At 38.0% G+C, this 144,179-nt stretch overlaps 7 protein-coding genes and 3 long non-coding RNA genes across 11 annotated transcripts in view; 9 read left to right on the top strand and 1 right to left on the bottom strand.

Annotated features, from left to right (window-relative positions):
* Positions 1–10,846: 10,846 nt before the first annotated feature.
* Positions 10,847–12,762, top strand: LOC139144241 (uncharacterized). The gene is made up of 3 exons (XR_011554791.1): positions 10,847–11,396; positions 12,206–12,341; positions 12,551–12,762. It is a non-coding gene; the product is annotated as an uncharacterized lncRNA (long non-coding RNA).
* A 30,059-nt stretch (positions 12,763–42,821) lies between these two features.
* On the bottom strand, positions 42,822–114,059 carry LOC139144240 (uncharacterized). The gene is made up of 2 exons (XR_011554790.1): positions 113,823–114,059; positions 42,822–43,080 (listed from the first exon to the last, which is right to left on the bottom strand). It is a non-coding gene; the product is annotated as an uncharacterized lncRNA (long non-coding RNA).
* Positions 43,740–49,430, top strand: LOC139144239 (uncharacterized). The gene is made up of 7 exons (XM_070714907.1): positions 43,740–44,223; positions 45,099–45,302; positions 45,933–45,977; positions 46,250–46,380; positions 46,708–46,794; positions 47,581–47,664; positions 48,016–49,430. The coding sequence occupies exons 4-7, from the start codon at positions 46,326–46,328 to the stop codon at positions 48,126–48,128; spliced, it is 339 nt and encodes a 112-aa protein (XP_070571008.1). The 5' UTR covers positions 43,740–44,223; positions 45,099–45,302; positions 45,933–45,977; positions 46,250–46,325; the 3' UTR covers positions 48,129–49,430.
* On the top strand, positions 50,740–54,097 carry LOC139144237 (uncharacterized). Its single transcript, XM_070714905.1, has 6 exons — positions 50,740–51,037; positions 52,189–52,416; positions 52,545–52,583; positions 52,750–52,896; positions 53,365–53,454; positions 53,668–54,097. Exons 2-6 carry the CDS (start codon positions 52,194–52,196, stop codon positions 53,826–53,828), a joined length of 660 nt encoding a protein of 219 aa, XP_070571006.1. The 5' UTR covers positions 50,740–51,037; positions 52,189–52,193; the 3' UTR covers positions 53,829–54,097.
* Positions 60,315–74,487, top strand: LOC139144235 (uncharacterized). Its single transcript, XM_070714903.1, has 4 exons — positions 60,315–60,867; positions 70,175–70,504; positions 70,683–70,835; positions 71,640–74,487. The coding sequence occupies exons 1-4, from the start codon at positions 60,864–60,866 to the stop codon at positions 71,771–71,773; spliced, it is 621 nt and encodes a 206-aa protein (XP_070571004.1). The 5' UTR covers positions 60,315–60,863; the 3' UTR covers positions 71,774–74,487.
* Positions 75,696–79,389, top strand: LOC139144234 (uncharacterized). 2 transcript variants are annotated; one of them, XM_070714902.1, is made up of 5 exons: positions 75,696–75,873; positions 76,275–76,585; positions 76,826–76,954; positions 77,449–77,553; positions 77,711–79,389. In XM_070714902.1, the coding sequence occupies exons 2-5, from the start codon at positions 76,306–76,308 to the stop codon at positions 77,836–77,838; spliced, it is 642 nt and encodes a 213-aa protein (XP_070571003.1). In that variant the 5' UTR covers positions 75,696–75,873; positions 76,275–76,305; the 3' UTR covers positions 77,839–79,389. The 2 variants fall into 2 exon arrangements, with proteins under 2 accessions (XP_070571003.1, XP_070571002.1); XM_070714901.1 differs by lacking the exon at positions 75,696–75,873 and having other exon boundaries at positions 76,230–76,585.
* On the top strand, positions 87,943–90,893 carry LOC139143156 (uncharacterized). The gene is made up of 5 exons (XM_070713292.1): positions 87,943–88,120; positions 89,182–89,466; positions 89,798–89,962; positions 90,333–90,404; positions 90,664–90,893. Exons 2-5 carry the CDS (start codon positions 89,208–89,210, stop codon positions 90,753–90,755), a joined length of 588 nt encoding a protein of 195 aa, XP_070569393.1. The 5' UTR covers positions 87,943–88,120; positions 89,182–89,207; the 3' UTR covers positions 90,756–90,893.
* LOC139143155 (uncharacterized) lies at positions 109,355–111,844 on the top strand. The gene is made up of 3 exons (XM_070713291.1): positions 109,355–109,732; positions 110,753–110,968; positions 111,482–111,844. The coding sequence occupies exons 1-3, from the start codon at positions 109,540–109,542 to the stop codon at positions 111,643–111,645; spliced, it is 573 nt and encodes a 190-aa protein (XP_070569392.1). The 5' UTR covers positions 109,355–109,539; the 3' UTR covers positions 111,646–111,844.
* Positions 114,060–126,016: 11,957 nt separating the features above from the next.
* LOC139144236 (protein FAM133-like) lies at positions 126,017–138,263 on the top strand. The gene is made up of 9 exons (XM_070714904.1): positions 126,017–126,131; positions 129,017–129,165; positions 129,627–129,738; positions 130,463–130,582; positions 131,036–131,090; positions 131,614–131,748; positions 132,927–133,689; positions 134,275–134,378; positions 137,059–138,263. Exons 2-7 carry the CDS (start codon positions 129,056–129,058, stop codon positions 133,424–133,426), a joined length of 1,032 nt encoding a protein of 343 aa, XP_070571005.1. The 5' UTR covers positions 126,017–126,131; positions 129,017–129,055; the 3' UTR covers positions 133,427–133,689; positions 134,275–134,378; positions 137,059–138,263.
* A 3,902-nt stretch (positions 138,264–142,165) lies between these two features.
* The window catches only part of LOC139143154 (uncharacterized), a 2,510-nt gene continuing 496 nt past the window's right edge, over positions 142,166–144,179 (top strand). Inside the window, exons 1-3 of the long non-coding RNA XR_011554550.1 lie at positions 142,166–142,422; positions 143,613–143,827; positions 144,109–144,179. The exon at positions 144,109–144,179 is cut by the window's right edge and continues 496 nt beyond it. This is a non-coding gene — a long non-coding RNA (uncharacterized lncRNA). The remainder of the gene's footprint in view (positions 142,423–143,612; positions 143,828–144,108) is intronic.

Below are 144,179 nucleotides of genomic sequence, written 5' to 3'. Positions count from 1 at the left end.
GACAATCGCTATGATAAAACATAAAACATGTGGATTGCGGAAAACAGCAGATGACCTTTCAAGAAAGAAACATATTCAGTCAAATGCATTATGACTTATGCCAATGTCAAACAACATAAGCCAAGATTTCTGAAATATTGCTACAGGAATAAAGCAAGCTGAGGTATTTGAGCTTATCAAGAGAAGTCTGCTGATCCATATACACGGAGAGAACTCTTCAAGGCATAGGGTAAAATAGAACTGGAAAATCATAAAAGTACTTTTGACAAAGTGAAGAGTGATTACATTTGGCAGAAAATGCAGATGGTCAGTGCAGATGGTTGGAGGGTAAGACGGGGTTATATGACAAACCATCTTTCCACTGCCTTGAAAGCTGGTCATAACATGGACACTGCCTTATGTGTGGCATTGTTGAAACCAGTGCTATAATTAACAATAATGCCGCCAAAAGACTGGAGGTACGTTATATTATAATCCACACATTAAAATAAATTACAAGCTGGACTTTGTCTTGATTGCAATTCTGAAAATGACCATTGAAAAAAAGATATCACCGGATTTGATTCCAAACTGCAATGCATCCTTTCCAAATTTAAAACATTTCTTCACAAAATTTTCAACATCTGATGTGGGAGTTAACAATTCATGATCAAATTGCATCTACCTCCTTTGACGCTGAAAGTCTCATTTGTTTTCTTTTTTTAGGTTGGTAACCAAGCTTTTGATGACCAAACATTTCTTCATGTGGACAGCAGAAATCTGTTTTGTTTACTTCCTTCACCTCAAGGGAACAGACATTGAAGTAGATAGATCAGGCGAATTCTTTATATTCTCAGAAGAATAATTAAATCATATGAGAGATATAAGGAATGTAATTTTCCATTCTTGTATAATACAAGAATCATGCGAACATTTCTTCACTATCATCAAGTTAAATATGAATTGCATCAAAATGTGTTTCTGCTAAATGAAGATGATTCTGAAAGGTTCAATAAATGGCTCTTTGATATGGAATACTATTAGATATATGTGTAAAGATTGAATACCTATCACAGTGAAAATTAATGCTTTTACAGTACTGTAAAATGTTTGTGAAATATACAAATTTGTATATTGGACACGGGGGCCAGCAGGGTAAAAAATCAAGATAGTACTGGGAAAACGTGTCATTTTCCTTACGCTGCTGTCAAGGGAACTCCAGTTTCCCATTGTTTTAACATCTTTTAATAGTTTCTTTATTATCTTAAAGTAATTTTACCAAGATTAATGACCAAATATACTCTCCATACCTTTCTGTATTTGAGTACACTAGGGTAGGGGCTTATACACGGATGTAATGCATTTTCTAAAAATGCAAATGTTGGACACGGGGGTGAGCAGGGTAAAAAAATCAAGATAGTACTGGGAAAACGTGTCATTTTCCTTACGCTGCTGTCAAGGGAACTCCAGTTTCCCATTGTTTTAACATCTTTTAATAGTTTCTTTATTATCTAAAAGTAATTTTACCAAGTTTAATGACCAAATATACTCTCTATACCTTTCTGTATTTGAGTTACACTAGGGTAGGGGCTTATACACGGATGTAATGCATTTTCTAAAATCCTCTGAAATCAGTAGGGGGGCTTATACACGAGCAGGGGCTTATACTCGGACGAGTACAGTAGCATTGCACTTTTCATGGGAATAGGGATTTTGTTTGTGAAATAACAAGTAATCACACCGTATTCTGTCATAATCTCAAACAGTTAAGCGGCCACTCTGTCAACACATATTTTCAAAATTGTGTACTATTTTCAGTCTGGCTTACACATATATTGCTGTGATGCCGGACCCAAGCCTGAAGTCCTGCAAAATATAGATCACACACCCACAGAGGTTGTTCAGAAAACCCCATTTATATCAGAGATTGCAGCTTGAGAGATGAAGGAAATAAGGAAAGGGGCTTTTGAAATGATTTGGTTGCTGTGATGATCTTATTGTTTGTCAGTGTGTTCTTGTAGAACATAGGATTATGTTCTAAATGAAAGTAGTGCGAAGTTTTGGATTTTACAGCCTAAGTGAAGGCCAAAAGTAGCTGATAGTGATTCATACAATGCTGGCGAACCTGCACTGACAACTGTGTTATCAATGACGTAATCCGGTCGGTGACTTGGCAATCGTGGAAATATTATGGTTTAGCATTGCCAATTTTGGAAATGACCCAGACTGATAATGATTTTTTCAAAATCTGAATGGCAGAAGATATGATGTTCATATTGTATTGCTCTGAAAGTGTTAGTACAATAAATCAACAATTGAGTATACATGTATTCTGACATTGCTGGAACTTTATATCGTTACGTATAACCTTTATTAGTATACATTGTTATTTCATGATCTTATCAAATGATTGAGTCATACTTTGTATGCTGGTTTCAACACACTGATGAAAATTTGAATTTCACCAGACTGAGTTCATTTTGTATTTTCATAAGAAAGTTATTGATACATAGTAAATAATGACACATTTGTTGCATTCTTATTGTAAAACAGAGAAATAAAAGATAGATCAATGTTCAGATCACTAAAGTTCAGTAGAAAATGAATCTTGCAGTCTCTTCATTAGATGTGTTACCCTCTGTCCAATTAAAGCAGGTTGGGAAACTTGATTGCCTGATGTGATGTTTAACCTTTTCACCCCCGATTCCCTGTATACAGGTCCACACTAACCATTGATAACAATTGTTTGGACCAAACCATGGTGGTGAAAGGGTTAAGTAGACTCTCTGCTGTTGTCTTTAATTTCCATTTTTGTACATAGCTGAAAGCAATAAACAAAATCAAAGTCATCAAATTACAAATAGAATGTTATAGTTGCATTTGCAGGTATTACTGAGACCATAAAGATTTCATACTAAAGCAACTTACAGCATCTATGAAGCTATTGCAAATGTAGCACATCTTTAATAGAAAACATAACAATATCCATTGTGGATACAACTTTGTACCGGTACATGTATGTCATGAAATCTCCCATTCCAAGTGGGAGTTATAAGGGGTTGAATTACTTGAAGATAACATACATTGGTAATTTTTCACAACCTTTGTTTAAAAATATGTTTTTGAAAGATTACCAATTACAGCACAGTTATCAGTGATGTAGATATGTTTTGTGATAGGTGGGCAAGGAAATTTATAGGCGGTCATTAGCGGCTGCGAAGCAGCCGCGGGGTTGGGTGTGGGAGGGGGGTGTTTGTACTTGTGTTTGAAATTGTCCAATGAAAATGCACACTATTTTACACCCTGTATTTATCAAATTTGTATACATTTGAAGCTTTTTTGATCATTTTAGGTAAAAAATAAACTTGAAGTACTATCAATCCAATCAATCATAGAGTATCATTTTTTTATTTCACAGTGAATCTATTACAGACATCATGCCAGATACACTCATTGGGATTATGCTGTGAATTATTGAAGACAGTGTCAATATTCTCCCCCACTTTCCTCAAATCCAGACTCATCACTTGAATCTACATTGCACAGATCATTAAATACTGCTTTAGCCTGTTGAATTTCATCAATCAAATTCTCTAGGGTATCCTCTTCCCCAACCTGAACACTCTGATCTACCATTGTTGTACTTGTGCTTTGTTTGTCTGTTTCATTTGTCTCTGTTCCTTCCCTATGAAGTTTTGATTGTTTTAGTTTTTTCCTTGGCTTAATACTTAGCCACTTTTGAACAGCTTTGGCTTCATTAGAATACAAGTCTGGTCCATTGACAGTTATGTGCAGCAAAGAATTCACCATGTTATTTGAAAGTCTGTTTCTCAACCTGGTTTTAATTCTTTTCAAAGCACTAGCTCCACGTTCTGGCCAGGCATTAGTGATGGGTGCAGAAAGAGCTACTTCCACTATTTCCACTAACTTTGGATAAAAGTATCCATACTCTGATTTCATGTTGAACACTTTTTTTAAAGTCCATTCAATTGGTGTTGGAACAAAACCTTGGCTAGAACCTGGACCAAGTACTTTTTTCCCTTTACTGTTACTGTCATTTTGATTCACTGCATACTTGTTTTTCACCTCACTGGGTATCTGTTTTTGCATACTGTGCATATCAAACTTAAATTTTCCCCATTCAGCTTGAAGTTCTTGGGCTAGAACATCTTTGTTTGGCTCTTCTTGGTAGAAATGGTCAGCCAAAGTCTCAATGTCACTTATTCCATAATTTCTGAACTCAGAATTGCACAGTGAATCAGGGTTTGGCAGCTCAAGTGGGTTGAATAGTGGAAACTGGTGAGAATATTCAGACTATCATTAAATCGGAGTTCAATGTTTTTCTTTACACACTCAATATATTTTGTGTGTAGAGAAGAAATTTCCTTCTTGACAAAGTCACAAAGCTCAATGTCAAGACAGGACAACCTGCCTTTTAAATCTTCCTCCAGTTTTTGTACTGGACATGAAATTGAGGATAGATTGGCTAGTGTATACTTTATTGCAGGTGAAACATGAGAAAAGTTTAACGCCCCAGTCTGAAAAGTTCTGCTTAGGTTACTCAAAACAGGTAAAACTGAGTTTAAAATGTAGAGTGCACCCAGAAACTTGGGTTTCTTCATTTTTTTATACAACCCAAGTGCTGTAGGATCACTATCGAGGGCTTTAAAAGTATGCAACAAACCAACATAGTTTTCATATGCACTTTTTACGCTACTATCAAAGGATAGCCATCTTGTTGCACATGCTTTCTTAATTTTTTTACCAACATATTTTTTACACTTTTCAGATAAACTCATGTTTGCCAATTCTGTTTGAACATTCACAAACACGTTTGTTCTTTTTGGGGAATGTTCAAAAAAGCTCCAGGCATGAATTAAGGTGTTTGCAACCTCTCGGATGTAACCAACATCCTTTTCAGTGTCCATACTAGCTAAAGCCAATTTATGACATATACAATGAAAATTCAATATTAATGCATTTAAGCGGCGGAGTCTTGCTGCCACTCCATTATGTTTACCAACCATGGTGCTAGCACCATCGCTAACAAAAGTTTTGAGATTGTTTATGAGTAAATTACACTCCTCTAAACAGTGTACTAGTTTTTGAGTGACAATTTCGGCATTTGCACCCTCTGATTCCAAAATAGATTCCATGCCAAGAAAGTCAGTTTTAGCAATTCCGGCATCCTCATCAAAGTACTTAACAAAAATAATCAGCTGTTGCATAACTGCTACGTCTGTCACCTCGTCGGCTAGAACCCTATATGATTTACACTTCCTAATTTGGTCCAAGACAATCTCTTTCACTGTTTCCCCGAGAGAAATAAACATTTCCCTGATGGATGGCCTGCTCCTGTGATTAAAATACTTGAGTTCATCAACTCCTAGTGATTCAAGTAATTCAATAAGCGGAACCAGTTTCTCATTGGAAATTTCCTGCTTTGCAAGCCAGTAGATTGCTGTGAATGTTTTCTCAAGTACAGTATCACTGACACATTTTTTCTCATCAATCTGCTTTTGAAAGACCGATACTCTTTGCAACATTTCTCTGTGTACTGCATCTTTGTGTTGCTCTGTGCTGACATGCTCCAAAATTGCCTCCCTTCTCAAACGGACGGAAGGTGTGATATTCCATTTCTTTGATTTGTTCTTAGGATTTGAAGTGTCATGTTTCTTGCAGAGCAAGCAGTACATTCCAACATTTTCGATGTAAACCAACCACCACAGATCTGTCATGTAATCAAAAGCGATATGTCTTGCAAATGTCCACTGATGACAAAACTTTGAATCTGATTTACCGCGTCTACTGGACAACTCATCATTTTTGCTAACATCATTACACCTGCCACTGCACATGTAAAAGTTATGACTGTTGCTACAGTCATCAGAGTCTCCACACGTTTGGAAGGCATTCAAAATTTCCCTCCTACCCTCTGACAGAGAAACTGAATCTTTTCTCTCACATTTTTGGGTTTTACCGGTTTCATCACTGTTTATATCAGTCGAGCTTACTGGACTTGAAATTTCGGCATCGACATCGTTACCACTCTCACTAGCACTGGCTATATCAACATTGCATTTGCGATGTTTATCATCCACACTCATCGAAGACGACGGCCCTGCACAGCTGTCCTCGAGGGACTCACCAGCTTCATCGGCTTTTTTTACCACCACGTATTTCCAAATACTTTGCTGGTCGTTTAGTTTCCTTTTCTTGGAGTTTTCTGCCTTAGACATTGTGGATATTGATATTCAAATGTGCCTGCATATGGCATTACCGACAACTTTTCCACAACGTCATAGTCACATGTCACATTTGCATAATACGAACAGTTGTCGATTGCTTTCCGATTGTACCGAACCCTATCCGATGTAACTGGATATGCAACGGCAATTACTTCAGGTCATGCGCTATAGCTGTTGCATGCAAAGCTCAACTAGATCGGGATCGTAACATTGTAGATTTGTGTTACTCAAAATTTCTTCCCTCTTTTCTGTAATTTGTTTCAACTACAATTACCTATGCACAAGGTTTTTTTTTCATGATTTTTTGGTCATTTTTTTCCGTGTGTTTTTATAGCCGGTCACAAGCTGAGCTCAGCCGGGCGTTTTGACCGGTGACCGGCTATTATCTACATCACTGGTTATTGTGTTTTAATAAAATATGAATTCTTTTCCTCCAAGAATCTGCCCTCCTTAGAATTTTTCCTAAATTTTTATCAACTCTGAATTCCTTCTACTTCCATTTAACGTGTGGAACGATTTTACTTACGATATAAACATAGTCTGTACATAAGTATAAAGCCAATATTATTGTTACTGAATTCAAGTTCAACGATGATTGAATTCCCAAAAATAATCTTGTGGATTGTACACACAACAGCTGTGTAGACAAACCTGACATTAAACCATCTTCTAGGAAGTCAAACGAAAACTGCAGCTCCAACCAAATGTTCAGAAATATATTATCATATGCCTAGATTAACGTGTCCAAAATCCTGATCTATACTTTTTATGCTTTCGTTTTCAACAGTGTTTTCACTGCAGCAGATTCAACAGTTGTTGATACATTGTACACCATACAAAACTGTATTTTAAAAGTAGGATACTGATGATTTGATCTGGTGAATGTCAGAACTGTCGGCATCAATCTATCATGAATTGTCTTTAGCCCGGCTAGAGTGCCCATTTCAAGAGCAACATTAACAGAGTGTAAACAAATGGTGGCATATTAATGTAAATCCACAAGAGCTTGGGAATATGGCTCTGAGCTTTGTGATTGATTACTTCAAAGCGGCAACTGAATAAGCAATATTTGCATTCAAAATTACTACAGACTATGTAAAATATTAATTCTACTGTCTTATCTATAGCAGTATAAGGCATATGATGAGCCTTTACAGCCCTGATACAGCTTTTGCGGAACCCCCCAAAGAGCGCCCTCAAACAACAGCCTTTCCAATTTAGGGACCAATGCTTAAGTTGGAGTATGATTTGGATACAGTTTCAATCTCGGGTCCAAAAGAATGACAATAACCTTACAGTAACAGTTGACATTGTGCACATTTAGGTCACACAAACTCTGTGCAAAATGTTAAATAATTTGACCACATCATTTAAGTCTGTAACTAACATTTATACATCACCGTGAAGTATTGTCAGGAAATCGCTATTTAAAGGCACATCGAACAGCAACTTTGACATTAGTGTTTCATCCACACAGGGGGATGGGGGATTCCCCTCTATTGACATGTTGGCACCCCTAGTTATTTGTCAAGGGGGCACAAGCCCACAATGTAATTTTCAAATCTTTTGCCATACTTGAGTGGTATGTTTTATCCACTTTGTAGTACTACAGACTTGCTCTTTTAATGAACTTTGTAAAATGCGTCTTTCAGGCATTCTGTACGAATGTTTAAATTGAGCAATTTCTGCTTTAACTTAAAGGTATACAGTCACCTGTAATCTAAATATGCCCATATATGGTCAAAGGGGCGTTCCTTAGTATTCAAAATGCCCATGTGAGGGCACTGTTTTTAAAAAGCAGCCAGCTGCTTAAAATGTGTGATTGGTTAGATTTTCTCTTTCCATGGTAACTATGGCAAAATTGGAACAGGTGAAACAGGTGACAGTATACCTTTAATGGTGTGTTGTTAATAAATTCTGAGTGAAAATAAAGTAATCCACAGTTACAAATATGTGGGATACGTAAAAGCTTTTAAACAGGAACTTCCCTTATAAAAGCCGGATTATCATAAATCTATGCAAATGTAAAAAAGCCACGCTACTGATCAGACATGCCATGTTTTGTCCAAGAATCTCATGATTTTCCCATGTTTCGGGCGTTCATTGTCATTGAATCTTGCATATGCCTGTGACTATATAGCGACTATCTTGAGTCAAAAATAAACTGAAAAAATGTTCCGTTTCTTTTCGGAAACGCATGTTTCAAAATGTGTTTTCTTTACGACTATTTGCATATGTCCCGAATGTGCCCATTAGGATTATTCAAATTATAAATACAGTCAAAGCGATGCTATGACATTCAAAAACTTCCGTCCAGTGTATGCCAATGACTGCGTCATCAGTAATCTTCCTATTGTGTGCCCACAGTCTTGTAAATTCCCGTTCAAGCAAAAATTAGATCTACATTCAAGGATTGTGTCATTGATGTAAGGATTCACATTTCCATAATTCTCAGGTGTTTTGATGATTTCACCTCAAACACTATAGCTTGACAACTACAAAGGGACATGTATGAAGATTACCAAACCAAAGTTTGGATTCAGATTCAACCTTATTTATTTTGAAATGTATATTCAGAGTTGACAACTACAAAGGGACATGTATGAAGATTCCCGTACGAAACAGATTTTTTGTGGTAAACATGCTGCAAGCTCTGGGTAAACATACCACGCATACTTTTGTGTGCCAGAACACTCTATCCATCCTGCGCCGATAGTCACCACTAGTGGTGCACTTGTGGTGATTAGCAATCTTTCTCTTGGTATGTCTACCACAAGACTGAAGTAAACAAAGTTGCAGATTGCTTTGTGGTATGTTTGCCATTGAAGGCTTTACGTAAATACAATGGTCACACAGCACAGACTGTGCAGAATCATGTGTAAGAATTCAAGGCTGCACGGTTACAGGGCAGCCAAATGAATGTGTGTGCCCAGCTGGCTTCTGTAGATGTACCGTATATCATATGCATGATAAAGAATATACATGTTTGCACTCTAAATTTAATAACAAAATAGTATATTTATTGATTTTTCAAAATGGGGATGTTAAAACGTGAATACATATTTGTAGGACACATCTTAGTCAGTTTCCAAGAAATTAGGAAATTCACATACAAAAGTACCTGACTCTCCAAATGATACTTCTATACACAGTGACAAGATTTTACGAATCCAGATTACATCAACAATAGCACATATGTAAAGGTGCGGGATCGCTGGATTGCCAAAATAGCTTAATTTGAGCGATTTAGCAGCTATAGGCCCTATGGTGTGATCGAGGCGAGAAAAGTGACGAAGTTGATCTAATAAAGACGGGTATTCTGTTGATAACAATGTTGTTTCATACATAGGCCTACACTGTAGGCAGCCACAAAAATCCCATGAAACCATTTTTCCCTGTCCATCGGGAAACGTTTTGAGCCAATGATCTCCACGATAATTCAATGTTAAATTCATCAATTTCATGGCAGCAACGAAAATCTCTCGAAAATCGGCCGTAATCCATGAAGGAAAAGAACTTTGCCACAGTTTGGGTAGGCCTAATAATAAGCGGACAGAGCATGTCAGTCACCGCGGTCGGAGAAAACACTCATTCTATTTGTGTCTTTCGACAATTATTTTCCGAAGCCATCATATGATCAGTATAAGCATGGAGGTAGGTATGGTATAAGTTACTCTGATATCGCCGACTTAGAAAGACAAGGGAATTATTAGTCGTATTGCCATCCACTGTACAAATGATTGACATCTCACTCAACCTGCCGTGAACACGTACGTACGTGTCTCCAGAGAAACGCGCCCGAACAAAAATCTAAGAAATAGCGCTGATCGCAAATGACGTCACTGTTCTCTCTCATTAATATGCATAAATAAACATTTGTCCGCATTTTCCGCATAAACGACGAAAATAAAACCTGCCAGTGTTAGAAAGGCTATTTAGCGTCACACTTATTCGTATGAATTGATGACTGAGACTACAAGCTGCAACAACAGCCGCGCATACAACGACAAAATTTGTCCGAATTTCAGCATATTTGTCCGAAAGTCGCGCGCGTGCAGCTATATTTAGTAACATACCCGAAATCGCGATCAACGCTATTATTGAACTGGTATGTTGGATTTTTTGTATCTCACGCCTGTCGTATAGAACACAGTTTTTATCGAAATTGAATTCCCGTATCTCAGGGAAGGCACACTATAAAATAGTGCTAGTATAGTGCCTATGAAGGGTTTGCACGGTTAGCCCCGCGATCGAGGCGCCACTGCACTGCTAGCTGCTGTGCTAACTGCTATGTAATACAAGGGATGGCCTACATAGTGTGGGGCTTAGTGTCGGGTCATAGCCACTGGTGCTGTCAATACACTTTTGCTTGGATATTCTTGACCGCGGAGTGACGTCACTTTCACCTCACGCACGCGAGTGAGGTGAAATTGGATTTGACTATACAAGACAGTGAACAATGCAGAAATTATGTGACAAAGTACAGAACTTAGTGTTTATCATTGACATAATGTTGAAAATTTGAATGCTGTAGTAAATGTTGAAAAATCCACACTTCAATATTTGTTCTCACGGCAGTGTGACGCAAAAATGACGTAAAAATCCGCAAGTTCCCGGATGTCCGCGGTCAAGAATAGTCCGTCGAAAGCTGTAAGTTTTCAGTGAATTACTTTTGAATGAATTACTTCTAACAAAACTTCCACTACGATTCATGCTATGTTACGTACGTGTACAGCGATCGCGATTGCAAGGACTTTGTATCGGAAGTAATAGTATCACGCCTGATGACATCATAGATCATGTGAAGACTTCGTTGTGATTGGTCAGATTGGCGTGTCACAGGTCAAATCTCAGCGGCAAATCTGATATCAGAAAGGCAGTTACGACCCTTTTGAATTGCTGAATGCATTGTCGCTGTTTTTTCACTCGACTTTTGACAAAATTTCACTGAAATTTGCCGTTGGACATCACCTTGACAGCTTCGTATACCCTAGCTATGAATGTACAACCTATAGGCAATGTTCAAGACGCGTTAATTTTCATGTCATCGTCGTCACGATCGGCGTGTGGAGATCGCGATCGGCTTGTGAACAATGGACACCATTCTTATAACCATGATAACACCCTGAGCTGGCCGAGCTGAGGATCAAGGCGATCGTTTGAATTTCGGTAAGTAAATTTTCGAGTATCCTTCTCTGCAACGTAACGACGAATTTTATCTGTTTTTGTTCTGTGCAATTCTCGAGTAACACTGTCCAATTGTCTGAATAACTCCCGAGGTTGAACGTTGAGTGAACAGTGTGAAAGGAGTGGCCTTTATCTGTTCATACCGATGTATTGATAGTGTCTATGTCTGGGGAATACATACTTCGACACTTCGGCGAAGGCACAGTCCCTCGGGCTGTACCCAGGGTGAAACTTTTGCTTATATGTATACAAATTTCCCTCGATGTACGATATAAAACAATGAAAAAACAATACATTTAGGAATAGTTAGGTAAGAATTAAGTTCTTAAACTCTGACCTAGTATCGTTTGTACACGTGTTTCATGTCATGAAATTTGGTATACGTCTATTTATAAGATCATGCTGGACGATGCTGGACGTCTCTGTCTTTGACACTTAAGTTTCTTTTGAAATCTTCATTAATGTATTTTGACATTTATTCAACGTTACCCGTAAATATTTTGCTGGCATATTGTAAGGCGAAATCCAAATCAATGATTGATTTACAATATTTCATTGAAGTTCTACATGAAATCTTACAACACAAAACATGCATACAATATTTTCAGTTATCTTTCTGTAGCTGTGGATCACTGGAAGCGTTGTCCCCCCCCCATCTAAAAGTAATTTAGATTCACAGATATAGTAGTAAACTAGTTTTCATGTCACATGTAGTCAAAATCACCAAACATAATCGCTGGGACTTTTTCCTTTACATTCCTTTTTATTCCATTGCATTTTCTTACTTGTAGCTGGAAGTGACGACATGTCTTTGTGGCAACGGATGCTGAGAAAAAGCAATGCTGATGACAACTTTACATCACCAATCTCATAAACCCACATTGGTCCCAAAAGAGTAACCAAGCTTGCCAGGGCAAATATATAAGTGTAAGTACCGTTTGAAATATCTTTACAATTTAGTGACCTGGATTCCATTTCATGATATGTGCAAGACTCATTGTGAAAGGTATGTCAAGGCAGTTGCAATTACATACTGACTGGCAGATTGTTCTCTTGGCATTTTGTCTACTGTACTGTGCTAGTATATGTGATTGCATTAATGTTTCTTTTCTTGTTTTTCTTTTTTTTTGTTTTAGCCCTTTCTGTAGTCTACGGAAAGTAAACCAAGACACTGAACAATCAACTGGATCAAAAGTAACTGTTCCCACTATATCGTTGGATATGCCAACACTTTGTTATGAAGATGCCCTGTGAAAGAACTGTTGATGAACTTGTGATTTCTTTTGTTTTGAGTCATTTGTTAGCATTTCCATCTGCAATAAATGTAAGGTAGGAATTCAATGAAAAACCTGGTAAGATTTTCTTTTGTTTGTGAATGTGTGTGAGTGTTTGTACCTGTGGCTACATTCTGCAAACTTACATGAGCACAAGAATGAGTAGCTACAGTGTGAGTGGTCGTGGCAAAGTGTGAAGGGTAGGGGTATCAGTGGTCGCGTTTGACGCATAATTGTGCGTATTTGACGCAAATAGCAAGCTTGTGGACGCAGTTTTGATGGCATCTGCGTCCAATGGGACGCATTAGCTTCCAGTGGGGGTACCAACAACTGCACGTGTGAATATACAAAGACGGCCGGCCGCGAGGGTGATTGACAGTTACCAGTGGTAACGCTTTCACTAAAATAAACATGAAACAATTTGTAGCGTATCGAGTTTAATCAAAACCGTCGCATCGTCTCCGTGATGATTTTGATTGATAAGAGTTGCGACACGTTTCGTTGTTTCCCTTTTTCTCATTGGTTGACAATTTTGACACTTTCTAAAAATGAAATCCTAAAACGGTTGCGAAATTTCAAATATCAATCACTCATTGCAGTGTGATCACACCGTTTGTACGTCGTCGTCCTCAGCATACATGATGTCTCGTAAACAGTCAACCCTGTTCCGGTTCAAATTCACAAACTCCGGTTCATCAGGTGACAAATGTTCAACAGCTGGTCGCGAAACGGGAAACTTGTGATGAAACTACTGCGACTCCGAGTGAGGTTCGTCAGCCAGAAACTTCAAGTATTGCCGCAGCCGTTGAACACGGTAATGTGACTCCCGACTCGAGCACTACGCCAGCTAAATCAAGAAAGCGAAAATATAGATCGGAGTGGGAGAGGGAATTTCCATGGCTACTGAACAAGACCGCCGTTATTGACGGGAAAAGTGAAGACAGGATGTTTTGTTCACTGTGCAAAAGTAGTGGCAAAAAAAATTCCTTTACTAGTGCCGTAGGATGTAGCGACATGCAACGCTCAGCTTTAGTACGTCATTCTGGACACACCGATCATATCGACGCAGTGAAACACAAGCCACTTCAGTCAAGTATGAAAAAGACCGTGGAAATAAATCAAGGAAAACAGAAAGATTCACATGCGGCAATGCTTCGAACAGTATATTTTATGGCTAAGAAGGAATTACCAGATGATATGTTTTCATCTTTGCTTGAGCTACAAAACGAAAATAAGTGTCAAGCGCTTTCAGACGGCCAATACTACAAACACCACGAAAGTGTGAGGGAGATGCAAGCCGCGATTGCCAAAGTTTGCAGACAGAACTTGATAAAGAGATTGCTGCAAGTCCCGTCATTTCGGTCATCGTGGATGAAACCGTAAATATTACGGTCAATAAGAAACTTATCATATTTATTCGCATAGTAAAGAACGGAGAAGCTAAAACAGTGTTTTCCGGAAATGTAACAATTACAGCAGGCAATGCTGAAACGGTGACTGAGGCGATATTACAACAGTTTGAGCGCATGAATATTTCGAAATACAAAGTAGTTGGACTTGGATCAGACGGTGCGTCTGTAATGACCGGACGTCTCAACGGAGTTGGAGTGCGCCTTCAGCGTGTAAACCCGTTCATGTTACAGGTGCATTGCGCTGCTCATCGAGTTGCACTCGTGTCGTCCGATGCTGCGAAGGGTGTTGAAGCAGTCGCCAAATATAGAATACAGTTAATACGGTATATAATTACTTTGAATATTCCGCTGCTCGTTACGAGCGATTGCGCGAACTCAACAAAGCCCTCGATGTCAGCGATTTCTTGAGTTTAAAGCAGCCATGTTCAGTTAGATGGCTGTCATTGTCACGGGCTGTAAAGTCAATTGAAAGCAATTGGCCTGCTTTAGTGCTAGAGTTGGAGGAGGATGCAAGAAAAAATCCCACGGCAGAAGGCTTGTTAAGACTGATCAAACCTTACTCATTCATTGCGTTGACCTACACGCTCACAGACGTCCTGCTAATTATGGACCGATTGAACTTAGTATTTCAACGAGAGAGTGTTAATCTGTCGAGAGTGCAGCCAATGGTTGGCACAACTATTGCGGCACTTCGCGATCTCCTCGATGAGCCGATGTCTGGCGACAGTGAACGACGTTTCAATCAGGAATTTCAACAGAACAACCGCACGATTCGTGGAATACAAGTAACATATGCTGCGGCTGCAAATATAACCGCTCACAACCGTGTGAGACAATCGTTTATCGAACATTTGATATCGAGACTAGAGGATCGTTTCCCTAACAACGCGTTAGATCTGCTGAGTAGCTTCGATAAGGTGTTTAATGTGAGTCTTTACCCTGATGACGACGAACGTCTTCGAGACTATGCAACTGAAAGTCTTGAACGACTTTCAGTGTTTTACGGGCAGCCGAAACAGGACGCGACGGGAGTTGAGGTAGAGCCATTACTGAATGGCGGCAATCTACGCAATGAGTTCCTCGCAGTCAAGCGTACACTTCGGGGTCATGGAGTTCGTTCTTTTGAGGATGCCTGCCGTGTGCTCACAACCGATTATGCCGACATATTTCCCGATTACGCAGTTCTCGCGTCAATAGCATTGGTTATCCCTGTTACAAGTGTACCTTGTGAAAGGGGTTTTAGTACCCAGAATCGCATAAAATGTGCTCGACGCAGCCGTCTCTCCGATGATCATGTCGATGATTTAATGCTAATAAGCATACACGGTCCAGCACTACAGGACTTCGATATCAATCAAGCTATAGCAATATTTAACGAAAAGAAACGAAAGAAGTAAAAAAATACTGAGATAAATTACTTGCAAGATTCAAACTGTTAATTTTGCACATTAAACACGTTGAACGTTTGTTACCATGAACAACTGGGTGATTGACCTTATCGTGATGACCTTTACGACGTGAGAAACTGTTCAAGAACAACTTCACCAAAGTGAGTCTAGTTAATATGCAAATTAGTCGGGACGCAATCAAATAGCAATGGACGCATATTTTGGCAACATTGCGTCCCCAGGGACGCAGAACTGCGAAAGTAAGCGCGACCACTGGGTATGCTACTGGGGTGGGGCTACCCATAGGGTCAGCTTCAATAGCGGTATGTATACCGTAAATCCTGTTTGTGGCAAGTATACCGCAAAAAAATTCTGCAAAGCCTAAACTTTTGTGGCAAACATACCAGGACATGCATGAGTGTCGTGGTAAGCATACCACAATATGTGCGCCGCAAATCCATCAACATGCGAAAATCTCAAGCTATGCGTAAGCTTACCACAACATGTTGTGGTAAACTTACCGGGCAATTATGAAGACTTTACCAGAACTGTTCGCCGCAAGGCTTTAATTTTCGTAAGGGTTACCAAACCAAAGTTTGGATTCAGATTCAACCTTATTTATTTTTAAATGTATATTCAGAGTTAATCTTGGTCTCCTGTCTCGTTTCTACCGCTGGCTGCACTGTTCATGAAAATAGGGTCAGGTATTGTAAGCATGTCATTAGGTAATAGTACAATCACAATGACTGCATTGAATTTATTTCCAACCTTGAGTTATCTCCAACATTAGATGTCATTTGCACATGGAGTAATTTTACCTCCCTGGTTCTCAAACCTATGCATCCTATGTCAAAATTGAATAAAAAAAACACTCATGTTAGAGTCAATGCCCTAGATTGGAAAGGAGGGATAGTCTGTCATGTCTCAAAAAAAACCATATACGATAATCGTCATTTCACCAGTAAATGCCATCATAGGTACAAAGTCAGAAACTTAAAAGTGAAAACATGCAAATAACTTCAACTTTAAATGTTTTGTCTACGTTCAAATCCAAGTATGTCACTATACAGATTATGCTGATCACATGGTCTTGTCAGGTGACTGTGGTCATTATTATTCAGTCAAAATTCGGACTAAATTTGCTACCCAAAAGTAGCCCATACCTAACCCTATTTTTGTGAGCAGCACAGCAAGCAGTAGAAATGGGCAGGGGACCAGACTAATTCAGAATAACAATCAGAACTGAAGTTTTTGGCTTAACATTCAGAGAAAATTGCAGAGGCGAAATAACGAAAACAATTCGCTCGATTTCTCACATTTCGAACATCACAATGTGTTTTCTTAGAAATTAATGGTTCAATGTACAATGTAGCAGCCATATATATTGATCCGTAACATGGGAATTTTTTTCTTAAAAAACAGCTGCCTGGCAATTGTATCAAACTTTGTTGAGATATAAATAGCAAAGTCAATGTAAGTAGTAATGCCATGGCTTAGTTTGGAAAAATTTCATCAAAATATATTTGAAAATTCTGGTCCTATCTACACTATCTTTGGCTCAGGAATGTATAGTTAAATTTCCTGCCAAGTTCATATTTCATCATCAGGTTGAGTTGGTTAAAGCTAGTAACACAAAACATGATATCATGTATTTTAACCCTTTGAGCGCCAAAGTCTATTTTTGTCCCCTACATAAAATATACCCCCAGTCAATTTTTCTAAGATTTTTGCCAAAATTTTGAGAAAAAACTATAGCCAATGAAATGTGAGGTCCATTTGATCCAAAATTATCAAAAAATTACAGAAAAATTCACAAAAATTGGTAAAATTTTGCACTAAAATTTTGGTGGGAGAAAATGACAGCGCTCAAAGGGTTAATGAAGACTTGAAAATGTGAAGTTCCCTGAAGACAGACTTACTGTAAACTATGATTTCTACATACCAAGCCAAGTGAGTGAAAATACATATGGTTTTAGCTAATTACCACTTTTTCCTGACTTGGCAGATGGGGAAATGATACTGTCTGGCAGAAAGAGGAATATACAAATGTAAGCTGGCTCCCTGTCCACTGCTTGTACTGTCTATGTATTGTTGCCAATTAGGTATTATCAAGTAACTAAGGTATCAGTCTGATACACTGCATACTTAAGACTCCATTACCTAGAACACAGTGGAGGGACCGTGCCAAGAATCTGTCTCTTGGAAGTAGTTATAAGGCATTGGCTAATTTTCATTACAATGTAATTAATTTTTATATTAATGAATTTCATTTAGAGTACATGAATGGGCTGATATTCTTTTATTGCTATGGGGAGAATGCTGAGCCATACTTGGTGTCACACGATAGCTTTAATATAGATATTACATAGAAAAAATACAACAGAAAAAAAGCATTCAGCAAGAGCTGGTGGCCATTCATTGACACGTCATTAGATGTGAACCGTTTGATATCCTGGTTGGGGAAGAAGAATGTGGGAACGATTCCTCTATTCTTACTTCACTTGTACTGGTTTTTTTAAACAGAATTAACACAATTTCTTTAATTAATATTTTCCCAGTGGTACTGTTTTGTGTGTCAACTCCACATTCCAATTCTATACCAAATAGAATGGTGGATTGCCCTGCAGTCTTTGGAATCTCAAATTGTTTTAGCCTTGACATCAGAAAAAGCCATTGTTATTGTTTACAAAAGAATTCAAGTCCAGACTATAAAAATTCCATTTTCAACAATCATATTCATTGTACACTCAGTGTGACAGTTTTTGGATGACCTCAGTTTTTGGACATTTAATGACATGCTGTTCGCTGAACTCACTTCACTCCATACTGATAGCATTTTACAAGTCATATAAACGCATATTAAGCTAGAGGTGATGCTGCTGTCCCGTTTGGAAATTTTTTTTAGGTGGAAGCTATTTCAATAAACTTTCTACAACAAAGCCAGACTCCAAAGGGTATATTCTCTTAAGCAGAGACAAATCCATTTAAAAATTACCAAGAGTGCTTAAAAGACTTACACGGTGGAGTACACTAGGCAAATGCATCATGTTCAGATTATACTGAAATAAAATAGTGAGACTATTAGAAGTAAGCAAATTCTTTGTTCACTACAAAACAATCAGTTTTGTATAAAAAAAACAATGTAGTTATACAATAGTTAGCCTGAAGTATTGCTTGAATTAATAAAATGGACAAAATGTCATTCAACGCAGAGGACAGCAGATATGCCAGACTTTTAAGAATTGAATATAAGAAACAGACGTGTAAAAGCTGGACCACTTTGACTGTGACATGTTGGCAGCAGATGATATTGCTTCAGCATTTTTAACTCAAGAAGAACCACATTGTATCACTCTGGGGTGATTAACACTCTTGTGTGACATACATATTGTCATAGTGTAAAGCTATGATTGGTCTATGCAATGTAGAGATTTCTTTCTGTTTGAAGCCTTCCCACTTTGGTTTTAAGATAAATAATTTGTGCAGCACTACTGCCATATATAGAGTCACACAGGGAGTGTACAGGCATCTTGTATTATATTTGTCCTATCTGCTTAGAAAAGCCAGGCATTTTGTTCAGTGGTGGAGATGCTGTTTGTTGACTGGTTTTGCAACCTCTTTTGTTTTATTTATTGCTTTGTAACAGGCTTTGTAAAAGTTTTCTTGCAATGTGTTTGGTAAACTACTCAAAGAAAGATGTACACATTTTCAGAACAGGTGATTTTGTTTTTCTTTGTGAAGAATTATACCATATATATAGTAGATGATAAATTCATATGAGTGATTACACCATAGACCAAGTGCAGTTTAGTAATGTAGATGTCATTGTGATATATTTTCAGTGTATAGCTATCACTGCAATATCCAATGCTATGAAAGCCCGTAAGGGACATTCTGTAAAGCAAAAATATATCTCTTGCACATGGATTGTTGTGCACACTGTACAATAATTGTGTACACTTAGATATTATTCCCTAATATTTTTCTTCGTTCAGCGAAGGAAAATACTCGTGACGTAATGACCGTGTCACCACTTGTCTTCGAATCGTGGTGACACGGTCATTACGTCACGAGTATTTTCCGAGCTGAATGAAGAAAAATATTAGGGAATAATATACTTATCACATGCACAAGCCAAGAATTCGTTATTTTCCAAAATAAAATAAGTTTTCCATGACGATTCCACGTTTAAACTTTTGAACTACTTTGGGAATAAATATCAGTACGCCATGCACAAGTTGTCAATCATTTCCAGTCGTCCGTCGTGTGCGTTAGCGCTCACGTTCGTTCGTATGTGGAGCAAATGACAGCTCTCGGTCTACACATAGGCTACCTTCTGCAAAGTTATACTCGATTTCAAAGATAGCATAGTCCTAGAAATTTATCACAGACAAAGATACGCTATTTTTTGGGAACAAATATCGCCTGAATCTCGACGGCGCGAACACTGTAAACGTCGCGCCTGACCCTGTTTGCAATGCGTACGGAACTTGACCAACGGTATACGCGACCGCCTTCGAGTTCGTTGTTTCCGGAAATTATTCACGTAATTCCTTCAGAATATACAGGCGGTACACTCTTGTATTTACATTGTTCAGATTAGTAATGTCGTAGTCTGTGAAAATATCGATTTCATTACATGCATGACATGACTTTTGATGGGAGAAACATCGGCCGCCATGTTGTTTGTTTACATATTTACAAGCACACCGAAGATCGACCAAAAAAAAGGTCCGACACACCAAAATTGATGACATAGACGCGGGTTGTTGTGACGTAGAACGACCAGAGAATAAATCCCGTATTATTTGTTCGGAGACGACAAACTTGGCTTGTGCATGTGATAAAGAATAATAAATAGTGCACATGGAATAACACAATGCAAGCCTAATTAATTCTCACAAGGAAGATAAAGTTAACTTTGTTTACCTCAATATTATATTGAATTCTTATTAACATCGTTCAATGTGTCCTTGTTATATGCCGACTCTATTTTAACCATGATCATTATTTAATGGCCATGCCGTTTATTTTAGAACAATAAATAGAAATTAATTGATTCCTTTCTTTTATTTTAATCCTTTTAATTTCCTGTTTTCAATCTGTGGATCATAACTTGGTTCTGTACCGGAGCCAATATTATGTCCGTCGATCCAATCAAAGTTTGCTTTGTAAAACGTCACGGTATTTAAGTCTTTCACTTTCAAGAACCAGTCTACCTTAGCCCTCACACCACCATGGTTTGACCCAAACCCATTGTTTGTTATCAATGGTGAGTTTGGACCTGTTTACAGGGAATTAGGGGTGAGCAGGTTAAGTCAGGAAAGAGAGACCTGATCTTGATCCATAGACTCCTGATATCCAAACGGTGATCATAGACTTTGGGAAGAAACAACAAAGAATTCATTTCATAACACTGCCTAAAAGTGATATCTTTGTACAAGTGAAGAACTGACATATATTCTATACGTATCCTGAAGATTTTTTAATCTTTTTAATCTCTTTTCTAAGTCACACGTGAATAAGTTTTTGTGTTCAAAAGTATATGAGGATTATTGAAGAATTTCTATTCACATTTATCATACATGTCGCTATATCTGGTAAGGGATGATAGTTTTGGTAGAAATCATAGTTCGCACTTTCATTTCATTGTATTTTATTTTTACAGCATTCTCATTACCAGTTCACTATTTTTGCTAGGTTTTAAATAAGTTTTTAAAAAAGGCTGTGTTGAATTCACAGTCTGTTTTTCAAGTTGAAATGTTTTATGGAGTGTACTACAGAAATCACTCGCAAAGTTCTGCAATATGGTACATATAAATATTTTTATTACATGTTCTACATTCTTTGTAATATTGCAGAGAGTATTCAAACAGTCTTGGATGGATTTTATTGCCATTGAAAAGTTATTGTCTCAGATTTTAAAGTAAAACAGCAAGCAAGTGATGTCTGCCCTCCCTTAAGTTTTACCATTCTTTTCTGATCTACAACTTGTAGGGGGTTCATTTTAAAACTCTTGGTGTAAGAAAACTTTTCACTGGCTTAGTTTTTGGAATTAACACAGGGATGGCAGACATTTTAATCTTGGGTTATCTTAGGTTATTATTAAGGACACTTTGGTGGAGTATTTGAAAACCGGGCCTATTGATTGATGACATTTCTTAAGCAGAGTTTACTATTGGTGATTCACTTGTTATGGGAATCTATCAAATTTAAAATACGCGGCGCCACATTCATATAACCTTGCAAGAAGACATTTCTCACTTGAAGCAGACATTAACCTTTCCAACCAGGTATCAGAAAATGCATCCTTGCCACTTTCAAACAGAGACTTCCTGTGTATATATTTCACCTGGCGACGTTTGCCTTCGTTTTCAGATATCTTTGTTCATGTTAATGAAGAATGTGTGCATGCAAAATATATTTTAGTTGCTTGGTTCAACTACTATGCTTGTATAACTAAAGAGTTCAGTGCCATAAAGTCAAAAGCTGACAGACTTGTAAGAGAGTACAAGCGGCTAGTTCACAACTTCAACAGCCGAGTAGACAGGAGCAGTTCCTATCCGTCATATGAAGCCTTGCACAGTTTTTTGACAGCAAACACAGTGTGGTGTCCTGTAACATGTAACACAGAGGGTGTTCATTCAACTCACAGACCACTGCAGCTAAAGCTGTTACTTTGATTTTTCCAATATTAGACTAACTAACGTCATTCCAGTGCTGTGATGTTGGGGTCGGGGCTATACTTCAATTTAATATTCATAATTCCCTGAAGTATTTTCCTGCCATCCAATTGTATTAGGATTTTCTTACTATTTTTTCTAAATGTATGTCAAGTCAGAAGTCTGGAAACACAATGCCATACCATTTGCATTGATTCTACATTGAAATCTCTATAGTGGAAACTTTCCATGCATTATTACTCAATAGAAACAATGTATGGTTTACACACACACACAGATATCTAATACATAAGGCCAAAGTAATTAAATTCTTTGTTTTGCGTCCACTCTAAATGGGAAAAGGTACGCGTCTAAGCGGCTGAAAAACACACACAAGAAAATTAACACAATGTAATTTGATTGCAGCAAATAAAAAATTGTAACAAAATTTTAGTTCAGAAAAGCTAAGCGGTCATGTCCTAAAATGTCCTATTCAAATACACTATGTGTGTTTTTCATGGAAACCTTAAAAACCTACGCGGGTAGGGATGCAAAACAAAGAATTTAATTACTTTGGCCTAATTTTATAGACCTGTGTCAGCTTTACTACCTTTGAGAGAAGGGAGTGTAAAATAAAGACCAAGTTGCAATGTTACCAGTAATCTGCATAGCTCAGTACATTGCATCCTTTGAAACTATTTTTTTTTTTGATAACTCAACATTAATTACATATTTTGAGCAAAAACCTCCATGATTTCAGATTGTGTAAAAAATGCCATTTTTTGTCTTCAAAATTGAAATTTTAGTCAAAAATTACCAAAAATGCCATTTTTCACCCAAAATTTTGCCAAAAACACTTGGTTGATTTTAAAAGTAGGTAATATGGATATGTAATCATGAAACTTCTCAAAAGATAAATGATGTTTGGTCGTCTAAACAGGTTTTATTTTTCAGAATATAAAAGCCTGAAATTGGCAGTTTAACAGATGTGTCTTAATTCACTAACTTGGTAAAATTGCAGTTTTTCCGGATTTTGTCCCCAAATTTTTTTGGGAAGGAAGAAAGGTTGAGCAACGAAATAATTTGTAAAACATGTACCATAGCCTGTAAAATTACATTTAATTTGCTCATCATGACACAAATATTAATATTACAGTTCCCCCAAATAGGTAATTTGACTTATTTTCCATTTGGCCTATTGGCCTCCCTAGTATTGGCCATTCTTGATAGGTTTACTGACGTTTCAGGGCTTAAAATAAATGTTAAGAAAACAAAGGCGTGACGACACAATAAACAAATTATTTTGCAAAAAAGAAGCTGAATTGGACAGATGAACCAATTACTGTCTTGGGTTGTACTTTTGATGTCAACTTAGATCAGATAACGGATTTAAATTACACTCCTCTAATTACTGACATTCAGAATCTTTTGTTTGGATGGTCAAAACGACCATTAACCCTTAAGACGCCATAGACTTTCATGCCATATAGCCTCCCATGCCAAGAACTCTTTGAACCAATAAACTTGACATGTTACACTTCTTTTAGACAGGTACCATGTGTTTCCTGTGATTGGAAGCCCAGCCAAACCACTATGAATTTCAATGATCAGGAAATGAAGAAGCTTTTAGAAATCTTTCCATGTTTGGTTTAGCAAATCAGGGGTGGGAAAATGGGCTTAAAATGCACATTTTTGGTTCAAAATGCATTGAAAATGATTAAAAGACTCTAAAAATAGATCTTATAGTCCAAAAACCTGCAAACTTTTACACATTTTAAATGTCATGAAAAGACACATATTTTGGTGAAAATTTTCAGCAGCGGAACTTATCAAATGTAAATAATAAACAAACAATTTTTACTATTTGTCAATAATACAAATTCCACATACCCTTCAACATAGTTACACAAAAGCATGTAACACAAGTGAAATATAGGTTAGACACAATATTGATCAGCAACATTATTGAATTTTGTAAACAAGATCTTTTATTCATTTGTTGTTGTTTATTTATTCATTTATTCATTTATTTGTTTGTTTGTTTGTTTGTTTGTGTATTTCTTTCTGCATCGAAAGGTGAAACCATGTAACCAGGTAAAATCTTTGTTTTTGTTTTTTTATTTGGATTCTGATTGCTATCAGATATGATTCAGTTGTTGTTGTATGGAATGAATGTTGCCATACAGTGGCATGATAGGCATATATATACATACAGTGGCGTGATAGGCATGGCGTTTTAAGGGTTAACATTGATTGGCAGAATAACCGTCATTAAAACTTTGCCTTTCAGCCCTTCCAAACCTCCCCAGTCACAAATAAAGAAACTAGATTCCTTATTATACAATTTTATTTGGAATGTTGGGCTGGATAAAATAAACAGAAACAGAAGGTGCTTAAGTTTGAATGACGGAGGTCTTCATTATGGTACACCTGCCAACGTTTCAAAAATCTTTAAAACACTCCTTGATTCAGAGATTATTTAACTCAATGAACAGAAGTTTATGGAAATGTTTATTTTGCAGTGTTTTAGAACTTCCATATGATGTTATGCATCTTTTGGAGAAAAATCAAATAAAGTTTTTGATCAATTATAAATTAAAAAATAATATATTCTGGAGTGAAATATTTGAAGCTTGGTCAGATATTGCTTGTCATCCAAGTTGTGTAGTAGACTATGTACATCAACTAGTATGGTTAAATCCCAATATTTTAGTTAATGGAAAAGTAATTTTTTACAGATCATGGGCACAAAAAGGAGTTTATTGTATAAAACATTTCCTCGATGAAGACAGAAAATTTCTTTCTTTTGCAAGATTCTGTACTACATGGAATACTAGTAAGACCGATATTCTAATATTCTAACATTTCTTGGTATAATCGCAGTCCCTCTATCCAGATAGAGGGACTGTGGTATAATTGATGCAATTCCTTATGAGTGGAAACAGACATTTCTTTCTAATATGGAGACTCTTGATATTTTTCACACAACGCCATTATTAAAAATAATATTTGTAAAACCATGTATTCTATGTATCTTGACCTGGAAGTTAAAGTTAAGACAAAGCCTTACCTCCCAGTAGAAAAACCGTGTATGGAGTTTGGTGATATTTGTAAAGAAACTTTTACTGATTCTTTCTTGTTGAGTAAGAAAGTGACAGATGATGTGGCTTAACATTGCAGTTTAAAGTTATCAACCGTATAGTTTGTACTAAAAGGTTTCTTTTTCTTCGTAAACTTTCTGATAATGATCTTTGCACTTTTTGTATATATATACAATCAGACATTTATTTTATGGGTGTAACTATGTACAACAAATATCACAGGGAGTACCTATGCATGAGGGGATTGGCCAGCACAAACCATGTATATAGGCTAATCCCCTGAATGTGGAAAATTTCAACGTTACTGAATTAATGGCTTATGACGCCCAAGAGAGTAAGTAAACTACCGATCAAGTAGAACAAAAGATCACAATGTTTATGAATATGACATCACCTGTGATATTTGTAGAGCAATCACCAATTGACAGTCAGTTCACACCTCAAGTAAAGTATCTTTTCATACGGAAATGATTTCGAACCTACAGCATTTGCGCCGGGGAATCTTGGCATGATGGGATAGAAATATATTGTCAATATGGCATGTGACCTGACCTCATTAATTATGCACATATATGATTCTAGGCTAACCAATAGGGCTAGAGAGCCGAATTTGGTACACAGGGAGTACTAGGGGATAGAAATCTATTGTCAATATGGCAGGTGACCACACCTCATTAATTATGTGTATATCTAATTCTAGGCTAACCAATAGAGCCGAATTTGGGTACACAGGGAGTACTATGGGATCAAAATCTATTGTCAATATGTCACGTGACCAGACCTCATTAATTATGTGCATATCTAATTCTGAGCTAACCAATAAGCCAGAGAGCCAAATTTTGGCACACAGGGTGTACTATGGGATAGAAATCTATTGTCAATGTGGCACGTGACCAGACCTCATTAATTATGCACAAATCTAATTCTAGGCTAACCAATAGGGCCAGAGAGCTGTATTTTGGTACAAAGGGAGTACTACAGGATAGAAATCTATTGGCAATATGTCACATGACCAGACCTCATTAATTATGCACATATCTAATTCTGAGCAAGCCAATAGAGCCAGAGGTCTGATTTTTTGGTATATAGGGATAATTATAGGATATAATCTTTTTGACAAAATGTCACGTGACCTCAATGACCTTTGACCTCATATATACATATTTGTCCATAACTCGGTAACCACAGTTGCTACATCTTTCAAATTTGGTATGATGGGAGACCTTATGAAGTCACATCCTGTACCTTATTATTTATGCACATATCAAATTCTGGGCAAGCCAAAAGAGCTAGAGATCTGTGGCGTATATCGAACGCGCTAGGGTAAAGGGTCACCCTTGACCCGAGCGTGTTCGATATACGCCACAAGTACCGCTGCGATATCACAGCTAGTAAAATTCTGAGTCGGGGAAACCTTAGGTGACAAATTGACAGAAGATGGAGAGCAGCTGAGCACATCACAAGCCGACAAACATAAGTGTCGACGATGCATGCACGGGTGCTGCATGCGACAGTAGGCCTACATGATGCAACTGAATCAGGTGACGATTGTAATTGGAGAAACGCTTCCTACAAACCCCTCTGTTCCTACAAAGGGAATTAGGCAAAATCAACATCAACACTGCGGTGCCCCTTAGGCTGCGTTCAAAAAAAATGGTGATGGGGGCTGGAGGAATCACGATTGATATCTTATTTTTGTCAGATCACCCCTCAATACCCTCAAAAATGTTCAAGTCCCCCCAAATTATCATAAAACTGCATATTTATTAGGAACCCACACAGAGTAAAAATAAATATGTATTGTGTAGTTCTGCACACAGATGTTCAACACTACCTCTTATCAGCAGGTTGTAGCGCCATATACCTATGTCAAGTTCTTAAATTGATTCATTTTTAAATGCATCAGTGGATTTTTTCGATTTTTTAGTCTAAGCCAACTTGAGTTTATCCAACTCTGGCCTGGTCAATGGCACCAGCTGAAAAGCACACAAAATGACAATTATGAGAGCGTATGAACAGGGATCACTTTGGGGCACAATAACGCGATATTTACGCTCAAAAATCAGAAAAATCGCATTCAGAAAAATCAATTGGACAAAAAAGTTGCGCTGATAATGCAAATGGTGCATATGTGATCTGTGATTTACGCGATCTAAATTCATCGGTAATATTTGGCAGGTTTTCAGTACAGAACCACTCATTGTGTCACTGCAGAGAGCGCTATAATTACGCTAGAAAAAGCTGTTGCAGAGTTACCCGTTTCAAACAGCATTTGTGATTGGTTGCCAACAGGAAGGTTTGCGTTCATTGACAAATCATTGGAGTTGATACAGTAAGTGTTCATTGCTGATGTACAGTGTGTTGTCGTTGCTCAAAATGGCGCTTTCGAAGGAATTTGTGTCCAGTACAAGTGGTAGCGCAAACAAAAAACGAAAATGCACTATTCTGGACTGCTGTACTTCCGTTACTCCCGCACTAGAAAGTATGGATTCGATCACCTCCAATTACAACTACACTCAGTGTGACAGTTTTCAGACAGGGTGGTAAATTTCGCCCAAAGCCATTTCATAAAAACAAGCACTTTGAAATCTTATTATCATACCTTTTGAAACTTTATTGTGTTTATCCTCAAACTGTTAACACCAACAGAAGTGGCATTTAGGGGGTCAAAGTTGCCAAATTTTTTACCCATGTTCAGTTCGTGTAATCTGACTGCTATCGCAGTAATCGGATGTCGTATTCGGAATATGATTATAGGGGCTAAATATTGATATTTTGAAACTTCGAATCCTGATTTTCAATTTTGACGTGTTTAGAAAACTATATGGAAATATTTCATGATAATTAGTTATGTTTAATCCATGGACCACGCAACCATATTTCGACGTGTATAGCGCTTAGATATCGGACACGGGCTGTCTCTGTGTGTTGCGTTTGACACCTCGTATTGTATGGTGAGGGCTAACTTCACCAAGTTTCTTGCGGCAGAAATAGCTTCTACAAAAAACTATCCAAAACAGGACAGCAGCGTCACCTGACTTAATATGCTGTAGCATGACTTGTAAAATGCTATCAAAGCGGAGCAAAGTGAGTATAACGAACAGCATGTCATTAAATGTCTGAAAACTGAGGTGGTCCGAAAGCTGTCTCTCTGAGTGTACTGTTATGCAGAAAATCAGGGAAAGTTAGGTCCAGTTACCACAGACTTTGAAATTCTCCCACTGTTTTTTTTCATGTGGGATTTTATCTCATGCAATTCTTGAGCCAGGGTAATCCTGATGAAAATTGTTTATTCCTGGCTACGTTTTACCAAATTGTGAAAAAATGAGCACAGTGACCTACTAATTTTTTTTTTCAAAAGTACAAGACATATACAGCGTAAATGCCACTTATGAAATGTTTTACAAAATTGACAATATTGGAAGGTTAAAATATTCCATCAAATTAATGTTTTAATCTCTGAAATTTTGGGTGTAATAATGGCAAATTTGAAAAAAAAAATGATTCCATTTAGTCACAGATTTTTCCATTTAAATTCGAGTCTTTACTGTTTAAAGTTTTACTTTTGTGTTATTGTACGATGAGATTTGAAAATTTCATCCACTGCATGAACTTGAAATGATTGGTTTTATATATTGGTTTTAGATTTTAGAAAAACTGATTTTTATCATACATTTGTACAAGATCAAGTACAGTGACCCCACCATTTTTCTCTAATATTTGATTGTTCTCATATGCCAGAATTCAAAAATCCATGGTAACTGTTAGTCCACTAGTGTTCTATGTGTTGCTCTCTGGCTGGATCTTGTGTACAAGTAGATGTATGTTTCACTGTCAATTGAGTGTCTATGACCGAAACTCTTCTTAAACTACATCAGAGTCAGAGCTACATGTATCACTGTCACTGCCAGTATGTAGTAGCAGGGTAGTAGTTGTATGAACTTTTTTTTGACAATGTTTTTGTTCAGTTTATACAATTGCGTTCTTGTTCTACTCCTCACAACATGTTGAGCTGTCCAGTATTCAGTTTGCCAACACAGCCTACGTGTACCGTGCATTTGTATCATTCAATTATCACCAATATTTAGACAAATGGGCTTTGCTGACAAACTGAATATTGTTTTTACAGCATGCTGTAGAGAGACACCAAGAAACTGTGTCTGATACATTGCATAGAAATATTGATAAATTATCAGCACTTGCAGCTTCTGCCCTCATTACAAGGCAAACTTGTTTTACGAAAACTTAATGGCATTCATACATTTTTAGATTTTTTTCGAGATTAAAGACATAAAATGTGACAAAAACAGTTCTAGATTTTGTTTTATTATTACAAACATTAGAACCACTGGACGACATCAAAATGTCGGGAGTCAAAATATTTTCAGGCCCCCCTATAAGCAGAGCAAAACTTTCAAGTCCCCCCCCCTTCGACTACCCAAAAAATTTTGAATCCCCCTGAATTTCTCCAGCCCCCCTCACCATTTTTTTGAATGCGGCCTCAATTTTGATGAATGGGGCACTAAGTGTCTGTAGAGGCGGAAACGGAGCTATCTGTTGGCAGGGTAGCGTGCGTCGTTATGCGGGTCAAAGGTCAACCCCGCCCTGGCTGGGTTGACCTTTGACCCGATAGCGATGCCCGTTACCCAGACAACAGCTACGTTTCCACAGTTATAAGTGCCCCTATCAATGAACATGCGGAGAAAACACTGCATGGACAGTGTTAGTGTTAACGACATATTAAATACGAAATGTCACACAGACCAATGCATCACGCCCTGATCCGACGAAGTCAGATCCCGTAAGGAGTACGGTGCCCAGAGGATAGTAATCCAAGGTCAGCGACATGACGGGAAACTTAAAAGCACGGAAAATCGCTTTCTGCATGTTCTGTGAATGAGCAAAATCTGCAAGTTTTTGCTGAAGTTTCACATGGTATCGTGAGTCTCCTATATCCAGTAAACTGACGCATAATACACGTGGCACAACGCTGATAATGGGTCTCTAACATAGCTTAGATACGCACTCTTTCAATAAAAAAAATGTTCACTGCCGCCCACAACCATGATTGGTCCTTGTCGCAAACATGTTCCATTTCAATGACTACGGTCATTGCGTAACCACAGTTTCTCCATCACGGATTACAAGCATCTCCTCTTATATTCAAAGCGCGGTGTGTTTCCGTACCGTCGTACCACCCAAGCAAGGAGAGTTCCTTGAAAAGCTGAACAGCCGCAAGCGTAACTCTCACACCGAGATCGCCAGCAGGTTAACACGCCGCTATCATCGATTATATTGTCTGGCAATGTCTGGCGCTATTTTTAGCTATCGATAGTAATTTCAACTAACATATCTATCCGCGTATGTTTGTAAAACATTATATTCAAGCTTAATTTTCCTCTGTAAATTTTAGTCGTTCGACGGTGGAAAAATGCAAATATAAAAAACATTCCGATCTTGATCATCCGAGGAAACTGCTATTGATGTAATGGTCGCGATTAGGATTTACCTTTTATATAATTCGGCGGAAGTATATACTGTTGTTGATAGCTGAGATGCAACTCGGCCGACGGTCGTCGACCTGTGTAGGCCAACCTAAAGACCGGCCTTACTAGCACTATAGGGAAAAAGTGCGTGACTAGAGCGAGAAACTGACGCTTTCTCGCAATCGGTGAGAATCTGTTCTTATTCTCACCGCTGTCGGTGAGAAAATTTTAATCTCTACTGGAGATTGGTGAGAAATGCACTCCTTGGCGAGAATCAAGTGTGAGAACAAATTCTCACCGGTGAGAATGGAAATTCACACTAAGTACAGCGAGAATTGAAATTCACTGGCGAGAATAATCAAGACATGCCGTTCGGAGTCTTTATGATTCTCGCCAATGCACTCCTCGGCGAGAATCAAGTGTGAGAACAAATTCTCACCGGTGACAATGGAAATTCACACTATTACAGCGAGAATTGAAATTCACTGGCGAGAATCATCAAGACTTGCCGTTCATAAGTGAGAATCATAAAGACTCCGAACGGCGAGTCTTGATGATTCTCGCCAGTGAATTTCAATTCTCGCTGTACTTAGTGTGAATTTCCATTCTCACCGGTGAGAATTTGTTCTCACACTTGATTCTCGCCAAGGAGTGCATTTCTCACCAATCTCCAGTAGAGATTAAAATTTTCTCACCGACAGCGGTGAGAATAAGAACAGATTCTCACCGATTGCGAGAAAGCGTCAGTTTCTCGCTCTAGTCACGCACTTTTCCCTATAGTGTAGGATGCTGAAGATATGCAACACTGTAGGAAACGTGCAATGGAAACGTCTCTGAGTCCGTCAATCGCAATTTATTTAAATATGCTGATAACATTGGGGAGGATTGCAAGTACGATATGGCCAAGAGACCAAAAGCTAAGGCTCATAGCCTATACTTGGAGTAGAACTAGAATCTTCTAGTCTGGTACCTCCATGGATGGTCCATGCCTCGATGCCAGTATAGTGACCTGTTCCTTACCTCGCGACATTGCATTACAAATTACATACCGTTTGGGGACTGGACGTAAATTAGCAGGGGGGATGGGCGGGGGATTCGGGGGAGGGTCACAAAATTTTTGAACCACTGTTTGGGGGAGGGTCACAAATTTTTGAGCTGCACTGAGTGGGAGGGTCACAATATTTTGGGCCGAGTGTAGTGGCGTGTAGAAAAAATGTTTAAAAGACAATTTGCCCACATTAAGTACTTTTTAATTCCTATATAATAAACATTCATCCCCTACCACTCCTATACATTGCAAACTCTATGAACATATCAGTTATACTTTCCTACCAACATCTCAACTAAAATTATTTCCCATTTTAATCATTTTCCTCTTCATCATCATCATTGTCGTCATCATCATGGTCCGCATCATCGTCATTGTCCCCATCATCATCATGTTCACAATTGTCTTTACTGCTGTAATCATATCATCATCATCATCATCATCATCATCATCAGTATATAAAAAGTGACTTCCAAATTATTCAGTATTTTCAGTTTTGCTTCTTTCGTCACAGACTGTAACTTAAAAACGTGTTTAAATATCTGAGATCTCGTTTTTTCAATGAAGCTACACTCTCAATGCCAATGTCATCAACATCTACTGGCATAGTGGTATAACCCAGGAGCAATATTTCGCAGAACTCATTTGTTATTCTCTGAATGTAATTTTGTTCTCCGTTTGCAGGCCTTTCTCTTGTTTTGCTTCCTCTTCCGTTTTTGGTTTTTGTCTTTTCGAAAATGACAATTGAATATACTCCTTCCCTTTTCAATCAAAAACCAATTTTTTTTCATGTACTTCATTGATCTGTTTCTGTAGATCACAGTCCCTTTATCCACTGTGTGTAGATCAAGCATGGTGGAGATTAATTTGGTATTAAATGCGTGTTCTACCTCTTTTCCTGTTATTAGATTTTGAGTCTTGGTGAAATTTTTTTAAACAATGTTTTCACAGTTTCAATCATTTTTTTGGTGTCCTTATTTTTTTAGTCAGTTTTTTTATTTTGTCTTCAATTTGTCCAGAATAACTGTATCGCCTTTGTATGATTTCTTGTAATAACTGACTGGTCGATGAAGGATCATTTCTGTTCTGTATTCCTGCCACGTTCTTTTCCAGTGCCTCAACTTTTTTCTTCAGATCAAACTGCTGCCGTCCCTCTGAATTGAATAATTTTACAAATTCCTTTGAGTTTTTGCAACTGAATTTTGACTTGTACATATCTGTTAATATCTCATTCATGAATAAAGCTCTTTCAGTTTTGGAGCGTGGCTGCCATCCTAATTTAGTACTTTCCCATGAGATGTGTGAGAATGACACAATCGCTAAACAGGTCTCTATCCTAGACAAGTATGTTCAGCACCACAGACTGAATTCAAAAGTTGCTAAAGGCAGATAAAGTTAGGCTGATTAAAGCCCATATTGCTAAGTCTTACATTGAGGACAATGATACGTCAAGTCATCATGAGGAGGACGACGAACAGACTCCTGATCAAGACAGTGATGACAATGAGGATGTAATGGCAGAATTTTCAGAATCAGAGTCTTTAACATCAGATTCACTTTCATCTGATGGGTCCAAAGAAAGCACTGATTCTGAGGATGATTCACAACCATTAATAGTGACCAGATCTGGCCGTACAGTGACAACATACCGAAGCAAACTGTTCTTTGGCGACATAGATTAAAAGAATGTTTTCCATAAATTTAAATTTATAACCCAATTTTTACCAAACACCTTTTATTATTGAATTATTAGATGCTTAGAGTCACAGCATGAATTTCCTTGTTTGCCAGAAAATGTATTATTTTTATGCAGCAAGTAACTCTTTTGTATGAACCAGTTTGTGTATCAAAGTCACAGTATGTACAGCTTTAATAGCTCAAAGGTTAAAAGCTGTAGAAACCATATCAGAGCATAGATACCTGTAGATCTGTATTTTTTGTCATTTGTAACATTGGTTATTTCATTAGTGTGTCTTATGTACATCCTGTCAAACTCTACAAAATTTAGACATCCGTAATCAATAGTATAATAATTCGAGGCTTTACAGAATTCGGGGAATGTATTTTTGAAACTGGGGAGGGTCACAAATTTTTCAGCCTTACTTTTGGGGAGGGTCATAAATTTTTGGACAACATGTCAGGAGATGGTCAAGAATTTTTAAGCACTGTCCTTCCGAATTCCCGGCCCGTCCCCTTGAAATTTACGTCCAGCCCCTTACGTTGCGCAGGAGCTAGCGCTCGGCCCATGTCTAATTGCAGACTTCCAAGGTTCATACACAATAAATGTGTGGAAATTGAGGTCGCAGGAATGGGCATGCATGGTATAATCAGTGGTGTGCCGAGTATCCATATGAACTGGCGATGATCAACTGCTTGATTGTATTTGAGGGAACACGCAAAATTATACTCTCCAACAACTAAGAATTTTCAGAGCGCCCCCCCCCCCCCCCCCCCCCCCCGGACAAGGAAAATGTAGTGGGCATCCCAATATAAAAAAAGAACTAGAGCTGACAGGCGCTATATACATATATCTCACCACCTATCTACCTGTCTTTCTACATTTATATATGTATGAAGAACGTTGAAGAACGGAGAGATACTCAAGTGTATGGCTGTCCCCTCCTTCCTTGTCTAACCTTAAACTCTGTTTGCATGTTTATAGAGTATAAATATGTTTGGACCTAGCCACGGGCGCTTTACTAGTCGCTTCGCGAAGCCTCTAAGTTTGGACAATCACAGTCCCTCTATCCACGGACTGTGGGTTAATCAAGAAAACAATGTGAGCAAGCGAGGAGCTATGAATGCTTGGCGACAGATTTCGACGATCACTTTCTTGCTCACAAATCCACTCTACAGCACATTAGGCCTACATACATAGGGTCGATCAACCACAGTTACTTGTTGGCTGGAGGTCCGCTCTGCAACTAGGCGGCCCACATACAAGTGCTGTGCGATCAACGATCAAGTTTATGTACTTTTAATTTTACTCAAACCATAGACCTCCGTTTTTAAAGTCTATGCTCAAACTTATGGGCAAAATCTCACCTTGACTCTCTCACAGCCCCTCGTCCGCCACGCAGCTCTGTCCTCAACCATATCAACCATATGGTGACGCGCCCTCAACGGTCTTTATAGCAAGCGAGGCTCACCGAGCCAGCAGGGTTTATAGCGTACACGTTATCAATTCGTCACTGATGAATGACGTAAAACCAAACATATAATAAGCCAATGACCCTTGATCCATTGAATCATGTGTATCACCATTTTCTGTTCCTGTTATGAATTCTGACAAAGTTAAGGGGTGCAGCACCCAACACAGCGTATTTTGCTCAAATCACTTTTTTGCAAATATTCATTCAATTTAAAATATTGGTTGAGTTCACATTTTAGCTTGTCAAGCAGTTCTAAGTGTTAATTTATGCAGATGTATGCAAATCACCCGATTTCCTGGCCTCTCTTTTCTCTCAATTTCAAGATTGCCAAAGAATTTAACTCCATTCTGTCAAGGTCAAATTTTCTGAAAATTTCACATTATGTTCTTCAAACGCTATATAACAAAACAGCTATTTTGATCGCCAATAAACGTCTTAAATTTTGAATGAGAGGCATTTTAATTTTGCTAATCATATAACTTTAATAACTTTTTTAATGTTAGCTTTTCAACCCATGCTATTATAGAATGAGGATGGATAATCCAAAATAAAAGTTTTTTTTCTACATATACTTTCCAGTGAAATACTACTACTTCTTAGAAAATCTTGTCGTTATTGACTTAAATTAATTTTCATTATTAATACCAATATTGAGGTTTTTCACCCAGCCCTTCATCCTTCGAGTAAATATTGCCATCGTAACAAACTTTAGATTTCTGTTTTTTGAAAATGTATAGTATGAGGGCGTTTCCTTGCCATCTTAGATGAGAAATATTGCTTTGAAAAAAACAAACTTGGGTAATTATGACGATAGAGTTTTTTTTCATGCCACGAAGGATCATACTCTTAAACTTTGTCTTTAACCGTGTCATTTTACAATGAAATCATTATATGCTTTTGTGATCATCGTGAGCATGGACATATTAAAAATTCATTGAGATAGTTCCCCATTGAATTGAAATTCAAATCGGTGTATCCAGGACAAAAAAAAATAATTATTTGATGATAAAAATGTTCATGATTTTGCAATATTTTGTCCTACATCCTGTCAATCACGTTGCGTAATTTTTTCCTTTAAGACTGTACCAATGAAAATGTAACATGTTCAATCGTCGTTATTTCAAAACAAATGTTCTTTTTCCGCTGCACCCGATGCATGCTTGTAAACCCTGAAGATCTCCGAGTTGAATATCAAGAATTTAAGCTAATGCTACGCGGACTTAGAAATAATAGTTTTATGCCGGTCTGCTAGCTTATTCCCGAATATTGCAAAGTTGGCCATAATTGCAGCCGTGATTCCAGTCTCATCTGTCCCGTGTGAGCGCGCTGGTTCAGTACCCAAAACAGGATTACAACATCGAAAGTTTACGTAGTTGTCTGAGTGACGATGTCATAAATGATCTGATGGTGATAACAATGAAAGGTCAGAGACTTGGTGAATTGGACTTCAGAGCAGCGATGATAGAGTTCAGGCAACAAAGACAATCGTCGGAAGTAGAAGTCTAAATAATTAGTAAGAACTGAATACCGTCGACAGAAAATAGAACAGAACAAAGTTAAAGATTGTAAAACTCATTAAAGAAAAAACAGTGTCACTGATGATGTTGATTGAACACTTTATTCATTGACTTTTGAGCCGGTTTTCGGTATCGCGTATACAGCTATTTTATAGGTACTTACATTTATGTAGTCACGTTGTACGCGTTTTGGTACATTTTACGCAAATAAATAACAAACGTTTGCCTTACGCAGGTTTGAAAATCCTAACGGAAGCTCTGCAATATTAAGGAATATTATCCTCCATATCCTCCCTTGTCATCCTGCATGCATAAAGAAGATTTAGCTGATAATCAATTAGGCCTAATAAATTCAATGTTCAAATTTTACCAAGCCTGCAGATTGGTTTAAACGCAAAAATGGCAAATATTTGAAGTCTGCAAATAGGTTTTGAAACACAGTACACCCAATTTAGCTTTACTGCAAGTCCATTCCATGACAGGTGAATAAATGGTAGTTCTATTGGGCAACCATTTCCAGAAAATAGTAGTAAAAATGCAAGGTTTGGATATTCAGGGACCAGGGACTACAATTAATCTCGAACCCTACCTTAACCTGCAGGCTAAGCTCTGTCCGCGGGGCTGTTTCTGTATATGTTCAATTAGAACACAACCTCCGACCTCAGGCAGGCAGGCGTAGCCGACAACCACACACTGTAAGTTAGCAAAGCCTAATAACTGCAATAATACGGATGCGCTATTTTGCGGGCTGCGGGTTGCGGGCATGAAAAAATGTGGTATCATTTTCGGTAGTAATTAGAATAACTGCTAAAATAGTATCTATGTATTTGGTTATGGAATAAAAGCCGTGAACTTCTTGAGTAATAGAGGTTATTACGAAAATACCGCAAAGGATGCACGAGGACATTGGCGCAGCGTATCGCCCGACGCGAAGCGGAGGGCGATGCGAGGCGCCAATGCTAAATTCTATCGTTCTCGATGGTAGATGTAATAATGCCGTTTATTTAAGTTTACATCTGGTAAAGCGCCACCAACGTCAGAACAGTCCATTTCCCATCCAACATTCGCCGTTGCACAGCGCTAGCGCACTGCCGATCGAAGCTTTCGAAATGTCTGAACACGGGTGAGTAATAATATGAACACAAAACAGATTTCACAATAACTCGCTATTTTAACTTTTTTATGTTATGATTAGGATGAATAGTTTTAAAGTAAATTTCGGATTGTTGACAGCACAGATGAACTGCAGGGGGATGAACTTCATTCGTTGAAACTCGACACGCCTAATTTGTTACTTTTTCATAGAATGCCATGCCCTTCTCACACTTCAGATTAATTCAACCGCCGATAAAAGCATAATTTTCGAAATCGTTTTCAATACCGTTGAAAATTATTTTATTGTGGTGAACACGATTCTAGTCGCAGGAAAATTTTCATAGTCACGCTGGATCAAGTGCGAGCGACTATCATACTGCAGGTGCAAGTCATAAATAGAATTCGTTCATGATATCAGGAGATACACAATTATTGAGAGCTACAGAACACAATCTCATCCAAAAATATTCCAATTAGATCGATTCCTGAAAATAAGTCAACGCACCGGCGTATTTCTCCCGCTGAAATTCTCGCGTAAAATGTTAGCGGAATGTCGTTCTCTGCGGTCGCGACCTCAGGTGAATCGAAACGGCAAAGTAAACTAAGTCCTTTGTAATACGTCTTTTTCTTTTTAAAGATTTCATGAAAAATACACGGTATTTAAATACACATCACTTCTAAGCTTTTTTAAGTCAAAACTTTTCTTACACATTGTATTTTTCTAAGTAGGCATTGTTTAATTTTCTGTATGTGTTGCCCTAGAACCGAATTGTGAATGGATGCATTACAAAGAATATACTTCCTATGGCCTGATACTAGAAATGTAACAATTTTCATTCCGCGATAACTGGCGACATTTCCGAGGCGCGAATTTTTTTTTTTTTTTTGTCAGTCTGGTATTATTTCTCACTCACATCCATGGCAAGAAAGAAAAGTGATTTCAGATCTCTAATTTGTAATGGCCAGGCAGCTCGGGAATAAATAAATTGGTCATCGGAATCGCCGCTTTTAGTTTAGCAGATTTTGATTTGTTTTGGAAACATGACGTATTTTCACCCACTTGGTTTGGTCTATTATAGCATCTTTAGTCCAAAAAATCAAGTTTACAGCATTTACTGTGAATTGCTTTGAAGCATTGGCATTAGACGAACTAGACATACTGTCTAAATCGAGGTGTTGCCAACACTGTCAGGTGCAATTAAAAGCTAAGCGGTAACATGAGTCGATCATAAAAAATCAACTCTGCAAAAGTTGAAACATTGTTTAGCAGGAGGTCAGACGTAGTCTAAACAAAACCACCACATACCGGTATGTCTAAGCACTGTCAAAGTCTTAGGGACCGTCTCAGATTGTCGCAGAAGTTCAAGAAACGAAATTTCTTCGTTTAGATCAAAACCCCCTCCCCCCTCCCCGTAAACGAAACTTCAAAAGTGCGAAAATGGTCATGTCTGCCTGAGAGTACAATGTTGCATTTTGCTATAGCTACTAAAGACGTATTCCCCTTGCCACATTACAATTAAAGTAATCGATCAGATTTGAGTACTAACAGGGCATTTTACCGCATAAAAGTTTCATTTTATTTTACTTTCCCTTTTTGCATCTCTTGTACTGTTCTTTGTCTTTGTGAACACGCAATTTGTAGTTGGTAGGGGCAGTAAATAAGCGAGAAACTTTGACAAGGGGGCCCAGGCATGTTCAATCATATTAAAACGACTATGACCAGGTGCAAAACAAGTGAAAATAAAGACATCTAGTGGTTAGAGCAGACGCTTATAAATAGCACATTTAAAAAAATGATACTTTTTGTCTTTGTATAATTTGCTGAATGAAATGTTTAGGATACAAAGTTCCTATCGGTAAATTGTGTTTGGGGCACAAACGAGATGGAAACAGTTACAAATTTGTTGGCACGAGTGTGCAGTTTTTCTTTAATTTAAAATAAACACACGAAAACTTGTGATCACAAAATAAAAGTGCGAAAGTGAAGTTCACTAATTGAATGGAGGTCAAACCCCTCCCCCCCCTAAACGAATAAATTTCGCTTTTTGAACTTCTGCGACAATCTGAGACGGTCCCTTATCACTTGCTTTCAGGTGTAGTTGTTTTGACTACATCTGACCTGCTGCAAGACAATGTTTCAACTTTGGCAGAGTTGATTTCTCTGTGGTCGACTGGAATTACTGCTCAGCTGATAATTACACCTGACAGTATTGGCAACACCTCAATTTAGACTATGTGTCTAGTTCGTCTAATGCCAATGCTCCAAAGCAAGTATGTTTTCAACAGCCTTCAAATGTACAGTATTACGTTAAAATACACCACATGGAATATGTTGTGTTTCATTAATTTTAACCATCTTGACCTGGTGTGAAATATGGACTTGGCAGGAAAAGGGATACTGTACGATAGACCTGATCATGATTATTGATAAAGACACATTCTAAAGGTTTTATTTCTTATATAATAAATGCCATATTACATATATTAGACATCTAGCCATAATTCTGAAACCCGCAACCCGCAGCCCGCACTTTAGCAGATACCGCAATAATATGTATCCCTGGGGCCGTGCATTGGTTTCTGTCGTGATGGCTGTGTTGCGCTGGGCCGAAGTCGCCTTTAGGAAGGCGCAACAACACTGCAACAAGAGCAACGCGACAGAAGCCAGTGCCAAGGGCAGATTCCACCATAGTCCCACTCACTGCTAGTTTTTTAAAGGCCTTTGAAAGCACAGTGTCAGAATCACAGTCCCTCCAGATTTACTCATCTCAAACAAAGTCCCTCCACAAAATGGGGGACCGTGTCTCAAATGAGCTTCTGTAGCTTCAGAAATAATGTAAAGAGAAGATCTACAAGACATATCGAGTTCGAGCTTCGAAATTTATAATTTCTCTGACATATAAACAAGAATAATACGGCTCATGTTAGACCTGGAAATTTGGCATCTACACATGTCGAGAGGTCCTCGGCTAAGGGATTGGTCAGTTTCTTCGGCTGGAGGAGGTGGATTCATAGGGGGAGGGGCTGTTTTTTTTACTTTGGTGATGGGGGTCACCATGTTTTTGAAATGCCTAATAGGGGGGGTCAGTGTGTTTTTGAATTTCGACACGGGTTCATACTTGCCTAAAATGCATAGTGCCAGCCACAAATTTAATCATTCAGTTGCATTTTTCGAGGACTTCTAACTATGAACTTCGCTTCAAGTTGACAAGCCACATGACCATGCCAATGTATCTAAATATATACGAACATAAGTAAGGCCAAAGTAATTAAATTCTTTGTTTTGCGTCCACTCTGAATGGGAAAAGGTACGCGTCTGAGTGGCTGAAAAACACACACAAGAAAATTAACACAATGTAATTTGATTGCAGCAAATGCAAAATTGTAACAAAATTTTAGTTCAGAAAAGCAAAGCGGTTATGTCCTAAAATTTCCTATTCAAATACACTGTGTGTGTTTTTAATGAAAACCTTCAAAACCTAGGCGGATGGGGACGCAAAACAAAGAATTTTTTGGCCTAAATAGATTAATGACAAATTACTTTTACATCGTATTGTTGAAATGTGGATCTCCAGACTTGAAGAGTCGGAACATGTGGGTGATCACAGTCACCGGCTTCTTCATGGTACCTTACTCAACTATATCACACGAAATTATGTGCTACAACCAAACGGATAAGTCGTCGTGGTAACATCGTAGTCTCTCCATCACACGGATCGCATGCTAAAACTAACACCACAGCCTCTCCATCATAAGCCTTATACCTAGGGACCGTATGCTACAAGTGGATTGATCGCCTTTGTAATCTGTTCCTCTATCACACAAATCGTGTGCTTTTAGAAAACGGGGGTGATCGTCATGGTAACATGATCATACTGTAACTAACATAAGTGCTTGTGTTCTCAACAGTAGCATTAGCCTGGCGCACTAGTCGCTTGGCTCGGGCGTCCGCAGCTGACAGTGTACATGTGTAACGCCCTTCCATGTAGAGATTTTATCTCGAAGCATCCATCATGAGGCCAAGAGGCCCGGTGTGAAGGTTGGTTCAAGGTCGTACGAGGAGGAGATAGGAGAAAGCGTGATACTTTAAATCAATTGTTTGTAAAAGTTGAATAAGAACAATCGAGAAGGGGATATTCTATGATGTGACCTTATTTAAGTTAAAAAACAATCTATTGGCGGGAAATATCCACGTGATGACCATTGTATAATGATGATAATTTTGTAGTTATGCTAGAAACGTATAATAACTTTGTAGTGAATGTACACTGATGACTAAGACCCGGGACGCTGAACGTTACGTTTTCCATGTCGTGATAAGGATTTAAGTTTTCCTACAATCAACACTAGGTGTGTCGATTTCAGTTACTGAAAGCATTTTCCATCCAGACTGGTACCTCAACTCGTAATTCCCTAACCAGGAGCGCAACACATGTACGTTACTGGTTGTGGCCCATCGCGTGTACGATCTACGTGACGTAGCTTTACTTTCGCGATCACCTCACCATAAGCACGAAATTCTGCTGGAATTTATTCCTTCAGTTCACTGTGGCTTTTATAGTTTAATATCTGCCCCCAGACTTAGGGCTACACTGTAAGGAGCAACTATCTCTCATTGATTAACTTAATGCTTTATAAACAAACTACGATTTCGTCATAAATCAAATTTCCGATGTATTTTCTTTCACAATTCAATCACATCACCTGTGAGACTGAATTTGCGTATTTTTAAGAGCACGTAGACTTAGGCGTCATAGCTTCTTAAAACACGAAATTTATAGCTTTTTCTGAACGTTGTCCATCCTCCGATCAATCCCCCTACACCTAATCGCTCCCTTATCTATTTGTTTGTGCATTTGTGTGTATGAGAGAGAGGGGGAGACAGAGAGCAGGGATGATTGAGCTTTCCACCAATTTTCCCCCGTAGTTCCCATCTTTTTTCTGGAAAGTAGAATTTCGTTTCCATTGTACTACGGACTAAAGTACTAGCATTTGACCTTCCAAACTAATCCCCCACCCCCAACCCCGTTGTGAAGTACGAAAATGCCATTGCAAGGTACATAGACACACGCTTCACTGATTTAGTGACACTCGAAATACAACTTTGAATGTACAAATTGAAAACCCAGTCTTTTCTTCACAATATTTTTCCAAAAGCTTTTGGTCTAATCCGTGAATTTTCAGTTTCCTGATGAATTTGCCAGCTAATGCTTTAATCCAGGACACTCAATTTGGTCAATCAAACCTATTTAAATCACTTGAAGGTACCAGGTAGAAAAAGAGAAACATGCTAATTTTATTAGTTATTTTAACAAACATTGGTGTGGTCTATCAGGGAATTAAAAGCAAACTGAAGACTTCGTGTTTTTGACTTCCTGCATAACATTCACAGCGCTGAATTAGGTTCTCTGTCGATGACGTTGAATTTTTGACATTTCAGGATATCTTGGTGACTCTCTCAGACTGTTGCTGACGTCATGTGTGTCATCGAATTACTGATAGCCGCCTCCAAGTTGCTGTTCACGGTCTGTCTGCAAAATAAAAAGACGAGAAATATGACCAAGAGATACAAACGGGAGGGAAGTAAGTAACTGCGTTTTTGGTAAATTATATTTATATCCGTGTTCAAAATGTAAAGTTGTCAAATACTTACGAGGCAAACTTTCCTCAAGACTAAATATTAGATTTGCATTCTATATAAAGACCAAGATAAGGATTCAAAATAAGTACTGATTTGTTCGTCAAGAGACGAGAATAAAAGTTTTTAAATTGAGATGATAAATATTAAGTTTCAAATTTTATCTCAAATCTCCTAATTTCTGTTGAATCAAAACATGTTAATATTTATGCATTTTATTACAACGAGCTTTGAAAAATCTCATTTTCATTAAAAAAGGTAGGAAGTACACGTGGAACCATGGGGCCATGATGTAACAACTATATAAGTGTAGATTGGATCAAACACTTTAAAAGTTTATTTCAAGTTCACCTTACTAGGAGGAAGTGGGATCAGAAAAAAAATTGCAAGACTGGCAGTAGCATCTTCAGGAAGATAATTCCAAATATATGCCATCCCCTTGTAACTTTATGAATACTATGTTTTCAATAATTCCCTTTGGCTGGCATAAGCGTCACACCTAAGTACTGCGATGCATGTGACATAATGAATTTAAATTTGTTTCAGGAAAACTACAACATTGAAGTTATCCGCATAACGTCAAGAATCTAGGAAGAAACGGGATTTTGACGACTGCATTGGAATGTTTCAGTCCGTACGGTACAATATGTGTCTCACGCCTCATCTCAACGAATAAAACTCAATCTATACCTGAAAAATGACGGCTTAACACTAAAAGGCGCGGTTCACCCTATAGATATATTGGCGAACGAAAGGTTTAAGAATGTTGTCGGAGCTGGCGCACATTACAATTGTCCTTTTTCATGAATTTAAAACTGTTCCTCTCACGGATGGTAAAAGCACGTGCATATTTCGCAATCACCTGGACGGTGGTCACGGTAACTTGTGACGTCATTCACATTGTTAGTCTATATAATGTAAGCTGTGGTCTTCAAACTATAATCCAAAATCGGTCGTGACTTCATCAACATAAAACAGCCTGTTCAAGTTGGCTGAGCGTAACCAGCAGGTGGTCAACTAGGCAGTAAAATGAACGGTAAGTTCAAGGCAACTTGCAATCTCTTATATTCGAAATACTTTAATTTGGTGTCTTTTGATCGTTTTCATACTTTTTCCACACGTGTAGCATCGGAAACCCTACAGGCAGAGTGACAGTTCTGCCTGACCACTGCTCAGTACCGGCCTGTCCAGACGATCCCAGGATAATAAATCTACTGTAATACCTTTGCTAATTTGAAAACTTTCGGAATGTAACTATAACTAAATGGCACGTCGATATTAGGAAATCCCAAAGACCTGAGCTAGCCTGACCTTTGACAGTGGCTTCAGTTTATGGTATTATATGGAACTTTCGTATACTGGTCTGACGTGGTAGGTTCGTATACACTGGTCTGACAGGGAAAGTTCGTACACGACAAAATGTTGGCCTGAAATAATAGACAAACGTGTTGCCGTTATCTTTCTTTGTATCATCGTATCTGTCCTCAGCAATGTTTTCAAAAGCATTGCCCTCCGTACGAAAAACACAGCGCATCTGATCCTACAGTTCACTAAATTAAATATATATAGTCCGAAGTTGCAGGTACCCATATCGCTTCGAAAAACTCCGGGATGGGGTTCTGACTTTGGTGCAGGTATAAATACCATGCTAGAGTAAAACAAATATTAGAAGTCAACATTTTAACGGCACTTCCTTGGTCACATGTGTACACGAGGCAGAAATATTAAATAAAACTCCGATTGGGATCAAATTATATGTACATACATGTATGTGTATACCCTTGCTATGGCAGCCCCCGGGGAAAACCTAAAAATAAAGAGCAATGTTAAGACAAACGTTGTAGCCAAGCTAATTGCATACGGAGTATCCTGTGGGCGGTGTTTTGACAATTCATATGCTCATTTTCTCAGCCACGAAATCCCCGTTCTTGAGTAGCATCATTGGCTGCCCCTTGACCTGCTTTAGAGAACTGTATACGTTCTGTGTTGACCAAGGACAGGAAATAAGCCCAGATGAACGATACCAGTGTGTACAGTGTAGTAATGTCTGCCCTGGACCTAACGAAAATCCAGACACGTCACAAGTTTCGGACACCTGTGCAACATTTTGCCGTGGTAAGTGTTATATTGCATGCCAAGATGATAGGGGATGTAGCGGACCACTATCGAAGTAAATAGCCAGATTTTACGAAGCGTTATGGTAGCAGCCTATTCAGTAATCAGTAATTGCATCGACGACCCAGGTATGAATCGAGGGTTTCAGAATCGATATCAAATTTCACGTGCTAACGGCTGCATAGTAGAGTGGACGTTGACGACATGTAGGCGTCGCTAGCATACAATAGATTTGACGAGATGAATATTTTAAAAATGGACTATAAATGTAAGAAGATTACTAGTTTTTGCGTTCGTACTTCAATACGTATGTTGATCTGAACTTAACAATAAAAATTACAGGTTTGTGTTTGGGGATCTGATATCATCATCATACATAGTATTTTTATTGTAATTTAGTGGGATGAATGATTAGAGATATAAACCTACCTACATGTAGAAGTTACGGCACACACATCCTTTTCTATCAACTTTCACAAATAGTCTAACTGACATTAAGCCGTTACTGACAACGCACCATTAACAGATGTATAGATTTTCCTACAGACCATATTCTCTGGGGTCTATGCTCAGACTAAGATTGTAATTAAGGTACATTGCATGTCTCAATGAGCTATCTTTTTTCCTTAGAATACCTTCAAAAGCCGATATTAGACTCAAGACAAGTACATTTAGGTGAGTATGGCACTATAACGAGCAAAGAAATGTGCATGCTTCACGAAGTTTTGGTAATTTTGTTTAACCCTTTCACCACGGTGGCTTGGCCCAAATGTTCTCAATGGTTAGTGTGGACCTGTTTACAGGGAACGGGGTGAAGAAGTTAATACTTAATCACAATGTCGTTACATCGTTTGATTTGCAGAAACTTTCCGCCTCCGGAATTTAATGATGGCCTTTCCACAGCATAATCATTGACATGAACGTTGGTGTTTTCGTTTCGATTCCAGGTATCCTTGGACTGCATCGGACTGGGCAATTATTGGCTTATACGGCCTTCTGATAGCTGTCGGTATTGTCGTTATCATGATACTAGTATTTAAGAAAAAGTGCGCCCCCGGTCGAAGGCAGGATGTCTCTGGTAAAATTACACATTTCTTGAAGTATGATTGTTATAATTATCTATCTTGAACTTTGTATCGACCCATGCCCTTTATTTTCCGAAGGGATGTGGCACCCTATCGTTCAGGGCTTGAGCCATCAAAGTAGAGATGTAACCGAGATTTTCTGGTGCACTATCTCATCGGGACGAATAACTCTCATAGAAGAGGAGGTGTTACAGATGTAAAGTGATTACAATATTTCTAACTCTCCCTGTACGTGGACGCAGGCAAGCAAATGCCACAAAATATGAGAACAAACGTTACTTCCTATAGTCAAACTAATGGCCTCGTTTCTTCTATTGCAGATACAAGTACTGTACAGTCACCCCAACCAAATGCAACGACACAACCTACGAATATTACAAACGTGCATGTGACTCAGGCAAATAGTGGTGAGTGGCACTCTTCATCGTTACAATGCGCCAATAGTCCATCTTGCGGTGCTGATACTACGCGGCACAAAGTGGACTCGCAGGGCGATTTTTAGAGACAAGCACAGTTTTAAAAAAATAAAACGCGTTCTTATTTTATCGAGTTTTTAATTGTTTTAATTGTTGAAGCGTTATTATTTTTCTATTTACTTGATGAGTAGCCGTATTGAGTGAGTTTAAGTTGCATTTATCGATAAGTGACGAGCATAGCGGAGACTCCACTAAAATGCAAACTGCATGCAAATCACAGCAATGTGAGAGTCACTGATTAAGATAGAACACGCCTCGAGGGTGATAGATATTCGAACTCTCAAACTTTTAAAATATGTTTTGGTCAACCACTTGTGAGAATTTATCTTGAAGCTCTTGGCATAAGGAAAGTTTTCACCTTCTTAGTATTTAGAAAATAGAAAATTTTGTTTTCCAAATAGAGTTAACACATGGAGGACGGCCATTTTTATTTTCAAAAATCTGTACATGTTGGATAATTTATTTCTCCTGTACTGAGCTTTGTACGGTGACCCTTACTTTTATTCTTGATTGGGTAAGAAAATGGTTATTTTGCCTCTATGATTGTGAGAAGTGGGTATTGTTGCCACATGATATTAATCAGTTATATGATTTTATCACAAAAGCGTGCCGTAAAGCAATGAATGATATAAAAACTGAAATTTGAACGGATTTCTATGATGTAATCGCTATGGTAACAGTAACAAGATCATAACACATGGTGCTATTGTTTTTCAGTCACAAACAGCCCTACTCGCACACGTGGTCGGAACCCTTCCGAATCTGAGACTTTACTTGCACATGCTGAAGAAGAACAAACAGGTAATGTTTCAAACAGAATCCGACAGATTGAATGAATGAATCAACTTCGGAAATTTCGAATTGAAAATGACAAGTTACAAGTTACGGAAACAAGCGACTGGCTACTGCAAAGTGAAATACATGTACTTCCAAATCATGGGTTTTTTGTGAGAGACATCAGTCTATAGGGTTCGATTAAATTGTCATTCGCATTCTTGTATCGATTTTCTTAATCATAGGTATATACAGGACTTCCAGTTATCACACAATACCTTCTTAGATGTCGTTTCAGAACAAACATATCATACAAATAAGGACGTCTACAATACATATAGATGATGAAATAATTTCCGCTTTTCTCCATAAATATAGCACACGAACACACCGAGAGTATGCCACCCCTGTCTAGCTCTGACAGCACAACATATGGAGTACCGGAGGCTGCAGAAGACAAGTCCAGCGATTCACAGATTACTTCAGAGTAACTGACCTCTAGCTGCCCCTACAACTGTCATTGTATTATGAGTGACACCTTGCCGTTTATGAAAAAGTCCTTCCAAAATAATTGAAGGGATTACGTTTACACAAAAGGCCTTTTTCTATTTATAACTTTGAGCTATATATAGATTCCCGTTACGACAGCCGCTAATACCCATGTCTCTTTCCACGGTACGTGTCTCTGATAGATATGGAAATCTAATTCTCATATTCAATGAAATCTTGTCTGAAACGTCAAAGGCCTTGATTCTGTACAACTGGTCCGTACCGTGCAGTTTTTTTCTCTTTGTTATATCTTGCGATGTGTAGTTTCATAACATTCCTATTACTTTCCCTCTAAAGTTTCTGACAGCGTAGGTTTTGAACACTGTATCGATCGTATTTTCTGAAGAATAGACATTATGAACTCCATTCAGTTGTGTAATTTCATAAAATATGTATTTAGCGTGGTTTAGAAAGTCTTATTTCAGTCTTCCTATTGTCTTGACTTAGTCTTATTTCAGTATCCACCTATTCTGCGTTTAGTTTTTCCATAAACACAGAACAGTAACAGTCGACTGTAGTCCGGACTCTCATAGTCAAACTTTTGACTAGATAATCATGACTGTCATGCTCAAACGTTAGACAGTAGAAACGGGACTAGTGTCTATGTTTATCCGTACTCACTGGCTGCTTGGTTCCAGTTCCAAAGATGTGAATCCATACAATTTCATACTCTTTCCTCGTTTAAGAAAGAGATTGAAGCAGTCTCCAGCTTACATATCGATATTCGTGCAAGTCTGTTTCCAATGGACGAGAATATTAGCACACTGACCGCTATGATCACATTCTATTTTCATCTTTTTTGAAAAACGCATTGATTTATAGGATTACTTTCTAAGTTCGATAATATTACATGTAAACCTCAAAAATTTACTGAATTTCATTTCTGTTTCATATTTCACAATTTAAATTATGCCAAGTAATATTAATAGGTGTTTTTACAAACATTTGTTTTCGATACTAGCTAGGACTACAGGATAATGGTGCCGGTGTTTTCTCTGCATGTTCACTGAAAAGGGCAATTTCTGCCCCATTCATCAATATAAGGGCCAGACTTGACATTTTAGGACATTTTAGGGGGCAGAAACAAGAAACAACAGCAAATTCAAAGGTCACTACACTGTGCGCTTGGGTCACCATCATATGTGCGTATTTGCTGCCTGTGTTAATGTTCTGTGCGCAATTTTCGTACTGTCATTAACTTTTCAAGGACAGACGATGGCTGGAAATGCGCAATTGCGCAATCGCGCAGTCGAAAGAAAACCCTGTGGCGAGTCTTGATCATATTAAATAAGACCAATGAGAAAACGAAAAATAGTCTGTGTGAAAGTACAAGATGTTTGAAACTTAAAGACAGGGGGTCATAGGAACTTGGTCTGTGAGAATCATGTTTACAAACAATGTATTCCACGCAGGATATTTGGATGCATCACATCAACATAGCTGCAACATTTAAATTTCACGATACACAATATGACAACTATTTTCTAACTTTGATCAATCACCAACCTATCTAGGTTGTATGGTTCCCATACAAATATTAAGTGGAATTCCAACGACCCCTGCCATTTAACATTGCTGCCGATTGTCCGATATTTGTATCCGGGCAACATTTTATGAAGACCACTGAAATATCTATTCTCTTTACATCTTTATTTTGCAAGATGATGTCAGGCTTACTTTTAAATAAAATTTAACAAAATAAAATACTGTCATCATTTTGTTATCTCGAATTGAAGTCACCTTATGCATGTCAGCTTTGAATGGAATCAAACCAATTATTTAAGATAAAATTATTTTGACCGAAAATGAGCATATTGGCTCCAACTATATCATTTACACGGATTTAAACAAAGCCTTGAATAAAGGGGTGATGCTCTGTTACTTTAAAGGTTCAATTTCTGTTTTCCTCGATTTGTGAAAGTGATTCAAAAGTGACTGTCAAACAAAACTTGAAGGCGCAGAGTAATCCTTGGACCTTGATGATGCCTCATCCTCTTGGTGTGAAGTACCTTCAGCAGTGCCAAAAGAAAGCTGGTCGAAGTCACGCCAAGGCATTTATAGACCTAATTTGAAAATATCGACAAAAAAGTCTCACAGAATGACAGAAGACATTTTGACTTAAATGGAATAATTATGGTCCCGAAGAATCTGACTCAGAACATGATCAGAAACCTTCACATCACATTTGTGAAAGCTACTAGGTACACGTTTTCTTTAGAATAAACTATCTCGAAAGTTTACGCATGCGTATTAATGCTGATTTGAGCAAACTGAGGCAAGGCATCCTTCCGAATATAAAAGGTATACAGTCACCTGTAATCTAAATATGCCCATATATGGTCAAAGGGGCATTCCGTGTACGGGCGCTGTTTTTAAAAAGTGGCCACCCGCTTAAAATCTGTGATTGGTAATATTTTCTCTTTCCATGGTAACTGTTGCAAAATTGGAACAGGTGACAGTATACCTTTAACTTGACAATTGATCGATGCAATTGACCTTGCACTTTGTTTGGAGAAATCTCACATACCAACAAAGGTGACAAAATGATCATATCATGGAAGACATTCGCCGATTGACGTCACGGATTCATAAGTTCGACATGATTGTTGGTGGGACTAAAAAGCGGAGCATCAATTAGCCTGTAAAATGTGATCGCGGGTTTTGGCGGTAATAATATGCAAAACATATTTGTCTTCATGGAGGGTGTTCAGGGAAATCCCCAAGGTCAAAGGTCGAACCTTACTCCAGATATTTGTGAAACGGCTGATGTAAAAGTTGCTGCTTGCACTCAAAGGCGAGACACGGTTTTAAAGAAAGTCGAAGCCCGTAATTTCAGTCCTTGTACAGACAGGTGAGTTGTGTGTCAGTAGGCAATGTGCTTTGGTACAAAATCGATGACGTGATTCCATCCTCAGTGTGCAGACAGCCGATAGAACAGACATGCCATATCAGACCAGTTGCCTAACACGTGATTCGTGGGGTGGCATATAGGTATTGTATGGACACCTGTAAGAATGTTTTAAATGATATATCATATATTTGGCCCTTCAATGAAAAGTCCCTCTAATTTTATGATATAACTTTGAAAGCAATCATCGTATCAATAAGAAATTTAGTAGAATATGCATATGTAAGAAACAAAATTTGACGATGCAGTGTACTAAGTGAGTGATAAACGCAAGCTCTGTTACCATCATTTTAACACATATAGACTCTAATCAATATTTTCTACAGTTCCATTAACTGTAAAGTGCAATTTCTTTTATGTGTCTCTCATACTGTGGACACTTAAAAAGAAATTTCTTCTTTTCTAAGTTTAAAAAATCAATTCTATCGCAAAAAAGAAAACAAGACGAACAAAAACAAAACAGTTTGCAGAAAAAATCGAGTCATGTGCGACTTGTCAATATAGCCAGAATGCATGTTCTGTGGAGTCAAATTTTATTTTTCACAACTGATTTTTTTAGTTCCAAGTAGAATTTACTTGGCAATAATGACATTGCATACCTTGTACAAAACTTTGTGTTGGAAAGGATTATAATACTTAGTATTTCAACATATTGGCTTACATTTACAATGACTGAAAATGGGGGAAATATCACTTTTTCGAACGAGGGTCACTGCCATGTAAAAGGAATGGGTAAATCACAGGCAAACATCTGGCACCCTCAGTAACTTCTAACTTTAATTTTGATGTGTCAGTCAATGAAAGTCACTTCATGTGGTTCACGTTGCTTGACAATTTCTCGCAAAATCGAGTCCAGAGGAGTCGTTAAATCAATGCTTTCCCCAACGTATAGAAGAAATAAACAGTATCGGTAAATTTTACTGACTGCGCATGCTGGCATACACTTGTGTTTATGTCTTCGTAATTTCTATCTATCCTTTTGGACAACTGTCATTGTAATAAATTAAAAAATATGTATTGGTGAGAGTATCGGTACGAATAAGACCTTTTGTGAAGTTTGAGTCGTTTTCATACGGTTGTCTTCTTCTCTGCAGTGAGAATGGAAAGATATATCGGAATCCTCGTGCTCCTCTCGACGTCTGACTTTGTCCAGAGCCAATGTAAACTTGACTGTTACACGTATAAGAATTATTGTATTGACCATGGCGAAGATATATCTGAAGACGTGCGGTATGAGTGTGCACCTTGCAGTAACATATGCCCTCCAACGGACGATGATTCCAACGAGAAACCATCATCCGAATGTGTCGATTACTGTTCTCGTAAGTCGCTGGTCTTATATATGTCCTTTTATCAGAAAAAAAATGAATTAATGTAACCGTGCAGTTTAGCAAACTTAGCAAATATTCGATGCATTAATATATCTATCTTTTTTATCACTTTTCCTCAGATTATCTCTGGTACAGAAGTTTTGAGAAACAGAACAACGGTGAGCAGAACACATACCATCTGATCTGAGAGTCAAATTTTTATCATCAAATTGCCTGAAATAATTTCTTTGACTTTCTAAAACTGCTTATTTTAGGCGAATAAGTCGATGCACATTTTGTCCCTGTTAAATATAAATGGTTTTCAGTGCCCTGGTTTTTTTACAGGTTTTCTTGGGGAAACGCTGTACGGCGATATTTCCGTCGTCGCAATCATATGCATCATACTGGGTGCTGTTTGTGTGATGATCGTTCTACGTATAATCGAGAAGTGTAAACTAAAGAAAAAGTACAAGCATTACACAAATGTTACAGGTATGATATCAAGTCATATAAGGATATACATTTTCCGCTCGAATGTCGTGAAACTGCCACTTTTGATGATTTTTTTCACTATTTTCATGAAGTGTGTTAATTGCAAGGTCTTGCTCTACTCACCTAACTGTTTATTAAATACAATTTAGCTTGTCAGCATAATACATATACGTGTAAAATGCACTTATATTGTTTACATTTGAATTGTAGTCCAGACCAAACTTCACTTACTTACATGAAATTTTACAACTCTTATATATGCATTTTGTATCATTGAATCATTGATGATTGAATAAAAGATGAATGAAGATTTGAAATATTTTCACGTCATTTTAAGGTGAAAACTGATTGAAGAGCTTACACTCGTAAACGATATTTTGTTAGTTGACAATCTTGAACTTTCAGAAAGCATTTGACCTCGTTTTCATTTGTCTATATTAATTTTATTTTCACTTATTCTTCGTTTAGAATTACATAGGACAGAAGCAGATGTCCCTAACAGCGTGTCGATATCTACAGTTACACAAGTACAAAATCATCAATTTGAAAGTAACAACGGTTAGTACATCCAGTATTCAGAAAATTGCATTTAGGAACGAGTATCCCCGTACATCATCTACCAGTAATTTTGGAATGATTTGCGATTTGAAAGAAGAATCCCCGTTTTCCGATTTTACGTAGCAATGAAATGCTATCGCGTAGAATGCGGATAGGTTTAGGAAGTTGAATCACCATTGCCAGTTCATCCGACAACAAAACTTTCATTTGCAGATCAACCAGCGAATGGACGTGCACACGGACACCAGCATGGCGGCAGAATCGACAGTGAGACAAACATGACGTTAAACAGTGCTGGAAATCGTCATGCTGTCCTACACGCAATTCCGTCTGATGAAGGAAGTGATAATTCGACTCAAGTATTGAAGTCCTAAGGCTGAAAAATGATACTTGTCATGGCTATGACTGTTCTATTGATCTATCATAGACTGTGACTTTAGTCAAAATTACCGTACATTGAACGATTGCATGCAAAGTCTGTTTTTTACTCTGAACTATTTCTGAACGCGTCGAGAACATAATTGGTTGGTTTTGTCGTTTTCAGTATACATTCAGCTCAACGTTTTCAGTACACGGCGTAATTTACTTTACCATGAAATATACGGAACGTTCTTGTAGAAATAAACAAATTATTTTAATGACATTTGTGGTTTCAATATCTCTACGTAATCGCTGATAAATACAACAGTAACTACAAATCTAAACAGTCACATTTTATTCTAGCTGGAAACCAGAGAGATAAAGAAGGGTTAAAGAAATCCGAACACAAACTTTTAACCCTAGATTGGTAGAAAATCGACTACACTCAGAAGTGGACATTTTAATGTGCAGTATGAACAATGTGGTGTGAAGATGAGAATGTGTATTTTTGCTCGAACGATTGGCACACAGCATGACGAAAAGATTTCAAAGCCAGTTTTGCTAATAAAGCTTACCAACCACCAAAGAAGACAAGGTGCGGTAACATGACTCCCAATAAAACCAAAAATTATGTTACACCAGTAATCACGAATGCAAGGTCAGATCTCAACTCTTGTCCGCCGGTTTTGATTCAAAGAAGACAATAATTGTCACAATATAATGAACGAGTGTTTTTTTCATAGCGGATTTCTTTGCTAGGTGAACAGCTGACGTAGGGTGAGAGTTCGAATCCGATCGAGTAATTGGTGATGAATGCTTTGCCCTTGGGAAAGAGGTAGTTCTTTAAGTGGACAGAATTGTTCATGAGGCTATCTGAAGCCCAGTTTACACATTACGTATTAATCACTCTGACAGAGTTTGTGCGTTTTTTAAAGTATGTTTGTACATGTCTGCTTCATTCAACTCTAGCAGTGCGACGAAGTCACGGTCAATCTCAAGGCTTGCAATGACTTCATTCACTGGTTATTGAACTACGTCTTTGTAAAAATTGTTACAGGGAAGTAGTCGAATGATTCTCATCGCCGCCTTTCCAAAGTGAGTCAAAAGAGTAATGGGTTTATAATATAGTAGGTATGGTTACTAGAGGCACATTATAGTACGCAGAGTTAATCACCTACTCGATGAATACGCAGTTTGGTAAATATTTCAGCACAGATGTCATGTGTTTGTATATCAATGATGTATTATATCTAACGCAAAATATGATTCTTTAAGAATGAAGATAAGAATTGACAAACCATTCAGATTCATGGTTATGGCGCGTTATGATGTGTACCTAATCCACTATATGTGGATTTTTTCAATGGCACTTCAGTAGCAAGCAAAGCAAAGCAAGCAATTCTATTTTTAAGCTACACTTTCGAGAACAGTAACCGTTAAACCCTGGATAATAGACTTGCTTGTCAGTGGGAAATACACGAGGCGCAACAGCTACTCCAATGTACTATGAACGACAGGGAAAAAATACACAGCTCCTTTAAACATTCCCATTAGGTCAATTGACTGATCACCTCTGAAGAGCCCCCTTAAGGTTAAATACTGTGACACACTCTTTACAATATGCATTATAATAGCTTGTTGACATGTATTATGATACCATACAATGATTTCAATACGTGTAGATTATGTGTGTGCGCTTTGAAATAAATCTTCCATAAGCGTTGGCAGTCTGCTACCGTACAGCCAGACCTGCCACCCAATTTTATAATTGATCACCGTGACACCACAAAAGATGGGGGCCATGCCTTCTTAAGTCGCCGATAAAACAGCGCTAATATGATTCTGTGTGGTTTTTGAGCCGCAAAGTCGCCTGAAGTAAGAGATGAGGGGACAAAGGAGATAAAAGTAATTCTGTCATCTCAATTTAAATGCATAAAGCAAAGCATGGATGGGAGATTAATGAGTTATTTGGTCAGGAGATAATCTCTCGATATTGTGACCCGTAACAATAACGAAATGAGATATAGTGGCAAACGATAAGTATAGGCTGTTTCTTATAACTACATAACAGTGATAGGAAAGTTGCAGTTTAGTCTTACGTTTATCACAATATTTAACATATATCACATAACATTTAACATACATCTTTCCAATAAAAATTAGTTTTGGCTGGCCTGTGAGACAGATAAACCGTACGCACAAACTCAAAAGAGTACCGGCTCATAGTTGATATGGTGTCGTCACCGCCAGGCTGGTATTTTAAATGCTTCATTGTACCCCAGTCATGTCCTCAGACCGTGGATAGCGTGGATCATAAAGATTTAATATTCATATGAAGGCTATATGTGTGGGTACTACTTTACAAGAGTATTTTCTGATCTACCGACTTGTGGAGGCTCATTTTAAAATTCTTGAATAAATGACATTTTCACCATCTTAGTTTTTTGAAAATCGAAAACTTCATTTTCTCCATAGAGTTAACACAGGGATGTGGCCATTTTGAATTTCAAATATTTCAAATATTGCGTAATTTGTTTCGCTAGTACCAAAACTTGTTCGGTGACCATCGATTTCTATTCTTGATTTTGAAAGAGAATTGTTGAAAGATTCCCTGAGGAAAGTTTGAACAAAATGTTAAATCTTTCATCCTTAAGAGTGCAATACTACTATAGTGTTTGTAAATGCCAACACAATATGCTGTAGACTTGTATCGAAATCTACTTTCGAATAAACTGGATGCAGAGAAGCCATGGACGGTCCGGGACAATTTCCATCACGCTGAGGTTGCGTAATGAGCACGTGACTCTGATAAAGATTTTGCTGATTAAGTAGGTCACATATATTATGTGTAATACGCATGGCATGTAACCAATGTCGCTAATTTTAAACTTCAAAACATGCCCAAATAAGGCAATACACTCGATGCTGACAACTTATCCATGATGGGATGTTTTGATGTCCGTTAATATATTTTAATAAAGCGGACAGCATGACTCTCTTCTGTATATTGTGCCATATTACACTGAATATATGTTTTGTTTGCTGAGATTTCGCCGCGTGTAATCTTGTATTTGTGTTACTCTTAGCGATGCTATTTATAGTACAGCAAGTAGTGTGGCACAAGTGTTGATTGGCGAGAGCATTATATATAATACGGCTTTTTAATAACATTCCGCCCTCTCCCTCACCTCGGCTGACTTTCTCTGCTAGCACTTAATATTCCTTTACAAGTTGAAAATACGTTAGCCATGTACAACCATAGTAACTGTTACATAATTATTCCGTATTTATAGGAGAGGCCAACAGCGTGCTAATTCCGCTCTCATAAAAATCCGGAAACTGAAGCCGATACTGAACTTTTTTTGCCAGCCTGCAACTTTCGTTATTCGCGTTCTACTTTAACGAAATATTTTTAATCGAACCGCAATAACTGAAAAGTGGCCTTGTGGTGACCCGACGTATAGCACGGAATAACCTGTATAGGGATGAACTCGATGGGGAAATTTCCATCACGAAGAGCTTGCGCAATGGAAATGTGAATCTCTTGTAAACGTTTACTTGTTGTGCAGTAGTAGTAGTAGTAGTAATGAATGCCCAAACAAGGAAATTCTAGTCGTCGAGTCTGATAAGGCTACATGTTTACTGTGCACGGGGATTTTCAAATATATTCTGATTCATACTAAATATACTTAATGTGCACAGAGTAGAGCAGAGGCTCTGAGAATGTGGATTACCTTTTTTGTTTCACACACCAACGAAGAAGAGCAAATCATGAATGTTACACCCATGATTAAACAAATATCTTTAATGTATCATTGCTTAATTTTTTGGAAGGACTGAGTAAAAAAGGTCACAATTATATAGGGCTTCATCATCGTTTCATTTTATCGCTCTATGCCTGTTGCACTCGTTCAACTTCACAACATGTGAAGCCGAATATGGCGTCTATCCAAATAGTCGCTGTTATTTCTACAAACAATGTCTCCTAATACAGCTTTGCACTGGTGGGTTCAAGGTTAAACGTGTACATACTTGTACATGGTCACGTGATGACATTTCTCATACATGAGAGGGGCAACATTAAGATAGGCAAGTCGAGGGAGGTTACGTTAAGAAATGTAGGGCCAAGCATAATTAACTCGGCACTCAGCCACGAAAATGCTTGTGATGTGTTCATGCAGAACTTTCAAACGGGGTGTAAATCTCTAAACCCAGAAAAGGTTGTTTCCTTTACAGCCAGACAATAAGTGTCCGCGAAGTTTTAATCTTATCCTCTTCAAACGAATTACGTACGTAGTAGTCGGGATATCTGTTTGACTTCCACGGCTATTGGAAGTTGAAGATCATTTAATTGACATTTTTCTAGCATGGAGGTAGGAACAACTAACTTTATGTGCAGATGTTGTCAGAATAAAAGTTCCACTTGAGTCAAATTAAATGCTTCAAAGTTGTTCAGGAAGTACTAACATTCATGAAATATATACAACAAGAGTATCAATGGGCTGTCAGCGGAGATAATAAAGTGTTAAATATAGTAGTACGGCCAAAGTGCATGCTCCATGAGCTCTTATAGCTATGTATCATGTATAGTTCAGTACGACTCGGTAGACACGGCATCTGTCAATAATCAAAGTGAATAAATCTTGCATGCAAGGTCTTTGTAAAACTGTTGAAAACAGTTATAATCATAACCCGCTATGTGACATCAGCCATCCTAGGTGTCTCCTTGCGGTTGTGCTGGGATATCATTTTTACAAAATGTCACAATTTATGCGAACATGGAAGCCTTCAGAGAAAACGTTCCACAACTCTAAAAATTGCCTTCGACTGATCTACAGATGTTTATGCGTGAGAGAGAGAGAGAGAGAGAGAGAGATAGAGACAGAGAGAGCAGAGACAGAGACAGAGAGACAGAGACAGAGACAGAGACAGGGACAGAGAGATACTAACGTACTCTCTCGTCTGACATGCCCTTCAAGGAGCGACTTTTGGGCATACAATGTATTTGTATGACAGTCAAATCATGCGATTTAATGAAAACATTATTATCAGCATTCTAAAAAAGGTTTGAGTCTTGGTAAGACTAGCGCTGTAGGCTAGTCCTTGACGCTCATTGATTTAAATGAATTTTGGCCAATTGACTGAATTAACTAACACAGTAAGCGAAGCTTGTCTCCCTCATGACAAACTTCATAAACGAATACCATACAAATTTTGGTAGGCTGTGCCTTTTGAGAATGGTTACAATGTCGGCTTAAGGGTTTTTTGTCGTGGCCTAAGTGTTGGCCGCGATTCTGTAGTCCTTACGTCGAGAAAAAGTTGAATGGATTATTTAAGTGTACAAATAAAGCCACTTTGCCACTACGATCTGGTATTTAAAGCTTTCTTGTGATATTGGGGATGTCTTGAATAGGAAGTGTGCATTGGTGAAAGAACCAGAATACACGGAACAAGCCGGGATTTTCATCAATCATGACACTGTTAGTGTATTAGGACCTGAAAACAAGCTTAAGAGGAGGATGCTATGCAGGGAGGGCCACTATGAATCAAATATTGGTTTATGGAATGTCATTTATGCACCAATAAAGAGAATACGACATTGCTTTGTCGGGATGGCTTGGGCAGCTACACGCCCTTTCAGAAACATTTTCAGAGAATTTCTCTGTACAGTTTTCGTTACATAGTCTGTTTCCTTTATTTCTAAAACAGAGGTAGATTTTACAACGAGTGAAAGGAATGTACAGGCAAGAATTTATTTTCTTATAATATTATATTGAGTTTCACACATTTCTATGTATGGCAAAAGGTTTGTCCAAGCGTTTAGCGTCCATTCTGTATTATAATACTTTTCGCGCCTTTAGTGTTAAGAGAAAACAAAACAGGCCAATGAAGTCATTGGTTATATTTTTAGCTTTCATGCGCCTGCCATGACAGACCACTGGGGAAAACCATGACATCACTGCCAATTAATGCTCAAACTTGGAATGTTCGTACAATGATCGGACTACAGACATGCACGTCCATCAGAGGGGGGAGCAATTAGAGTCAACTGGTTTGAATGAACATAAACTTGTCAAAAAGACCACATGAATTTTTGTGCTTTTGCCCAAAAATGGTTTTATGCAAAAAGTATCAAAACACGTTCGTTCAGACACTCCCTTTCAGTCTCCTCATACACGGTTAGTGTTTTACATGACGAAGAGTTATATTCAACTTTACAAATGTGTATATCATAGATATATAAATATATATATTTCACTATACATTTTGTTTTTTGGGTTTTTTTTGTTTTTGTTTTTTTGTGTTTTTTTTGTATTTTATTTTACATATTTTCTACTTATTCGTAATGTATTTTTTGTAGTTGTTCTTATTTACTTAGTTAATTACTTAGCACTTTCAAGTCTACTTTTACACGATTGTTTTTTTGGTTTTTTTTTTTTTTTTTTTTTTTTTTTAAGTGATGAAGAGTTATATTCAACTTTACATATATGTATATCATATTTAAATATATATATTTTATATACGTTTTTTTTTTTCTCTCTCTCTTATCGTTTTCTTTTTTACGCATTTCTACTTACTCGTAATGTATCTATTTAGTTATATATTTATTTATGTAGTTGTTCTTTTATTCACTTAGTTACTTTGTTACAATTAGGTTACTTTGCAATCCACTACTTTCATGTACACTACCCTCGATATACTTTTTTCTTCTTCGTTTCCTTGCTTTAACATCAAATGGCTTTGGGAACGGACTAGACTAGCATTTGCTATTTTCCGTTTCCATTTACCCTTTATCACAGCACAACTCAGATGTACATTCATCATTGAATTGTAATATTATTATGATTAAGGGTAATAAAGATTATTATTATTACACGTTGGCCTAGGTGGTCCGACTAAAGTACCCCATGCTATTCTACTGAATAAGACTTTGTGACCACACGTGGTCAGTAAGCACGTGTAGTCATATCGTGATACCCCAAGCAAACCTTGCAAAGCCGGAATACAAGTGCAAATACGCGTTGCAGTGACAAACACAACAGTGTATTATGGGTGAGTAATTTCATTATGAAGTGATAATTCATCTCGCTGAGTACTGTCAGGGCATATCTGTTCCTATATTCACTTCTTGGCGTACGTGCTGCCGGCAATATCTGCAGACCTACGCCCCTACAGACTGGTTTCCCTGCTATCGTGCGTTGATCTAGAATAGCCGCGTCAATTAGGTTGAAAAGATCAGATATACAAAACTAGTAGAATATGAAAATGTTTATCACGTCAAGCACATCAGAGGTGTCCCGTTGCAATAAGACCTTCCAGTTCTGTTACAATGATATTACGAATACGGTTTGATCTCGCTAATACTAAAAGCACTCCGAGTGCGAATTCTCGACAATCAACGACGCAGTACATACATGTTGTCTGAAAGCTATGATATTGGCAAATATTTTGCTCCGGACCGTATTTAATTAGGGGCAAAGCCTACCGGCTGGGCCCCTATTGCTTTTACTGGAGTTCAATATTCTTCTTCTGGTTCTTCCGCTCTTTTTTTGTCGACCTAGAACTCAAACACCGCTTACCGCAAACTTCTGAAACTTGCAGGGCTAATAGGTACCTATGAGATCTCGTGCACCTGGGTATACAAATTTCGATTGGTCACGTGACCTGGCGGCCATATTGGATTTTCCAAAAACCTAAAAATGGCTTTTCCAGAATACCCAGGGGTCTAGTCGATTTGAAATTTTTTGTATAGCAAGCATGGCCTAAGGTCTTAAGAATTTGCCAATAAAATCGCATGCGGTCACGTGACCTTGGCCGCCATATTGGATTTTTGAAAAATATCAATTTAATCTTTAAAAATCTTCTTCTCCAGAACCAAAACACCGATTCACTAAAATTTAATATGTAACATCTTAAGTGTGATCTCTTCAAGTTTGCGAAAGGCGTTTTGATCGGTCATGTGGTTTGGCCGCCATATTGGATTTTAGGAAAATCATGATTTAATCTTTAAAAATTTTCTTCTCCACAACAACACACCGATTGAGCTGAAATTTTATGTGTAATATCTTAAGTGTGATCTCTTTCAAGTTTGCGAAAGGCGTTTGGATCGGTCACGTGGTCTGGCCGCCATATTGGATTTTAGGAAAATCGTGATTTACTCTTTAAAAATCTTCTTCTCCAGAACCAACACACCGATTCGACTGAAATTTGACATGTAACATCTTAAGTGTGATCGTTTTCAAGTTTGCGAAAGGCGTTTTGATCGGTCACGTGGTTTGGCCGCCATATTGGATTTTGAGAAAAATCATGAATTAATCTTTAAAAATTTTCTTCTCCACAACCAACACACTGATTGAGCTGAAATTTTATGTATAACATCTTAAGTGTGATCTCTTTTAAGTTTGCGAAAGGCGTTTTGATCGGTCACGTGGTTTGGCCGCCATATTGGATTTTGCGAAAATCGTGATTTAATCTTTAAAAATCTTCTTCTCCAGAACCGACACACCGATTCGACTGAAATTTTATATGTAACATCTTAAGTGTGATCTCTCTCAAGTTTGTGAAAGGCATTTGGATTGGTCACGTGGTTTGGCCGCCATATTGGATTTTAGGAAAATCATGATTTAATCTATAAAAATTTTCTTCTCTACAACAAACACACGATTGAGCTGAAATTTTATGTGTAACATCTTAAGTGTGATCTCTTTCAAGTTTGCGAAAGGCGTTTGGATCGGTCACGTGGTTTGGCCGCCATATTGGATTTTCCGTAAAATATTAAATTCCAAGTGAAACGTACAGTAACTATTAGATGATGTTCAAAATCCTACTTTTTGAAGCTCGAATTTTGCACATAATATCATTAGTGCAAGATTTTTCAACCATGTTAACCGCTTGGGCCCCGCCAACGCTGCTTGCAGCTTTAATTAGGGGCCCAAGCCTACCGGCTGGGCCCCTATTGGTTTTATAGGAGTTCAATATTTAGGGGCCCAAGCCTACCGGCTGGGCCCCTATTGGTTTTATAGGAGTTCAATATTTAGGGGCCCAAGCCTACCGGCTGGGCCCCTATTGGTTTTATAGGAGTTCAATATTCTTCTTTCTTCTTCTTCCTCTTCCGCTCTTTTTTTGTCGACCTAGAACTCAACCACCGCTTACCGCAAACTTCTGAAACTTGCAGGGCTAATAGGTACCTATGAGATCTCGTGCACCTGGGTATACAAATTTCGATTGGTCACGTGACCTGGCGGCCATATTGGATTTTCCAAAAACCTAAAAATGGCTTCTCCAGAAGACCCAGGGGTCTAGTCGATTTGAAATTTTTTGTATAGCAAGCATGGCCTAAGGTCTTTAAAATTTGCCAATAAAATCGCATGCGGTCACGTGACCTTGGCCGCCATATTGGATTTTGCAAAAATCGTGATTTATTCTTTAAAAATCTTCTTCTCCAGAACCAAAACACCGATTCGACTGAAATTTCACATGTACATCTTAAGTGTGATCTCTTTCAAGTTTGCGAAAGGCGTTTTGATCGGTCACGTGGTTTGGCCGCCATATTGGATTTTGCAAAAATCGTGATTTAATCTTCAAAAATCTTCTTCTCCAGAACGAACACACCGATTCAACTGAAATTTGACATGTAGCATCTTAAGTGTGATCTCTTTCAAGTTTGCGAAGGCGTTTTAATCGGTCACGTGGTCTGGCCGCCTATTGGATTTTTGCGAAAATCCTCATTTAATCTTTAAAAATCTTCTTCTCCTGAACCACACACCGATTCGACTGAAATTTGACATATAACATCTTAAGTGTGATCTCTTTCAAGTTTGCGGAAGGCGTTTTGATCGGTCACGTGGTCTGGCCGCCATATGGATTTTGCGAAAATCGTGATTTAATCTTCAAAAATCTTCTTCTCCAGAACCAACAACCGATTCGACTAAAATTTCACATGTAACATCTTAAGTGTGATCTCTTTCAAGTTTGCGAAAGGCGTTTTGATCGGTCTTGTGGTTTGGCCGCCATATTGGATTTTGCGAAAATCGGTGATTTAATCTTTAAAAAAGAACCAACTCACCGATTCTACTGAAATTTGATATGTAACATCTTAAGTGTGATCTCTTTCCAGTTTGCAAAAGGCGTTTTGATCGGTCACGTGGTCTGGCTGCCATATTGGATTTTGCGAAAATCGTGATTTAATCTTCAAAAATCTTCTCTCCAGAACCAACACACCGATTCTACTGAAATTTGATATGTAACATCTTAAGTGTGATCTCTTTCCAGTTTGCGAAAGGCGTTTTGATCGGTCACGTGGTTTGGCCGCCATATTGGATTTTGTGAAAATCGTGATTAAATCCTTAAAATCTTCTTCTCCAGAAGCAACAAACCGATTCGACTGAAATTTGACATGTAACATAAAAAGTGTGATCTCTTTCAAGTTTGTGAAAGGCGTTTTGATCGGTCACGTGGTTTGGCCGCCATATTGGATTTTCCGTAATATATTAAATTCCAAGTGAAACGTACAGTAACTATTAGATGATGTCTAAAATCCTACTTTTGCAAGCTCGAATTTTGCACATAATATCATTAGTGCAAGAATGTTCAACCATGTTATCCGCTTGGGCCCCGCCAACGCTGCTTGCAGCTTTAATCTTCTTCTTTTCGTTCTTCCGCTCTTTTTTTGGCGACCTAGAACTCAAACACCGCTTACCGCAAACTTCTGAAACTTGCAGGGCTAATAGGTACCTATAAGATCTCGTGCACCTGGGTATACAAATTTCGATTGGTCACGTGACCTGGCGGCCATATTGGATTTCCAAAAACCTAAAAATGGCTTCTCCAGAAGACCCAGGGGTCTAGTCGATTTGAAATTTTTTGTATAGCAAGCATGGCCTAAGGTCTTCAGAATTTGCCAATAAAATCGCATGCGGTCACGTGACCTTGGCCGCCATATTGGATTTTTGAAAAATACCCATTTAATCTTTAAAAATCTTCTTCTCCAGAACCAAAACACCGATTCGACTGAAATTTCACATGTAACATCTTAAGTGTTATCTCTTTCAAGTTTGCGAAAGGCGTTTTGATCAGTCACGTGGTTTGGCCGCCATATTGGATTTTGAGAAAATCGTGATTTAATCTTCAAAAATCTTCTTCTCCAGAACCAACACACTGATTCGACTGAAATTTGACATGTAACATCTTAAGTGTGATCTCTTTCAAGTTTGCGAAAGGCGTTTTGATTGGTCACGTGGTCTGGCCGCCATATTGGATTTTTGCGAAAATCGTGATTTAATCTTTAAAAATCTTCTTCTCCAGAACTAACACACCGATACGACTGAAATTTCACATGTTACATCTTAAGTGTGATCTCTTTCAAGTTTGCGAAAGGCGTTTTGATCGGTCACGTGGTCTGGCCGCCATATTGGATTTTTGCGAAAATCGTAATATAATCTTTAAAAATCTTCTTCTCCAGAACCAACACACCGATTCGACTGAAATTTGACATGTAACATCTTAAGTGTGATCTCTTTCAAGTTTGCGAAAGGCGTTTGATCGGTCATGTGGTCTGGCCGCCATATTAGATTTTTGCGAAAATCGTGATTTAATCTTTAAAAATCTTCTTCTCCAGAACCAACACACCGATTCAACTGAAATTTGACATGTAACATCTTAAGTGCGATCGCTTTCAAATTTGCGAAAGGCGTTTTGATCAGTCATGTGGTTTGGCCGCCATATTGGATTTTAGGAAAATCATGAATTAATATTTAAAAATTTTCTTCTCCACAACCAACACACCGATTCAACTGAAATTTGACATGTAACATCTTAAGTGTGATCTCTTTCAAGTTTGCAAAAGGCGTTTGGATCGGTCACGTGGTTTGGCTGCCATATTGGATTTTTCGAAAATCGTGATTTAATCTTTAAAAATCTTCTTCTCCCAAACAAACACTGATTTGACAGAAATTTTCATATACCATCTTAAGTGTGATGTGATTTTAAGTTTGCGAAATGCGTTTTGATCGGTCACGTGGTTTGGCCGCCATATTGGATTTTCCGTAAAATATTAAATTTCAAGTGAAACGTAAAGTAACTATTAGATGATGTTCAAAATCCTACTATTTGAAGCTCAAATGTTGCATATAATATCATTAGTGCAGGATATTTCAACCATGTTAACCGCTTGGGCCCCGCCAACGCTGCTTGCAGCTTTAATCTTCTTTTCTTCTTCTTCTTCTTCTTCTTCCGCTCTTTTTTTGTCGACCTAGAACTCAATCACCGCTTACCGCAAACTTCTGAAACTTGCAGGGCTAATAGGTACCTATGAGATCTCATGCACCTGGGTATAGAAATTTCGAATAGTCGCGCGACCTGGCGGCCATATTGGATTTGCGAAAAATACCGACTTAATTTAAAAATCTTCTTCTCCAGAACCAACATACAGATTTAGCTGAAATTTTACTCATGTCATCCTTAGATTGATCTCTTTCAAGTTTGCGAAAGACGTTTGGATCGGTCACGTGATTTGGCCGCCATCTTGGATTTTATGAAAATCGCAATTTAATCATTAAAAATCTTCTTCTCCAGAACAAACACACCGATTTAACTGAAATTTTACTCATCTCATCCTCAGAGTGATCTCTTTTAAGTTTGCGAAAGACATTTGGATTGGTCACATGATTTGGCCGCCATCTTGGATTTTATGCGCATATCTAATTCTGAGCCAGCCAATAGAGCTAAAGGTCTGATTTTTGGTATATAGGGATAACTTAGCAATACAATTTTTTTGACAAAATGTCACGTGACCTCGATGACCTTTGACCTTGAATATACGTATATGTCCATAACTCAGTAACCACAAGTGCTACACCCTTCATATTTGGTATGATGGGAGACCTTATGACACCACATCCTGTACCTCATTAATTATGCGCATATCTAATTCTGAGCCAGCCAATAGAGCGAGAGGTCTGATTTTTGGTATATAGGCATAACTTAGCATTACAATTTTTTTGACAAAATGTCACGTGACCTCGATAACCTTTGACCTTGAAAATACGTATATGTCCATAACTCAGTAACCACAAGTGCTACACCCTTCATATTTGGTATGATGGGAGACCTTATGACACCATATCCTGTACCTCATTAATTATGCGCATATGTAATTCTGAGCCAGCCAATAGAGCTAAAGGTCTGATTTTTGGTATATAGGGATAACTTAGGAATACAATTTTTTTGACAAAATGTCACATGACCTCGATGACCTTTGACCTTGAAAATACGTATATGTCCATAACTCAGTAACCACAAGTGCTACAGCCTTCATATTTGGTATGATGGGAGACCTTATGACACCACATCCTGTACCTCATTAATTATGCGCATATGTAATTCTGAGCCAGCCAATAGAGCTAAAGGTCTGATTTTTGGTATATAGGGATAACTTAGCAATACAATTTTTTTGACAAAAGTCACATGACCTCGATGACCTTTGACCTTGAAAATACGTATAATTCAATAACTCAGTAACCACAAGTGCTACAGCCTCATATTTGGTATGATGGGAGACCTTATGACACCACATCCTGTACCTCATTAATTATGCGCATATCTAATTCTGAGCCAGCCAATAGAGCTAGAGGTCTGATTTTTGGTATATAGGGATAACTTAGCAAGACAATTTTTTTTGATATAATGTCACATGACCTCGATAACCTTTGACCTTGAATATACGTATAAATCAATAACTCAGTAACCACAAGTGCTACACCCTTCATATTTGGTATGATGGGAGACCTTATGACACCACATCCTGTACCTCATTAATTATGCGCATATGTAATTCTGAGCCAGCCAATAGAGCTAAAGGTCTGATTTTTGGTATATAGGGATAACTTAGCAATACAATTTTTTTGACAAAATGTCACATGACCTCGATGACCTTTGACCTTGAAAATACGTATATGTCCATAACTCAGTAACCACAAGTGCTACACCCTTCATATTTGGTATGATGGGAGACCTTATGACACCACATCCTGTACCTCATTAATTATGCGCATATCAATTCTGAGCTAGCCAATAGAGCTAGAGGTCTGATTTTTGGTATATAGGGATAACTAAGCTTTACAATTTTTTGACAAAATGTCACGTGACCTCGATGACCTTTGCCCTTAAATATAGTATATATGTCCATAACTCAGTAACCACAAGTGCTACATCCTTCATATTTCGCCGCCATATTGGATTTTACGTAGAATATGCAATTCCCACTGACACGTACAGTAACTATGAGATGATGTTCAAAATCATACTTTTCCAAGATCGAATTTTGCACATAATATCATTAGTGCAAGATCTTTCAACCATGTTATCCGCTTGGGCCCCGCCAACGCTGCTTGCAGCTTTAATCTTCTTCTTCTTCTTCTTCTTCTTCTTCCGCTCTTTTTTTGTCGACCTAGAACTCAATCACCGCTTACCGCAAACTTCTGAAACTTGCAGGGCTAATAGGTACCTATGAGATCTCGTGCACCTGGGTATACAAATTTCGAATAGTCGCGCGACCTGGCGGCCATATTGGATTTGCGAAAAATACCGACTTAATTTTAAAAATCTTCTTCTCCAGAACCAACATACAGATTTAGCTGAAATTTTACTCATGTCATCCTTAGAGTGATCTCTTTCAAGTTTGCGAAAGACGTTTGGATCGGTCACGTGATTTGGCCGCCATCTTGGATTTATGAAAATCGCAATTTAATCATTAAAAATCTTCTTCTCCAGAACAAACACACCGATTTAACTGAAATTTTACTCATCTCATCCTCAGAGTGATCTCTTTTAAGTTTGCGAAAGACATTTGGATTGGTCACATGATTTGGCCGCCATCTTGGATTTTATGCGCATATCTAATTCTGAGCCAGCCAATAGAGCTAAAGGTCTGATTTTTGGTATATAGGGATAACTTAGCAATACAATTTTTTTGACAAAATGTCACGTGACCTCGATGACCTTTGACCTTGAATATACGTATATGTCCATAACTCAGTAACCACAAGTGCTACACCCTTCATATTTGGTATGATGGGAGACCTTATGACACCACATCCTGTACCTCATTAATTATGCGCATATGTAATTCTGAGCCAGCCAATAGAGCTAGAGGTCTGATTATTGGTATATAGGGATAACTTAGCATAGACAATTTTTTTGACATAATGTCACGTCACCTCGATAACCTTTGACCTTGAATATACGTATATATCAATAACTCAGTAACCACAAGTGCTACAGCCTTCATATTTGGTATGATGGGAGACCTTATGACACCACATCCTGTACCTCATTAATTATGTGCATATCTAATTTTGAGCCAGCCAATAGAGCTAAAGGTCTGATTTTTGTATATAGGCATAACTTAGCATTACAATTTTTTGACAAAATGTCACATGACCTCGATGACCTTTGACCTTGAATATACGTATATGTCCATAACTCAGTAACCACAAGTGCTACACCCTTCATATTTGGTATGATGGGAGACCTTATGACACCACATCCTGTACCTCATTAATTATGCGCATATGTAATTCTGAGCCAGCCAATAGAGCTAGAGGTCTGATTTTTGGTATATAGGGATAACTTAGCAATACAATTTTTTTGACAAAATGTCACATGACCTCGATGACCTTTGACCTTGAAAATACGTATATGTCCATAACTCAGTAACCACAAGTGCTACACCCTTCATATTTGGTATGATGGGAGACCTTATGACACCACATCCTGTACCTCATTAATTATGCGCATATCTAATTCTGAGCTAGCCAATAGAGCTAGAGGTCTGATTTTTGGTATATAGGGATAACTAAGCTTTACAATTTTTTTGACAAAATGTCATGTGACCTCGATGACCTTTGCCCTTAAATATGAGTATATGTCCATAACTCAGTAACCACAAGTGCTACATCCTTCATATTTCGCCGCCATATTGGATTTTACGTAGAATATGCAATTCCCACTGACATGTACAGTAACTATGAGATGATGTTCAAAATCATACTTTTCCAAGATCGAATTTTGCACATAATATCATTAGTGCAAGATCTTTCAACCATGTTATCCGCTTGGGCCCCGCCAACGCTGCTTGCAGCTTTAATTATCATTGTTAACATAAGGATTCTGTGACAGTAAATTTGAATAACCCTGAAGATTACTTTTTACTTTCTCCTGTACAAAAGATTTAGAAGGAAGAATCCAAGGATGAGAAATTGTCTTGCCCTACTGTAATTATACAATCGCCAACCTAAGACCCCCTGTACTATTTCAATGATCTATGCATTTACTTTCCTCTCAAAATCCCAAAATCCGGCAGGGGCTGGTTTCAAGAGGATTTCAACGGGCATAGTTCTGCTCTGCCTGTTCGCTAGCGTGAATGCAGTGTACTTCACATCAATGGAAGAGTGCAAAACTCATTGTAACGGCGGAACGTGTTATGATCATGGCCAAGTAATCAGTCTGTCAAGGCGTTATCAATGTCACGGCATGAGAGAGACAGAAGATAATGCATACAACGTAACGAACGACAAGGAAGAACAAAAGACCACTGTTAGTACTCCTACTATGACTCCAACTACTATGCGTGAAACTTCTCTACCTGTCGAACTGCCCAATACTAATGGATATTACAAAGTAGCTGAGAATGGTGAGTTCCCTCATGTGCCTTTGTTAACTCAATTTTCAGGACGTTGTAATGTAAGAATATAAAGCATCTAAAGAAACTGGAATCTTTATAAGACTTTATTTTCGGGGAGCACTTTCATTTTGCCTCTTTAGACCACATCGTGATCACCTACCAGTAACACACTGTAACTTTCTCACAGATTTCATACAAGTCCCAGTTTCAACGATTTGGATTGCCGTTATTACATTCTTCGTAATAATAATCGTCGTATTGGTTCTTTTGATTGCAATCCTGTATGTTCTATGGAAGCTGAAGATGAATATACCGATACAAATGGAGCAGCTTTTCAAAAGTGAGTAATTGTTGACATCTTTTAATGTCATATTTATCAGAAGAGAAATTCCACTACTACCAAACTTGAGTAGAACTGGATGACATTGTTTATCATATTTGACGATCATATGCTGACCCTTGAACAACAAAATTATAGAAAGATGTTTACTTATTCCACAGGCTTAGACAACATTTGTGACAATGGTTTATCAAAATGAAAGTCTACATCGAAAAGTATGGTGGTTTTGAGTGTATAAATTCCTATCCATTTTCATTCGGCTTACGTCGCTATTTGTACTCCTAATACTGTTCTGACAAGTAGTCCGACATTGTGAAAGAACACGATTGGAATTAATTTTGGATAATTGGATCGTGAAGTAATGTCGGTTTAATCAGCAAATGTAAGCTCATCTGCTTTTCTTTTTAAGTTATGTACTTTTTGTTATAAGTAATTTGTATAATTGCAACATTCAGCAATAGGGCACCTAACATGTTTGAGAAATTTGAAAAATATGTTTATCCAATTATCCCAATTTAGTTCAATCGTGTCAAAGTAAGTTTCCTACGTACCACTAAATAAATGCATTTTGTGAAACGGTGAGGTCAGAGGTCACTATCCTCTAGTAGTAATACAGAATAATAATCTATACTTTTGTGAATGCGCGGTTCGCTTTAAACTCATACTGATGGGTTGCCTTTCATCTGCTCTGAGCATAAGGCTAGTTTCCATAAATTTAAACGTAATCACTAGTTGAGGAATAATTCTTTTGCAAAAAGCGTGTCACTAAAAGTAATAATCTTCCGCGTTTTTTATTTCTTCAAGGACGAAATGGAAATTTAGTTGAACAAAATGGTGCGATAAAAAGAAGCGCAAGTGGACAGTCTATGGATGTCATCGTCGCTCATCCTGAGGGCGGACTGAGCGAGCACGATGTAAGCAATGCTACTCGAGTTTGACGGGCAGATAGACAGACAGACAATATTATTTATTAGGTTTTAGGATACCAATATGAATTCAAGTTTCTGCAGAAAACGGTGAAGTTTACAATCACAAAATTTTTACTCGTGTGAGCGTTATATGCTAATGTTCAAAACTGACGCACTGTCATTAGGTAAATGGATATTCCGTCGGTATCGACTGTACAGGGTTAAATGGCCGATGTCATCTACCGGCATTGTGCGTGTGTACCTCTCCTATCATAAAAATGCAAAAGATGGTAAAGCGAATCTTACGATTTATTGAAAACATCATTGAAGGTCAAGGTCCTTTTTACATACTGTGATATACTTTGCGAAATGCTTTTAGGTATGACAAGAATATCTCCGTTTTGAAATAATTCAGAACAATAATGACATTTCTTGTTTAAGGTATATCCATGGTTCATACGCAGGACAGTCCTAGCCACTGTTCGACGTCACGGTAATCCTTAAAATAGCACCACAGTGTAGTATCTAGCACCACAGTGTAGTATCTAGCACCACAGTGTAGTATCTAGCACCACAGTGTAGTTGTAGCACCACAGTGTATTGTCTAGCATCTGTTTTGTCTATCACCAAAATCAGTAATTTTATCATATTTGAAGGGGAACTTGATTGGGAGTTAATTTATACCATGTTTGTTAAACTAACTGTAAGCAGCACTCCCCATGAGTTTCAATGAAAAATTGCTATTCTTTTAGCCATTGCCCTACTGTGTAAAAAATAAAACCTCCCAATTTGTAAGCTCTGGTCTTTTTCTTTTTTATATATTTGTCAAAGACATTGGAAACTTGAACACTATTGTCTAGTTGTCTATTTTCAATTTGTGAAAGTTGTGTCACAGTGGATTAATATGTAACAACCACGGCGTGGAGTCGTGATTTGTCCATCATCGTCCAAACAAGCATTTTTTGAAACAAAGAATGGCCCGATGTTTAAGTCATACGATATTCTGTGTGAAAAAATATTCATCTATGCATAAATGCAAAATTCGGAAGGAATATTACAGTTTTCAGCTATTAAGACTTAATCTGAAATACATCAAAAAGGAAGGATAGAAAGATATTCATTATGTCAATTTATTTGGAAAACGCAAGGTTTCGCTGAAAATTTTCACAGGCTTTGACCTATACCTGAAACCCAGTACCTTTTAATGTATGAATTTAATATCGGTGAAAATGCATATTACTTTGTATGTCATCTTTTTTTTAGTGGTATTTTCAATGTTTTAAAGTTAACCACGGGGAGACAACTTCATTTACAAATGTAGACTTTCTGACTGTAGAATGCTAACTTTTAAAAGTAACGGCAAAATGCACAGGTAGTTTGATTCATCTCTGTATAACCGCAGCTGTTGAGATCTGTCCCAATATATCATGCTTTTTTCAATAAAGATAAAAAAGCATCGGGAACAAGATAAAAAGAGCATAATCGTGATGATATCGATGCAACTGTGGTTTTTATTAGATAATAACTATAAATATTACCGGGTAATGCACGATTAATAATTAACATATGGGATAAACATTAGTATCATATGTCTGTTTTCATGAAATGGTTCATGTGGTATCTTCGACATGCGGTTGTTCAGTTGCATTGCTGATTTGTTACATTTCTAACATTTACTGTATTTTCTTTGAATGTTGCACACAAATCATGTCCTCGCTAAGACTGGAACTGTTTATTTTTTTTCCGTATTTTGAACTTCATGTTTTCTTTGTCTGTGTTTATATTTTGTTATATTGTTTATCGGTTCTACATATCATAACCATTGTAAAATGCCCGGTTAAATCGCGAAATCCGTACCATGTCTGTGTGTCTACATCTACACAGATGTCATCGAAACCAATCACAGCATGGCAGCTTGACTATCCGATGATGCAATTAATTACCCAAAAGCGTTTTGATTGATGTTGTATTATCCGGGAGATAAACCTTAAATATGTTATTCAAACTGTTTAATTCCGGAGCATCTAGCAATTACTTCCTTCACCGGATATCCTTAGACACTTAACGCTATTTCGATGTTTGCACGCTTTCAAAGACCATGGTGTCTTTAGAGGAGCACAGGAAGCCAACACAATATATATCAGTAAGGTGATTCTGAGTCGGAAGAAACGCCGACACATCCTGACCTTAGGGTCACACACAGAGTATATGGCTGGAACTGACCGTTCACTGTTTGCCACCAGCTGGCATGGTTTTGTGACTTAAAAAAAGAACGATAACTTCAGATCTAGCCTAACTGGAAAATAATTCCACTGGGAGTATATCTAGTCCAGGGGATGCTTCGGCGCTTAATTTTTTCCCTGTATTGTACAGATAATTCTCATAAATTCAGGTGTTTACGCCATAGGTTATCATGAGAGCAGTGGGTGTTAGATATGGATCACCCTTTAGACAAGGGGTTGAAATCTATGTCTGACTCTGTCTCGATCTCTATCTTTATCTTTTTTCTTTCATGACTGTCTCATCGATGTACCATGGTGACATATACCACACTAAGACATGTGCTTCAAAGAATGTGATAATTAGATTACGCTGAAGTCTAAATCAAACACTCTACTTGTCGTATCAGGCGATGTTTTAGTGGGTTGTAAACAACATCAAAGCCTAAAGATTATTCTGTCCATGTTTTCTGTTTATGAAATCTTGCATCTGATTTGCAGTGATTTGTATGTCTGTGAGCCCTTCCGAACCCAAGCTTTAGTTACTTTAAAATGGCGCCTGCCTCACACGTACATTTTAATTAACATCCAAGGTTATTAATCTGTGCCAAGATTAAACTCTCTCTACTCTAGTCTTATAAGATGACTTAGAGAGTGTCAGTCAAGGTTTTATGGCGGGCGCGGAGCTAAAGCCTGCCTACATAAATTATGCTTACATAGGGACATAAAACCTGGAATAAAAAGGTTTGATGTTTGATGAATTTCACTTCTCAGGGCCAATGATAACAGCTCATGTTGTGACACGTGACGAATTTTTGCTATTTACATATAGTGTATGTATGTATGTATGTATGTATGTATGTATGTATGTACCGTGCAAATGACATCTAATTACAAATTCCGTATAGTACGGTCGATAATATGCTAAATGTAGTCAGTTTTGTCATTGATTGTCAAATTGTCATCACTGCATGAACAATTACATGAGTAGTAACGTCAAATTGCCTGTGGCGTGACATATATTGCTGGAATAATTGTAAAACAAACTTCTCAAATAACTGTTCAATGAGCTGTGTAAATATTATCTACATGATTAACCTCATTCAGAAAGATTGTTAAATTCACTAGTCAGCATTGCCGTTACCCTGTCACTATCTTTGAATCGCCTGATTTCAGATTCTTTGATTGTGCCGGCAGTCGTCCATTAGCACCACTGTAGACACTTTGTTGCCGTTTTGAGTGGTTGCAAGTTTGTTCCCACAACTCTTCATGCGTGAGAATATGCTTACAATGCTCAGACGATTCGAGGACGGTGACCTCTGAACAATATGAAGCGGACGCCTCCCCACCCGTATCACAGGCACCACCGTAGTTGATAGTGCTTTTTATAGTGTGCTACTACACTAAAAGCACTATCAACTACGATGGTGCCTGTGACCCGTATTCGTAACACTAAGCTCGTGCGTTGGAATGTCCCGTCACGGGGTGACCGTCCCGAGACACTGAATATTCTTGTATTGTTCTGACTTAGTTAAAGGTATACTGTCACCTGTTGCAATTTTGCAGCAGTTACCATGGAAAGAGACAATCTAACCAATCACAGATTTTAAGCGGGTGGCCGCTTTTTAAGAACAGCGCCCTCACATGGGTATTTTAAATACCAAGGAACGCCCCTTTGACCATATATGGGCATATTTAGATTACAGGTGACCGTATACCTTTAATAGCAGGTTAGCTTTTACGTTTCCGGTATCGGCACCCCGGGTCGGCACCTCCTCGATCCCCGTTACCATCTGGTAAAGTGCTCTTCTCTGCGGGTCTAATCGCAGTCCTGCATGTTTAGTTTGTCACTGAACTTACAGTACGTTTATATTCGGAAAGGTTCTTCACTCAGAAACTCTGCTCATTCGGGTAAGGAGACGAGGTTATTGTTGTTGACATTCTATGAAAAATATTATGTCTCGCATCTCGCACACGATGCACGCTCGTCAAAGCCTCTCTTTGATGCCTGAACTAGCCTGACATGGCAGGTTTGGTCGCGGAGTCCACGTGGCAGTTTCTGTGTGTGTCAGCTAAGACAAAACAAAACCAGCATGCATTATAGACTATTACGTCTGTATTGGGAAGCACATTTAAGTTTGTTCTTATATTGCGTGATGATTACAGATTGTTCCCACATTTTATAGGTATTATTTGCTTTACTACACGCTCCTAGTAAAACATTTAAATCTTGTGAAGGCTTACAGTTTTTTACTTGGCACAACTCAGGATGCTCTGTTACATGTAACCCTCCTTTCTACTTTATGACACAGCTCATGCAAACCACGAACACCATACAGAGCTATGAGCTGGCGGTTTTACCCACACAACATGAAATGTGTCGCCTTAGGTCTGATTTTATATGCGGTTGCTTATCTTTCACCCGCCACTACCCATCCTACTCCCGTTAATGGCTGTTCAAGTGACTGTGAAAAATGCACGGATTTCGGACAAGATATCTATCCTCGCTTTCGATGTGTCAAAAAAATGTCTACGACCAACGCAAAAGACGACATGGTTACTCCAAAACCGACTAAAAACCCAACCCCTGAACCAACTCCAAAATCAAAGGCCGTGGATGCTGGTAAGCGTTACATGTATATGTGCACAATCGAGTTTCAAACTCTTTCGTTAAAACGAAAAGAGCGGTATAGACTTCCAACGCAAGTGCAACAATTGATTCGTGCTTGAGGCATAAGCTGCTCACACGTCTGACGCAATACTTGCAAGCAATTTATACAGTCATGTCTGACATATACTCGGGGAATATATTTCATGACATGGTATACCTAACCGTACTTACTTAAGCTCTCTCGTTTTTCAGAGCGTTTGCAATCGACCAATCAACTGTCGATATATCTTCATATTGGCCAGTACATCTTACAAACCATAGTCATAGTTTTACTATTACTGGTGCTATATCGGAAGAGAAGACATCCAAAGAATAGGCTAGGTTTGTAGATGTAATTTAACATCCACTCGATTATATTACAAAATAACTTCCAATTATCGGTTCACATACGCTCTCATAAATGCCATCGATAGATGGGTACGTTGCTGAAGTCACAGTTACCACTAATTTTAAGCAAAATCAAGATTTTGGGAAAGTAACGAAAGAATTGTGGATGTTATTTCACCATTGTCGGCGCTGCGTCTAAGAAGAGGTTTTGTTTTATAGTCGACAGCAGAACTTCTCTATCAAATATTCGATGAAAGTGAAAGTATTTCTTTGTCGCCGTGTAAAATCAATTGTTGATGTAGAAGTGGCGGAAACAACGGCACGCACACTTTACTGTGTAAATTGTACACTGGAACTGTTCTGCAGTTTGATAGCTGTAAGTAGTAAATACGATAAGATAATGTTTCTTTACGAATGAGCGATGATATCACGTCCTGTATGATTTTTGACCATGTCTATCACAAAGTTCAACCTGCTTTTCATTGCAGATGCCATGTTCAACCATGGTAACAACAATGCTGAGCGCAGACGAGAGGCAATTGTGCAATACTCGCCACATACGGGAAGAACTTCTACAGAATACCCGGAACAAGGTAAATTTATCATCACAGAAACGTCATTGATGTTTTACGTATGTGCATGGGATAAGTGCGAATGTCTTAAAACAGAATTATCTACCACGGTACTGATGTACGACATCAATTGAACGACAGCTATATTTAATATCTTGTTAAACTTTCCTCCCTGTAGGAACAGCGCTTGGAACAGAACGGTGTAGTCAACGAAACGGAGATCACTCAAGAGATGAAACAGCCAAAAGCATTGACTGCACTGATCAAAAGATGAGACATCCTGACAGTTTCCAGACCCGCGTTTGATGTGTAATTAGGGAGCCTTCAGTAATTACAGGGGGTGGCCCGGGGGATGGGAGAGGGTCACTCTTTAGAAAACTGTCCAAGGAGGAGGATCACTTTTTATAAACATACCTTGGGGAGGGTCACTTTTAACAGAAGCCGATTTTACGGCAAAAACTTCGATTGTCCTTGTGATATTTCCTACATAGGAAATCACCGACGAAATACACCAATCTTTTAAAAACGTACACATTATCCACAAGTTTCACAAGCAAAGAAGATGCAGTGGTATCCTACATTAAACACCTTGAAAAGTTAAAACTGATGAAAGACAAGAGAAAAAACATATGGGACAGTTGGCAAAGTGTATATCAATTATCAAACGTCTATAAATGCACAAATATTGTTAGTTTTATATTGGAAAAAAATTGTTCATAGTTCTCTCATAGACTACCATGTATAGTGAATCAACATTTTCGATGAAATACAAAAATCTAATTTCTTGTACACAAATGCACCTTTTAATTCCCAATTCAAGCAAAGTACATTTAAATATATTATCAAAATGTATATAAATGTACAGATATAGCTTGTTTTGTGGGGGAAAGTTGTCAATAGTTTGCCTGATAGACTCCATGTATTATGATTCGATATTTTTGGATGAAGCACTGTATCAGCCACATCTTGCCTTCTTATAGTTGCACAAAATATGGTGACCCTCCCGCAAAATGTATGAAATATCATGTCCCTTCAAAGATGCTTGCATGATAAATTGCGACCTTCCCTCCAAAAACGCCAGCAACACGACTGGAACTAATTCGGGATAATTGGATGGTGAAGTAATGCCTATTTAATCTGCAAATGTAAGCTGAACTGCTTTTTCTTTGTAAGTTACACACTTGTTTTTATAAGTAATTTATAATATTGCAACATTCAGCCATGGGGCACCTAACATTTTTGAGAAATTTGAAAAATATGAAGATCGTTTTATCCCAAATTAGTTCCAATCGTCTTCAGCCCCCCCCCCCCCCGGCAATTTCTGTCCCAAACTTACATAACAATGAAACCAATTGTTATATAACTTAGCTGATACTGTTTCAGTTATTCCTGGAGAGAATACTGCAGTGGTTGGAGAGGGTCAAGTTTTAGAATGGCGGACAAGGGGAGGGTCACATTTTAGACAGTAGGATAGGGGAGGGTCACATTTTACGGTACAGGTGTGGGCAGAATTCCCCCGGCCCACCCCCTTTTAAGGCTCCCTTAGAGATAGTTGTACCCTTCCCTGCTGGAATTTTTTACTTTCTCACTTAAAGTTGTAATCTATATTCGAACATTGTCTAATGGTCTAATCCGGGGTTAATCAGTCAATGTGCCGATGCATGATATTAAGATTTTACTGATGTAATGTTAAAGAAATGGGAGAAATTTGCTAGCAAATCATTTCACTACTTAGCTGTACATGTTAACATCATTATTTTAATACCTCTTTTCTATCGAAATTGATATTAACTGCAAAATTTTCCATTAATGATAGACTTTAAAATGCCTTTAATAAAGAATAAATAATGCTGTCAATATGTTCATTATGATTTCTTCTGGCGTCAGCCAAAATACGTTTTCACGTAAAACTGACACTACCTCTGAGTCAATAATGCATACGAATTTAAGATATCGATAAACATAGCAGTTACTCGTGCCAAGTTCATACTCTGTCGTGCATCAGCTCTATTCATTCCTTGAATGACCAATTAAAATCACTTTTGTCACAATTTCTCATATATGAAACTCATTCCATAAAAAACTCAACCGATTTTTCGAAATGTAAATATACTATCCTACAAAATGCAAGCAAAATCAAAATTTCGAGGGGAAATAAAGTGTTCGCGACTGCCCTACCTATGTCTTTCCCTCCCACTAGTTCCACCTTCCCCGTACTCATAATGAAATCACCCTGCTGGCTCGCTCTCTCTCTCCGTACAAAAGTTCCCAGCCACCCTCTCCATGCTCTACATGTCGCATTCCAAATAAGGGAACTCACGAAAACAAAAGACATTGCTCACTGCCGGAAAGCTGGGTCTTTACCACGGAACTCAGTGAGCAGAAGAACAGAAGACTTGATTTCCAGCACACTGATGATGAAACAATTCCTGACAGCCCGTCCCCACCCTACTATTGAAGTTATCGTTATCGAACACTTCTTTCACGAAAACTGTTTTCTACCACTTAAAAGGGGATCAGATCAGCACAAGTTGCCTTAGTATGATCCACGTTACCATTTTGAGAAACACCCTACAATTCTTTTCTACACTTGGCAAGATTGGGTCACTCACAAGTGAAAAGGGTCGTCTCGGACGGATACAGTGAATGGTGGTGATTTTCACATGCTATCGTTGCAACAAATGTACATAGCTGTTATACTGTGAGGACATGCAGAAAGCACGGCCGTCTTCCCCGTCTCAATTACTCTCAGCCCGCCCGTTGTAAATCGAAAACTTACTAAAGCAGGCTGGTAGTTTTGATGATATACCGAAGTGTCACGGACTGATCTCGTACAGGATTATGATGGTTGGCACCAACTCGTGCCTGCCATGTCAGGCTACTGAGCCCATGCATTTCTTGTAGGAGAGGTCACACTGCTTGTAATCCCTCGCCCGCTCCGTGTTTAATTACAGTGTAGACTTTTATACCAAGGCTGCATTCACAAATCCTTGGGAGGAATGAAGGGAAGGGGTGAAAGTTCTTAGAGTTATAGAGGGGAATTTCAAGGATGGGATCTTAAAATACTTTGGTTCCCTATCTCTTTACATTTCAAGATTCCACAGCTTGGTAAATAATTCAATAAAAATGAATATCATAGTTATGTCATCTGATGCCTCTAATATTAATAATAAGCAAATTATGGAAACATTTTATAACTGTTACATTTCATACTCTTATTTTGAAAATCTAAAGTGGTGAAGTTTTATAAGGAAACCGACAAGTAGACCTTGAAAGATACAACTGTAGATATTTTTATCAATATTTTTGTTCAAATTATCAACTACAACTCTCTCTACAGCATGCTGACATACTCTACATATTACTTGTCAACAAAGCCTGTATGTGAATATAATATCGTTGTTATGAAAAATACACAGTACATTTACACAGATTATGTTGTCAAGTTTAATACTGGACAGTTGAATATGGTACGGGGAAATAATAGATTGCTGTATACACAAATAGCCAACAACATTAAAAAGAAAAAATATTAAAATGTTTTGTTTGATATTATTGGCTTAACAAATGAAATGTTTTGCAATGTAATAGAGTGAAGAATTTTAATATTCTTATATAGGGGGGTGGAATTTAACGTTTTGAGGATATTGAGGGGGATCTAATAAGTAAAAAAGATTTAAACACGATTCCCTCAGCCTAACTACCAATGCAGTTTTGTGAACGCAGCTGAAGGGCAAGTAAAGGGTGTGTCAAAGTTTGTATTGCCGTTGTGAGGAACGCTTTAGGTAAGCTGAATGGGCATTTTGTAGGATGCTATACAGTAATTTTTGAATTTAACAGGCATTTTTTGTCATCTGTAATGAGAGATTCATAAGCATTTTATTCGTAATTGTACATGTTGTTGTGGCCAGGCATTCATCATAAATATATGGGTGTTAAAACCAAAATTGAAGTTTTCAGTGTTCAAGCTTAACTACACCAGTGGAAATAGACCTAAAACTGGGACGAAAATCATGTGTACAGATAGGGGCATTGATTGGAAATGTGTACGAGACAGTGTGTGCCTATGCCTCAGGACTGAAGGGGTTACGTGGGTAGATACAAGACAGTGCTGTGTGTCTCTGGAGGGGTAACAAGTAGAGACATTAACAGTGCTGTATGTCTATGAGTGGATTGGTAACGGTTATATATTAGGCAGTGTTGTTTGTCTGTGAGTTGATCGGGTAACTGTAGGTATTCGAAGCCATCATTATTTACGGCCGGGGGGGGGGGGATTGGACGAATCTCAGGGGTGTCACTCAAAAATTTGAAAGCTACATGGGGTGCTCAAAATATGGAGATAAAAAAGGGGGTTACTGAAGTTTTGGTGCGAAATGAATTGAAACACCTCTCAGATTGCACCATTTCACACTAATTTTTCAAATATTCGATGCGAGAGGGTGACATCCCCTCTCGTGCTCTCCTCCTTTTGGTGTTCTAACAGTTTTACTTCCTGAATATACAATTTGAAAACACCTCTCAGATTGCACCAGACTGCACGATTGCACACATCAATTTCTCAAAATTTTCCACGCAAGAGAAGGGACACCCTCCCTCTGACACCACTTTCCCCTCAGCCTTTCGCATGCTCTCCCCCTGTAATTTCAATTTCTGCCCTGTCAGATATTCTAGTGAAAACCCTGTCATGATACCCATCAGCATGAGATTTTATATCTATATTTATATCTATATTTTGTGACTTTAATTTCGTTTTGTTGGTTTCACCTTTTTCAAACGCCATGAGATAACCAATTATAATCTAGCACACTAGGATTTGAAAGGTCTTTACTACTGCCGCTTTTGTAAATTTTGCCAGTACATGTATTGATATTTAACTGTTCTGAGTGTGGGGGTCTGTCAAAATTTCTGAGGGGGAGAGAGAGGGAGGGGGTACTCAAATTCATCACAGTTGGCAAGGGGTACTCAAATTTCAGAGTTTCAGATGGAATTCCTTCGAACCCCCCACCCCCCACCCCACCCCCGCTCCCCTAGAAGTTTCATCCTGCGTTATTATCATTTGTTGTCAAAGGTAAATTGACAACTCCGGTTACAATTGCACGAAATCGACTAGTTGAGGGTCTCGTGACCGGTGCATTAATCGCATGCTCGCTCAGTTGACCGAGTCAATGTAGACAGTACAAGCCTAACTTACGCGGACGTCAGAATCATAAATTATCGCTTTGGTTTTATTTATGAAAGGAAGCCAATGACACTTACCTTCCGGACAAATTGTTATTTCAAAAGCTTGTCTAACTGACAGAACCCCAATATCGGGACTAAGGCTATCAAAGTATCACAGCTTGGCCTAAATAACTTGACCTTTTAACCCAGGTTTAAGTCTAGTTTTCAACGGTTCGTCTCTTTTGTCAATTTTAGTTCCAGCACAACGTCAGTGGGTTCCGTCGATTTTTTTGTGTATTAAAATTGATATCAGTAATCTGGCAGTGAAAATTGTGACACGTCTAGACGTGTCACAACTTTCACCTTCAGATCTGAAGGCATGCCTCATCAACGGAATAAATACTAAGAAGGGGATTTCCCCTGGTATTAAAGGGGACTTTTACTTGCATCGACTGCTGGGTCGAGTATTCATCTTATTGGGATAAATCGGCCTCGAGCTCTGTGTAAAAAATGTGGGCTGCACGAATGCATATATAGAAAGTGTTGTAGAGACTGTGACACGTGTACAGGTTACATTAACAATGTCACACATCTTTAATCTCCCTCCCACTCAGTTGATGGCAATTCTTTCCAATGTATGACACACTGACTTTAGTCCACATGAAATGTTGGACATTGGCTATTGACAAAGGTTGAGACGACCCAAACTAGCCAAAATTAGCCAAACCACCATAAACCACCATAAACGACCCATATCATCAAGTAAACGACCTAAAACAAACATTCTAGGTATTCAGGGATACAATAAAACTCCACCTTCTGGAGAAACCGTCGACAGAATTGCGGGCAGCCATGTTGTTGGTACTATCAATTACCAAGTTGTGGGGCTCATTTCGATGACACAACTGAAAACGAAAATAACTTCAGCATCGTAACTGGGCTCACCGCTCATGTATGTATGTATGTATGTATGTATGTATGTATGTATGTATGTATGTGTGTGTATATGCATGCATGCATGTATATGTGTATGTATGTATGTATGTATGTATGTATGTGTGTGTGTCTCCACATATAAATGTAGACATGCATGTTTCCTGTAATATGCCCTTGTATCAATATGGCCATGTGAGGGCGCTGTTTTTTTAAAGCGACCACCCACTTAATCTGTTATTTGCTAGATCTTCAACTTTCCATGGTAACCTGCATGCACGCATATATATGTTTGTGTGCATGCATGCATGCATGCACATATATGCAGGTATGTGTATGTACATGTATGGAACCAGGGCCACGGCACATGTTATCTTAATATTTGGTTTGTAGAATTTATTCAAATAAATTAATGTTGGTATCAAAAAAAATGTGAATGAGCTGTAAAAATGTAATAAACTAAAAACTTTGATCTCATTCCTTGGTAAGCCACTAAACACGACAACGGGGAAATTCCCTGTGCTACACTTTACGTTGTAAAAGCAGTAACAATCTTGCACAGCGCCCTCTATTGAAGAAACAAACCGAACCCCTTAACTCGTTGATGGCATGTATAGGAATTTGCAATGATCGAGAATGCCAGCTGGTTTTCGCCGTTTTTGGGGCGGTTTCTCCAGAAATCTGAGACATATTTCATCCCTGTGCTTATTTTAGGTCGTTTACTTGATGATATGGGTCGTTTATGGTGGTTTATGGTGGTTTGGCTAATTTTGGCTAGTTTGGGTCGTCTCAACCTTTGTCAATAGCCGTTGGACATTGTATGCGCACGTGCTTGTCTGCATGCCCGTCTGTTGCAACCTCAATACGTTTATATCTCAGGAACAGCTGATTAGACTGACATTAAATCTACTCCACAGCGGCATTTTGGCAAAAGGTTGAGTTTGGTGCCTTTCGTGATAATGAAGTCATTGAAAGTGAAAGTCATGGTTAGTTAACTCAGCAAAAATGTAAGTAATCTAAACCCCTCAGAACAAGACCAACTAATATTGGTATTGCTGCTCGTTATTAAAGCATGAGTGCCTGTATTACACAACTAGCGAAAAGATCATACATCTTCTGTGGTTTTGAAGTTGTGTCGCGTTTTTTCAGAGACAAGCAGTTCTTGTGCAGGGATCAGCCAGCGCTTTTCCCAAGAAATTTGTGAATTTGATAGTTTATACCCATCATACTTTTATGTGGTCAGTCCCAGTCTTTAGTTTCTAAAAATCTCAACCATCTATACACCGAATCTTTTATGTCGTCACTCATATTTGACGGGCATTGCTCGTCCTTTTTGTCCTGCCATACTAAACCGTTGTAGACTTCCATTCGCAGAAACGTCTTTGACGTCCACGTTACACCGAGTGCTGGAATGTGGTGGATAGAATCGTTTTAATCGGTATCAGATAAGCTGCCGTTAGAACCACAAGTTTTTGAGAGTTTGAGGCATTCATAGTTTGAAAGGAATAGAATGATTTACTGGGAGTGACAAAGTAGACCTTAACAACATTGTAAGCAATCATGCCCCCGCAAACCGCCTGTGTGAATAGGCGGCCAGACACATTAATTCCACACCATTCTTGTACTGGATAGAGTTCATTTGTCCCTTAAGTCATTCAAAGTAGGATGGTGTATTGAAAGTAAAACGAGCGATAGCAAATGGCAAATGGAAAGTCATAAGAGTAATAGGCAAGGCGGAGCCGAGCACGTTAATTTGACTTTCCTCTCGCCTGGAAATGCTTTTACACTGCTCAAGCATTGACAAAAACGGCTTTGGGAAGATGTGATAGAAAATGGAAACTTGTCGCAACCAATATCATCACTGCCACCGTTTAGACAACTTAAAAGTGATGAAGGGGGCATTCTTCGTCGAGGCTACTGCCAGAGTAAAATTATTTATTTATTTATTTATTTATTTATTTATTTATTTATTTATTTATTTATTTATTTTTTTTATATGGTTTCTGGAAAATATTCCTGCAGCTAAGTAATTAACCTATGTATACACAACACTCCTGCACTCCTTTATAATTTATGCTGAACAATGTTTAATACATCTGACTTGCCATCGTTGCAACTTGGGTGGACTCGATGTATTTAGGTATTTTCATGAACTATGAAAGTCAGTGTCGTGATGGTGGAAACAGTTTGTCGACAGAGATACTTTTGGAAATAGGGAGTACCTTAGGGAGCCTTCAGTAATTACAGGGGGGTGGGCCGGGGGAATTTCGCGAACACTTGTACCGTAAAATGTGACCCTCCCCCCAATCCTCCTGTCTAAAATGTGACCCTCCCCCTTGTCCGACATTCTAAAACTTGACCCTCCCCCCACCACTGCGGTATTCTCCCCGGGAATAACTAAAACAGTATCAGATAATTTACATAACAATTGGTTCAATTGTTATGTTAGGGACAAATTACAGAGGGGAGGGCTGGTGTTTTTGGAGGGACAGTCGCAATTTATCACGCAAGAATTTTTGAAGAGATATGGTATTTCATAAAGTTTAAGGAGGGTCACCATATTTTGTGCAACTATAAGAAGGCAAGATGTTGCTGACTTAGTGCTTCATCCAAAAATATCAAATCATATTACATGGAGTCTATCAGGCAAATTATTGACAATTTACCCCACAAAACATGCTATATCTGTATTTTATATATGTATTTGTATATATATATATATATATATATATATGTATTATATATAATGTATTTAAATGTACTTTGCTTGAATAGGGAAGTAAAATGAACATTTGTGTACAAGAAATTGATTTCTGAATTTCATCTAAAAAGTTGGTTCACTATCCATGGTGTCTATGATGAAATTATGAATAGTTTTTTCCAATACAAAAATAGGTAAATCTTTGCATTTGTGTACTCTTGATTATTGATATTAATTTTCTTGATTAGACTAGAGTGGTTACAAGTCTATGGTTGTGTAAGAAATTTGATTTTGGAATTTCACCAAATGTCATTCAATACACTATGCATTGGGGTCTATGATGAAACTATGAATAATTTTTTTCAGTACAAAATTAGATAAATCTGTGCATTTATGCATGCATTATTATTTAGATTATTGTTCTTGATTAGACTACAGTGGTTACAAGTCTATGGTTGTGCAAGAAATATGATTTCGGAATTTCACCAAAATGTCCATACACTATGCATTGGGGTCTATGATGAAACTATGAATAATTTTTTTCAGTACAAAATTAGATAAATCTGTGCATTTATGTATGCTCGATTATTCACATTATTGTTCTTGATAAGACTAGAGTGGTTACAAGTCCATGGTTGTGCAAGAAATTTGATTTTGGAATTTCACCAAAATGACGATTCACTATGCATTGGGGTCTATGATGAAACTATGAATAATTTTTTTTCAGTACAAAATTAGATAAATCTGTGCATTTATGTATGCTTGATTATTCACATTATTGTTCTTGATAAGACTAGAGTGGTTACAAGTCCATGGTTGTGCAAGAAATTTGATTTTGGAATTTCACCAAATGTCGATTCACTATGCATTGGGGTCTATGATGAAACTATGAATAATTTTTTTTCAGTACAAATTTAGATAAATCTGTGCATTTATGTATGCTTGATTATTCACATTATTGTTCTTGATAAGACTAGAATGATTACAAGTCCATGGTTGTGCAAGAAATTTGATTTTGGAATTTCACCAAAATGTCGATTCACTATGCATAGGGGTCTATGATGAAACTATGAATAATTTTTTTCAGTACAAAATTAGATAAATCTGTGCATTTATGTATGCTTGATTATTAAGATTATTGTTCTTGATTAGACTAGAGTGGTTACAAGTCTATGGTTGTGTAAGAAATTTGATTTTGGAATCTTACCAAATGTCAATTCACCATGCATGGCGGTCTATAAAAAAGTGTGTGCGTATTTTGTTGGTGATTTCCTATTCAGGAAATATCACATGGACAATCAAAGTTTTGGCCATAATATCAGCTTCTGTCAAAAGTGACCCTCCCCCAAGATAGGTTTATAAAAAGTGACCCTCCCCTTGAACTGTTTTCTAAAAAGTGACCCTCCCCCCAATTCCCCCGGCCCACCCTCCCCTGTAATTACTGAAGGCTCCCTTATGGCCAATTTTCCGTTGACATAGGCTGTTATTCTATTCTCAAATTTGGCGGCACTATCGCAACCAATGTGATGCGGTTTTCCCGCGCACAGATAATGAATGTTCCAACCTCAAGTGACGCCCACGTATAATGATACACATTCGGAGAGGTATGCACACGCACAATAGAGTGGTACGACTACGGTGAAACATCATGCACAACACATCGACCATAAAACGAGTACTGTTCACTAGATGGGTGCTTGATTCCCAGAATTGAAGAGCCATTCACCAGAATTTCACGCCTGTGAAGTTCTTACAGTTCTTGTAATACTCGCGTACTGTGGTGACAAGATCTTGGTAAGTGTCCGTATATCATTACGTACTTGTAGTCAGTAGCAAGTAGTTTAAAAAGCCATAAAGCGTCCTTAACACCATGTGGAGTGACCGTGTTAACAAAATGAGCTGTCAGTAAAGCATGGTCCATCCGAGCTGTGGTGAAGCTAATTCACTGTAAAAATTGACCAAATATACAGAATTCGGTTTGAAAGCCTCGAAAGGAAACATAGCAGCGATGTAGTACATAAAATATTTATCAGCATGCCCAAAGTGACATATAGTTTGAGCAAAGGACAATCATACGAAAACGTTCACAGTGCATGGTGCACATGCCACAACAGGCTAGCTACTCTTCGATACGCCATTATAACCGTAGCAACAGTCTACTCACTGGTATGCCAGCCATGTGGGTGAAACTTTGAACAACGTACTTTAAGCATGAAACACTTCAACGTTTAACTTTCTCATGGTTTGCAACATCATCGCTTCAATTTTTTAACACTTTGGTGTAGACAGACTGACCAGAAGTTGTCTCGTTGGCCTATAGTAAGGAGTCGACATGATTCACTATCGCCGGTCAAAGTTGAATGAATATGGTTTTCATCTGTCTGATATATTCACAGCTGCTCACTAATAAGGTTTTGGGAAGACTTTTTTGCTGTCGGTGCATTTATGTACGAAAATAGGATTTGATCTTTTCCGTTGATAATTCATTACGAAATATTTCCTCTTTTATTCCGATATTCATCGTCATATTTATGCTCATTATATTTGACGGGGGAACCTTAAACTTTCAATATTATGAATAGGTAACCGCGATATGATGTAATGTGTTACTAGGGGGACAAGGTTGAGGTAAGTTCTTACCGCCATAGAATGCAATGACTTGTGCCAACATAGCGGCGTTGTTATCACAACTGTTTGTCAGAATACCCGTCACTAATATGTCACAATCGTTTCACTTGAGCGAAAAGGGAAATAGTCCATTCGATGTAAATTCTATGATCACTAAGGTAAACCCGCCGAATGAATCAACCTCACTCATTTATTTGTAAGGTGTAAATTACTTTGTTTAATTACAGATCAATTTTATACAGGGGCAAGAAGAATGTTCGCCATTAAATGCCTATATCGCATATTTTCCCTACTTAATATTGGTATGACACGAACACTATTGACGCTGCTTGCCCTTGTGTGTCTGTTCCTGCATACCAATGGTTACCCAGTACAATGTGGAAACAAGTGCCACCCAAATAAGTGCGTCGACCATGGAGTAGGAATCAGTCCACGCTACAGGTGTTTTAGTACCGGGAATGGAGTGACGACGCCCGCGCCCCTATTTGATAGGACCCCGTCAAGTGGAGACAGTAAGTTAATTGCGTAAAATTTAGATCTTTCTCTTTTAAGTAAACACTGTTACAGGTACTGATATATGTTTGCAAGAGAGAGTCCGTCTGTCGATTTTCCTGAAAACAAGGTGACTTAGGGTAATATACACCAGTGAACATCTGAACCAGAATATTGGATAAGTGATACGATAATATGTGTCAGTCACAATGAGAACAGTCCCTTCACTACGAAGGGACAGTGCTGAAGATGGAAAAATACTTGAAGAGATACGTGAACTAAATGTATGTGTCTACAATTAGTACACTAATAGACTTGGTATGTCTGTGCATCTTTTGTTTCTGGCCACAGTATCTTCACAGGGAATAAGAGTCATGGACATCATTATATTAATATTCGTAGTGCTTGTCGCCATCTTGGTAGCAGCTGCGACAATCTTTATAACGAAACAATTGCGGAAGTTACGAATCCAAGTTCAAAAACTGTATGACAAAATTACTACTGAAGAAGTGAAACGTAAGTTAATAATCTTTAGTAGTAGCAGTAATCCTTGATCGATTGATAATATTCTATGTGTGCTAGGGTGAATACACATCTCGATTTCTATACAAAAATATGGGTATTTTAACACGTTGGAAAGGTATTTTATTAATTTCATTTTTCCGTAGCAAGATGACCTTGGTCTTTTTCAACCACACATTTCTTGGACAGATGAATCAAAATCTTAATTTGCCAGGCGTTGGACACGGAACAAATTGATAACATGAAATGTGCGTGAAAGGGTCAACAGTGTTAGTGTAAGTTGTAGTGTTAGTATACTTGACAATTATTGCTTTTGATATTCATAAATGATGCATGACTACAAAATTCTCGTGGTTATTTTCAGCCCATGCATCCGCTGGTTTTGCCAAAGTGAAGTTTGATGATCGAAACGGAAGAACTACAACGGTATTGAGAGGTAGTGTATTCTTTCCTCTGTTTTCCTGTCCGTTCGTCTGTTCTCTGAAGTATATTCCGCCATCAAAACGCCTGCATGTAACATAATGTACATTTCTACATGGTCAATCACTGATAGCTGCTTCACGCTCAATATACTGTCTTCTGCAACGGAATTATATTCTAATATACAGGATATTAATAGAATCCTAACACAGTCATCGCATGAACCACAGTAACGGCCGTTATTTTTTAATCCTCTCTATTTCATTTCATTTTAGAGCCGACTGGACAGATGATACAGAGTATGCAGACAGCACAGCCACATCAATTGAATCGCCAAGGCATACACTATTCACAACCATGCGACTGAAGGTCCGGTCTATACAATGGGACATTTGAATCGACATTCAATCTTGCGAGGACCACGCTCGCCAGTAGTCAAATTTGATATAGAAAGACTTTCAAATGCTATTTAAACTGCATGATATAATATTTCTGTTTTTTTAGGTTTGACACTTTTAACAAAATAAAGAAAAATCAAATGTCCGTTGTTTAGTCATTTTCATGGTGAAATATATGTCTGTGTCAACTCTGACGACATACCATGTTAGACCACATAGCTAACGAACTTCCTGTTGTGTGAAAATCGCTCAGTTCCCATCTCAGACTGAGGAGATTAATCCAGAAGTTTGGCCCTAATGACAAACACATACTTGGATTACTGTGTGTCAAGACAGACTAACGAGTGATTTCTATTGGGAAAAATACTCTAGCTATATGAAAAACTACTCATGTCGATATAATTCTGGTTGTTGGGCTATGATGAGTCTCACAAAGAAAAACATGTTTGTGACACAAGCTGACTTGCGATGCGAAGTGCCAAGCTGTTTAAAGACATTGTATACAAAAAACCATAGAGCGAAATGCCGCGTCTAAGGGTATATTGTCAGGGCCTTTCTTCAGAAATCGTATCAGGATAATTATCTGGGAGTGCGCCGAAAATCATTTCCTCGTCATCAGCCTAGAATACAGGCTGTCTGGTGATAGCAACCGCTTGTTTCCTCGCGACACATTGTAAATTAAATAAATCAACGGAGGAAAGACGCATTTTCACAGATTCAATGCCTATATAAAGAATTTCAGCTAACATCCACGGATATGGGCACATGACTGGCTGTTAATTGACACCAGTGCAAAGACCGCAAAGTATCGTGACTATGAGTATTTGGAAGGGCCCTGCCAAGTGAAATACAATGCGTAATTTAAGATTACCACTGCCGTTAAGGCCAAATCTCCATGCAATATAGGAAAAATGCGAGACTTGCGCGAGAAAGTGACGCTTTCTCGCAATTGATGAGAATCTCTTATTATTCTCACCGCTGTCGGTGAGAATTTGTTTAATTCTCACCGTTGAGCTGCGAGAAATGCACTCCTGGTGAGAATAAGGTTATGATAACAGATTCTCACCGGTGAGTCTGTGAATTCTCTCCAAGCATGGTGAGAATGGCAATTTTCACGGTTAGAATGTATCATACTCGGCATTCACTGGTGAGAATCAACCAGACTCGCTGTTCACTGGTGAACAGTAAACATCCAGTCTGGTGATTCTCACCAGTGAACAGCGAGTCTGCCATAGGGGAAAGAAATCAGTCCCCTGGGGTGGGGAGGGAGTTTTTTGTGCAACGGTTTACCTTATTTTATTTTATTAATTTTGACAGTGATATTTCAAATAAAGTTCAAGTCCAAACCGTCTGACTGCTTTCTTATTACCACAAGTAATTTTATTAATTTTGACTGTGGTATTTCAAATACAGATTTCGACTCCACACCGTCTGACTGCTTTAGCCTATATTACCGACAAGTCCTTATCTCCTCTCCAACTTGTGTATACGCCACTGTAATTGCTCCGAAAACATTGCTAACTTGCTAATCCGCTGTCGGTATCAGCGGATTAAGTGATTGAGTCAACACCACAGCCGTCCCACACGCATATTTCACTACGTGTGGGACGGCTGTGGTGTTGACTTAATAAGCTAATCCGCTGATACGCTCAGTCATTAACAAGTTGGCAATGTTTGCGCAGCAATTAGAGTGGTATGTGCACTGGTTGAAGAGGAGATAAGGAATTGGAAACACAGTCAGACAGTTTGGAGTCGAAAGCTTTATTTGAAATATCACAGTCAAAATTAATAAAATCAAATATTAAAGGTAAACCGTTGCACAAAGAAAACCTCCTCCCACCCCAGGGGACTTTCATCTGCCCCCTGTGAGTCTGCTTGATCTCACCAGTGAATGGTGAGTCTGGTTGATTCTCACCGATGAACGGCGAGTCTTGTTGATTCTCACCAGTGAATGAGTATGATACATTCTCACCATGCTTGGTTAGAATTTCCAGTCTCACTGGTGAGAATCTTTTATCATACTTTATTCTCACCAAGGAGTGCATTTCTCGCAGCTCACCGGTGAGAATGAAAAAAATCTCACCGACAGCGGTGAGAATAACAAGAGATTCTCACCAACTGAGAGAAAGCGTCACTTTCTCGCTCAATTCTCGCAATATTTCCTATAGTGATAGTATTTGCATTCACCTTACACCAAATTATATCGACTAAAACAGCATTACATCACTTCATCTAAGTTGGCATGCCAACTGAGATCCAACCAGCTATTACCTGATCCGGTAAAGTGTATGTAATTATTTGAGATTTTATTATGGCAAGAGTCCAGAAAAATATTGATGTTTGATAATTATTCAAGAAATTACTATTTTTCTCTACCCGACATTGATATACCTTAAAAATTCTTCGACTTCATTCTCTTATGTAACTGATCGAAGAGCTTTTTATGTGCCTGTTCGTGCATATATGGCTAACCAACCAAAGTATAGAAGCAAATACCCGCCGGGAAACTGTATTCAACACGTTGAGAGCATTTGTCCACCGTAAAAATGCCACAGTACAGGGAATGTATTGGCAACTCCCCCAGGCTAGGGGTTGATAGGATTTGGTGGAGTAGAAATAGAAAGTCTGGAATATTTATAGCGTTTTCTGTGTAATACCACCCGTCAATTTACAAAATAATATCTAGATGCACACCTGCAAACTTTAGAACCTTTAGCACCGTTTGCAAAGTGTCAATAATAAATTGGCAGTGACTGTGACATAAGATACTGGTCACTTTCTTCAGCCTAGGGGAGGGCCGTGGATCCACGGGGTCACCATGTTTTTTACTTCTGTGAAAGGGGTCACATGTTTGTGAAATGCTCAGGGGTGGTTAGTGTATTTAAGCATAAAGACACAGACTCATGATTCCATAAAATGCATAATACTAGCCACGAATCAGTTATAGTTTTCGGAGATATCAGAGATATATCATAGCAGAGATATGGGGATGTATGCAAATTGAGAGTCTTGTTTCAAAAGCGAACTCATCATAATTAAACATGTAGTTTATCATAGACAGTAGAAGGGGGAACCCTCTACTGTCTATGAGTTTATGAATATACAAAGCATGACAAAAACCTGACCATTCACTGCTGTCTCTAAACTATATATCGGCATATTTCCGTTGATAAGGCTATACACGCTGATTACAAAAATAGTAGTTGTGGTACTCGTGGCCCATGTTGCCGAACAGAAGTGTATTTCTTATCACATCATTGTTTGATAACGTCCTAGCCTTCTGCCGAAAGACTGCATTAAAATAATTTTGAAATATTTCAATAAAGTCGATGCACCAGTAAATGGAAAACCAAAGATTTACGCACGACACAAACTGTCGTTACTTCATGACATACCAGACGAGTTTACATGTACAGTCAAACCTATATGTAGTGGTCATTCAACTGAAGGACCAAGAAGAAGCGATCACTACAGAAAGATGAACTTTCTATTGGTGTTGCATTATTTTCTGTATACGTAGTGTGCTGAGCGGTGAATTTTGGAAAGATAACAGCAATAATAAAATTCAATACAATAAATCTATTGAAAATCATAACGCATCGATTAAGTTTCTGAAACAATTGTGATGCCGAAATAAAATTGGTCAATATGGACTCTTCTAGACAGGTTTTGATAAAGGTCATTCAGCGTCAGATATACTGACCATAATATGCAGGTTTTATACCAAATCGGAAGCAATAACATGTGACCACTGACCATTTAATAGTGGTGACTGATCTGTACAGGGTTTTTTAACACGTAAAATGTTATGGGATTGCCAAATGTGACCACTAAAAAGAGGTGACCGATCTGTAAGGGTGACCTTAAGACAAGTTTGACCGTAATTCTGTCATATGTATACTGAAAGAAGGACCTATCACTGCACTCGTTTTCTTTCGATTTAGAACTATAGAACTTTTCAAGTGGATGTTAGAGCTTCGTTTGAGCATTACACAATTCTGATTGACACAAACAGATTTACACATAGATTACCTCCAGCAACGACTGAATGAACTGTATGATATCATGGATGGAAAAGGAGGGCTCGAGGGCAATAAAGAGTCCCTGATGTTAATCTGTTTTGAGATTTTTGAACAGGCAATGCGACATGACTTTAATTTATTGAATAATATTTAGATGCATGTCACGTCTGACTCTCATTTTAATAGCCGTAAAACTGCGATTAAGACTATACCTCCCATGTCAGACCACAAGCTCACAATGGGTCCATTGTCTGAAACGAAGGCCAGGTGTGTCGGGTTGGGCAACTGCAGATATGCAGGTGGCAGCGATTGCGCGTGCACCACCCTTTAACCTATCCGTTCCTCAAAGCCTGTAGCACACGAAAGAAATTCGCTTAGCAAATTTCAATCCAATTAAGCTGTTTGCTCAGCCATTTAAGTCTCATGTGCGAGCGATTTTTCATGTTTATTAGGGGCCAAAGCCTATCGGCTGGGCCCCTATTAGTTTCGTTGAAGTTTTTCTTTCTTTCTTTCTTCTTTCTTGCTTCTTCTTCCGTCATTTCTTTGCCAGCCTAGATCTGGAAAAACACTGCATGTACACTTCCCAAAATTAAGACAGTCATCACGGCCAAATAGAGGAGGTGCACCTAACCCTTGACATTTTAATTAGTCACGTGACCTTGCAGCCATTTTGGATTTTATGAAAACCTAAAAGTGGTTTTTTCTGGTAACCCAGGGGTCTGGTCAAGTTGAAATTTGGTGTGTAGCAAGCGATCACGGTCAGCCATATATCAAATTTAATCTACAAAAATCTTAAACTCCAGAAGCATGAGACCATTGGAATTGAAATTTAATACATGTCATTACAAATGTGAGTAGTATAAAGTTTGCGATAGGCATTTGGATCGATCACGTAGTTTTGCCGCCATATTGGATTTTCAATTTAATCTATAAAAATCTTAAACTCTAGAACCAACACACCGTTGGATCTGCAATTTTACGCATATTATTACTAGTGTGAGTATTATTAAGTTTGCAAAAGACATTTGAATTGGTCATGTGGTTTGGCCACCACATTGGATTTCTTGTAAAATCAAATTGAATCTACAAAAATATTTAACTCCAGAACAACACACCATTTAAAATGAAATAATTCATCATGCCATCACTGGTGTGAGTACTAGCATGCTTGCAAAAAGCATGCGGATTGGTGACGTGGTTTTGCGGCCATATTGGCTTTTGCAACCATATGATAACCAACGAATAATATTCAACCAAATAATATTCAATATATTAAAGCAATATTTGAACTCAAGCTTTCCTCTTATCATCCTTAGCGTACGTAGTTTACAGTTTGAGAAAGGCATACGGATGGGTCATTTGGTTTGGCGGCCATATCCGTTACACAAAAATCTACAATAAAAATTGAGATGATATTCAAAATTCTTCCTTACAAGATTAAAAGACCTTTTAAGCTCAAATTTTGCTCATAGTGTCATCAATGCAATTGCTTTCAAAAATTGCAACTGCTTGGGCCCCGCCAACACTGCAGCTTTATTTTTTTTTTTTTTTTTTTTTTGCTTTTGTACCGTTGATCATGATATTAAACATGTTTGATATTCTTTTTCCTCGCTGGAAGAAGTCTTCGCCATGTACCTCGGAGGAGACATCACATTACAGTACGAAATGACCGTCCATACATATAGTATTGAAAATAATAATTTTCTGCTTCGATAAAAAATATTTTTGATAGACTTCGATTTTCGCTTGTTTTTCGAAGTTTCGTCCGGACTTCTCCGAGTGCGTAATCTTTTTTGTCCAAATTCTTAAATTTTGGAAACCTGGAATCATATAGCGCAGGGTAATGGGACCTAATTTCCACAGATTTACCATCAAAGACTTGATAATTTACATATCCACTGTGATTTCCACATGTGTGCTTCATAAAATGACGTGAGGATTTTTCTCGCGAGGAAAAAATGTCAAACATGTTGAATATTTTACTCAATGGTACAAAAGGAAAAAAAGCACGAAAAATCTCTCGCACACTACAGTAAAACGGCTGAGCAAAACCCTTGAACGAAATTTTGATCAGCTAATTTCTCTCGCCACGCTTTGCAAAAGTCAGCTCTACAGAATCCTTGACAGCAGTCCGTCCCCACACTTCGAAAATTACAGTCTGTGTGTGGTTCGCCAAATAGACTGAAAGTTACATTGTGTTGACATGCTTCTTTAAAATAAATTCCGGTGTGTACATTTTCAATCCATTGACTCAAAGTAGATTTTTAATAATCCTCCCTGAGACTATGGCTGGGACATAGACCCTTGAGAAAGCCTTGGAGGGTCCTATGGGCTAAGATTATGGACGTTTGCATTTTAAAGTCATCGACTCAAACAAGGTATCATTGAGAACATGGGTTATCGCCAGCTATAGTACTCCAAGTCACTTGTCATGATCAGTTTGTCTTAACGTGCAGTACTTTGTGTATTCAATTATATATTAATCATTTGGAATGCTCTCATGGAGATTTTTCTTCTTTGGACCTATATTGGACACTTTGTAATCACCAGAATCGGTTCCACCGTTGCCTATGTTAACCTAGGGTGCTTTCTCCTGGACTGCCCTGTCAATTTTAAAAATGTCATTCCATTAGCACAATTATAACCAGAAACTCTGTCTAAGCCTGTAAATCAAAGATAGAATTGTGATAACGAGAGGAGCTGGAAGAGATTTTCGAAAGTGCAGTTTAGAGATTTCATGATGTGACAGAGCAAGTGGTGAATCAAACGTTTTGAACGGACCTGGGTCTGATACGAAGATCATTTGACCTCATAGTCTCCAATCTAAGGTCAGTAAGTACTCTACCCACACGGAAAAGCACGAAATTCTGGAAATTCACATATCCTTTTGATGATATCTATGATATTTTCAATAAAGAACCGTTTTTTCTCAACAATGATCTCCGTTCTCTTTACTTAAATTTTCAATTGCAACCTCTGATCACTTGACCTAACACTGCTGTTAGTCCACAAGCACTGCCTAATCGCTTACCATGTTGACACAGAGCATTAAATAACTCGGACAACATCTTCCGGCATGCATACTGATGACGCCATTAATGGTAAAGGAGGCCATTGATACTATTGGAAATATCACAGATATCTTGGAGGTATTAGCCATATAGAAATCATCAAAGGATGTGCGGATTTCCTGCTTTTCCCTGCGCTCTATTAGTTCAATGCCTTATTAGGCCTATACCTGTCAATTTCAGAGGGGTGTCAGTAGGATGACAGACATTTTTTCTTTTCTCTCTCCCAAAGTTTAAAACATGATGGTTCCCCCTCTCCCCCACAACACACGTAAATTTTCAGATTCACGCCTTTCATAGGTGTCGGCTGTGCGATTTTTCCCGAACAGGAAATATGACTGTTTCAGGCCATATACGTTTCGTGGTTATCGGTCTACTGTGAACTAGATCGCCAAGAAACCAATTTTCTGGTTGTCCCGACAATGCTCAGCGTATAGACCACGGCCAAGGTGTCCTACCGCGTTTTTAATGTCCAGGTGACTTTGAGGACAGTGTTAAGTCTCCGACAATTAATGAAGAATTAACGCTTTTGGATATAAATTCGACAGGTGAGACAAGCTATGATCTTGCTCCATCCCATTTTTGGTCATAAAAATATTCAGCTCTGAAGCTGCTTATCCAGTGGTTTTGAAACTTGGTAGGCAACCTAGGGTTGCCTTATGCCAAATTTATTCAAATTGTGGTGTAATTTTCATATTTGTATTTTGGGGGCAATTTGTCCCATTTTGGTGAAAATAACCCTCTCTGAAATCGCTTATCCGATAGCTTTGAAACTTGGTATGCATGTTCCAAGGGATAAACTTAGTTGATTTTGTTCAAATTGTGGCGAACTTTGCATATTTGTATTGTTGGGTCATTCTTTCGTTTTTTTGGTCATAACATCTTCTCTTGAATTGCTGGTTCGATTGCTTTGAAATATTGATGTGAAGTTTTTAGGCATGATCTATATCAGCGTTATTCAAATTGTGAGAAACCTGCAATATTGAATTTTTAAGACAACTTTTGTTGTTTTGGTCCGAAAAAAGGCATTTTTCTCATTCTTGAATTGGTTCAATTACAAACTTGAGAACCGCTGCGCATTTCATCCGTGTATTTGGTTTGTATAGATGCATGCTCAACTTTAAATGGGACTTTGTTCAAATGAAGTTATCATTCAACAAAATATGCTAATGAGCAGCAAAAGTGTAAACTTAGTGAAAATCTCAGTAACTGTGAGTCAGTATTTTACATGTTGGTAACGATTTGCACAGAAACAAAACCAAAGACCTCCAAGCCAATAATAAGCTGTTTTCTCAAATATTACTGCTTGATGAAGTGTTAAATATTGGTTACATAAATTCCATGTACTACAACATTACAAGAGGGCATCTTTACCTTGGTATGGTAGATTACATCACTAGTTTCGATGTACGTAGCAGGCTGTATGGTACTATATCTGTGTGTGTCAATTGCAACACCAACCATTACATATTTAGCCTTGATATTTGATGGACGGTACATCAAAATGTGTTAATGCACTTGACATTATGATTATTACAAGGGCCAAATCCCACAAAATCCGAATAAAGTGTTATGATGCTATTTTTACGGTGGGGTCGTGAAGAAAATGGCAATAAAAATGCAAATACGGTTACTATCAACAAAATTTCGTCGATGCCTTTTTAGATTGTGTGTACTCGTAGATAAGACTTTCGGATTGTTGCCCGTTTGGCAGGATGAGCAGGAAACCATTTTAATGATCTTGTAGTCTGTCACCACAGCTAAATTTAGCGCATACGTGCATTACGCCAAACCAGCAGAGGGCGCTGACGGTTCAAAACAGTTTTTCGAACAGACAAAAGCCCTGGGACTGTGGCATGGCCACGGTGGCGCAGGAACAGTTTAGAATCACTAGAGCCATTTGCAAGACCATCAGAAACAATAATTTGTAACGACTTAGACGTGGCCAATTCAATAAAGGACGTAGTTAGAAGAGGGATTGTTCCATGAAAATTATGTCAGTTCAATGTTTAGACTAATGAAGTGAGTGCGGCAGGAGAAATGATCTGACAGGTTTACTTTCAACTCATTATTTTTCAAATTGCATGTAGGAACGCCCAAAACTTTTAAATGTAATCCAGCGTTTGAGGTGATCAATTATGGACTGCATACTTTTTTGAACAAATCTGAAAATGCTTTATGTGTTCTTAATAGAAGAAACAAGTTCATGCCTGTGTATATTAGCGTTCTTAATTCTAAATTACTTATACATTTCGGTTCAAATAAAGGATTTGAAGCAAAATGTACTTCTACCAGTCTGTTTACTTCGAATTATGTTGAATTAAATTGAGGACTATACAGCCGTACAGTCATACATTAATTTCGAAACACTTGTAGTCCCAACGAGAGCACCACCATCCATTGCCGGAACGAGACCCGGTGAGAAACAGTATTCAAGCCAATTAAAGAACCGTGCTTAAATTGGCACTTTCTTTTGGCCCTTGTCAATGAAAGTGATCATTGCAACTGATCAGAAACCTATTGTTGGCACCTTAGTGTCTTTGCTGAGCGGTGCTGCTGGCAACATTGTATTTCAATCTGAGTACTCTCTACTGAATCCTTGGATATTTTGCGTAGAACCATAGACAGCAGAGATCTACTGTCTATGGTAGAACAAACGACTTTGACGCGTTCTTTTTGTTATTTATTGTTATATCCTTGTGTTCCTTGGACAGGTAAAGTATTTATTTACCTTTAATGATATTTATCATTGGACCAATTTTGGTGTCCTTTTGCAGCTATGATAATTCTAGTCAAGGCTGATGCCTTTTTGTCGTAAGATATTGAAGAATATATTTCAATATGACGCTCCGCAATTACTCTGGCTGTAGCGGAGAAAAGGGAATATGGCTTCTGTCTTGATTTTCATACAGTATCTAAAATTTTTCTCCTCTACCGATATTATCGCTTTTTCGAATAGAGTTTGTCTTTCCCGCCATTAAACCTCGTTTAAATGTAGGAATAGAATATAGAATGTATTGGCTAAAAAAATAAGAGAGTTTGACAGTTTGAATAACCACACGTGATTCAGGCATGGTACACTGTGGTGCAGTCTATTAATAGGCATAAGCTATAAGCTTCTTATGGCTTTAATGTTCTCACAGTGTCAATTTACATGTAGGTTATTCAAAAGCGGTGTTCGAGACTGGTCTACTTCATGTAAGGGACGGACCATTAGATCTTGGGAGGGGGTGGTCAAAAACAGAAAAAAAAAATTTCAGAGCAGAAAGTTAGGGGGAAAAAAATCTTCAAACTAGTTTGCAAAATAAAAAAAAAAAAATAAGAAGACAAAGGCGTAAAAAAAAAAATCTGCAAAAGTCTTTAAAATTTTGAATATTTTTTAGATTTTACCGACAGTAAGCAACTTTCTGTATTTTTAATACATCCTCCCGGCACATTTTTAATTTTAATTTATACATTTAGAGTGACAGTATCCCTTATACTGGAAGTTGTGATTATCTTATCTTTTCAGGACTTTTGTATTCTGATCACTTGAAAATTATGAAATTATAGAGCCTGTTTTCTACTTGTTTCCTGCGTACAAACCAAGCAGGTACACTAGGTAAAACATTGAAACTATGGTATGGTTGTCAAGACAGAAAGTTGTATTTGCCTTTTAAGATCAAGGTAAACAGATGCAGGCCACATCAGTTTCATTTTTTTCACAGCATTTTATTACAATGATGATTTGCAAGAATGGGTGAACAAGTAGAAACACGTCAATAATGATAAAACAACATATCAAGTCATTATGTATTATTTTGCTTTTAAAAAGGCATTTTCAATTCTTTTTTCTCAAAAAACAGCCTCAAATAACAACAGCAACACATGTTTTAACATCAACAATACACTACGTAGAATGCCATCTATCCAACAAATCCCAACACAAAAACACATAAAAGGGTTGAACTTGAAAGTTTCTCGATAGCAAATACTGAATAAATCTGCATGGTTAATCGTTTTTGTGTAGCAAATTTCAAAGAAATTGGACAAGCCCTTTCAGAGAATACAGATTTTTTGACCGTGAATGGCATAAATTGCCCAAAAAGACTGTTATGTAGGTCATTTCCCCCACACTCATCATGACCTGAGTTCAATTAGTCTAGAACATTCTCAAGGTCACTGCCCTTGATGACCTCACAACCTTGAATTCAATTAGTCATGTTTGGAATGTTCTGGAAAGTTGATTAGTTGTGTAAGGGAGATAATTTTAGAACAGTAATTAGCATGTCAATAAAAGTTCTAGATTGTTCTTATATGCCTTTATAAAAGGGACGTGCACAGCTTCCAGTCAGACTTTTGGGATCGTGTCTCTTGTGTGTTACTAAACTCCAGCAGTAGTCATTCTCAAGACTTTTCAAGACCTTCACTGCCAACGCTGGATTTATACTGTGGACTTTGTGCAACTACAAGCCTGCAAGCCGAAGGACTGTTCATTCATCCGACTGACTGTTACAACTCTGAGACTGGAGCTTTGCCGTCCCAGCTGAGATAAGTAGTCTGTACAATTTTAAAGCTTGTACTCTATCCCTGACTTAGCAATTAGTTTTATTTTCGTAATAAATTTTGTTTAAACGTTAACTGCTGAGTTCACCCTTTTGTTCGTTTTCTCTGCACGTAACAAAATTGGGGGCTCGTCCGGGAGACGAACATTTTGAGCCGTTTGACAACATTTTGCCAGCCTTTTTAAAACTACTGTATACTGTGAACTCAGCGAAATTTAATCATGGCGGAATTTAAACCAGAGAAATGGATGACCTTGATCAGGACACATTTGATTCCCTCAGAAAAGACGACCTCATAACACTGGCCAATTTCCTTAAAGTAGATGTCAAAAGATCTATGCGCAAGCGAGAAATACAGTTCAAGATTGCAAAACATTTAGTTAATTCTGGCCATTTTGAGGAGTCTGCCTTAAAAGATTATGAGCCTGAGTCCTCCTTCGAACTCAAAAAATTAGAATTAGAAATACAGGCAGATTTGGAGCTTAAGAAATTGGAATTAGAAAAGGAAATGAAAGAAAAGAATTGCAAATGGAAGAAAGACAGAAAGAAAAAGAAAGGCAGGAAAGATTAGAAATGGAAGAAAGACAGAGAGAAAAAGAATTGCGATTAGAAGAACAGCGATTACAGGTAGAAATAAAACGTTTAGAGGTTGGACAGTCAGGAAAATTCTTCCCTTCAGACAAGTTTGACATCACTACGCATTTCAGGTTAGTTCCCCCTTTCCAAGAAAAGGATGTTGATAAATATTTCCTTCATTTTGAGAAAATTGCTCAGAGTCTCCATTGGCCTAAAGAGTCCTGGTCTATGCTTTTGCAGAGTGCTTTGGTGGGTAAAGCCAGAGAAATTTACATTCAGTTGTCAGTAGAGCAGGCTTCAGATTATGATTCTGTGAAGGAATTAATTCTCAAGGGTTATGAGTTGGTGCCTGAAGCTTACCGTCAGAAATTTAGGGATTGTGAGAAGGCGAAAGATCAAACTTATGTTGAATTTGCTCGAACAAAAGAACAACTGTTTGATCGTTGGTGTTCTTCTGAAAAGGTCAGTCAGAATTATGACAAATTACGACAACTTGTTTTGATTGAGGAATTTAAAAGGTGCATCCGGAGTGACATCAAGACGTTATCAATGAACAAAAGTTTATCAATGAACAAAAGGCAGATACATTAGAGGTTGCTGCACGTTTGGCCGATGATTATTCATTGACCCACAAATCTTCATTTCTCAGCAAACCATCCCAGTCCTTTCATACAGAAACAATGCAGGTAAATTTAACTCGTCCTTTTCATCCAAGAATTTTTCAAAGGAGAGTAGGAAATCAAATGACAACAGTTCACAAAATTCAAGTAACACTTCCACATCATCAAATCCCAAGTCTCAATCTCCTTCTGACAAACAGTTCGGTACACTTTCTTGTAATTATTGCAAGAAAGACGGCCATTTAATGTCAGGTAGTGTTTCAAGTTGAAAAGAAAACGTGAAGGTCAAAGTGGTCAAAGTGGATCTAAGCCCACCGGCTTTATTTCTTCATCAACTCAATTAGAGTCTAATAATGTGTGCAACACATTTTCTGAGGTTAAACCCCCTCTCATCCCCAATTAATGAGGTCAAGGTCAATTCTTCTCAAGATAGCATTATGGGTATTTTCGAACCATTTATTCATGATGGTTTTATATCACTTTCTAGTGATTTTTCTTCTGCTACCCCTGTCAAAATTTTAAGAGATACCGGGGCTTCCCAGTCTCTTTTGTTGGCAGATACCCTGCCGTTTTCTGAAAAGTCATTTTCAGGTTCTAAAGTTCTTATTAAGGGGGTAGATTGTAATGACTACATTCCTGTTCCTCTCCATAATGTCTATTTGTCTTCGGACTTTGTTTCTGGACCTGTGACTTTAGGTATTAGGCCTTTTTTGCCTTTTGAAGGGATTCACCTTCTTCTTGGAAACGACCTTGCTGGGGACAAGGTCATTACTAATCCACTTGTGACTGATAATCCTACTTTAGATCAGGATCCAGAGCCAATTGAACAAGAGATACCCGATTTATTTCCTTCATGTGCTATTACTCGAGCCATGTCAAAGAAAACTTCCGAGAATCAAAATACTCTCAAAAATAATGTCACAGATGTTGACTTAAATGACACCTTTCTCCAGTCAGGTGTTTGACACGGATCATTCCGTTATCCCTCGTGGATTTGCAACTTCCAGTAAAACTGCTGACCAAAGTCAGACATTTTCTAGATCAAATCTCATTGCAGAACAACACAAAGACCCAGATATTTTGTCTTTGTTTGACAGGGTAGATGATGAAGGTAAAACTTCGGATAGCTCTGTTTCCTATTATACAAAATCTGGTATTCTCATGCGTAAATGGAGACCTCCAGATGTTTTGGTTGATGACGACTGGGCTATAAAACATCAAATTGTGGTTCCAAAGCCCTACCGTGCTGAAATATTGCGCCTGGCCCATGAAACCCCCTGGGCTGGTCACTTAGGAGTCAGGAAAACTTATCATAAAATTCTCAGTCACTTTGATTGGCCTAATCTCAGGCAGGATGTAGCACATTTCTGTAAAACTTGTCACACATGTCAAATGGTAGGAAAGCCAAATCAGACCATTCCAAAGGCCCCTTTACAGCCAATTCCTGCATTTCAAGAACCATTTAGTAGGATACTAATAGACTGTGTTGGGCCCTACCAAAAACAAGATCAGGAAATGAGTACATGTTGACAATTATGTGTACATCAACTCGGTTCCCAGAAGCCATACCACTGAGAAATATAAAGACAAAGACTATAGTGAGAGCTTTAGTCAAATTTTTCACTTTATTTGGCCTACCTAAATGTGTCCAGTCCGATCAAGGCTCCAACTTTATGTCTGGAATTTTTCAACAAGTAATGGATCAGCTAGGCATTAAACAGTATAGGTCATCCGCCTATCATCCAGAAAGTCAGGGTGCTCTTGAGCGATTTCATCAAACTTTGAAAAACATGATTAGGACCTACTGTTTTGACACAGAGAAGCAGTGGGATGAAGGAATTCATTTTTTGCTCTTTGCTGTTAGAGAGTCAATTCAGGAGTCTCTTGGTTTTAGCCCATTTGAGCTTGTATTTGGACATACAGTCCGTGGCCCACTTAAGCTCGTTAAAGAGAAATTCCTATCAGACGATGATGATTGTCTGAATATTTTGCAATATGTGTCAGATTTTCGTACAAAACTCTCTAAAGCATGTGAATTAGCCAGAGAAAATCTTGAGTCATCTCAGCAGTCAATGAAAACCAAATATGATAAAAGCACCTCAAAACGAAGTTTGAACCAGGTCAAAAGGTTCTTGTTCTACTTCCAATTCCTGGCAAAACCACTCCATGCTCGTTACTTTGGGCCATATCTAATTGATAAGAAATTGAGTGATTTAAATTACATCATAATAACACCTGACAGGCGAAAACAAAAACAGCTATGTCACATAAATATGCTTAAGCCATATTTGGATAGGGATAATCCTACTATAACTCAGCCTGTCAGTGCAGTCAGTTCAAACCATTATGAAGATAGTGATACTGAAACTGACTTGAGTGAAAATACTCTAAACTCAAAGCTGGGCTCGGTCAAGCTTCAGAACTCAGAAATCCTGGAGAAGCTGGAGTCTACAAAGTTGGCACACCTCCAGCCAGAACAACAACAACAGGTGAAAGAACTGCTCCATGAATATAAACACCTGTTTCAAGATGTTCCAACGAGGACAAACGTCATCTATCACGACGTTGATGTTGGGGACAGTAAGCCTGTAAAACAACATCCATACAGACTGAATCCAACAAAAGCAAAATATCTCCAGGAAGAAGTCAAATACCTGCTGGACAATGACTTTATTGAACCCAGTAAAAGTAACTGGAGTTCGCCGTGCATACTTGTTCCCAAATCAGATCACAGTTATCGTATGTGCACGGACTTTAGGAAGGTCAACACTTTAACAAAGACAGACACTTTCCCAATCCCGAGGATTGATGACTGCATCGACCGAGTGGGAAAAGCCAAGTATGTGACGAAATTTGACCTACTGAAGGGATTTTGGCAAGTCCCTCTGACGGATCGTGCTCGTGAAATATCCGCCTTTGTTACACCAGACGGATTGTTCCAGTACAAGTTGATGCCATTCGGAATGAAGAACTCTCCGGCAACGTTCCAACGGATGATCAACGACGTCATATCCGGGCTAGACGGATGTGCAGCTTACGTCGACGACGTCGTCCTGTATAGTGACACCTGGGAGGAACACATCAAGCTCATGCGGAAGTTCTTCGAGAGACTGAGTAAAGCAATGTTGACTGTCAACCTTGCCAAATCTGAGTTTGGTTGGGCTAGGGTAACTTACCTCGGACATACTGTAGGACAGGGTGAGGTAAAACCTGTTGATGCCAAAATCAGTGCCATTTCAAGTTTTCCCATACCAAACTGCAAACGACAACTGATGCGCTTTCTCGGTATGGCTGGTTACTACAGAAAATTCTGTCCAAATTTCTCCACAATTACTGAGCCTTTGACTAACTTACTTAAAAAGAAAGTAAAGTTTGTTTGGTCAGAGCAATGCCAACAGGCATTTGATACACTTAAAGCCATACTGCAAAGTGCCCCAGTGTTGTCTGCACCAGATTTCACTTTGCCATTCAAATTAGCTGTAGATGCTAGTGATACGGCTGCTGGTGCTGTTTTATTGCAAGAGGATAGTCATGGTATAGATCATCCTGTTTGCTATTTTTCACGCAAATTTAACAAATCCCAGAGAAACTACTCTACAATGAAAAAGAGTGTTTATCTTTGATATTAGCTTTACAGCATTTTGAAGTTTATGTTACTTCTTCAAATCAGCCAATAGTGGTTTATATTGATCACAACCCTCTTGTTTTTCTGCAGAAATTCAAAGGCAAAAATCAGAGATTGCTAAGATGGAGTTTAATGTTACAGGAGTTTAATCTTGACATTCGACATATCAAAGGCAGAGACAATTTAATTGCAGACTGTCTCTCTCGTATTTATAAATTATTGTTGTTCACTTTCAAGAAATTTTACTTTAGAGTAAAACAAATTTGAGTACTTAAATCCTTTTCAAGATTACATTTGTAAAAGAAAGATTTTTCTTTGAAAAATTTTCTTTTTTGAAGAGGGGGTGGTTATGTAGGTCATTTCCCCCACACTCATCATGACCTGAGTTCAATTAGTCTAGAACATTCTCAAGGTCACTGCCCTTGATGACCTCACAACCTTGAATTCAATTAGTCATGTTTGGAATGTTCTGGAAAGTTGATTAGTTGTGTAAGGGAGATAATTTTAGAACAGTAATTAGCATGTCAATAAAAGTTCTAGATTGTTCTTATATGCCTTTATAAAAGGGACGTGCACAGCTTCCAGTCAGACTTTTGGGATCGTGTCTCTTGTGTGTTACTAAACTCCAGCAGTAGTCATTCTCAAGACTTTTCAAGACCTTCACTGCCAACGCTGGATTTATACTGTGGACTTTGTGCAACTACAAGCCTGCAAGCCGAAGGACTGTTCATTCATCCGACTGACTGTTACAACTCTGAGACTGGAGCTTTGCGTCCCAGCTGAGATAAGTAGTCTGTACAATTTTAAAGCTTGTACTCTATCCCTGACTTAGCAATTAGTTTTATTTTGTAATAAATTTTGTTTAAACGTTAACTGCTGAGTTCACCCTTTTGTTCGTTTTCTCTGCACGTAACAAGACAAATATTGAAATTTCAACACATCTATACACATCCAATCAATTTGGACATGCTGCTACAGAGAAATAGATGTTTTGATCAAAAAAGGGCAACAATTGCTCTAAAAACACAAATATGCAAATTTCACTGTATTATTTAGCTTATTTAGCTTCTCAGCTTGTCAAAATCAATTGTAAATCATGAGATATGCATGATGTTTGGTGGGGTGAATGTAGGCATTTCACCACGCAGTAGAAAGGGAAGCCAGGAAACCAAAATAGTCAATTTTCAAAACTATACGAAGCTACTGAGGAGCAAGAAGACCATGTTTCAGAGGAAGATGTGTAATCCGAAAAAAATGCTCCCAAAGTGCCACCAAATAACACCATTTTTATCTCTATTTTTCAAAAGCTCCAACAGCAGGAGGGGGGACACCCCCTCCTGACCTCCCCCCGCAAAAATACTCCCCAAGTGCCACCAAATAACACCATTTTAATCTCTATTTTTCAAAAGCTCCAATGGCAGGAGGGGGACACCCCCTCCTGACCACCCCCCCCCCGCAAAAATACTCCCCAAGTGCCACCAAATAACACCATTTTAATCTCTATTTTCAAAAGCTGCAACAGCAGGAGGGGGGACACCCCCCTCCTGACCTCCCCCAGCAAAAATACTCCCCAAGTGCCACCAAATAACACCATTTTAATCTCTATTTTTCAAAAGCTCCAACAGCAGCAGGGGGACACCCCCTCCTGACCACCCCCCGCAAAAATACTCCCCAAGTGCCACCAAATAACACCATTTTAATCTCTATTTTTCAAAAGCTCCAACAGCAGCAGGGGGACACCCCTCTCCTGACCTCTTCCCAGTGACCGCTTGCGTGGCCGCTTGTGGTGCTTGGCACCACATGTTGCCCTCTTTATCTTCAGACAGCGACGAACAAAAAAAAATTATAAATCTGAAAATTTACTCTGAAAAAAAAAATTTGCACAGCTAATCTCAATTGGAAAAAAAAAATTCAGAAATTTACAATAGTAGAAAAAAAATTTTCACAATTTCATTGTGACCACCCCCCCTCCCAAGGTCTAATGGTCCATCCCTAAAGGTACATTTCCCTTTCTACTGATAGAAAGGGCGTGTCGTATTATGCAAATTTTCAAACGCCAACCCCTGGTGTAGTGTAGTCACATGTATTGCGGTTATGGTCCACGTGAACCTCACAGGGTATTTCAATGTGCCCAAGCTGAGCATGAGATGGGGTGTCCTCATGTGACTTGAATGTCTACCAAAACGATATAATGAGGCCTGTAGATCGCTGTGGGTCATTTTCGATTATGACATCGCTAAGTGATTCAACTAGTAGTAATTGGAGTCAATAGAGAGTTGGGTGAACAATTCAATAACAATGCCCTTTAAATTCAGTCTGACGTATGTTTCGACGATATTGACCGTATTGTCCCGTGTGTCACCGACCTTGTCTGACACTCCGTGTAATCACTGTGATAAAGGCGAATTCTGCGATTCTGTGTTCGGCAACTGCCATGCCTGTAATCTGTGCGATGGACTGCCAGCTGAAGTAAACTGTAAACTATGTAAGGGTAAGCAATGCGTTTCTTTCAGTTTGGGACCAACATTACGCACGCACAGTCGCTACAGAAATGATGAACGCTGAAAAGGTAATATGCGTCTCGAAAGTGAGAGACTTACACTTTTGCTCAAACCTTCCTCAATGACTACTTCAACTATTCTCTTTCAAAATCAAGAATAAAAATCGGAGGTCACCGTGCACATTTTGGTACGAGGAAAACAAATTACCAAAGATTTAACGACATTTGAAATTCAAAATGGCCACCATCCCCATGCTATATGGGGAACGATAAAATTGTCGATTTTCGAAAAACTAAGCCGGTGAAAGATGTTTTTACACCGGGAGCTTTCAAGTGTAGCCCAACAAGTGGTGGATCACTATGAAGTTACAGTAGGTCGATTCGTATGAATCCCTGATGCAATATTTGGATAGTGCCACTCTAACTGAATAGTAAATTCCGTGCGAAATAGGTCATTCTCAAAAAACTAAGTTTTTTTTTAAACTGGAGGTTCTTGATGTCACTGGTAAGAACATTTTAGAGTACTCTAGTTTTCATATTTAAGTTTACGCTGTAATCCGGACCAGCAGACATTGACAATGCACAGTTCACATGAGATCACTCTGACACCGAACTATCTGTTCAGAATATGTCAGAAAATTTTGTATATGAACAGTGGATAGAAAAACGACTCGGCGATGTATATCTTTTGAAACATACTGGAAGACTGAAGACACCAGAATGCTGGTATTTCAAGTACGGAAATCACCGTAACCCGACCTGTAACCTTCCACTGCGCTATTCATTCAGCTAACAGCTTATACTTCGTCCACGTGATCGTTCCATGATACCGGTATTTAACGTCGTGGTGACTACGAAAGTGGAGAAAGGTAAAAGCGTTGCCTTTATACGGATGGCGCTAAAATAGGAAACTTCGTGAGATACATAGGATAAGGTTTCAAACTGAATGTTTCATAAAATGATGACGTCATCTTCTTCTTGACAAATCATGGTCACCTGTTTGTTTTGCAGATTCAAAACAAAAAGCACTGGTTGAGCAGATCAACGACGATGATTCTGATCATTCTGGTGCCAAAAATATTCAAAAGGACGTGTACAAATGGCTCTGGCTACCGTCAGGCTTTGCTGTGGCAGCAATAGGGGCCACAGTATGGCACTTTATCAGAAAACGTAGGAATTCAGAAATTCACTACAATCGCACTAACCAAGGCCATGTTGGAGTCAGTGGTGAGTTATGGTATAACATCAAGTTTTCAGCTCAGCTATTTCTAGTAAATAGTGACATTTGACCCCATGTGTCGTCAAATTTGCCCCTCGTTAATTTACCCTGACAAGCTGTCCGTTCTGAAAAGAAGACAACGGGAAATTTTCCATCCTAAGATTTTCCCCTTCTTTCCTTCAATCGATTACAGTATTCCCAAACTAGTAGATGTGGTCAAACCATAGACGGTAGAGAAAGTTTCTCTACTGTCTATGGTCAAACTGACCCCTACTGTCTATGGTCAAACTGACCCAAGTGTCATAAGCGTGTGCCTTGAAAAAGACCTTCTCTATTGCAGTATTCATATTTATAGTGAGAACATTTACAACTTTGATTTAAGCAATCTATACTCATATCAAGTCAACTTTACTGCATGATAAATTGAATTCGGGGTAGCCTCTGTTTCATGAAATATTCCCATGGTTTACTGCTTTTATGTGATTGCCTGACTATTACATTGTAATCTTTGTTAACTGTAGCTGTTCAAGAGGTGCTATGCCATGACCCGATAAACGAAACAGAAACCGCCGATCCCGAATTGCAGTCACTGAACGCTAGAATGCCGATGGTACATGACGTCGACGAAGATAGAAATTCATGTTTCGAAAGCAATAATGTAAGAGTTGAAGAGACGGAGGTGTAACCGGAATGCATGTGGTGGTTTGAAAGACTTTTACATTTATACAGAAGCTGTGCGTTTTTGTTATATTATGATATTGTAACACAGCTTTATGATGATGAAACTCTTGCCTACTATTACACGTACAGATTTAATTTAGCATCCGTTTATAATCTCTGCCTGTCAGCCTATTTATACCGTTTATACATCGTATATGTTAATATATTGCATGTATTTTTCCATATATATTATATATATATATATATATATATATATATATATATATATATAAACACGTTTCCAAAGGCACCATATCCGACACATTTACTATTTAATCGGCACTATATCAGAAATGATTTACCAGTGTAAGTGCCGTCATTCTTTGTTTACATGATTTGCAAGTTTACATAATCAATGCAACATAATTTATTCAGCTTAAATTTCTTGATTTCTGGATAAAAAGAACATGACAGATATTGAGAATATTTACAATTTTTTAAAGTAACACGTACTGCTAGGCTTTTTTCTAGAATAAAGGTTTACAATAAAAATACGTACAAAGTAACCATTGCAAAATAATTTATGGGCGCCAGCAAGATCTCAGTCTAAGAGTTGATGGCATTGCCTTCGGCTGTTATTTACATGTATTGGGTTAAAAATACGACACTATCTTAAAATAATTTTGTTTTGGATCAAATCTGTACCCTTTCGACTTTTGTTCGTAAAGCCAGGACTGTGAGTGTGTGAAGTGCCGTGAAACCAATAAATGGCGGACACGGTGACATGTTGCTTTTGGCTATTATTTCCATGACAACATGCACTTAAAAAGAAGTAATTTAGTTTCACTCAATAATTATCCCTCGCTCTTTGAGGAATCAATTATTATTGTTAAACACTTTAATTAGTAGTTCATGAACATTTACATATCTATGAATGCAAATTAGCTTATATTGCCTGTATATTATTGATTGAATTGGTGTCATTTACGCATATTAGAGTTATTTACGAAATTTAATACTTTTAATATTCGTGTATAAAATAAAGGGGACATATTTGTGAAAATCTTCCTTTGTATTTTGTTTTTATGACCCTAGTAGGTTTACGTGTTATCAATTTACAGTACCTATATCACTTGGTGCATAATATCTTGCTGCACTGCATGAAAATAGCAACTAAAATTGCCTGTTTAGGGATTTACAATTTTTGCACAGATTAGAATTAATGTATCTCCTGATTTGTTCCCAGAGAATTTCCCTTGTCCTAGCATCAGTTTGAATAACCTTAAATTACGGTGTGTCTAAAGAGCTTTTGAACTAAACGGTCAGAAAACACCATTTACGACGTGTCACATGTCAGTCAAATTGCAAAGCACTTATACCCTTTGAATTTATGACCTCACAAAATTGTAATGACAGGTAACAGATGTGTCCGGGGCTTTGATTGGCCAACGTATATATAAGACTGACATAGACCCACATTTATCTCTTGGTAAGGAGTTCGTAAACAAAATTGTATACCTAAAGTGTTTTATTTGTACTGAAAACGACCTAAGCACTTCCATTTCAACACAAGTAAATATAAGTATGCCACATAGGGATTTTTAAGAAGGCGAGTTTCAAAGATCTATTTGAAAAACGTCATACGAAAATCTCTCCGGTGGTCTATCTGCACTGAACTTTGCGATACATGTATTATCAGTGCAAATCAAGTAAATAGCCCAGTTACATGGTACTGGCTGCGAGTGTTCGACATTTTGAACGTAAAGCTTTGGTTCGCTCTAGAATCATTGATGACGGAACCGCATTCAATTTAATATGTTTGGTGCAGGCCGGCGTACCTACAAGTACCAAGGTACAGGCAGTGCATGGTCCTCTGGCTAATTACGCTTGTTCTGCCTTTATAAATGTCTTTAAATTGTCTGCTGTGCCGCTAGAATGGTCAGGTCAAGAGTCCAGTCAAAATATACGGTGGTTGCATATCTCGCGCCATTTTGAATTTGCTCACCCCTGGATCGCATTTTACAGAATACATATATAAACCAATGCTAGACAATACAAATGTTATATCACTCCTATTGTACAAAGCTAACCGGAAAGTACATTAATTTCGTCATAATCATATACTATAATATCGAAATGTTTAAGCGACAGATAATCCGTCGATCTCGAGAATCAAAACACAATATTTCGTTTCAAGCTTACCTGGCTAGTGTAAAGTGGTTGTTAGTAGGTTTATGACGTGAAGTTGACGAAATATCGTTGTTGGAATTACCAGAGTAACCAGTACCAAATCACTCTCACTTCTAAAGACAGTTTAACTATTTTCGTGTCCGAAAAAGGACAGTGTGAAGCAAGAACGTGCCTGTTCACGAGTAAACCTGCCACACTGCTGCTTCTCCAGGGTCCAACAGATGGTTGTGCAAAAAAATAGATGAAGCAATTCCGCGAAACGTGTCAATAAGATTGGTGATAACTTATTTACAACGCCCTCTTGATCCTACTACATGAGGGTACAAAGTTCATAAGTGTTTTTCTAAGAGATAGCTGTTGATGTTTGGTGGAAATCGAACATGTAGTACAAATTGCCAAATATGATGGCAATTACGACTAGATCTTCAATCTGCACTTTAGCAAACCATGTTTCCATCCTGAATTTTGAGGAATTGCGTCGATAAAAGTTTTTGTAAAAGGACAACCACCAAAGTTTACAAATGAGAATCCGGTTGCACAATAAACACTTGGTGACAACAAATTGCAAGTGATCCAGTGTAAAAATATGAGAAAGCTATTTTAAACTGCAGCTGTTTGTGTGACTCTCAACGAATGGCCTTATTCGTCGACATCCCTCCACTAAAATAGTAATATGGATAGTTGTTGCAAATTGATTGAACTAAAGGGAATCTTATAGGAGTATGTAAATGTGACATCAAATATATTGACCACAACTATAAAAAGTAACACTATGCGTATGGTTTCTTCAAGAGAAACGGCAGTTGTCAAACGAATAATCTATTTTGCTTGAGACGTTCAATACTGTGAATCTGATTATTCAACAGCACAAGGTTTTTTACAAAATTTTAATCATTTCCCATAACATTAATGCATTAGATATTTAACCATGAATTTTAGTGGTTTTTGGCGTTTTATAGATCACGTTTCGTCTTACCCTAATGACATGCACGCATGCGCACACGGAACACATAGGAGATGCGACTTGGGATGGCAAGTCGAGTCTAAAGCATGTCTTTATATAAATGCCCTTATAGGCAATACCGGCTTAAATTTTGTTTTCCTTCGGGTACTTTGCAAATGTTATACACAGGGTGCGCTGTATTTATGAAGTTTACCGCAACTCAACTGAGTTCACATTTGTGGTTAAAGGCCGCTGCGTCTGGACCCGGGATAGAGCGTCACGCTAAATTTGCATGGGTGGCGATCGGGTGGGGTCTGTGTGGTTGTGTATAATTTGTGTAAGCACGGTCCCTCTATCACCGTGGTGTACGTTACTGTTTGGAGAGTTGATAATTTATTTGCGTAATCTATTTGCTCTCAAATCAGCTCAGATCAGCTAATATGACTATTAGCGTATAGCTTCTTTGATCCGCATAGTTACTCGCTTATAATTTACAGAACGAAAAGGAAGAATGCGAATTGTCTGTGAAATACAAAAAACCTATCAATTCGACCAGGAAAAATAATTACGATTTGAAATTGTCGATTTACCAGCAAATTGATACCGCCTAATAATGTCATGGGTGATTGATAGAAAGGACGATAAAGACATTTACGTGAGATATGTGGGACTGCTTCAAAGAATGAAAGATGACATTTTTTGGGGTAGAAAAATCGTCATTCAGTAGTTCTGTGCTGTACGTTACAAATAAAAAACAAACAAACAAATCGGACTTGGCCGTAATGTCAAATCACTTTTAGCATGCGCAGTTGAAACAGTGCGCACATTGTCATTTTTCTGTAAGAAAAACAAGTCATCTGACAGGCAGATGGACTTGTCAATTTAGAAATCGTTTCCATTGTAAGTTGATTTACTTATCACAGACTCATAGTGCCCGTTGCTTCATTCGTTTGTCATAAGTTGCAACTGACGAAAACGCCATCCTTATATATCTAAATATAGAGAAGTGAATGACATCGCAGACCTACTGCAGCTATACAAGTATTGCAGTCCTAACAATTAATGGCGTGGTTTGGTGACGGTAGTCACTTATTTAATTGCCGAAAGAGGCCATTTTGACCTCACCAGCTGTTTGGGACAAGTGCCTCCCGATAGACTATAGGTATTATTTTCGAAATATGTGTAAATTCAGTAAGATGTTTGCCATTCCGTTGTGCAATCTGAAATGGACAATGTTCACTTGCTCGCAGCTGGTAAATTTTGCCCTCCTCGGACAATATTCATTATCCTTGGTAACAATGTTATTTGTGACGAATTCCAAATTTAATATTTTCAGTAAAGTAATTTTCCATATCGTCATTGAATAGAAAATGTCGGTTTTTTAGTATGACAAGGACGAGATAGGTTAGTTTTGAGTAACACGAAAAGTAATTTGGCATTGTGGAAACTTCATGATATTAAATATTCATTTTTGAATATCCAGAAAAATCGTATCACAATCTACAGTCTTCCGTTTCAGGTGTGCAGTCATTGACTTCTTCAAATATTATAGTCTACTCAATCGAAGCTGTATTGAAGGGAGACACCAAGACCCATGCAGCTTTCGCATGGAGGCACGCAAGAAGTCAAACAGTCTCTTGTAGAGGATTGATGAATAAGTATTTTTGTACGACGTATGATATAGCTGATTAAAGCCAGAAGCCTTAGTTTCACGAGTTTGAGCAAGCTCACATGACCACATTCGTCTTTGAGTAAGTTCACGTGACTTTCATGAGTTTCCATTAGCAACGTCATCAGACAAATTAATGAGTATAAAACGCTTCCTAAGTGGCGACAGCAGCCGTCTACACAGAGAGATGCGACAGATAGGTAAAAGCGGAGTTACGCTGGCAGGTGACAGGAATTCCTGTGTCATGTGGATCAAAATCATATGATGCATAAGACAATGGAATTTTTCATGGTCCATATGTAAACTGATAATACTTCAGCTTGAAGAAATGTATCTTATAGAGCTTTATTATTTTAATATTAGTCGCGATAAGAAATCAGTAATTTCTGTATGTCTTGTACACCTTTAAGATTACGTCAAAATGCTCCTGACAGTTCACTCACTGCTACCATAACTTGTATACCTTGCTCTTTATCTCATGACGGTCACCATCCTTGCCTAACAATTCCATAGTGGCGTTTGTCACTCTGGTAAGTTTAGAAGATATTTGAAAGTTGTGCCGTGGCTTTGACAGAATGGACATCTAAAACATCCACCGATAATACTTTATAATGCGGAAAATTCACGTGCAAACTATACCGTCGACACATGGATGTAACGTGGCATTTCAAATTTGGGGAGCATCCAAATTCGATTATATTCAGCCCATGCATTTTAAGCACAAAGCAAATTTTAGATGTCAAAGTAATTCCAATACCCACATCATTGGTATACACTCCAGACTGTTTTTCAGAAAAATGGAGAAAGGTACTTAAATTACAAGTAGAGTGCCAAATATTACTGGCATAGCTTACTCAGAGACTGATATGTAACTTTAAGAGTGTTGATTCAATGTTGGACTTTTACGATATAGGCCTACAACGTGATATACGATGGGATTCCCCAAAGGAAAAAACACAGTTACAACGTTCCTATTTAATGCAAAAGGTTTACTAATATGATCAAAAGACAACGTTGGAACCTAAACCATTTCAAATCACTTCACCAGTGAGAGCAGTACGCCAAGACTTTCAGAGACGAATATTTTTCTCCAAACATGTCATCAACCAACATTTTCCTTATATTTAAAAGTAGCCAGGTAATTTCAGAAAGTAGACGGGTAGACTGCGAGGGAGCGAAGCGACCGAGGGGGAAGAGCGCGAGAGGGGGTGTCCCTCCTCTCGCAAGGCGAAAAATGAAATTTTGGAGTGGAAATGGTGTTCTCTGGTGGCATCTGAGGTGACATTTGACTAATTCATTGAACATTTAGCTGAGACGGAAACAGTACTTTTTTGTGTGTCTTAGACGTGGCTCATATCCAATTCAATCAGAAAAGAGTTAATTAACTTAGGGACCACGTCAAAAGATGGATGTCGGATGAAAAACTTAATTCTTTAAGTTTTGTCCCACTCCTTGAAACTTAATTGATGAATATTTATCAGATGTTACCATTTTCTTTACTGTGATAATTCCAATCATACTTAAAACACAATAAGGATGGAAAATTGACAATAACGACAGTATTCTAATGAAAAACACATTTACTTTTGTTAAAAATACTTATCGGTAAGATAATTCACTGTAATGTAAACACATGCACCGATATAAAAATGTCTATTTCAGACAACTAGAAGAAAAAGAAGTTTTCTAGTTGCAATTACGGCAATGTAAGGAGCAAAAATATGTAATTACATCATCATTTCTTAAGAATTCTCAACAAAATCAAACTACAATATCGTTTTTGTCGGATGAAAAACTTTTAAAGAATTTAGATTTTATCCGACATCAATCTTTTGATGTTGTCCTTTAGTAACATACTCTATCGATGAACCTTATTATCTAACCAGATATGAACTGAAAATGCTCACGTGTTTCATTATATATTGCATTTATGTGCAAGTTTGAACCTTTGCTACATGCTTTGCTACATTTAAAGTGTTATGATCAACACAATGAATTTCACCACAGATCAATTCTAAAGGTCATTAAGTATTCAAATATGTAATTAGCTGAAATAAAAATAATTAATTTCTTTGAGTACTGTCATTGTATCACAATATAGCATGTGTAATTACCTTAAAGTCCTTCAAGCTCTATATGCCAAACCGTGAAAGCTTGTTAGCTATTTATGCAAATTATGAATTAGCTGACATGAAAATGCAAAATGACTTTCAATACTGTTATAACCTGGTATAATGATCAATGTACACAGCATGTTTCGCCAAATTTTATCAAGTAAATGCCAGTATATATCCCTAATTTGGAAGGTTCATTAAATATGCATATTGGGAATTGGCTGAAAAAAATGTCAAATGACTTTCAATAATCTTGTATCATAGTATCTTTAATGTACATAGCAAGTTTTGCCAACTTTGGTCAAGTCAAAACAGATAAATATCGCTAATAAATGCGGGATATCGGACCGCAGGCGGGCGAAGATTGCATTATAAGCGCGCCAACCCAAACTCACTGCATGGACATCACATTTACGAAATCGAAGTCCAAAGTCAACTACGTCATTGTTAGAATAAGAGAGGTTTTCCATCACACGGGAGCATACCACCACAAATTTTGCACAGATGGCGTTGCACTGGCATTGAAAAAGGGTGCATGGGAGCATGGGAACGCGGGCAGTTTCCCTCGCTATGGGTAGGAAATGCATTGAGCAAGACACACTTCCGGGTTCGCAAAAAAACGAGGATCCCATTTACGGGGCGCTCAAATATAACTATTTGCTGTGATACATAGCAGAGGCGTATATGTTTGTGATGCTGAGAATAACATCAGTAAATAAATGACGGGTTTTAAAAGTTGACGTTTTTTGCGATGAAACAGACTTCTGAAGGTAGCTCGCTTGGGGAACACGTCATCCCGGCCGCTGTCCGCTTTGACCCCAGTAATTCACACTGGTTTTGGTCGGCCCCAGGTACCCAAGTCACTTCGACCCCGTCACACTTTTCCTACATGTCCACGGAGACGATTCAACATGTTCCACAACAAAGCCAAGACAAAAATTGAAAATATCAATAAAATGGCTTCACAAAGGCTGAAATACACGATACTCGATGAAGTATGAAGTTTATGAAATGAAATCAAAATTGACAACACAAGTGTTTGTCTCGGGTAATACCACTTGAACTATTCTACAGACTGTTTTTTTCCATACAGTGCAGTATTTGTCAGTGACAAATTAATCTTTGCAATACATTTTTTTGCGATGAGCTGGAAATTTGATTAATATCGAGTTAATGTACATAAATATTCCGTTATTTACTGGGACACGTTTATTTTCTCGATCCGCTATCTGCGGACTACGTGCTGAAGTACATTGACTGTTCATGTCAACGATCGTTTCTCCCTCTGCAGAGTTTCTGTATCCCGTTCAACAACGCTGTACCTCGATCACACGATAGTGACGCTATGTAGCTGTGCAGTATTGAAACTTATCATAAAATGGCCACCTCGTCTAACAGTAACACGTATTGTCGGGATTATCGTACGGAAAAAAGACTGCAAAAGTAAGACTTATGAATCTTCATCAGAATTGAACACATCATGATTGTACACGAGTATCAACCGTGAATGCACGTTGAGCTCGGCAGTTACACAAGCATGGTACGCTACATGCATAGCCCTACGAGTATGGCGACAGTGTCCGGCTTTGGCTACGCCGCCTACCGGAGGTGGGAGGCGGCGTAGCCAAAGCCGGACACTCTCGTCATACTCGTAGGGCTAGCTACATGCACTGCCGCGATGCCGATCGTATGCATTCCAAGGCCTATCCCGGAATTTGTTTCACAAACAACCTCAAAGGAGAGCAAACATACTTCTATGGACAATGACGAACACGTTTCTTGGCGAAGCAAAATCAAAACAGTGCAGAAGTACATGAAGTAGGTCATGGCCTTGGACTCTGTGCACGAACCTGATTGGACACTTCAATACCTTTGACCCAAAGTTATTATTCATCAGCACTTCCATGCCATGAGGCTAGGTAGAGAACGTATGTACTCATTTCTGGCGATCGAACAGCGAGGGAAACAATCAATTACCAAGGATAAGCTAATTTGCTAAACGATATTTTATCTTGAATAGTGAGTTGAATGAGTAATAAAATATCATATTTTTAATGTTCAATACGAGGTTGAAACACGGAGGGACCGTGGTTGAAACCAGAGCTATCCAGCTGTAGCCAACCTGGACAAGCACATTTCACAGCGCCCTCAAACAGTCGATTGTTTTCACTTGTCATACGCGGCGTAACAGAAAAATTAAAACTTCATAACTTCATTAATATCCAAGCCACGCCCACCAAAACCTTTTCAGTTCTAGCCATTTGAATTCTGAAGATGTCTACCAAATTTGACTGAAATACGTTCAGCCGTTTTTGAGAAAATGGACCAACAGACAGACAGACAGACACACAGACAGACAGACAGACAGACATCGCTGCGACATATGCTCACGTGTTCACACGTGAGCAAAAAATGACACTAAATAAAATGATATATCCTGACATACCCTTAATTTTAACAGTGCGTATACACGCAGACACCTATAACGTATTAGAAGGTAGACGAGGCTGTCAGAGAGAACAGCGTAAAACGGTCGGAAACACATCTACCTGTGTCTGTGTTATTAACGATCGGCAACACACATGCCTGTGACCGTGGATTCTAGAAGATTATCATACTCGTAGTGACGTTGGCAGCCAGCGCGGCGGCGGAAAACCAGTACATGTAGCTTGCCACTCTCGTGAACTTCGAATCGTTGATCAAAATCACATCTTTTCGGTGCATAAATAAACTAAATGTATTGATGGAATCAAGTATACCTTTTGAACGGGCTTTCTTTGGGAAAAAATATTCCATCGGCAAGGTGCCAGTGGCCGACGCAACATTTCTTTTTGATGCCATCGTTAACAGGTTAAAGATGACCTAAGATGACCTTCATACTAATCAAACCAATCACGCTGCTCGTAACAAAGGCAACACCACAGGCGCGTCTATCAGCCAATCACACTTAGTCCGTGGGCTAGAGGGGGTCTACGTGCAACCCCCCCCCCCACCCACAGGATAACAAACCTGTATTTTTCAGAAGCCTTGGGATCCCTAGAATACGAAATGGAATTTTAACAGAAAAAATAGGGATGGAATAGCTGTTATGGTCATGTTTTGAAGGGTACCGCAAATCACGATTTTCCAAGCCAAATGCATTTTCGTCAAATCTGTCTTCTTGTAAGTCATGTGCTGAGCTCATTTTTTAACATAACCTCACTTGTTTGGTATCATTAGCAAGGGAATTTATTCCTCTTTAAGATGACATATTGCACTATGCACAGTTTTTGTCAAAATAACCAAAACTTACCCCTTACCCCAAAATTTAACATTGCAAATTACAGTAAATCTCAAATTCTACCACTTTTTAGCTAGGCATAATAAAAAATGCAATGTTTTGTCAGAAATCTGTTTTATTTGATACAGGGACATGTACCAAATAAAACAGATTTAATAGCAAAAACGGCCAGATTTTTTGTGTCAAGCTAAAAAAATTGTAGAATTTGGTTTTAGCTATGACAGAAATTTTCAATGTAAACTTTGGGGTATGGGGTAAGTTTTGGTTATATATCATGAAAACTATACAAGATACTGCATGTTACAATATGTCATTTCAAAGATTAGTAAATTATTTTTCTAATGATACCTAACAAGCCAGGTTATATTCAAAAACAAGCTCAGCAGATAACTTATAAGAAGACAGTTTTAACAAAAATGCATGCAAATCTGCAACACTGTGATTTTGCGGTACTCTTCAAAATATGACTGTTACAGCTGTAGATTCCCAATATTTTTCTGTTAAAAGTCTATTTCATATTTCTCACATGTCCCTGTACCAAATAAAATAGATTTAATAGCAAAAACGGCCAGATTTTTTGTGTCAAGCTAAAAAAATTGTAGAATTTGGTTTTAGCTTTGACTGCAATTTTCAATGTAAACTTTGGGGTATGGGGTAAGTTTTGGTTATATATCATGAAAACTATAGAAGATATTGCATGTTACAATATGTCATTCTAAAGATTAGTGAATTATCTTTCTAATGATACCTAACAAGCCAGGTTATATTCAAAAACAAGCCCAGCAGATAACTTATAAGAAGACAGTTTTAACAAAAATGCATTCAAATCTGCAACACTGTGATTTTGCGGTACCCTTCAAAATATTTCATATTTCTGACATGTCCCTGTATCAAATAAAACAGATTTCAGACAAAACATTGCATTTTTTATTATGCCTAGCTAAAAAAGTGGTAGAATTTGAGATTTACTGTAATTTGCAATGTTAAATTTTGGGGTAAGGGGTAAGTTTTGGTTATTTTTGACAAAAACTGTGCATAGTGCAATATGTCATCTTAAAGAGGAATAAATTCCCTTGCTAATGATACCAAACAAGTGAGGTTATGTTAAAAATGAGCTCAGCACATGACTTACAAGAAGACAGATTTGACGAAAATGCATTTGGCTTGGAAAATCGTGATTTTGCGGTACCCTTCAAAACATGACCATAACAGCTATTGCGTCCCTATATTTTTTCTGTTAAAATTCCATTTCGTATTCTAGGGATCCCAAGGCTTCTGAAAAATACAGGTTTGTTATCCTGTGGGGGGGGGGGTTGCACGTAGACCCCCTCTAGCCCACGGACTAACTATTTAACAAGTGAAAGATCGGGCTCAAAAAGCCACAAATGGGTATTTAGAAACTGTTTTATGTTTGTGCAGGTCCAAGCGGGGAAAGGGGTCGCGAAACTGCTAATCGTACGCGTTCCGTCTAACAGCTGGCAGTGCGATCCAGAAATTAATAGGGCTATAAAAACAATCTTATTACGTTAAAAGTAGCCGGGGAAAATGCAAAACAGGCGGGTTATTTACCCGGCACCCGGCTTCTAAGGACAACACTGACCACGGTGGTGTTGTTAAATCAGGCTCATGGGCTTGTTTGCTCCTTTTTATCAGATATTCTGATTTTAATTCGTCCTAACATCATATTGCATATAGAGAATGAAACAGGATTTTAATATGTTGATATGTGGGTAATGTTTCACTGACATGTGACATCAAAAGTTGTGTACATGCGATTAAGATTACACATACCATGTTAGACCACGAGTTACAAAGCGTCCATTGTTAACACTCAGCCAAGCTAGCAATTCTTATGGTTTTTTCCAGCACTTATGATATAAGCATGCACAACATAGGTCTACTTTACACCTCAGTGCACTCAATGTTTTCCTTCCCTTTTCTGACCCAAGAAATCATATTTCAGGATTTCTGTTGCAATATCTCAATGGCATAGGCACTATCTAAAGGGGACTATTTGACTTCTTTAAATTGTGCAAATTTAAAACACAAGACAGGGTCAATAAACTCGTGTTAAAGCCAATATGTTATTCTCTTAATATAAATATGTTAGAAAGATGTACAAGTTGACAATGAAAAGTTGAGGAACAACAAATATAATGAAAATACAATGAGTGAGCCTTGTTTCTCTGACCACAAAAGATAGCATCTTCCCTGAGAACTTACATCGACGCAGGGCCATTATATTATAATATGACACCACACACTGGATTGCTCACTATAGAGTCCGTCAATAGTGGCGAACTCTCTCAATAACTAATCTGGCTTCTCCTCTTTGAGGAAAAAGATGACTTAATAATCACACAACCAAGCAGAGGGGATACTAACAAGAGAGCGACTGATGAAGGAACCCCATTTTTGGTTCCGAAACATTGTTAACACGAATCACTCAATCAACATACCGGTTTACCGGGGACCGAGATAACATGACCAGGGTCAAGGCACTATCGATTCACCGGTGTCTCGCCATGTATTCGGAGGAATGTGAGGGGGGTTCACTAAAAAAATTGAAAACTTCAGTGGGGCGTTACTCAAAACGTGGAGAGGAAGAACATCATTCTCAGATTGCACCATTGCACACATCCATTTCTCAAAATGTTCAATGCAAGAGGGGGGCTCGTGCTCTCTCCCTTGGGTCTTCTAACAGTTTTACTGGAAAAAGACAAATTGAAAATTCCTCTCAGATTGCACTACACTGCACCATGGTGCACATCACTTTCTCAAAATTTTCATAGGATCTAGGGCAAAACTAAACTGTTGTGAATTCATCCTTCATTATCACAGAAACATATGTTTTAAACGATGACTTGTTAACCTCAGTTCAATGACCATTTTGACAGTTAAACATAGCATATTCAGGCTTTTCCTTAGAAGCTGGCAGCTGGAGAAATGACACAAGAAGGGGAAAGATTTTTCGTTCCTGTATATTCATTTGTCTTCTGTATCTGGCAAACAGAAGTTTGTCACAAAATGTATTGTCATTGTTTGGTTGGTTGTTGAATATTGTGACTCAAACACTGATCATACAAAAAATGTAAAAAATATCAGTGTTCAATGTCATTTTCAAACAGTTTTACCGAGTGCAAAATAAACTGAAAATTCTCTCAGATTGCACCATTGAACACATCAATTTCTCAAAATTTCCAATACGAGAGGGGGAACCCCCTCTTGTGCTCTCCCCCTTGGGGTGTTCTAACAGTTTCACTTGGTAAAAACAATTAAAAACACGTCTCAGATTGCACCAGACTGCACCATTGCACACATCAATATCTTAAAAATTTCCATGCAAGATAGGGGAAAGCCCCTGTAACACTTTCCCCCTGAGCCGCTCGCGTGTTTTTCCCCTGTACTTTCAAATTCTACCCGGTCAGATATCCTAGTGAAAACCCTGCCATAATACCCATCCAAATTAAACAATATACTATTGTTAGATACTGGTTATAGCGTGAGCTTTTATATCTTTATTTTATTGTGACTTTGAATTTAATTTTGATGGGTTCACCTTTTTGAACAGTTATGAGATAACTGATGATAATCTAGCAGGGTACATCAGGATTTGAAAGTCTTTACTGTTGCTGTATTTTGTAAATTTTACAATTATATGTATTGGTATTTAACTTATCTAAATGGGTGGGTCAGTCAAAATTTCAGAGTTAGAGAGGGAGGTTACTCAAATTCTTCATGGTTGGCGAGGGGGGTGTCACTCGATTTCGGAGTTTCAGGCCGTGAGTAATGACGGCTCCCTCATATACAACGCATTACAAACTTGATGACCGATAAAAAAGAAACTGCACTGCTACTCCATTTGAAAAAAAAAAGATGATACAGGTCTGACAGCAGAAAAAAATGCTGTCACTCAGACAGGAAAATAAAATTGCTCCCATACCCACTTCCTACATACCCCCCCCCCCCGAAATCAAATGGTTCTCCCCTCATCGCCAGATTGTACATCCATTAATATTTCTTATCGTGCTGCACTTTATGTCAACATGATGCATTTCTCTCTTTCGAACTGTCATTTCTTCATTGTTTGAACAGAGATTCCTACAGGTCTCCTGGTCACTTCGGAATCACTATATATTTCCAGAGCTTATTACTTAAATTACTTAAATCGACAAGATAGTGAGCTCAGATTCTTCCGGTGTTTCTGGTCCCTCTTAAAACACGCAAGTTATTTCGTCAGTACAATTACAGATGAAAACTTTGGCTTGAAATAGCCTGTAAATTGAAGACGGTCGCTGGAAAAGACTTTAGAAAGGTGAGTGTGGAAATGTCATGACGTGCAATGTTCGTAGTGAGTTAAATGTTTGAAAGGACTTGTGGGTCTTACACGTGATCAAAATTTGACATGAGCCAAGTCCAACCACAGGCTTGTGTAGGCCCTACTCTACTATATATTATATGGGGTCATACTTAAAGCCGCCGTTCTCAATCCCAGGTTCGCGCATTAGTGGGTGCTCCACCCTGTCAACATAGTATCGTTTTCATGGTTTTGCGTCAAACGCTATTATATTTAAGTAGATTTACAAACCTAATATTCATGTGGAACGTCGTTAGTATACGTACATTTTTGCATGATGAGGTGCTTTCACCGTACGTGGTCAAAACAGATTTCACCAATTGCAGCAGTGTGTCTTGGCGCCGGATGCGGACCATGATTGATGCGGACACTGTCCCCGACTTACAAAATTACTACTACAAGTCAATATACTGGTCAATCTGATTAAAATCAGATGTAGAGTACGGCGACGTCTCAGTACTTGCGTGGTTTTCTCTTGTAGTGAGAGGCGGCAGCAAGAGAATACCGCGCAAGTACTGAGACGTCGCCGTACTCTACATCTGATTTCAGTTTGTATACTGGTATGCAAAAAACACAATCTGCATCGCTCGATTCACTCAAATTCTTATAACTAATATGTTTTTATTAGCTCACATTTGGTATACCAATGTGAGGTCATCGTATACGCTAAAGTCGATGGCGTCTGTATGTATGTATGTATGTATGTATGTATGTATGTATGTACGTATGTACGTACTTACAGTATGTCCGTCACTTTTCTCTTGCTGCGCCTCTCAGCAAGAGAACACCACGTCAACTCAATATGGCTTTAGAAAGAAATATAGCACAAAACTTGCCCTGGCAGATGTTATTGCAGAATTAACAGATCAAATGGATAATGGTTGCACAACTGTTGGTATATTTGTCAACCTTAAAAAGGCATTTGACATCATCAACCATGGTATACTTGAATTTTATGGAATAAGAGGTCACCAACTACTTTGTATAAATTACTTTGAAATCGCACGCATTCAGTTGTAATAGATGGAAAAGCGTCAGAACTACGTCAAATTACATGTGGAGTTCCACAGGGTTCCATTCTAGGGGCAACTCTTTTTTTAGGTCCCATATATGCATATGTATATATGCAAATGGAAGGTATCCTTATAAGGTGGTAAAATGGCATCTGTGTGTATATAGTATGTCTCTTAGTCCATCCAGATCAAAAACTCCTAAACCGCAATGGCTGCCGTCTTAGTGTTTGGTGTACAGGTGCACCTATGGGTGGAGATGTGAATTTGTTCAAATGAACATGTCTGTGCCAAAAATATGCAAATGAGGGGAAAAAAGGAAAAATCCTGTAAATGGCTAAAACTCAGTAAGCATTGGTCAGATTGGGTTGAAACTTAGTATGCAGATTCCTTTAGGTATCCTAAATTATGTGTGCACAAATTGGGGTGAAATTTGCATGTTTGTATTTTTAGCCAAAAAATCTTGTTCTCTGAAATTGCTCGTCTGATCGCTCTGAAAGTTAATATTCTTTTTGGTCAAGAAATTTGTTTCTAAAATTTACCAGTCTGATTGCTTTGATGTTTAGTAAACAGGTTCCTAGGGTTTATGTTAATATGATATATTGAAATTAGGTTGAAATCTGGAATTTTGAATTTTTGAGGCAACTTTGCGAAATTGTCAATTTTACAGGGATATCTTTCACTTTGTATTTTTATGATTTTTTGGGGTAATTTTTATACCTACTGGAACCTGGAACTAAAGAGTATATAATGCGGTGATTTAATAAGTATTTGATATGGTAAACTGTATTTGGTGTTGAAATACGGTAAAATCTGTAAACTAGTTATGGTTTACTATCTGTCCGCCTACTTCTCCTCTAACACTTGCCAACCTGTAATACTCCTCCCTAATACCCTATCAAACACAAAGCGTGAAACTAGCTTCATGCTGTATGTCCCTGTAGCTTCAATTTCCAAAATGTCTACAAATTACATCAGGGTAGCTGTTAAAATCTTTACTTCTGGGCCAAGCCTAAATTTTCAACTCTCTACCAACCAGGCAAATACCGTACATGTCACACAATGTGTAACAAGCTGGCAAATCAAGTTTTCACAATGTATCTTGCCCTCCATCATCAATAATCCTTTGAAAAACCTAGCACCTGGTTTCATGTGATTCAGAAAATGAACTTCCAATGACAAAACCTGGCATTTGGCGTCATGTGATTCAAAAAATGAAATCAGCAAACCACATGGCCTGTACAGAAATCATTGGTTCACAATTACGATATTGCTGTAAAATAATACTCTTTCCACTCAAGAATTTTTCAATCCTGTTTGGGCACACTCTGCAAAACCACAATAATTATTATTTTCCTTCTGGTATTATTACATACTGCAATGTGTAGCTCCTTATTTGTAAAGAGTGTTGACAGTGATAATGTAACAATGATTTCAGTACAAGCACGAGGGACCGTGGTTTAAGCCACACAATTTTGACCATTCAAGGGTCTGGGTGGGCCTAATATATGATACAAATACTACTGCTACTACTAATTCTACCTAAATTCTGATCCGTAGAACAGTATTGATCAACTTGAGAACAGCAGAACACCTGAAGCCTAGTAGTACCCTTTTAAAAGATAACTTTGTTTTGCCACTTTTGAATTCACATGGATGCACAAGGGTTTCAGATATAATGACATTAGAGAGCTAAAGAATGTTGGAAATTGTGCCACAATTGATATTCAATTTATGATCCATAAGATACTCCACCATGTGCGGTGCTCATGGTAATATGCATCATAGATGTGAAAAGGATTGAGGTAAAATTTGGAATTTTTTCATCATCAGCCGGACAACACCGTAGCAGATCGAGACACAGGATTGACCATGAGTGACCAGGAAAGTTCCAGCAGTGGGAGCAGTCGTGAATCTGAGTCTGAATCAGAAGTTGAGGCTGACTCAAATGAAGGGCCACCACCGACTCAGACAAAGATGAAGTAAGTTCAAGTTAGCTTGATCTCGTTGAGTTTCATAACATATTCCTGTGTAAAAAAGGTTGTTCTGGGCTTTTGATATCTGTACCTCCAAGCAAATCCTAGGAATAAGTTAAGATAACCAAAAACACAACTTCTTGATTTAGGGACTATATTCAGGCATATCATGCCTAAATTACTGCTGAAATTGTGGCAATTCTCTATCATAGACAGTTTGAACACTTGAAAATTTACTTGAAGTAAAAGATTTCAAGATACCATTCTTCAAAAAGAATGGTAACACATATAAACCACAATTTTTTATGTGAACCAATTCTGTGAAGGGTATTTTCACAGCAGCTGTCCATCCCCAGCTCAAGTTGACGTCACCAACTATTGTTGCAATATCAAATATACACTTAGAAGAATTTAAAAGTAAAGTTTAAAACTTTTATTTTTTTTAATTTTGCTCAACACGTACACAGGTTTGATTGCCCCGATGACTTTGCAGAAGTGAGTTACCACGACAGCAGTGGTCCAACAGTGGAGGATGTTGAATCGGGCAAAGAGTTGTGGTTGATAAGGATGCCTTATAATGTAAGTTTCCCCATTTTTAGGTCTTGATCAGTCACCATGTCACAAACTTTGTAGACTCTTTCACACCTTGAATATTGGCTACGTAGTGTTGCTATACCTTCCTGCTCTCAACAAGTTTTGAAGTCTAGCTCAGCGAACTGGCTTAGTTTGTTAAGGTTGTGCCACACATTGTAAGAGGGCCAAGCCTCTTTCAACCTGACCAGTGATGAACATCATTGTAAATAAAGTAAAGGACATAAGCTGTGTAGTGGATAAAGTGCTGTTAAAGAAAGCCTTTCAAATGCCACTCATAATCACATCATGTATGGTATAGTCTTGTTGCGGTATGGTACAACTCTATTGTTGTTGATCAGATGGTAAGCAATACACAGAAAAATATGGATATGTAGTGGTGTACATGTAATATGTGTTGATTTTGATGGCAAACTTTTTTCAGATGTTCAAAACATGCTTTTATCATGTTTTATTCAGCAAGTTTGATGTGAAAACAGCTGGGAACACTAGTTGAAATTCAGTTTAATACATGTAGGTAAATCCCATGAACTGTCACTGCAAAATGTCTATTGGTGTGTTTCTTAAGTTATAGAATAAAATCAAAGCTACAGAAAATAAGCCATTGTAGACACATTGTTGTGTTTGTCATGTATAGTTTATATCAGTTTAATGGCATGTAACAGTCATCTTACCAGCCTGTAACGATGCATTTCAATCTTCTCTTTTGTAGTTTGATGCAAGCAAACTGAATGGTCAGACTGTGGTCTTGGATGGAAGTCAACGTATTCTTCAAGAAGGTGACTCGGATATAGCATATGAAGTCCAGTCATCGACAACAAAATTATCAGAGGTAACTCTACTACAGTTCTTTGATAAGAATTAACACTCCCAAGTAATTTACTTATTGGAGATGAATCAATTTAACACCTTGTTTAGATATGAGTTACACATTTGCTTGTTCTCTTTCTTCAAAGGCTAACAACCCACAATGGTGTTACTCCGGAATAAGAAGAAAGTGCAGTGTTTTACAGATTCAGTTTGCCCAAAAGATCATGTGATGGTGGTACAAACCAACCAATGTGTACAAATGTATACGGAAAGGCACATACTTCACTACATGCATTTGTACATGTTAATCGGTTTGATGGTTCATTCAATTTCCAGGGCAATTCTATTACCAAGTTATAATTGAATGTATATGTAGTCAAAAGTCATTATGGCCAATTTTCAATAAACCTTCAGTGTTACACTACAGTCAAAATAGGATTACCATACTCTTTCTTCTGTACATTTTATTTCTCAGACTTCCAATCTCAGCGTGCTGCTGCCTTCAAGAAAAAGCAAGAGACTTGCTCCAGGTAAGGACTAATTTCTGATGAAACCATTCATCAAGAGGTCTGTCAGTCAAAAAAGTATAGAGAGTTAAATAAATACTAACAAACTTTTGCTACCTTTGCAATCCATGTGACCATAACAATGACAAAAATTTTCCTGAGTTTGGCCAAGTTTGACATGCTATCCAGTAAGTTTCTAAGTGTTGTTTAGCAAATGGAACAATCATCAATTTTATTGGTAATATGATATTGCTAAGTCTTGATGTGATTGCTTTCTCAGATTTCATTTTCAAATGATTATAGAGTTTTGTTCAATGTCAACATGATATAGCTTTTTCTCTTTTTCCCATGTTATTTATATTTATCAACAGACTAAGAGTTGGTGCTGATGTGCTTTACTTTACCTTTTCCGTCTTTTGCTATAATTGCATATAACTGTCTTGATAATGACACTTAAATAAATATAGTTTTCATGGAACAATACCATCATACAGAGATACTAAGTGAACACATTCTTTGTTCATACTTTCATGAATTCGAATGGCAGCACCTCCAATAAGTGGTCAGATGAATATTATCCAGTCTATAGATATACCACCGATGAAGATACCACAGCCACCGGCACCAAAATATACAGAACTACCAGAGGGAGTTAAACTTAGATATAAACCATTCGGCTCACGTAAGTGTGATTTGATCTGTATTGCCTGGCCTAAATGAAGCTCACACTTTGTATTACTTCATCAGACTGTGAAGCATTCTACAAGTTTCTCAAGTTTGCACAGTGGTGCTTTTTTACTCTTTGTCATATTTTGTTCCCGTATCATGAATCTCTGTAACTTTTGATGGAGTTTTAATTGTTTGTGATTTTGCTTTTTTTCAACGTATGGTTGGTGTTCTTCACCCAAAATCAATCCCACTGTTCAAATTCTCAATGCAGCCTGTACAAGTGTAATTCCAATGTTATTGTTAACTACTGAATGTTAGTCAGGTCTTGAACTTTCTTTCCAACAATAACATTGCACACTGTGCATTCTTGGTTCTCGGAAGAATAATAGTTTTCATTTGAATGCCTTTTAGGGAGAAAAACAAGAAAATGTACCTGATGTATAACTGCTGTAAGGAGAACAAAATTAATGACAATATTGTGCACATATAGACTGACCATTAGTGTAACAGCATAGGTCTGTTTGCTAGGTAGCCTGAGAGTTGTCCCTGTGGCAATGAGACCATAGGTGGAGGGAAACAGACTGTTTTGGGGCAACTCTCAGGCGCAAGGGAAAAGAAATGTATGCTGTACGTGAATATGGCTGGTTAATATGTGTTTTGTAACACAACTCATCCAACTTTTTGAGAAATTCCTCAGTTATCATCACTTGTCTCAGTCATAGATGACATTGCCGTCTTCTTTACACATTCAAGAATGTGCACATACATAGATGACTTTCAAACTTCCCCAGTAAAGTTGTTCCGAACTGTTAATGTAACGAGTTAACAGTTTTAGAAGCTGTCCAGTGGTGACTTGTTCTTTGCATGCATCAGTGTCAAAATCATGTATACTAGTGATCTGTAACCGTAAATTAACAATCACAACAGAATGTTTGGACCAGTGTTTTCACACATTAAAGGTATACTGTCACCTGTTCCAATATTGCCACGGTTACCATAGAAAAAGAAAATATTACCAATCACAGATTTTTAGCGGGTGGCCGCTTTTTAAAAACAGCGCCCTTACATGGGCATTTTGAATACCAAGGAATGCCCCTTTGACCATATATGGGCATATTTAGATTACAGGTGACTGTATACCTTTAACTGTCAAACCTTCAATGTCACTTTTGCTTATGGTTTCCACAACAGTGATGCCTACGCCATCAAAGGTGGACACAAGTAGACAACAACAGGATGAGAATCTGGGAAGGAAATCAAAAAGACATCAAGAGGAAAAAACTGAAGAATCTTTAGAAAAAGAGTTGGACACAGCAAAGAAAAAGAAGAAAAAGAGAAAGACTACAAGTACACAAGAACAGGATGACAATCTGCAAAAGAAATCAAAAAGACTTCAAGAGCAAAATAAGGAAGAATCAGTAGAAACAGAGGTGGACGCATCAAAGAAAAAGAAAAAGAAAAAGAAAAAGAACACAAGTACACAACAACAGGATGACAATCTGCAAAGGAAATCAAAAAGACTTCAAGAGAAAAATAAGAAAGAATCGGTAGAAACAGAGGTTGACGCATCAAAGAAAAAGAAAACGAAGGAGGAAAATGGAAAGACTGAAGAGAGAGAGGAAGCAGTTGTTGAGACACAGACACCAAATCTGCGCAAAAAATCTGATAGAGGGAGGAAAAGAGAACAGTAACAGAGCATTCATCTACCAAGACAGAGTCACCAAACACAACGAAACTGAATGATTTGTCAAAAACAAACAGAGGAGAGCGAGCATCACATCCTGGCAGAACAAAGGAAAAGTCATTTGATTTCACAAACATCAAACGTAAAGAGGAAATTAGCTCTTCGAATAATGAGACTGATGAAGTCTCTAACAGGGAAAAGAAGAAACAGAAAAAAGGTATGAAGAGGAAAATGACAGATGAAAAGAATGAACTCCCTAGTAAGCCAAAGGTATGTGCCAAATATTATATAATGAGGTAGTAGTCAGATTTTCAGTTTGACCTTTGACCCTTCCAGGGTCTGTGATGTATACGTATCACAGGTATGTCACTCCACAGATGAAACATCATCTTCGCTTGCAAAGGTCTCTTGTCCAGGCTGGGTGAAGCTCCCAAAAATCAGATTTTGGTGGAGCAAGTCATTAGACGTGTCTTTTAAAGCACCATTCTATGGTTGCGTGTGACCTGTAAATAGCCAATCATGTTATTGCTTACAAGTACTTCAGTTCAAGATAGTGACATCCATTTGTAATGATTTGTGACCCCGAAGAACATATCACATGTGTCTTTTCCAACAATCAAAAGAAAGAAGTGGGCTCAATTTTAAATGGCAACAATGTCTTTATCACAAGTAGAACTTTGAAATGGCGAATCTTTGTGCTATCAATCACAGTTACCTGTCTAAACAAAACAGTCTTAGTTGTATCCCCACTCTTGTCATTATGCAGGAACAAAAAAAGCAAGTTGCTGAATTATATCACCTGAATCTGTGTTCTCATACAGTCTTCCAAAATCTCCTACATTGTTTTCCTTTCAGCGGCAGAAGTCAAGTGACCATTCAAGGGAAGAAAACACAAAAAAGCAGAAGAAAAAGAAGAAAAAGAACTAGAACTGCATAAATGCACCACAAGACACCACAGTGTAAATAATTATAATCTACTCTGATTATGAGAGAGGAAAGAGCAGAAACAAGTCATTGACAATGACACAGTCCCCACTTGTTAATGAGTACTTTAATTACAAGTCCTCAGAGAGAACAGTCCTGTTCATTAATTAGGACTGTGATTAAAAATACTGTGATACAGATGGGGCTTAATGGCCAAAAATGAGTTCCATGGTGGTGAAAACATAAAACCAATGTAAGCCGCCATACTAATTACAAAAGTCATTAAAGTGAATCAATTAGAACTTAATCAACAGAATGCTACCAAACATTTTTGCATCCTATCCTAACACTGACAGATTATCGCCCGTACCATATTTCATAAAGTTTGATGCAGTACTTCGGATATTCACCCTAAAAACAAAAATCCATCATTGAAATGCAAACTAGCAATTAGGCCTAATTTATATATATAAATGATACCACTAAATGTCATTGATTTGTATTTACAACACTATGAGATCAAAATCTACACCAAGTTTCATCAAATTTAACGCAGTATTAGTTGATATATCACTCTCATTAGGAAAGTTCATTATGTATGCAATTACAAATTAATTAACTTGACACTCATAAATGTCTTTTTCACTGTTAAAGCAATGTGAGCTTAGCATTAAGTTTCATGAAATTTGATGCAGTATTTCTTGACATATCAGACTAATTACGAAAATTCAATAATTTACATGATACTGCTACATGCTGTTAAACAAATTGATGTGCATATGTATGACATAGGTCAATGTCCTTGTGCCTACTTTGAATGAACTGGTGGAACATGTCTGAGTTATAGTTCTGTACATGAAAAAAATCGTAACAAAATGGCAACCAGACAGCCATTATATTGCATTGGAATATGAAACCAATAGCCACGCATATTTATGACATGATATGTCAATGTCCTTGTACCAAATTCGAAAAAAATCAGTTGATACTTATCAAAATTATGGCTCAGGACATGACAAAATCATAACAAAATGGCCACAAGGCAGCCATATTGCATCGGATTGTGAAACCAATTGACATGTATATTTATGACACCGGTCAATGTCCTTGTACCAGCTTTGAATAAAATCAGATGATACATGTCTGAGTTATGGCTTAGGACATGAAAAAACTGTAACAAAATGGCTGCCATATGTCGCCATGTTGGACCATATCGTGAAACAAATTGACATGCATATGTATGATATAGGTCAATGTCCTTGAGATGTGCCTGAGTTATGGCTCTGTACATTAAAAAAATCGTAACAAAATGGCTGCACAGCGGCCATATTGGATCATATCTTGAAACAAATTGACGTGCATATGTATGATATAGGTCGATGTCCTTGTGCAAATTTTGAATCAAATCAGTTGAGATGTGCCTGAGTTATGGCTCCATACATGAAAAAATCGGAATAAAATGGCCCCACAGCAGCCATATTGCATCGTATCACAAACAAATCAATGTGGATATGCATGACATAAGTCAATATCCTTATACCAACTTTGAATAAAATTGGTTGAGACATGCCTGAGTTATGGCCAAGGACATGAAAAAATTGTAACAAAATGGCCGCCCTGCGGCCATATTGGATCATATCGTGAAACAAATTGACGTGCATATGTATGATATAGGTCAATGTCCTTGTACCAACTTTGAATAAAATTGGTTGTGATGTGCCTGAGTTATGGCCCCGTGTATATGAAAAAATCATAACAAAATGGCTGCACAGTGGCCATGTTGGATCGTATCACAAAACAAATCAATGTGGATAAGCAGGCGGCAGAAGATGCAACTGAAAAATGACCTGAGGGCAGCTCAGAGCAGAGGAAACATGTGCACAACATTCAATGACGTCTCTGAGGAACTGTTTATCTGCCTTGATGGCAGCTAAGATATATTGCTGCCCACAGGGCAGATTGGCAGATAGGATGGGAAATGTATGTCTTCCCTGAGGGCAGCTCTGATATACTTATTGCTGCCCTCAGGGCAGATTAATAGATATACAATCATGCAATGATGTGTGAGCATAGGAAATGTGTGTATGCCCTGAGGGCAGCTCAGATATATTACTGCCATCAGGGCAGATTGGTAGATAGTATGGGAAATGTATTTCTGCCCAAATGCCTGCCCAAAAGGACGTGTACAAATGGGTCTGGCTACCGTTAGGCTTTGTTGTGGCAGCAATAGGGGTTGTAGTGTGGCACCATGGCCATGTCGAAGTCAGTGGTGAGTTAAATGGTATTACATCAAGTATTCGACTCGGCTAATCCTAGCAAATCATGCCATTTTGACACAAATGTGGTCAAATTTGTCCCTCGATAATTTACTCTGTCCATGCTGAAAAGCAGTAAATGGGAACTTTTGCACCCTAAATGTTTCCCCTTCTTTCCTTCAATCGTATACAGTATTCCCAAACTAGTAAATGTAGTGAAAATGACCAAAGTGTCAATATTCATTGGCCTGTGCTTGGAAAAATACCTTTGCCATTGCAGTATTAAAATCATAGTGAGAACATACATAACTTTCATTTTAAGCCATCTATATTCATATCAAGTCAACATTAATACATCATAAATTGAATCTGGGGATAGCAGCTCTGTTTCATGAAATGTTTCTATGATTCACTGCTTTCATAGGATTGACTATTACATTATAATCTTTGTTAACTGCAGCTATTCAAGAGGTGGTATGTTACGGCCCGATAAAAAAGACAGAAATTGCCGATCCCGAATTGCAATCACTGAACGCCAGAATGCTGATGGGACATGACGAAGATAGAAATTTGAGAGTTGAAGTCACTGAGGTGTAGCTGGAAGCAATCAGAAGGTTTAAAGCGTTTTAAACTAGGTGGTGTTTTTTCTGATATTATGATCATATTGTGACGTAGATTTAGTATCTTTTTATTATCACTGCCTGGCAGCCTATTTATACTGTTTATACTTCGTTCATGTTAGTATATCCATATATAAACACATAAACTGTGCGTCGTTTCACATACGTGCATGTACGTATGCAAGCATGCATGCATGCATGCGCACACACACAAACATACATACATACACACATACGTACGTACGTACATACAGACATACATACATACATACAGTACAATACATGCAAGCATACATGCATACATACATACATACATTTGCAAAGACACCATATCCGATACATTTACTATTTACTGTATCAGAAATGGTCATTTACTAGTGCAAGTTCCATCATTGTTTGTTACCCAATGTGCAAGTTTACTTATTAATCAGACATGATCAATGCATGATTCTTCTTTGGAAGAGTGCATTTCAGTATCATTGTAAAAATCATGAAAAAGTATGAGCATTTTGCATGAATCCGAAACTTTTGCATCATTCGTTGATGATGACATCGCCCTTAGCTGTTATTTACAAGAATTGGAAAGGCTTTTTTTTGGATCAAATCTGTTCTCTTCTGTGTTAAGCTTATGTTTAAAGCTAGGACTGTGACTGCACAGCTATTGAAAGCGCCATGAAGCCAAGTTAATAATGGCTGACACTGTGACTTGCTACTTTTAGACATTATTTCCATGGCAACATGAACCTTAATGGGAACTTAAAGCAATTTAGCTCCGTTCCGTGATTACCAGTATATACTTCGTGCTGTAAGAGGAACTCAGTCATCAATATATGTTAAACACTTTAATTAATAATTCGTGAATGTTTACATATCTTTGAATGCAAACTTTTTTAGGATTCTTGTAGTTTATCATATTCATATTTCCTCCTTTATTGTTGATTTTGTTTGTGTTATTTACGCACTATGTAATACAGGGATTTATGAAAGTTCATACTTTTATTATTCATATCTAAAATAAAGATAATACAATACATCTGTGTAAAGTTACCGTTTGATATTTTAGGATTCTTGTAGTTTACATGCTATCACAATTCACCGTCCCCAGGCACATCATAACCATCCACTTTGCAAATAGCTGATAAAATAACATATCCATGGATGTCATACTTTTTCACTCATTATGACACAGTCGTATGCAAAACTTTCAGTTACAAACTTTGTTGCCACAGGATTTCTCTCACCCTAGAAACAGCTGAGTACAAGTTACTATGGATTTGGAGATTTATGAGCTGAAAGGCCATGTATTGCAAACGCTATTCACGAGGCGTCACCTGTCAGTCAAACTGCAAGCAGTACCCTTTGAAAGCATGACCTTTCAACATTTTACGGTTTGCAGATTATGTCCTGGGTTTCGATTGGCCAACGTGTAGATATGGCTGACTTTAGACCCGCTTTTCTCTCTTGATGAAGTGTCTTTAAATAACACATGTGATTAAAGTGTTTTATTTTGACTGAAACTACTCAACATTTCCCCTGCAACATGAGTAAACATGCCACATGGTGACTTTTCGAGAAGGCGCAATCCTGTATTCAAAAAGATTGATTTTCACATCAACCTAACAGTAGACGAAAATTCCTGCATCAGTCTATCTGCACTAGATTTTGCGATATATGTACTAATAGTTAACCTAATTAATGGTCCAGTTACATTGCATTGGCTAGAAGTTACGGTTCGTACGGTTGGTGAAGTCTGGACTACCCAGGTACCTAGCAAGCGTTGAGTAACATGAGGTGCATGCTATGGCCAGTTTTTCTTGTCCTGCATGCGCATATGTCTGATCTGGATTCTTGTGCCACAAGAATGACCAAGTCAATCGTTCAGTCAAAATATGTGATGGTCGCATAAGTCGCAACACTTTGGATTGTTCGACCCTGGATCGCACCCTATATCAGGGCAGATACGCACACAAATGAATGCGAAATGATGCAAATGTTACAACACTGCTGTTGTATAAAGCCTACAGTCACATGCAGTTCGTTATATATCATTATATACTCCATATATCTGTATATTTAGGCGACAGGGAATCCTTCAATTTCGAGGATCAAAACAAAATAATTTAGTTAGAACTCACCTCGCTACATAATGAAGCTGTTTTGGTAGGCTTATTACGCGAAGATCACAAAATATATCGTCGGAAATCCCCACGCCAGCACTTTCCTCTTGTCCTTACTTCTCATGAAAGTATAAGGTATTCTCAACTACGGGTTAACATGCTACATTGCTGGCTGTTCAAGACTCAACAGGTGTTTTCGTTTCCGCGAAAGATAAATTGTTGATAGCTTATTCACAACGCCCTCTACATGAGATTACAAAGTTCATACGTGCCTTTCTGAGAAATCGTCGACGATGTTTGGCGGGAACCCCGTAACAGGCAACAATTGCAAAATATGATGGCAAGTACAAATGTGACACTAGATATTCCACCTACACTCAAAGGCCTGGGACTTGATCCCAGGGATCAAGTTTGTTCTAGTCTGTAAGAGGATTATGGGGTGTCATAGCTTTTTGTTTTCCATTGAAACTGTAATCTAGTAAGTAGATTTTCTTGCAAATCTGACGCCGACACAGGCCTTTAAATAAACCACTGAAGCGCTTTAAAGACAAAGACCGACCAACATTTGTTTCGAGAAACGAGCTATTGAAAACTCAAAACCTAACTAACGTGTATATGAAACGTGCCTTATACCCTTATACAGATACAGCGTCAGGTTGGTAACGTCACCATCTCGACGTTGCCAGTCTGCAGAAATCGTGAAAATGGCGCATCTGGGTATCCAAGTAAACATAATTGTGAACGATTCGTACTATGCAAAATATTTGTTGCAAATATTCCGTCATATTTGAATAATCGCATGATTTTTTTCTCAAAGCACAACAAGTTAAGTTTGCAAATGAGAATCCTGTTGCACAATAGCGACAGCAAACTGTTAGCATCCAGTATAAATTTTTGTACAAAGATGATACATGTTGCTGAGAAAAGTAACTGCAGCTATGACATTCAACAAGTGGCCTTATTCATCGATACTCCTCCGCCTGCTTTTCAAATGACTTGTTTTCTGACAATAAATATGGCAATATGCGCATTATGTATCAACTACTTAAAAGTATGGACAGAAGATCATTGCGCAAAGAATGAATTAATTAATTAATATGACGAGCCAAGCGTTACCGTGTTTTCGGCGTCATCGGTTGATACCTATAAAGCAGTCACATATAGAGGTCAGATTTTATTGTTTAGTGTGCCCTACCATTTATGAGGGATGATGTGAGTTACTAACCCTGTTTGTGACATACTGCCAAGCAGTAAGATATGCATACAACGTACATATTTTGTATAAGTGTTGGTTGTCACGTTTTTCCTAATATCACAGCATGTTTCCCACCATATTCATAAGAATTTGAAATTTAAGTGAATTTAACCGAATATGTGAACGCTGTTGAGTTGGTCTGAAGATTCATAAATATGACACATCCTGTGAAAAACATTTTAAACGTACCCGAAGTAGAACAAAATTAAAGCTGCAATCGTTAGTAAAGGCGTTTATATAACCGGGTATGCTTAGAGTGTGCTATTTCTGTCACATGTCCTACGTGTTCTGTGTGCGCATGCGTGCATGTCACACACTCCTGATAAGACCAGTCGTAATCTAAAAAATCGCCAAATAAAAATGTTGAGAAACGTTATGGAGAGATAGTTCCTTCTTAAGGTAGAATGCGCCTCGAAAGTGAAAGACTTAAACGTTTGCGGAAATTTTCCTTAAGGAATCTTTCAGCCATTCTCTTTCAAACTCAAGAATAGCAATCGGGTGTGATCGTGCAAATTTTGGTACTAGAATAACAAATAACCCAAGATTTACCGATATTTAAGATTCAAAATGGCTGCCATCCCTGTGTTAACTGCATAGAGAAATAAAATTTTGGATTTTCGAAAATAGAAGACGGTGAAAAAAATTTTCTACACCAAGAGCTTTAAAATGAACCTCCACAAGTGGTATATGAGAAAAGAATGGTAAAAGTTTGAGAGTCCGAATATCTGTCCCCGATGCGACAATGGTGCAAGGTGAGTCAAACGTGAGAGGAATCCTTGTGTCACGTATGATCAAAAACACATGGTGCATAAGACAATGGAATTTTTCATGGTTCATATGTAAACTGTTTTTTTGTTTTAGATTAAAGAAATGCATTTTATAGAGCTTTATGATAACATTACTCGCGATAAGCAATCAATAATTGTTGTGTCTTATACATTACCGTTTAGAGTATCTACAATGCTCCCGACAGTTCACTCACTGCTACCATAACTTGTATACCTTGCTTTTATCTCATGACGGTCGCCATCCTTGCCTAACAATTCCATAGTAGCGTTTGTCACTCTGGTAAGTTTAGAAGATATTTAAAAGTTGTGCCGTGGCTTTGATAGAATGGGCATCTAAAACATCCGCGTATAATACCAGTACTTTATAATGCAGAACATTCACGTGCAAACTATACCGTCGACACATGGATGTAACGTGGTATTTTACATTTGGCGAGCATCCAAATTCGATTATATTTAGCCCATGCATTTTAAGCACAAAGCAAATTTTAGATTTCAAAGTAATTCCAATACCCACATCATCGGTATACAATCTAGACTGTTTTTTCAGAAAAAGTGAGAAAGGTACTTAAATTACAAGTAGAGTGCCAAATATTACTGGCATAGCTTACCCAGAGACTGATATGTAACTTTAAGAGTGTTGATTCAGTGTTGGACTTTTACGATATAGGCTTGACGTGATATACAATGGGGATTCCCCAAGCGAAAAAAAACACGGGTACAACATTCCTATTTAATGCAAAAGGTTTACTAATATGATCAAAAGACAACGTTGGAACCTAAATCATTTCAAATCACTTCACAAGCAAGAGCAGTACGCCAAGACTTTCCGAGACGAATATTTTTCTCCAAACATGTCATCAACCAAGCGTGTCAAAATAACTTTACTCTTTTTGCATTTGAGTAAGCTGTTATTGGCAAATCCTGAATGTGATTGCGGACCTGACAGATTCTGCGACAGTTTGTACCAATTTTGCCAGTCTTGTGATCTTTGTAAAGGCGAAAGTCGAGTTCCTGACGTGAACTGCAATCAGTGCACAGAAGGTAGGAGTTTTTATTCCAACAGATGTACCAGGGTAATAGTTTTACTCATTGTTATCATACGATCTGTTCTGATAATGCTTGTTTGTTATTACATATGAACGGCATAAACAATCACTCCTCGAATACCTTGCCCTAATCATCGAATAGTCAGGTGAAGTATGCGAATTCTAACCATGACTTTGACTACGGAGGGACCGTGCGTTGACTAAGTGCCGTAAACAAATTTAATATCATTTGCCTACATATTAATCTTGCTTTACAGTCACTTCATAAATTGACTTCTCAAAAAATATTTTCATTCGTTTTATTTTCACTAGTCTCACGAAGCATTTAGAGAGAAAGGTAAACGGATGACATCATATCATGTCGTTCATAGATTATTATATGTGCATCTCAGTGTCTATTTCAGTGTTGATTGAACCACGAAAAGTGAACTTTTTGTAATGACATAAGCATTTCATTATTGGTTTTATCTTTCTTTCTGTTGGGAGATTCATCACAAAAAACTCTGATAATTTTAAGAAATGCTGAACAATAAAGAAAGCACGATGTTTAATGTATCTTGTACAGGGAATGTTGTTTTCTTTCTATGGGACACATGGTTGCCATCTGTGACAAGCAGGTCCAATTGATCAGTGAGTGTGCAGTGTTTACAGGCATGATGTCCACATGACTGCCAGCCAGCTAGTTGCATGGCAAGCTGTCAACCAGTGATCACGTGATTAACCAGTCTGGATGCATGACATGCGTAAATTTGAAACGCGTGAAGTAGAAATTTACAATATATTAATGTTAACAAGATTTTCTTGACCTTTCGGTCGACTGTGATTGGCTAAATGACGAACCAAGCTTTTTTGACGGACTATATGACCAATTTATAAGTATTGGGGAATATTTGGTTTTACAAAGGGTAACCTGCGTTCATTTGGTTAGTAAGATGTTTGTTTATTCGTTTGTTTGTTTATTCGGGGATGACGTCACATCAACTCATCAACATAAGATGACAAACAAAACAGCCTAGGGTTGGATTTGGACCTTCCCTCCCCCAAAAAAACAAAATTATTACCAACCGATAAACAGATTGTATGTTGCGATCATTTAACAATTAGCTCCTTGATCGATTCGTGTTTTTGTGGATCGTACTATTCGTATCTCTCCTAATACATTGCATATATGTTTTCCGTTGATAGATTTCACCGAAGAAAATACAACGGACAATGACCTTAATCTTGACGTCAATGGTCTGAAGAACAGTTGGAATGGTACAGTCGTCGCTGCATTGATGATTGTGTGCGTCGTTCTAGATGTTGGAATCATCGTACTAATAGTCATTTTTAGGAATAAAAGGGTCGATAAAAATCCGCAAAAATCCTTGCAGTGGATTTAAGAAAATTCTTTCCGAAAGGTTAGGCACTATCTTTGTACTATTAAACAGTAAATTTAGATAACATGAATATGCGCGTTTTACAGTGGTCTGTATCTGTGACCTCCATTCTTTCAGAGTTTTGCTTCCATGGAAACGCCTTTGTAGCTTCTGCACATGAAATTAACAAGATTTGTTAGAGCTTTTTAAATACCGTCGAATACAAAGCTAAAGCGAAACGGTTAGCAAATGTATACCCATACTATATCTGCACTGAAATCTGTTGTTTCTAACAATTTGTGGTGTGTTCGATAATTTTACAGATGGCCAGATCAGTTTATGATATTGACAAATGATGGAGTACAATCACTTATGGCATGAGTAAGAGCTGCAA

The sequence above is a fragment of the Ptychodera flava genome, chromosome 11, assembly GCF_041260155.1.
Source record: "Ptychodera flava strain L36383 chromosome 11, AS_Pfla_20210202, whole genome shotgun sequence".
NCBI lineage: Eukaryota > Metazoa > Hemichordata > Enteropneusta > Ptychoderidae > Ptychodera > Ptychodera flava.
The sequence above is the reverse complement of the archived record's forward strand: the minus strand, read 5'-3'. Positions and strand labels throughout refer to the sequence as shown.

Coding starts and splice junctions, on each gene's coding strand:
- LOC139144234 (XM_070714902.1), top strand. CDS start 76,306: ATGAGCTGGCGGTTTTACCCACACAACATGAAATGTGTCGCCTTAGGT. Junction 76,955..77,448: donor ACATCCAAAGAATAGGCTAG/GTTTGTAGATGT, acceptor TTTTCATTGCAG/ATGCCATGTTCAACCATGGT. Junction 77,554..77,710: donor TACAGAATACCCGGAACAAG/GTAAATTTATCA, acceptor TCCTCCCTGTAG/GAACAGCGCTTGGAACAGAA.
- LOC139144237 (XM_070714905.1), top strand. CDS start 52,194: ATGGAAAGATATATCGGAATCCTCGTGCTCCTCTCGACGTCTGACTTT. Junction 52,417..52,544: donor ATGTGTCGATTACTGTTCTC/GTAAGTCGCTGG, acceptor ACTTTTCCTCAG/ATTATCTCTGGTACAGAAGT. Junction 53,455..53,667: donor TCAATTTGAAAGTAACAACG/GTTAGTACATCC, acceptor TTTCATTTGCAG/ATCAACCAGCGAATGGACGT.
- LOC139144239 (XM_070714907.1), top strand. CDS start 46,326: ATGATACTAGTATTTAAGAAAAAGTGCGCCCCCGGTCGAAGGCAGGAT. Junction 46,381..46,707: donor TCGAAGGCAGGATGTCTCTG/GTAAAATTACAC, acceptor CTTCTATTGCAG/ATACAAGTACTGTACAGTCA. Junction 47,665..48,015: donor TGCTGAAGAAGAACAAACAG/GTAATGTTTCAA, acceptor CCATAAATATAG/CACACGAACACACCGAGAGT.
- LOC139144235 (XM_070714903.1), top strand. Junction 70,505..70,682: donor TTACAAAGTAGCTGAGAATG/GTGAGTTCCCTC, acceptor ACTTTCTCACAG/ATTTCATACAAGTCCCAGTT. Junction 70,836..71,639: donor AATGGAGCAGCTTTTCAAAA/GTGAGTAATTGT, acceptor TATTTCTTCAAG/GACGAAATGGAAATTTAGTT.
- LOC139144236 (XM_070714904.1), top strand. CDS start 129,056: ATGAGTGACCAGGAAAGTTCCAGCAGTGGGAGCAGTCGTGAATCTGAG. Junction 129,739..130,462: donor TGATAAGGATGCCTTATAAT/GTAAGTTTCCCC, acceptor TCTCTTTTGTAG/TTTGATGCAAGCAAACTGAA. Junction 130,583..131,035: donor CGACAACAAAATTATCAGAG/GTAACTCTACTA, acceptor TTTATTTCTCAG/ACTTCCAATCTCAGCGTGCT.
- LOC139143155 (XM_070713291.1), top strand. CDS start 109,540: ATGCCCTTTAAATTCAGTCTGACGTATGTTTCGACGATATTGACCGTA. Junction 109,733..110,752: donor AAACTGTAAACTATGTAAGG/GTAAGCAATGCG, acceptor TTTGTTTTGCAG/ATTCAAAACAAAAAGCACTG. Junction 110,969..111,481: donor AGGCCATGTTGGAGTCAGTG/GTGAGTTATGGT, acceptor TGTTAACTGTAG/CTGTTCAAGAGGTGCTATGC.
- LOC139143156 (XM_070713292.1), top strand. CDS start 89,208: ATGTTCGCCATTAAATGCCTATATCGCATATTTTCCCTACTTAATATT. Junction 89,467..89,797: donor GACCCCGTCAAGTGGAGACA/GTAAGTTAATTG, acceptor TTCTGGCCACAG/TATCTTCACAGGGAATAAGA. Junction 89,963..90,332: donor TACTACTGAAGAAGTGAAAC/GTAAGTTAATAA, acceptor GGTTATTTTCAG/CCCATGCATCCGCTGGTTTT.